The sequence below is a fragment of the Elephas maximus genome, chromosome 22 (genome assembly GCF_024166365.1).
Source record: "Elephas maximus indicus isolate mEleMax1 chromosome 22, mEleMax1 primary haplotype, whole genome shotgun sequence".
NCBI classification, from domain to species: Eukaryota; Metazoa; Chordata; class Mammalia; order Proboscidea; family Elephantidae; genus Elephas; species Elephas maximus.
In genome coordinates this window covers 78567233-78711411 of record NC_064840.1, presented here as the reverse complement: position 1 = coordinate 78711411, position 144179 = coordinate 78567233, and the positions used below count along the sequence as shown (strand labels likewise).

At 40.5% G+C, this 144179-nt stretch overlaps 1 protein-coding gene across 8 annotated transcripts; it reads left to right on the top strand.

Moving 5' to 3' along the window:
- Nucleotides 1-58235: 58235 nt before the first annotated feature.
- On the top strand, nt 58236-140969 carry ZFP42 (ZFP42 zinc finger protein). 8 transcript variants are annotated; one of them, XR_007514961.1, is made up of 5 exons: nt 58236-58473; nt 60878-60956; nt 64506-65576; nt 75882-75945; nt 140945-140969. XR_007514961.1 is itself a non-coding variant. In XM_049866595.1 (3 exons), exon 3 carries the CDS (start codon nt 64605-64607, stop codon nt 65517-65519), a length of 915 nt encoding a protein of 304 aa, XP_049722552.1. In that variant the 5' UTR covers nt 58236-58473; nt 60878-60956; nt 64509-64604; the 3' UTR covers nt 65520-68403. The 8 variants fall into 8 exon arrangements, 5 of the variants coding, with proteins under 5 accessions (XP_049722552.1, XP_049722551.1, XP_049722553.1 ...); XR_007514962.1 differs by lacking the exon at nt 140945-140969 and adding an exon at nt 83020-83180; XR_007514960.1 differs by lacking the exon at nt 140945-140969 and having other exon boundaries at nt 75882-76214.
- The last annotated feature ends 3210 nt before the right edge of the window (nt 140970-144179 follow it).

The following is a 144179-nucleotide window of genomic DNA, read 5'->3' as shown; positions in this document are numbered from 1 at the left end:
CTAAATAGAAGTTGTTGTTGTTGTTTTACTTTCGCTTTCTTTATTTTACCAGAACCTTCAAACAATGATGATTTTCTCCTAAAATCATATTTCCCAGGTAAAGGAGAAGAGCGACCTATGATGGTAGTCATGTTTAAATGTGACATGCATGTCTTTAGATTTAATGATGTACCTCTTTGTGGTTGAAAGATTGCCTTAAAGCTCCAACGTGAAATGGGTCGTGGCGCCTGACACTGTATTTGAAAGAATGACTTGCCTATTGGGTTCTTCACTTGGCAACAACAGTCAGCTTTGATTACTCGACTTCAGCTAACCAATGTTTGTTCCCTTCCCTCTTGTCGCCCCTTGTGTAATAACCATAAGAACTGACAACGTCTGATGCGGCAGAACTTAAAGGCATGGAAATAGACATCTATTGGTTATAATGGAGTGAAGAGTGAGGTGAAATGAAAGACTGCTAAACACTTCCATAAAATTTCTTGTTATTCTTTCACACCTTTTATATGGAAGATTTATCTTGGATAACAAGCTATGCCCTTTAGATCTGCAGATTTGAAACAGAAAAATTTTAATGGTGCAGACCATGAAGATGATCTCTTATGCAAGTTATTCTATCGCTTTGCTTTTTGTAGGTCAGTAAAAAGGAAACACATTTAGAACGATCATTGAGACAAGACAGACGCAAATTAAAAAATAGCTGAATTTAGGTAAACAAAATTAATTACACTTCTAATTCAGTTAGCACTTGCTGAGTGCTGGCTGCATGTCAGACACTGCCTAGACTCTGCATCATGTAGAAAAATAAGACAATCTCTATCCTGCAAGGGCTCACCATCTCCTGGGAAAGAGGGATGTAAAAATAAATAATTTTAAGTGTTTGAAAATGGAAGCTGTGGAAGTGGGAGTGATTAACTTATAGATAAGGGTTGTTATCTATAACTCCTATAAGCTATCTATAAGCTATTATGTATTATCTATTCTACTCTGTCCTGTAGGGTCGCTATGAGTCGGAATCGACTCGACGGCACTGGGTACTGGTTTTTTAAGGGTTTTTATGAGTCAGAATCGACTCTGTGGCAATGGGTAAACCAGCTATAGCCTAGTGGTTAAAAAGCAAAACCAAACCCGCGACTCTATAGAACAGAGTAGAACTGCCGCGTAAGGTTTCCAAGGGGCGGCTGGTGGATTCGAACTGCCGACTTTTTGGTTAGCAGATGAATGCTTAACCACTGTGCCACCAGGGCTCTGTCTAGTGCTTAAGCCCATTGATTTTAAATTCAGACAGTCTGATTTCAAATTTTTCCATCTCCCTACATATGACATTGAAGAAAGTTATTTTATCTCTTTGTGGCTGTCAAATGCAACACAGGAGTCCCTGTGACATGGAGAAGTTGAGAGAAGTGAACGAAATTGTGCAGCGTTTGTTACATAGTAAGTGCTCAAAATGTTAACACTGTTGTTCTAAAACTGCTTTACAGTTGTACATAAAATCTGGATATTTGGGTTATGATAATGATAGCTACATGTATGGAATTAAGAATCATTAGAATGAGTGGCAACTTAAGGACCAGGACTATTATATCAGAATGACGTAAGTAACTAGCCAGAAAGTGCTTATTGCCCCCAAAAGATACTGGACATTGTTAGCTAAATAAGTGTCAACAACAAAAGGTATTTTTCTACAAGTGCTAAGTGAGTTACTAGTTACCTGATTCCATGAATGGTAATCTAATTTATTTTTTAAAAGACTTTCTTCTTAAAAAAAAAAAAGACAAAGAAAGCTAACACCATGTTTTTGACAGAATTTTTTTTTTTTTAAGTATTACTAAAACTGGCATAATTTCAATTCATTCTTATGATTAAGATTGAATACAGCCATTGCCATAGAGTTGTCCAACTCATAGCTCATAGCGACGCCACAGGACAGGATAGAACTGCCCCATAGGGTTTCCAAGGAACAGCTGGTGGATTTGAACTGCTGGTTAGCAGCCAAGCTCTTAGCCATTAAGAAGATAGAAATAAATATAATTTGTTCACATTTTATAGTTTATGGTAGTACGTTTCCCTAGTGAGGTTTATACACAATTTTCTCTTCTAACCCTGTTTTTATTTCTTCATAAAAGATTCTCTTTTGAAATCGAAATGTCTAGTCTCTGATCTGTAATAGGTTAATATGTATACTGAAATGTAAAGAAAAGTTACACATGTCTCCTAGAATTAAATTTTAATTAAAAAAAAAGTTAAAGTTTCAAATTAGTGCTAAGAAATCAATTATGGATAGCAATAGCAAAGGCATATTGTCACATAAGTACCCTCAGGTAAATTAAATGTTGAAAAGCTAAATTTTCCAGTGTAAATATCTGAAAGTATTGTGGACATAATTGGTTAGACACCGGTCAGGCTGAAAACCCTAATTAGCTGCTCCTTCTCTGGTTCACTTAAAAAACAAAGAGTAGGGGAAGGAAGAGTCTGTGCTACAAAGGAGTATGAAATCTTTTAAATTCAGAAATCAAAACCCTCTAAAATACAGTTTTTTTAGTAACGCTTCCTACTGTTTAACTTTAATATGAAGTCTTTTTATCTAAATGAGGTGTGGACCAAAACGAAAAGAGTATTAAGTACTAAATATCTTTTTTCAGGCTTTTATTCAATTAAATAAAAGACAAACTGATACCCACAGACAAATAGGATAGAGATTCCTCGTGTAGCCATACATCATTTGTGGTGTTTGTCAACTGCCATCAAGTAAGCTCTGACTCACGGCGACCTTATGTATAACAGAACAGAACACTGCCCAGCCCTGTGCCATCTTCACGATCACCGGTGTGTTTGAGGCCATTGCTGCAGCTATCATGTCAGTCCCTCTCAGTGAAGGTTTCCTTCATTTTTGCTGCCCCTCAACTTTACCAAAGGAGCCCTGGTGGCACCATGGTTAAAGCGCTTGGCTGTGAACCTAAAGATTGGAGATTCAAACCCACCAACCTCTCAGGGGAAGAAGATGGGGCCATCTGCTTCCGTAAAGATACAGCCCATTCTGTCCTACAGGGTCATTATGAGTCGGACCAACTTGACGGTAGTGGGTTTGACTTTGGTTCTTACTCTATCAAACATGATACCCTTTTCTAGCGATTGGTTTTTGCTGGTGATGTGTTCAAAGTCAGCGAGCAAGTTGAAATCTTGGCATCTTCACTTCTAAGGAGCATTCTGGTTGTAATATATCCAATTTACACACATTCTAATGTAAAATATCATACATTTATGAAACTTCTCTGTTTATGAAATACACTTTGATCTGCTTTTCTCCTTTTAATTGTTCTCTTTTGTTTGCTTAGGTGTTTGGGTGTTTTTTTTTCCTATGCGTGTGCGTGTTGATAGTGAGCAGAACATAGCCAGAAATGAGAAACTATTTTTGGAGAACTCATTTTTAATTTAAATGTGGGCTTTATAGACAAGAATAAGAAGCCCTGATTGCAGCCAATTTCAGCAAATTAAAAAGAGCCCACAGGGAAAGCTGACTGGTAACGATGAAATGCAATCAAGTGTGTAAAACATTGATCTTCAGACACAAAGCTGAAGAGATAATAAAATAGTTGGAAAATCTCATTCATTTTTATCATGAGGATATAGCAGATGCTACTTTAAGTACCAGAATAAAACAAAAAGCCCATCGATTATTGCAACTGATACTGACAACGTTGTACAGACATCTCTCCTCAGTTGGTAATTGTTCATGTCCGCAGGCAGGGAACTTACCCAGAGTTGGCACTGAGCCACTTTTCATCTGAACAGAATCTCTCACATTAAATATTTAGGTTTCAGTGAGTAAGAGAAAAGGGAAGGAAATCAAACAGATCCTGGGGGTGCACGCATGGTGCATTTGCCAGAAGGTAAACACAGCAAGTTCTCAGACCTCTGTGCTACCCCCTGTAAAACTTCTCTTGTCTTTGTAGGATAGACAGAAAATATGCTGAGCCAGAGTTTAGGAAATAGGCTGAAATGATGCCTTGAAATAAATGCTGTCTTAAATCGTAAATAAAAACATTATTCTTAGGATTAGTATTTACAGTGTAACGGAGAATTTTTGGTATGAAGAAGATGTCATCAGGTCTCTCTATTGTCTTAGAAGTAGAATTGGTTCATTCAGACAGAGAAAGCCTGATGGATTCTAGGACAATTGGGAATGGAACGGCGATGAGTTTCAGAAGAAGCCACTGGGCTTATCGCCCCTAGAGAACATAGCACTTTCCTTCCATCTTTCTTTCACTCATTCGTTCAACAAAATTGTACTGAGTTCCAGCAGAGGTCTAACCAGGTTCCGAGCTGGGAGCATGAGAATGGTGACGCCTGGACCACTGTTGCTGAGGCACCAAACACTTAGAAACACTGCCACTCTTCACTACTGTCATGGCTGGAATCGTGTCCCCCAAAAAATATGTTGAAATTCCAGTACTTGTGAACGTGACCTCATTTGAAAATAGGGTTTTTGCAGATCTCCCTAGTTAACATGAGGTCATACTGGATTAAGGTGGACCCCATCCAATATGACTGGTACCCTTATAGGAAAAAGGGGAAGAGAAAAAGAACCAGACATGCAGGAGGGTGCCACGTGACGATGGAGGCAGACATCGGAATGATGGTTCTACAAGCCAAGGGTTGCCAGTCACGTAGAAGCTAACAGAAAGGCATGGAGCAGATTTTCCCCTAGAGACTTCAGAGAGATGTGGCCCTGCTGACATTAAATCCAGGCTTGTAGCCTCCGGAACTCTGAGAGAATAAATTTCTGTTGTTATAAACCACCTGGTTTATGGCAATTTGTTATGGCAACTCTAGAAAACTACTGCCTTCTCAACTTATTTCTGGCTTTGCTTTCACACTGCTTCCACTTACAACCTTTTATTATAGCCTTAAAACAAACATCGTACTTTAAATTTGTGGAACAGTTGCACCTTTTGGGGAATGTGCTCCTGCATCTAATTACATTTCTGGATACCACCTGTCATGAAGCTACCATTCTTTGAAGAGACAGCAAATAGGTAGACAGATTTTAAAAACAAGACTATTTCAGAAAATGAAATTGCTGTGAAACCAATGAAAATGCAGTGCGATGGAAGTGGAGTTGGCGTAGTGAGCTATACTGCTTGTCAGGGAAGCCCTTCCCTCAAAGGGCAGGTGAGGTGAGGGTCAGAACGAGCAGAAGGTCGTCCTGCCCAACATCGTCTGAACAGCTTTCCCAGCAGAGGAAATAGCAAGTGCAAAGCCCTGAGGTCAGAGCAAAACCCAAACCAAAACAAACCCGTTGCTGTCGTGTCTGACTCATAGTGACCCGATAGGACAGAGTAGAACTGCCCCCCAGGGTTTCCAAGGTGCACTTGGTGGGTTCCAACTGCTGACCTTTTGGTTAGCAGCCGTAGCTCTTAACCACTACACCACCAGGGCTTCCAAGGAGGTCAGAGCAAACTAGGCATATTCAAGGAATAGAAAAAAGACCACAACGGCTGGAGAATAGCCAATTATTTTGGGTGTAAAGGGACTGTGGTAGGAGACAAGAGCCAGAAGGAGAATTCAGAGGCCACAGTGAGGAGTTTAGAGCTTATGCTAATTGCCAAGGTAAGAAACTGAAAGCAGGGAATCCTTAAGTAATTAATTGGAAACTTTTTTTTAAGTGAACATATTTGTACCCAAAACATGTGAAGCAGGAAGCCGTATCTTTTGTACCTAACATTCATATTTTACATAAATTCATGCTCTACTAATATATTTTTCCAAAATAGAAATAGTTTGTTTTTATTTTCTTGTAAAAATATTAGACATTCTTTGACCTCTAATTCCCTGAAATATAAATGTTCTTATAGCACTCTGTACTAGTTTTCCATATCAGTTACAGTTAAAATTGTAACTAATGAATAATTATCAAGTAATGTCTCGCCTTATTGACTGTAAGCAGGTCGGGTGCTTGAACACTCAGCACATGGTAGAGGTGCCAGAAAATATTTAAATTGAATAATATTTTAATTGAATGCAATATGTGACCTTTATTCATTTTAACATATTTCCCCGTCATTAAAACGACTCTGCTGTATACTTTCAAATAGTTCTAATATCTTATGTTTGACTAAGGTGTTTTACATTTCAAGAATAGATTTTTATTCTACACAAAAATGTGCCTATTTGCTTCAATCTTTAACTTACATGGGCATGTTTAAGGTCCCTAGATTGTTGCCTTGCCTCCGTGTAAAATGATAATAAAATCAAGTTGAAATGTTCCTTCCAATTTGGACATTTCGATGCTAAATTACACTTAGAATATCTGAGGAGATGCACAGGTCAGTCCTAATCACACCCTGTAGGCATTAATGTGATTCCCACCATGCTAGATCCCAAATCATAGACAAGGGAGACGAAGGCTAAGGCTACCAGGTAAAACACAGAACACCCACTTAAATTTGAGTTCCAGACAAACATATAATATTTGGGATATACTTAGACTAAAAAATATATTGTTTATCTGAATCTCAAATTTAACTCCATGTTTTGTATTTTCATTTGCAAAATCAGACAACCCCAGGAAGGGGCCACCAGGAAGTAAGTATTCTCATGGCTCAGAATTATTGTTGTTGTTAGGTGCCACCAAGTTGATTCCAACTCATAGCAACCCTGTGTACAACAAAACAAAACACTGCCTGATCCTGAGGATAATTCTTGCTGTGTTTGAGCTTATTGTTGCAGTCACTGTGTCAATCCATCTCGTTGAGGGTCTTCCTCTCCTTCACTGACCCTCTACTTTACCAAGCATGATGTCCTTTTCCAGGAACTGGTCCCTCCTGAGAACATGGCCAAAGGACATGAGACAAAGTCCTGACGTCCTTACTTCCAAGGAGCATACTGGCTGTATTTCTTCCAAGACAGACTGGTCATTCCTCTGGTAGTCCATGGTATATTCAATATTCAAACAACACCATAAATCAAAGACATCAATTCTTCTTTGGTCTTCTTTATTCATTGTCCAGCTTTTGCATGCATATGAGGTGACTGAAAATATTATAGCTTGGGGCAGGCGCACCTTAGTTCTCAAAGTGACATCTTTACTTGTTAACACTTTAAACAAGTCTTTTGCAGTAGGTTTGCCCAATACAGTGTATCATTTGATTTCTTTACCACTCCTTCCATGGACGTTGATTATGGATCCAAGTAAAGTGAAATCCTTGACAACATCAATATTTTCTCTTTTTATCATGATGTTGCTTATTCGTCCAGTTGTGAGGATGTTTGTTGTCTTTGTGTTGAGGTGTAATCCGTACTGAAGGCTGTGATGTTTGATCTTCATCAGTAAGTGCTTCAGGTCCTCTTCACTTTCAGCAGGCAACGTTGTGTCATCTGCATAGCGCAGGTTGTTAATGAGTCTTCCTCCAAACTTGATGCTACATTCTTCTTCATATAGTCCAGCTTCTCTGATTATTTGCTCAGCATACAGATTGAATAAGTGTGGTGAAAGGACACAACACTGATGCACACCTTTCCTGGCTTTAAACCACTCAGTAACAGCAAGGAAGGGCAAATATCTCACTTTGTTCTGAGAGCTATCCAAACTGTTGATGCTTAACAGGAGCTGGCCAAGTAAAAAGGAAACAATAAATGTTAACCTTTTGTCAGGTCCAGTGATTGACTGAGAGACTCAGGAATTCCTAGAAGACAGTTAAAAGATAGGACAGGAAACGTCCCCTTGGAAATGGAAGATGAAGGAAAATCAATCCTCCTATTCCCATTACAGAATCCCTGGGTAGTGAAATGGGTAACATACTCAGCTGCGAACTGAAAGGTTGGAGGTTTGAATTCACCTCAGAAGAAAGGCCTGGAAATCTACTTCTTAAAAATTAGCCATTACTTAAGGGGACTTCTAAGTCAATTGGCAAAATAAATTCTATTACGAAAATATTCTGCATCCCACTTTGAAGTGTGGCGTCTGGGGTCTTAAATTCTAACAAGCAGCCATCTAAGATGCATCAATTGGTCTTAACCCACCTGGATCAAAGGAGAATGAAGAACACCAAGGACACAAGGTGATTACGAGCCCAAGAGATAGAAAGGGCCACATGAATTAGAGAGTTACATCATTCTGAGACCAGAAGAACTAGATGGTGCCCGGCCACAACCGATGACTGCCCTGACAGGGAGCACAACAGAGAACCCCTGAGGGAGCAGGAGATCAGTGGGATGCAGACCCCAAATTCTCATAAAAAGACCAGACTTAGTGGTCTGACTGAGACTAGAAGAATCCCGGTGGTCACGGTCCCCAAACCTTCTGTTGGCCCAGGCAGGAATCATTCTTGAAGACAACTCATCAGACATGGAAGGGACTGGACAGTGGGTTGGAGAGAGATGCTGATGAAGAGTGAGCTACTTGTATCAGGTGGACACTTGAGACTGTGTTGGCATCTCCCGTCTGGAGGGGAGATGGGAGGGTAGAGGGGGTTAGAAACTGGCAAAACCATCACGAAAGGAGGCACGGGCTGACTCATTAGGGGGAGAGTAAATGGGAGTATATAAAAAAAAAAAAAGTAAGGTGTATATAGGCTTATGTGTGACAGACTGACTTGATTTGTAAACTTTCACTTAAAGCACAATAAAAATTATTATTTTTTTTTAAATTAGCCATTAAAAACCCTGTGTAGCACAGTTTCACTCTGAAACACATGGGGTCTCCCTGAGTCAGAGTCAACTCAATAGCAACTGTTTTGTTATTTTTACATTCCCATTACATTTCCTTCGTGCAATTAACTGTATATTAGTCAATTACAAATGCCACTTTAAAGCTCCAGATATTATAACCAGGAAAGTGGTAGAGGAAGAACCAGAAAGAACATGTAGTTTCTATTTATTGCTAGAAGGTGCTCATAAAAGTCTGAGGCATGAAAAAAAAAATTATCTTGACAGTGCTAAACAAGTTGCCACAGAATTTCCTGGCATTCACAGAAAAGTAGACGAATATGTCTCCTCTCATGTGAAGTTTGTGACTGGAAGAAGGATGATGGAAAGGCTCAAATTTAGATCAATACGTGAGGTCTACAAAAGAACATACAAAAATGGATCTGGCAGACTGAAAGCACAGAAGCCCCAGCGTGAATTAGACTTAGGAAAATTAATGGAACATGTAAATTCTCCCACAAAAACGGGAAGTGAAGGAATATGAAGTTCTCAGTAGAAAACGGAACAACAGTAGAGAAGACTTGAGAGCGGATAAGTTTAGTAATGATGTGGAATTGGCCTGAACAGAATTTCAACTTAAGAAATAGAATTCAATTAATCGTACAAGTTAGATCCAATTTTTTATTAGGATGATCCCAAATAATGATAAGAACTCCTGCACTACTGCAAGAATAAATTCAATGGCATTACTTGAGGTAAATCCAACAAAGTCATGTACACTGGAGACAGTTCACTTGCTACACAATGGCTCCCATCTCAATGGCAAAGACACTTGTTTCCTGGGAGGCTTCAAACCAGGAGTCTAAAGTGCATTTTCCAGTAAGAACTTAAAAAGTGAAGCTGATGCATTAATCATTTAAGTAAAAAAACGATGGTTCAAGGAAAGCAGATCGTATCCTAGAGGAGTGTGGCTGTCAGAAATACCTTGTGACTGTGTGATGTGTTTGAAACACGGAGCCCTCATCAAAGGACATGTTTGGATCACTGCACACTCTGAATATGACGAAAATGTCAAGATCAATACTCCTGCTAAAACTGAGGAATGCATCCCAGGCTATGTCAACTCCAGACGAGGAAGCCTGTATGGAGTTGCATCAGGAAACATGAAAGGAAGAGGAAAAGGAGCAGAGGAAGACACAAGAAAAGGAAACTTGATAGTAAGGAGACGAAATAAACATCCAACTGCCTTCTTCGGATTAGAGCTCCATGCATTGAATGAGTAAAGCAGCTCCCAGCATCATGGATGAACCTTGTTGTCTTCTAAACAAGAAAAAAAGAACAGCACCGCCACATGGCCCCGTGACCTTGTCTGTATCCAGGTAAAGGCGTCCTGGAGATGTCTCATAAATATGCCCCCCTCTGCTTCTTGCTAATGAAAGACAGAAACACCCTCTTCCATTTGTTTTATTGTTTGTCTTCATTAAAGCTTTTGGAAATAAATACATGCATGAACTGTTAAGGTGCTGAGGAGTTAAAATGTCAATGTGGGTATGAAAGTGTGAACATCTTGCACAGACCATTTTAAGAGGAAAACTTCACCACAGCATCATACATTTTAGTGTATATTTTTAGTATTATCCACTGCCATAAATGACATGTATCAGAATATGAAAAATAGATCACTTCACTTTTCAGTCATCCATTTACCTGATATACGTAGCTAGGTGCTGTCGCCGATGTAAAAATGAAAACCCAACAACAATCTAGGAACTGCCGGCCTTTGAGACCCAAAAGCCAACTCTCTACTGGGCAGTTAAAGCATAATCAACAGAAAATTAAAAAATAAAAAGTGATTAAATGCCATTTGGATAAACTATTACCAAAATGCTGAGGAGAAAATCCAGGTAGAAGTTCAGAAGATGTTCACAGTTGCAGCATTCAATACCTGCTACAAGGGCATCCAGATCTGTGAAAATGAGAGTAAGGACATTCCGATTTGCATAAAGAGCTTGAGCCAAGAATCCCTTAGCACAGAAGGAAAATAAATACTTTGGAGTGGGGAACAGTTCTGGCAGGATCTTATAATATGTTGTGATTGGCGTTCAAAAACTTAATGCATCTCACACTTTTCTACTGCAATGACCGCAGTGGTGAAGAATGGTAAGCACATACCCCTCTAGGACATGGGGTATCCCAAAGCATTCTTCCTCAAACAAAAAATCTTTTCAATTATATTTAATATATTGAAGTTTGATTAAAATTAAAATGGGATCATTTGGCATCAATCAAAACCACAATGAGATACCACTTCACACCCACTAGGATGGCGATAAGGAGCCCTGGTGGTGTAACCGTGAAGCACTCCGCTGCTAACCAAAAGGTTGCAGGATTGAATCCACCCAGCAGCTCCACAATAAAAACAATCTGGCCATCTGCTCCCATAAAGATTACCAAAACCAAACACATTGCTGTCCAGTCAATTCTGACTCATAGAGACCCTATAGGGCAGAGTAGAACTGCCCCATCAGGTTTACAAAGCTATAAATCTTTAGGGAAGCAGACGGCCACATCTCTCCCCCCATAAAGATTACAGCCTAGAAAACCTGATGGGGCAGTTCTACTTCGTCACATGGGTCACTGTGAGCAGAAAATCGACGCGATGGTTCCTAACCATGACAACACCAAGGTCGGCTATAATAAAAAAGACAGTAACGGTGTTGGTAAGGATATCGGGAATCGAAATCCTCATACACTGCCACCATGACTGTAAAATGGTTCAGCTGCTTTAAAAAACAGCCTGACAGTTACTCAAAAGGTTAAACTTAGTTATCATATGACCCCGGAATTTCACTCCAGAAATATGCCCAAGAGAAATGAAAACATATGTCCAGATAAAAACTTGCATATGAATTTTCAGAGTAGATATTATTCATAATAGCCCAAAAGGGAACACAACCTAAATTAATGGATAAACAAAATGTGGTATATCCAGATAATGAAAAATTATTGAGCTGTAAAAAGGAATGAAGTACTGATACATGCTACAAGGAATAGCCCTTGAAAACATTACCAAAGTGAAAGAAGCCAGTCACAAAAGACCACACATCTTAGTTATCTAGTGCTGCTATAACAGAAATACCACAAGAGAATGGCTTTAACAAAGAAAAATTTATTCTCTCACAGTCTAGCAGGTTAGAAATCCGAATTCAGGGTGCCAACTCCAGGGGAAGGCTTTCTCTTTCTGTTGGCTCTAGGTGAAGGCCCTTGTCATCAATCTTCTGGTCTAGGAGCTTCTCGGCACAGGGATCCCGGGTCCAAAGGATGTGCTATACTCCTGGTGCTTCTTTCTTGGTGGTATGAGTTCCCTGCGTCTCTCTGCTTGCTTCCCTCTTTTATATCTCAAAAGAGATTGGCTCAAGACACAATCCAATCTTGGGGATTGAGTCCTGCCTCATTAACATAATTGCTGTTAATCCCATCTCATCAACATTATAGAGACAGGATTTACAACACATAGGAAATTCATATCAGATGGATAAATGGTGGACAATCACACAATACTGGGAATCATGGCCTAGGAAATTGATACACATATTTTGGGCGGACGCAATTCAATCATGACACCACATATTATATGTTTTCATTTATATGAAATTTACAGAATAGGCAAATTTATAGAGACAGAAAGTAGATTAATGGTTGCCCGGGACATGGGGAGGATGGTCAGTCAGAATGGGGGGATAGGGAGTGGTTGCCGAAGGGTAGACGGTTTTGTTTTGTCTGTTTGGAATGATGAAAATGTTTTAAAATTGGTTGTGGTGATGTTTGTACAACCATGTCAACATAAAAAACCACTGAATTGTATACTTCATGTAGGTGAATTGCATGGTGTATAAATTACTTCTCAATAAACTGTTACAAAAAAATGTAATTTCTAAATTTCATACTTTTTAAAAATTTTTTCTAAAGTGATCCAAACTCAGTTTCACAAACACAGCTAAGAAAGAAGTTTCTAAAGGAAAACCTGCAAGCCCGCTGTACCTACCTCCCTAAGGTTATAAAAGTTGGTTATTGTTGGTTGCCGTTGACTCAATTCCAACTTGTGGCAACCCTCTGTGTGCAGAGCTGAACTGTGTTCCATAGGGTTTGGAATATACTTTCTAGTCTTTTTCTGTGCTTATGGCATAAAATATGCCCAACATAGGTACACATAGGTACCTACATATATACATTTATTAACAAATGTTCAATATTATCAATATTTTTCTGTAACTTGCAAAATAATATTTTTAATTTCTTACCAGTACATTTATCTTTCTCCACACCATACATGCTTTAGGTAAAGTTCATACATTCTGTTCCCCCAGAAGTCAAGTAGCATGCAAGACCAAGTGTGCAAAGCACAGAATCTAGTTTAGCCTTTACTCCTCTTTACGAGGGCTGTTCACAGTGTAATCTCCAGCCCTTAGAGTGTTTCTGAGGGAGTAAGGAAGGTCAAAGGGCAGCCATCATCCAGCTCCTCTACTGTCTTCCCATACCAGTTGGTTGCCAGCCGGCCCCAATGTCACTGTCCCAGGCCACCACTGAGCTTGCTGATACTTTCCTGTTCTGTACTGGCGATGGGGCCATCGTTCCCTCTTCGTCTGTAATGAAGACCCTCCTCCACTTGGAGGTGTCTTTTACCCAAGGCCAAAACAGCTTCTGCTGCTCCCAAGGTTTCCATCACTGTTATGGAAGTTTGACAGACTCTTCTCCCTCCCTCTGGTTTCTAAAGCATCTGGAGGACTGGGGTGGGGAGGGGCAAAGCCCACGTCAGTTAGCCAGCTTTTCAGTAACCCACACCCCCTCCAGTCTGATTAATCCCCCATTTTGTGTGGCTCTTCTGAGGATTAGTGGCATATGCAAAGAAGTATGCAGTTGGCAAAAATGATGATTTTTATTGTTTTTTTTATTTTCAAGGTCATAGAGCCAATCAACGTTAGATCAGGACTGTGACAGAGCTACTCTGCTCGACATTTAATACACTTTCCACTACAGTGTTAAACTCTGCTGTGCGTTCAACAGTGCCCCAAAACAATTAGGAAAGAGAGTATTTTAAACATTCCGTTGCTGTCTAGTCGATTCCAACTCGCAGTGGCCCTATAAGACAGACTAGAACTGCCCCATAGAGTTTCCAAGGAGTGCACCTGGTGGATTCGAACTGCCGACCAAAAGGTCAGCAGCCATAGCACTTAACCGTTACGCTGCCAGGGTTTCCATTCGAAACATACTCTAGCATAATAATTTTTGTAGAGAAAGGAAGCATTATTGTGACATCCTCAGCCATATTTCCAATAGAAAGAACATGCTTCATTTTAGCCTGTTTTGTGAGCAGAGTCTGTATTTGAGAAAATAAAGTGCTCAGCCTACCTACAGTGTTATATTTTTCATTTCATATGAGTTCACTTTTTTCAGGTATGATAAACAACCTTCCAGTTTTAGATACGATTACAACTATAACTTTCTAAAACCTAAATTTTTGTTGACATCCAGGCCATAAACACCTATCGGAAGAATGGAGAACCAGCCATTTAATCACCCAGATTATCAGTACTTCTATAAAAAGCTTTTAAGTGGCAAGGAGATAAAATGTTTAGTGCGGATAGTAATTACTTGCCTTTATCTCTTGTGCCAGGTCTCAGACCTCACCATATGGATGGTTGTGCGAGATTAAATGGCTATTCAAGTGTGTAATGAGGTATAGATACTAAACTGAACCAAAAGATATAGCAGGGAACAGGTCAGAGCAGACCCACTCCAGAAATTGGACACGAAACAGCTGATGGATAGATTGTCGTGATTCCAATCTTACAGGTATTCTGACAGCCATTTCACAAAATAAAGAAAATGCCTCTTTTATTATTTTTTAAAAGGTATGAATATACTGTGGTGAAAAGTAGAAAAGAAATTTTGGACAAAAAAAAAAAAATATCCTCCAGGAGGAAAATGACTAAAACAGGCGGTTTGCTCAGGACAGCCCAGTTGAAGTATTAATGAATAATACCACCGTTATAATCTCAAAAATCCCTTAGTCTGGTTGATAAATTATTTGGTCACCCTATCTAGAGTGATGTTTGACAGCTGTTGTCAGGGTCACCTCAAAAGTACTTACGCATGAAACTTACCTCTGTAACAAGTCACTGAGGGTGATAGCCAGAAGAGATGCTTGAGGAGAAGAGAGAGTTAGATGGCTGATATTTTATCTTATACCAGAATAGCTGAGAACAAAGATTTCAGGAATCTGAGCTATATAATGGGGAATGTGACAGTAAATGTGTGTGTGTGTGTCTGCGCGCGCCTGCGAGAGAGAGAGAGAGAAACAGCTACAGAGAGAGACAGACGGTTTTGGTCCTCTGAAGCAGTGTCTGTCACCCCGCTTCCTTCAGACCCTCAAAAAATATATGAGCAAATATATCAACATTAATATTGAAGTGGAATAAAATCCATGTATTTTTAAAAGCAAAATTGGAATTTTTCAGGACATATTAAAAAAAATGAGATGGGTTTTTAATTTGTAAAAAATTCACAAGATAAATAGGAAAATCATACAGCAAAATATACAATAAGATTCTATTTTTAAGGTATATTAAATATTTGTACATGCCTTGGAAAAAGTCTGAGGGAATACATGCCAAATATTTAACAATGTTGTGGTAAAAAAAACAAAAAAATTTTTTTTTTTTTTTGTTAAATTGCTTTAAATGCGACTGTATGATTCCATTCTGTCTCTTTCTGTCTCCATCTCACTCTCTCTCCCCTATCTTCAGCCACAATACTGGCTTCGTCTTTGGTCTGAATCCTGACATAAGAAAATATCCAGAGCCCAGCAGAATCTCATCCAATTCACAGCCCTCAAGGAACATGATCAAGAAGTCAAAGGGAGGTTTTGGTTACAGCAGAATGTGACTAGCACATCTGGCCATAGGTGAAAGACGAGAATAATAAAAAAAGTTTTTCTTTCTCTTGTATATCTAGAGTGAAATAATTCCTTATAACAAGTATTTTGTAATGAAAAAATAATAATAATACAAACCTTTCATTTACCCCTCTTTCATCAAAGCAGGTACTAACAACACAAAATCAACAAAAGTTAAAATGATCCCTGATGTTTCTTTCATCTCTAAGTTATGATTTTTATTTTAAAAAATACATGCATTATCAGAAATTTGTGACTTTTTTTAGGTCTGTGTTTTAGAGAAGGCTAATATTTTATTTTACATTATTAACTTTGTATTAGCATCTAAAGTTTTTGTTTTTAATATTTTACTGTATTTTGGGTGAAAGCATACACAGTAAAACAGGTTCTTATTCGACAATTTCTATACATGTGTTCAGTGACATTGGTTACACCCTTCAGTTATTTCTTTTCAAATCCATGCAAATCAAAATGATGTTTCAAACCAAATCAAGGAAGTTTTAGGTCATCTTAATTCATGGTGGCGGGGGGGAGACAGAACTGGGGCATAGTGGAATCAAGTAATTCAATATAAATCACTACGTAATTAATTCAGTTGCAACTCAACTGAAAAGATAAACCAGTCATGATGACCAAGCCACCCAGTTCTCCTAAGGTACATAGACATGGTTTATTTTTAGGAATCTTGGATTATCCTGGAAACCCCGGTGGTGTAGTGGTTAAGTACTACGGCAGCTAACCAAGAGGTTGGCAGTTCGAATCCGCCAGGTGCTCCTTGGAAACTCTATGGGGGCAGTTCTACTCTGTCCTATAGGGTGGCTATGAGTTGGAATCGACTCAACAGCAGTGGGTTTTGTTTTGCTTTGTTTTGGTTTTTTTTGTGGAATATCCTCACTCTGTAGAGATTATGAGATGTGTGCCCTCTTTTCTCCCTAATCTATCGTCAATTAGCTTCATCCAATCCCAAGGTTGCAAATACCTTTCATATGCTAGTGAAGATCCCATTTTTACCTCTAGCCCTGAAACCCCTTCTAAGATCCAGACTACTTGAAACTCAACTGCTTTCTTGAATTATGTAATAGGCCTTGGGAACCAGGCACAGCCAACAGAACTGCTGATTCTCTCCAGGATTCCCTATTCCAGTAAATGTCATGACCATCCATCCACCTGTTTGTTGAATGACTTCAAGAGTTGCTACCTCAATACCCAAAACTCAATCTGATATCATTTTAAGTAACCATGAAATCTTTTGAAAGATTTTTTTTTTTTATATATGAATGAATTCCTTAAAATTCTTTAAAATCAAATGGAAACTACATTTACATGTGTTATGATCCCATGAAGTAGCCCTGGTAGAGAAAGGTTGGCAGCTGAAACCCACCCAGACCAGTTATCTAAGATAGTCCTGGAACATAACTCTGAGGAGGAAGACCTGGCAATCTGTTCCTATAAAGACTTCATCCTAGAAAACCCTATGGGTAGCCAGGAGAGAGACGTAAATCAAAACCATTTGAGATACCATTTCACCCCCTCTGGGATGGGATATTCTTTATATCTTCAACTCATTTTCTCCACTGTCATTGGTGAACTTTTTCAAAAGCAACTTCTAAACATGTCAACATTTGCCAGCTTCAAACCTATCTTGGTTCCTTTCTGCCTCAGGATGAAGCCAGTACTCCTTATTGTAGCTAACAGAGCCCTTCATAAGCAGATTTCTGCCTGTTCTCTAGAATCCTCTTTTCACAAAATTCTCTCTCACTAGAAACTTAAATTATAGAAGAATTTGCCATTCTTTTCCTTGGAAACCCTGGTGGCTTGGTGGTAAAGTGCCATGGCTGCTAACCAAAAGGTCGGCAGTTCAAAACCACCAGGTGCTCCTTGGAAACTCTATGGGGCAGTTCTACTTGACGGCAATGGGTTTGTTTTTTGTTTTTTCCTTGCCTTAAGGCTTTTAAATATGCAATGCCCTTCGCCTAATCTACTTCACTCTGCCCATTCCTACTCAACAATTTGGTCTGTTTTACTTTGCTTCTTTCCAAGGCATCCTTGATTCAAGAACTAGTTAAGGGGTCCCTCCACTGGGTTCTGTAACTTCTTACATTTACCCCAAAACCAAAACCCACTGCCGTGGAGTCGATTCCTACTCATAGCGACCCTACAGGACGGAGTAGAACTGCCCCATAGAGTTTCCAAGGAGCGCCTGGCGGATTTGAACTGCCGACCTCTTGGTTAGCAGACGTAGCACTTAACCACTACGCCACCAGGGTTTCCACATTTACCCCATTTTTCTTTTTTTTTTTTTTAGTATTACTCTTCAAGACCCGTTATCTAAGACAGTCCTGGAACATAACAAGTACTAAACACATATTTGCTGAATAAATCAATGCATTTTCAAAAAAAAAAAAACAGCCAGTGAAGCCTAGCCTTCAATGTTTCTCATTCAACAATGCTTTTTGCTGTGTCATTTAACTGGGTGAAAATGCCATGGCCCTTCCTGGCCCGTAACAGGATAATTCTCAAAATGCACACGCACTTCTTATGTAACCAGATGTTATTCATTATTGCTCTTGGAGAAGCTTCAGTAGCTAAGTCTCTTCCTTTTGTAGGACTGCTGACAACTCACAGAAATTTTGGACAAATATTTTACCCAGAGATGATTTTTGTTTCTAGTGTATGGATTTTCTGACCCTTTATAGGCCATGTTTTATTTCTTTATGAGCTTACTTAGCTCCATCTTCAGTCCTCAAATTCAGCAACCAAGACAATGTAATGGCTTGAGCAGCAAATATAATGTCTGCTTAGAAGAACTCCATTTCCACACAATGCAGTCTCAGGGCTCGAGGAAGGATGTCACTACTCTCCAATTCTTCCCCTTTAGTTATCAACTAACAAAGCAATTCTTGACTTTTTTTTTCTTTGAATGGCTTTTTCTTTCATTTCCACTCACGCCTTCTGATCTAATTAGTATAATTAGCCTCAGACACACAATAAACAAAAGCAACAAACAAAAAGGGCCCTCAAAATTCCATTTCAATAGCCGGCCTTTCATGGAATGTACGAATCTAAGCTTTCAGCTGTCTTCATAGCTCATAACCTTTAATCCTGACATCAATCTCAGCATTCTGTCCAGTTACAGCTGCTGTCTGTTGAGAAGTAGCAATGGTTTGGGAGAGCCTGTGAGAACAGAGAAGCTGCCCCATTCATTTTTATTAGCAAACTCAGGAGACACAAATTTCACTAAAATTGCTGAGTGCTCCTGCTGTGTCTGCATGATTTATTGTTAGACATCATGTTTCTTTTCAAAATATGGTTAAAAGAACTCAAGAAAATCATTCGATTGTTTTACCTGGAACCTTACATAATTTTGTCACCCATGCACTAAAGTTGCTGACTAAAATACTGACAGAATAAAGCAAAAGGCTTTGCATGGCGCAAGGGAAAGGAAACAAACAGCAAGACACATAACTAAAACAAACAAACAAACCTTTGCTGCCAAGTCAATTCCAAGTCATAGAGATCCTACAGGACAGAGTAGAACTGTCCCATAGGGTTTCCAAGGGGAGGCTGGTGGATTTGAACTGCTGACCTTTTGGTTGGCAGCCAAGCTCTTAGCCACTGTGCCACCAGGCTTCCAAACGCATAACTTGCATAGACCTTGCATAGAGTGTATATTATATGGTTAATTACTATGACGGTGACAGTATAGGAGAAAAGTGTACAATTTAAAAGGACAACTTACCATACTTCAAAAAATGGAAAGCTACTTACTAGAAAACCAAGTAGTAAGCTTTTGAGGCAATGCACCAGCACAAATGGGTAAATGAAGTCCCTGGATGGTGCAAATGGCTAGCACGCTCAACTTCTATCTGAAAGGTTCCAAGTCCAGGTCCACCCACTGGTACCTGAGAAGAAAGGCCTCTTGACCTAGTTCTGAACAATCAGACACTAAAGCACAGTTGTACTCTGACACACACGGGGTCACCGCGAGCTGAGTCGGAATCGACTCTATGACAGCTGGTTTCTTTGTTAAAACATTACGTGTTATAAAAGCAACTAACAAAATTGTTAGGCTGTGGTGCTAGGATAAATGGCTCATTCCTACCTTTGAGGAACCCTGAGGAGCTAATTTTCTAAGATCAACACTCAAGGCCTTCCACGCCCTGGCCCCGGCTTACCTCTCACACACAGCTCTCACCCACAAAGCCAGGTCACACAGCTCGTGCGTTCCGGGAATCTCACTGGAGGAGCAAGGCAGCAGCCCGATTTCACAACTCCGGGTGCACTTTAGGACCACGTGGGGAGCTTTTAAAAATCAGGCCTCCCACCCAGCCCAGGCTGATTAAATCAGAATCTCGAGGGCAGGCTTACCGGGTGGTTCCAAGGTGCAGGCTGTGTTGAAAACCCCTTCTCTCACCATAGTGAACTATTTACCTTCCCCAATCGAAGAAAACTTTTCTCCTCTTTGATCACATTATTCCCTCCATATGCTTTTATAGAGTTTCTACTTTTTCTCCCCAAGCTTAACTCAGATGTTAGCTCCAGGAAGCTACCTCAGAGGTCCGGTGATGTAGAAAAACGCAAGATCCAGAAAGAAATAGGGAGGGAAGGAGAGAGGAAGAAAGAGAGAGAGAGAGGGAGGGAGGGAAAGAGAGAGAGGAAAGAAGGATCCCAACTCAAATTAAAACCCACAATAAATGAGAAAATATAATAGTCCTTAGCCATGACAAGGTCCACAGGGAACTCCTGGGGCAGAAAATCCCAGAAGCATCACGCTGAATGGTAGGAAAGGAAACAGAAGAGAAAATCTGATGTAATAAAAAGAATACTGGCTTTGGCATCTGAGAGACCTGGGATCATTCTTGGCATTATTATTTTCTACAAGTGGGACTTTTAGCAGCTAAACCTTGAACCTTGATTTCTCATTTGTAGGATGAGAAAATCACCCTTGCGGTATTGTGAGAATTAGTGGCGATGTATGTCAAGTGCCTAGTACAGTGCCTGCCATACAGTGGTTCTCATTATGATTACAGATATCAACACTCCAACAAGAACAACGTTCAGGAGCTGATGTAACCCATTGTCGTTGAGTTGATTCCAACTCTTAGCAACCCTACAGGACAGAGTAGAGCTACCCCATAGAGTTTCCAAGGAGCAGCTGGTAGATTTGAACTGCTGGCCTTTTGGTTAGCAGCCGTAGCTCTTAACCACTACGCCACCAGGGTTTCCAAGAGCTGATATACATCACCATAAAAACTGTTACATATGTATTTTGTAATTTCTCCTTATTAACTCCGTAACCTCATCTGATGTCATGGATCCTTCGAGAGCTGCCTATCCAAGGGTATACAGCAATGCATAAAAAGCTACAGAACACCTGAGAGCTTAGAAAAGAAAGAGGAAGGGAGGGAGGGATGGAGGGAGAGGGAGGAAGAAAAGGATAAAAAGGAAAACAATGCCTTTTGAAAACAACTCTTTTCACAGCATGTTCTAATTTTAGCCCCTCATTGTTGCTTTTCCTTAGTGTAAGAATACATCTCAATGACAAATACTTCTTTTACTTTTAGATGATGCATATATTTTGTTGCTAGGTGCCATCCAGTCAGTTCCCACTCATAGTGACCCTATGTACAACAGAACAAAACACTGCCCAGTCCTGTGCCATCCTCACAGTCGTCGCTATGTTTGAGCCCATTGTTGTAGCCACTGTGTCAGTCCATCTCGTTGAGGTCTTCCTCTTTTTCGCTGGCTCTCTATTTTACCAAGCATGATGTTCTCCAGGGATGGGTCCCTCCTGATAATACATCCAAAACACAGGAGATGAAGTCTCACCCTCCTCGCTTCTAAGGAGCATTCTGGCTGTACTTCTTCCAAGAAAGATTAATTCATTCTCCTGGCAGTCCATGTATCCCATATTCTTCACCAACGCCATAATTCAAAGGCAGCAATTCTTCTTGGGTCTTCATTATTCATTGTCCAACTTTCACATGCATATGTGGCAATTGAAATTACCATGGCTTGGGTCAGATGCACCTTAGTCTTCAAAGTAACATCTTTGCTTTTTAATACTTTGAAGAGGTCTTTCGCAGCAGACTTGCCCAATGCAATATGTCCTTTGATTTCTTGTCTGCTGCTTCCATGCATCCTGATTGTGGATCCAAGTAAAATGAAATCCTTGACAACGTCAGTCTTTTCTCCATTTATCATGATGTTGCTTGTCGGTCCAGGTGTGAGTATTTTTGTTTTCTTTATGTTGAGGTGTAATCTATACTGAAAGCTGAAGTCTTTCATGCATATACCGTTCTGTAAGTATAACCTTTACCTTGTTCTTTCATGAACTTTGCTCACATTAAGAAAAAGTGTATGAATTATGTAATAGTAATATTGGGTAGTCACACCTTTAGATGGAAAGAAAAGCAGCTGTCACTTAATCACCACAGCTAAGCAAAGTTGGCATGGCTGTACCGATGAGGAAATACAGCGCCAGTATTCTCACCCAGGCATCTCTTAAGCTTCTGTTCACTCCATCAGTTCACCCTTCACACTTGGCTCTTGATAAGTGGTTATGAAGTCTTTTGCTTTTGTATTTGCTTGGCTGTAGATTTATTAACAAAGCAGTGATTGAGAGTTTTCACCTACCTAGTTCTCTTCTTTGCCTACTACCGCCTTACCTTGCCTCTTCAAAGAATTCTCTGCTCCTCCATTAAACTTTCCTTAGAAACTTACCACTTTTACAAAGAAATCTGTTGTTTGTGTGACAATAAAGCATGGCTATTTCAAATTCTTCTAGTCTTTTTTGCTGTAGTTCTTAGGTTCCACACCCAATAACTGTGTTCACCATGAGTACAGGAAAGCCCTTGGGACATATTGATAAGGGAATCCCTTGTGAATTAACAGATAAATTAACTAAACACTATCTAAAATTAAATTCTTGTTTACCTTGCCTTTTACTAGAGTTTTCTCTCCAAAGTATCTCAGTAAAAACAATATTATCGTTTAAAAAAAGAAACAAACATTGCCATTGAGTCAATTTCCACTCACAGTGACCTTATAGGACACAGTAGAACTGCCCCATAGAGCTTCCAAGAAGCGGCTGGTGGATTTGAACTGCTGGCCTTTTGGTTAGCAGCTGAGCTCTTAACCACGGCACCACCAGGGCTCCATCACTGCTTTAGTGATCATAAATAATGTTAGCTTCAGATCCACAGAGGAGGCCACCCACCAAAGATCTGCCACCCTGTAGATCCTTGAGGGATAGAAACTCTTAAGTGCTGTGAGCTCGGAAAGCTGTATGTAAGCAAGGGCTACACTTTTTCCCTAGCTAAGCATAGGACTTCACCACCCTATCTCCTACCTCCTGTCCATTGAGCCACACCTGGGTTCCTTCTTGGCCTTCTATGGGAATAGAGGATCAGTAACTAAGCATGAGGATATCCAAGTTTTTCATATGACGTGACACACAGGAATTTTAAAAGAGACGAGAACAGGAAACAACAAGAGATATTCCAAAGCAGGGAGCCTAACAAACTCACTCAAGAGTCCCACTGAAATTTCCACCATAGCTCCCATAGAACTCTTGACTCAGACCTCATGACCATCTTGGGGTCCAATTCAAATCTCTAAGAAAAAAACACCTTCTCTGACTCACTTTCAGCATGGGCTGAATAGAGATTTGAATTGGATGATAGCAAAATGACATATTTGACAACCTAAATGCTTTAAAAAGAATAACTTGTTGCTATATTTAGTTTTTATTTTTAAAGCATATCTTTCTATGAGAAAAAAAATTTGTTGGGTAGTATGCTATTCAGATCCTCAGCGAGATGGACTGACTCCATGGCTACAACAATGGGCTCAAACACACCTACTGTTTTGAGGAGGGCGCAGGATCAGGCAACGTTCTATTAAGCATTGGGTCATTTTGAGTTGGAGATGACTCAATTGCACCTAACAACAGCATGCTTTTCGGTAAAACTCAGACATCTGGGGCACGTAAGGAAGAATCAGGCTGGAAAGCAAATGTGTAATAGATGCTTAAGAATTTGAAAGTAAGTGTCAGAAACTAAAAGTTTTATCACTTGTTGATGGATACTTTTCCAGAACTATAACTATCTCCCTGCCTGTTCAAGCAAAAATATTGACAATAATTAAAACTTTATTTTAGTCATTTGGAAATATTATGATTCACTCTTCGTGTCACTGGTACAGTAGCAGTAAGGAATACTGAACCCTAACTCAAACAATGGTTGGAAAGTCCATGTTTTGAAATGTGGGGAAGGTATTCATCTCCTTCCAGTAAAGACACCCAAAAGCCTTTGAAGATACAAGGCCATATATATACTGGTCTCATCTTCCAAAAAATTTCTCTGTTCTTATAAGTTTCTTGTTTTGTTTTTAAACTTATTAGCACCATTCAAAATGCTACCTATGTGTTGTTTGTTGTACATAACAGTAAAATGTAGCAATATTTAAAAGATCTCACTCTACATGACTAATTAAATGATATAAAGATGTAATTTTCATGAGTAAAGACGTAATTTTCATGAGTAAAGATGTAATTTTCATCAGGTTTGGGACTTTCTCTATTCCGCACACACCTAGGCTTATGTGGTACCCGCGAGGGGGTAATCCCAAAATAGTGATGCTGAAAAGATACTAGTTAAATAAAAAATAACCATAATAACTAAAATAACTGACATCATAGAGTGCTTATATTGTTGTTTTAAAAATTTCAGCTTACTCAATATTTTGTTTGGTATAAATCTATTTCATAGAGAATAATATTATTAAGTAAAGGAGCCCTGGTGGCTCAGTGGTTAAGTGCTCAGCTGCTAACCAAAAGATCAGCAGCTCAAATCTACCAGTTGCTCCTTATAAACCCTATGGGATAGCTCTACTCTGTCCTATAGGGTTACTATGAGTCAGAATTAACTTGACAGCACAAAACAACAAATAAATACAGACACTAGATATACTATACAAAGATGGAAGAAAAATATCAATTGAAATGACTCATGGACCACATGAAATACAGCCTCTACCAGCCTGAGCCCAGAAGAAATAGGTCGTGCCAGGCTATCATTGGCTGCTCTGACAGGGATCACAATAGAGGGTCCCTGACAGAGCAAGAGAAAAATGTAGAATAAAACTCAAATTCACACACACAAAAAAGACCAGACTTACTGGTCTGACAGTGACTGGGGGAATGCCTGAGACTATGGCCCCCAGACTCCTTGCTAACTCAGAACTAAAGGCACTCACCGAGTCCACCTTTCAGCCAAAGATTAGACAGGCCTGTAAAACAAACAATAACATACGTGAGGAATGTGCTTCTCAGTTTAATCAAGTATATGAGACCAAATGGGCAACACCTGCCCAAAAGCAAAGGTGAGAAGGCAGAAAGGGACAGGAAAACTGGATGAACGGACGCAAGGAATCCAGGATGGAAGGGAAAGGGGGAGAGTGCTGACACATTTCAGGTATGACAATCAATGTCACAAAACAATTTGTGTATTAATTTTTGAATAAGAAACTAATCTGCCCTGTAAACTTTCACTTAAAGCACAATAAAATTGAAAAAAAAAAAAAAAAAGAATATCTGAACTAAAACATCAACCTATAAAATTAGACAAATGGAGAAAAACAATGTGAAAGCAGTAGTATTCAAAGACATAATGAATTCAAATAAGATCTCTCTTTTTAGTAACTAAGTTTATTGTTGCCAAAGTGATATTTTAGCTTGAAGAATTAAGATAACAGGAATTAAGGCTATTTAGGGACGGAATTACTTTATAAGAGTATTGAAATGGAAGCTTAATCATTCAACAAATGTTTATTGAGTCATCATTTACTGCCAGGCTTGTGTTAGGGACTAGCACTAACAGACCAAATAGATGCAACCCATTGTTTAAGGGTATCCTAAGTCTGTGATACCCTAATTATATTATTTTTATGACATAATTATATTATTGTTAGGTGCCATCGAGTTGGCTCTGACTCATGGCGACCTTATATATGACAGAATGAGACATTGCCTGCTTGAATGCCTTGCTCATGATCGTGGTATGTTTGAGTCCATTGTGGCTATGGTATCAATCCATCTTGTTGAGGGTTTCCCTCATTTTCACTGACTTTCTACTTTGCCAACCATGATGTGTTTTCAAGTGATTGGTATTTCCTGATTACTGCATGATAAATGATATAAAAGAAATATTCACGGAATGCTTTAAGAACATATAATAGTGTGGGAGATGCAGGAGTTACTGAAAACTTTTTGGAGGAAATGATGCCTGCATCTTGGAGGAGAATTACCAGTCAGCTCAGTGGAAGAGGAGGCGGGAGGCAGTCCACATATAAGGAATTGAAAATGAGAGAAAATTTGACAGTGGGGACCATTTCCCAAAGAGACTTTATCTATATAAGTTTGGTTAACTTGAAGCCTGTCCCAGGCAAAATATTTGATCAAACAGATTTCCTTAAAGCAGAAAAACATTTTGTGTATGATAGCAAAGTGCACAGTTGTCCAGCTGTTTCACAATGCTGTTTCATTGGTATGTTTTTCTCCTTATTTCTCTGGAGAAGCTTGCCAAGTAATCAGCATACTACTTTATGTAGTGTGTGCCTATTGAGTTCCCTCATTCCTCTGAGAGCTACACTTCTTTACCCTACCTTTCCTATGGCTCTCCTGGGAGCCACCATGTTTTTACATAACCCCTAACCCCAGCCAGAATTCAAAGGTGTCCGGGTGGGCAAATGAGTCCAGATGGGCCAGATACAATATCTCAATCCTAGTTGACTGGGCAAGTGGTGGGAATTTACTCTAAACTGGGCCAACAAAGCCTTTCTCCAGAATTTTCATTTTAGAACCCAAAAATTCAAGCCAAGCTCTTGCTGGTGTCTGAAGCTCTACTATTTTCTCATGGGTATAGAAATTGGTCTGAGGTGAGAGAAAAGAATGAGGTTTATATGGAGCAAAACAGAGGAGAAAATTCCAAGTTCCAGTTGCATCCCACAAGTCTGGTGGCTACCCCAGGAGGGAACATTAGTAGTCTTCCTATAAACACCCTCACTTTTTTTTTCCATTTAGCCAGTTTTATTTGTTTAGTTTTATTTAGTTAGCTAATAAACAACCAGAACACCTACTCTGAGAGCCTCTTGTCAACACCAAAATCCCCTAGCCCTTTTTCTGACATTACATCTCTACCATCCTCTTGACTAAGGAAGCAAATGAAAGGGCTGAGATCTCTGATAAACATATTGGTAGATGTTAATTTATCACATTGATGATTATATTAATGGTGATGATAATTATAATTCGCATTATAATTTACCAAAAAAAGTGAAATTGGCACAAATTGTCCTCACAGTGCCTCTTCCTGCCTTAGGGACCTAGCAGTCACCCTGTGTTCCCATGCTTTATGTTCCCTTTTCTTGCTCAGGGAACAAACAGTAATATCCACCTGTCTCTGTCCTTCCAGGAGGCATCTCAAGTTCTAACCTTCTCAAAACTTCACATCTCCACTGAGAATATACCTGTTTGTTTCCTATTCTTTCAGAGTGTTAACTACCAATCTGCTAGGTTGCTATTTACTATAATATCAAATTTTAATGTGCTAAACCTGTACTCAACAAAAGAAACCAGACAGTTCAGGTTAAATTAGATGGACTGACATGATAGCCACAACAATTGACTCACGCATCGAACGACCATGAAGCTGGAGACAACACAGGGCAACATTTTATTCTGTTATACGTGAGGTCACCATGAGCTGACTCCATGGCAGCTAACAACAATGACAGCTCTAGGCAAGACATTTTGTGAGGAAGTGGGATCCCAGTCACCGCCAATGTTCAAGCAGTTGTTGCAGGCCACCTAGCAGACAATTTGTAGAGAGCTTCCCACTGGGAATGAGATTGTATCGGATAGTCTGTGAGCTTCTTTCTAATTTTAGCTAAGGACTCAAATATTTGTTTGGTGTCGTGTGTAGATATAAGATTTTATGATGCTATTACATGAAGGAACAATATTATTTGGAAAGCTGTTGTGAAATCTACCCTTCAAGTCCTATCGACCAATTGGACTAACTTCGCCTAAGCAATGGATCAATCCTACCCAAAAAATGTGCCAGAAATTCATTTTTTAGGATATTTTGGTTTTGCCAAAACAAAGAGTTTCCTGAATAAACTGAACACTTCAAAGCCCAGAGTAGCAGGGGCAGGAGTTTGGGGACCATGGTTTCAGGGGACATTTAAGTCAATTGGCATAATAAAATCTATTAAGAAAACATCCTGTATGCCACTTTGGAGAGTGGTGTCTGGGGTCTTAAGTGCTAGCAAGCAGCCATCTAAGATGCATCAATTCATCTCAACCTACCTGGAGCAAAGGAGAATGAAGAACACCAAAGACACAAGGTAATTATGAGCCCAAGAGACAGAAAGGGCCATATAAATCAGAGACTACATCAGCCTGAGACCAGAAGAACTAGATGGTGCCCGGCTAGAACCAATGACTGCCCTGACAGGGAACGCAACAGAGAACCCCTGAGGGAGCAGGACTCCAAATTCTCACAAAAAGACCAGACTTAATGGTCTGACTGAGACTAGAAGCACCCTGGTCGTCATGGTCCCCAGACCTTCTGTTAGCCAAAGACGGGAACCATTCCCAAAGCCAACTCTTCAGATAGGGGTTGGACTGGACAATGGGATAGAAAATGATAGTGGTAAAGAATGAGTTTCTTGGATCAAGTAGACACATGAGACTATGTTGGCATCTCCTGCCTGGACAGGAGATGAAAGGGTAGAGGGAGTTAGAAGCTGACCAAATGGACATAAGAGAGTGGAGGGAAGGAGTGTGCTGTCTCATCAGGGGAAGAGAAATTAGGAATATATAACAAAATGTATATAAATTTTTGTATGAGAGACTGACCTGATTTGTAAACTTTCACTTAAAGCACAATAAAAAAAAGATATTTTGATTTTGATCACTACAATTACTAGAATCTTAATCAAATGATTCAGATAGTATCCACCTTTTATTACAATGCTTGGTCAGGGTGTTTTGCCACGAAAAGTCTTATTAAGAATTTTGAATAAGTAACATTCTTTGCAAAAAAAGTCATATACATTTTTCTATATAAATTTAATGGATTTGCAGTAGGTTATAATCTCAATCTATAGTTACTCCATTCTAAGAAACTGGTAACATACTTAGCCACTGTGGCTAACAGAATTATCTTTGTGCTGCCCAATTCTGTATTCTCTTTTCCTGCTTGCTTCATTTCTGTATTAATCAGCATCCCTAGACAACCGCAGGATAGAAATACGCCTTAAATCAATTTAAGCAACAGAAAAGGAAGTTGTTTGTCCATAGAACTAACAACAATGATGGAGAAGCTTGGAAAATTGGGGGAAGGTCTGAAAACTGGAAGCCAGGGTTCAATACTGCCAGGAAGTCCTCTCATTTATCTATCTCATATCTCTGCTTGGCTTTAACCTGTGGACTGGCTTTCTCCAATGGATTGAAAGGTGGGTGTTGGCAATCCCAAATTTATGCTCTCCCAGTTTAGCTGGAAAGAACTTTCTTTTTCCAGCATCCATACATCTAGAAAAGCCCTGATTGGCTTGCCTGGCCCACATACCCATTCCTTAGGTCAATAACTAAGATCACTGGACTCCAGTAGCATTATTGACATCAGGAGGCAAAATCTTTTGGCGGTGGCACTAGGAAGGGATGCCTACTGGTCAGGCAAATTAAAAGCAAAAGATTATGGCAATTTAACAGCTACAGTCGTGGCTCTGGAGCCCTGGTGGAGCAGTGGTTAAGAGCTAGGCTGCTAACCAAAAGGTCAACAATTTGATCGACCAGCCGCTCCTTGGGAACGCTATGGGACAGTTCTACTTTGTCCTACAGGGTCACTGTAAGTCGAAATTTACTTGATGGCAATGGGCTTGTTTTTTTAGTTTTTATCTTGGCCCTCTAAAATTTGCTAAAAATATCATCTGTGTGTACAGAGTTTTTATCCATGAGCTTCTGTGTAAATCTTTTCTGCATTATATTCTTTAACATTGCATCTGCCATTTGATTGTAGATTACTGCAACTTTCTGTCTCTTCAAAACAAATGCTTATTCTTACAAGCATCCATCCAAGGCACAGGACTTGGACTCCATTTGCCTGCGGCAACAGAGGAAGGAGGTGAGTCAGGAATAGGAAGTTAAGGGATACATACTTAATTGCCTATGTGAACAACTACCTCCTTTGCCAGGAGACCAGAAGAACTGAATGGTCACTAGCCACCATTTCTGAACATTTTGATCAAAGATTCCATAGAAGAATCGTCATCAAAAGGGGAAACAGAATTTCAAATTCTCATGGACTCCAGGTTTTCTGGAGCCATGGAGACTGGATGAACTCCTGAAATTATTGACCTGAGATAATCTTTAAACATTAAAATCAAAAACATTCTGTGAAGTCTTCTTAAAACCAAACGATAGCTTAGCTAGTAAAGAATGTCTGCTTTGAGCATTGTGCTCTTTTGAGATCTATCTATATGTGACCAAATTGACAACACCAACTCGAAAGATTGGATAGGAAACAGGGGGGCAGTGAGTTTGTGTTAATGAGGGAGGAACAACTCAGAGAAGGAGGGTGAGAATGGTTACACAACTCAAAGAATTCAATCAATGCCACTGAATTTTACGTGTAGGAAATGTTGAATTGGTGTATGTTTTGCTGTGTATATTCTCAACAACAGTAACAAAATACATAAAATTTCAAAAAAAGAATGCTTATTGTCTGCATTCTTTCCATAGAGTTGAATATCTTCGCAAACTTGCAATGGTGCTTGAGGGATTTTACAATGCTTTGTCACTTTCTGCTGTTAGCTGGGAGTGAAAATGGATCCCTCTCTGGCACAGCACTATGGCACACCGAGCATAACACCTCGAACATCCTCCCAGCAATAGCCGCTAAGGGCATTAGTGTTTAAACAAGCCGAGCCCAATATCTTGTCAGTAATGCTAACATTTAATGTAAAATCTCTTCTGTGCCTCTTGCTTGGTATTTTCCATTTCTCTCCTCGATTAATACCGCGATATACAGTACAATTTTCTTCTTACGTGACATTCTCTTCTCTAAATTCATGAACGATGTGCTTCTTTTCTGTGCTAAGACCATGCTTTTCCCTTCCAGCTGTAGCATTCTGCATTGTTTTTTCTTTTTCTACCTCAGAAAGCCTAGGATGACCTTTTCCAGTTCGACTCTCGGTCCTATGCTGCTCTTTGGGACTGCGGATCCTAGATCCTCGGCTGCCTTAGAAGAGACTTGACCTGCCTGCCTCGTTAGCATTATGGATCTCTAATCCACTACCAGCATCTAAGTCCTAACGGTTTATCTCCACCATTCTCTGACCTGGTAGCTGAACTTTCCCACCACAGCTTCCCTGAGCAGAGCTCAGCTCTTGGCAAACGCATAAAGCATTGATTTTTTGTTTTTGTTTTTTAGTGGTTCTCTGCTAGAAATAAAGAGATCAAAAATATGCACCTCTCCCTTTCCAAAGCCTGGCAATATCCGCTTCAAGGATCTCATTTTAAACAGACTCGTTACAACATATTTTTGCATTTTATGGTTTTTAATGTCCTTGTGATGCCTTCTACTTATAGTTTGAAAATTTCTAAGTACTGACATCAAAAGTCCATAGAGAGGAAGAAACAAATCAACAGCTGTTTACTTGTAAGTCTAGATTTCCCAAGTTGAGAAAGACAGTAATCTCTTTAAGGACCTAGATGAAAAAGGCAATAATTATATTTGCTTTACTTTTACATGTAAAGCAAAATAAAAATGCTGTTTTTATCAAAAATGAAAGCAACAATATTTTAAATAATAAAGGATACCAATTATTCTAAAAATAAAACATTACTTTTCTCATAATTAAGGCTAATTTATTTTTCTTTAATGATCTGCTTAGCATAGAAAGGAGGGAAATATGTACTGGATGCTTTATGGGTACAGCTTTATAATGTCATGATTTTTTGCAGCACTGTAAACCACAAAAAAAACATAGTAAATTGTATTGACAAGGTTTTCATTCTTAAGCCTACATTTTATTGTACCATTATCCCCGAGCAAATTGAGGCAGAATATTTCATTAGGCTGGACAGATACATTATTGAACATACAAAAGGATATCAAAAGCCATTCAATAGTTTTACAAAGACAATCAATATTAGGTTTTATAAGTTTGTGTAAAAAAATACTTTTTATATCATAGCTACCTCTTTTACAATCAGATTTTAAAATACCCAGATTGTGTGGACTGTTTATTTTAAAGAAATACATTTTATAGGTACTGTTTTTCATGAGAGCTTTAATATTAAGAGCCGTCGACCGTAGAAGAGAGGGGTTCTCCTTCCACCTACCATACATGTCTCAGAGCTGGATTCTGAGATGGTGCTGACAACAGCTGGTAAGTCATCTATCACTTGTTAGGTGACAAGCAGTTTGTGATAGGAAAGTAACTGGGATTGAAATTCCTACCAAACACTCCCTATTTTGTTCACATGTCAAGAGAATCTAAAGGTTTATAAGAGTTTCACAAGAGGAAAAACTGGCTAACCCATTTAAGTATTAACCAGGACAAAGTAAAGTAACTGCCTCAATAGCAGACAAAGTCGACTTTAGAATAATTAATATTACCAGGGATAAAGAGGGACATTACAGAACGATAAAGGGTCAATTCATCAAGAAAAGAACAGTCCTAAATGTGTGTGAATTACTCATAAAACCAGACCGAACCTACTGCCATTGAGTCAATTCTGACTCATGGCGACCCTATAGGACAGAGCTTCCAAGTCTGTAAATCTTTACAGAAGCAGGCTGCCACATCTTTGAACTGCTGACCTTTGGGTTGGCAGCCGATGGCTTAACCACTGCGCCACCAGGACTCCCTCTGGCTTAGACTTAGATATCAATATTTGAAGCTTTGTTGTGTCCATCTCTGTCTATAAACCTGTGTTTAAATGCTAATCAACCAGCCCTAAGGTGTAGATTAAAGTTAATTTACACTTGCCTGTGTCACACCTGGAAACCCTGGTGGCGTAGTGGTTAAGTGCTACGGCTGCTAACCAAAGGGTTGCCAGTTTGAATCTGCCAGGTGCTCCTTGGAAACTCTATCGGGTAGTTCTACTCTGTCCTATAGGGTCGCTATGAGTTGGAATCGACTCAACGGCACTGGGTTTGGTTTGGTTTATGTCATACCTGTTACAATAAAATATTTTAAATACCATGGCAAAGAAAAAAACCCTCAGAATTGGGGAGAAAGGAGGACTCAGAGCAGTAAAACAAATTTATGATGACAAAAGAAAATCATGGGATTTTACGTGAACCAAGGTGGGGCAGCAGGGCAATTTCTTATTGTCATTTTTTTCCTATCATTTCTTAATAACGTAAACGGTACCCGGCTACTACCACCAACAGCTCTGACAGGGATCACAATAGAGGGTCCCGGACGTAGCTGGACATAAATGTAGAACAAAATTCTAACTCACCAAAAAAAAAAAACCAGTCTTACTGGTCTCACAGAGACTGGAGAAACCTCTAGAGAATGGCCCCAGGACACCCTTATAGCTCAGTAATGAAGTCATTCCTGAGGTCCATCCTTCAGCCAAAGATTAGACAGGTTCGTAAAACACAACAAGACTAAATGGGCACACTGGCCCTGGGGCAAGGATGGGAGGGCAGGAGAGGACTGGAAAGCTGGTAATAGGGAAACCAAGGTCAAGAAGGGTAGAGTGTTCTGGAATTCTTATTCTTCAAATGTTATCTATAATTTGTTATGATCCACACAGCTTCATAGCTGAGTGATTGCAGCTAGAACAAGAAACAAGGTATACAGATGTGAAGGATAGGCTAAAGGTATCCATAATACTGCAGCATGCAAACATTTTTAAAAAGATTGAAGAGGAGACTTACATAGCATGATCTCCAAAATACTTTGTTAAGTAAAATCAGGGTGCTTAAGTATGTGATTGGAAACCCTAGTGATGTAGTGGTTAAGTACTATGGCTGCTAACCAAGAGGCTGGCAGTTCAAATGTACCAGGCACTCCTTGGAAACTCTGTGGGGCAGTTCTAATCTGTTCTATAGGGTCACTATGAGTCAGAATCGACTCGACAGCAGTGGGTTTGGTTTTTTGGTTTTAGTGGTACACTTTATGCCAGTTTACCTGGGAGTGTTGCTGTACACAGTATGTTCAGATTATCAGTATGCAATAAAGCTAGCAAAGCTGTTGCCGGCACCTCTATGCCTTAAATTGAAGGAGACTGTTGCCTCTCACTGGTCAAGAATGAACAGGTAAGGCAAGGAGAATTTGCCCACATGAGCAAAGTTTTATTAAAGAGGCTTGCAAGTGGAGACAAGGAGGGCCTAGGGAATGCTTACCCCCATTTCCCAGAACAAAGGATTTACAGGGGGTTTTAAAGGTTTTTGAGTGGGAAAAGATTTATGTTTACTCATAAGTATAGGTGGGGTTTTCAGGCAAGTGGCCCATTTGGGCAGGGATATGATGGCTCCTGTACCAGGGGCTTCTGGGATTCATAGCAGGACTTATTACAGGGTGCTGCACCTGAGCAGTGTCTCACTCCCCGAGTTTGATTCCCCAGATTCAACTGTAGCTCTCTGTAGTCCCTGGTGGAGGGTCACATAGCAGTCAGAGGTGGATGTTCTGCACATGTTCCTGGGGCTGGTTCCATCCAGTTGCCGTGGAAAAAAACAGCTTTGAAGAAATCTGTGGACTTTATCATTAGGTCACTTCGACTCATTGCTCCAGGATGTGTTTGGTCTGTTGGTGATTGTTTGCCCCTTATTATCTATTTGCAGCTTCGGTTACATACAAGGTTAGAGCTGACCTCAGGGGCCTCAGATTCCCTGTCTTAAAGCCTACTGTGTTGATCTTGTTGTTGTTGTAAGGTGCCGTCAAGTCAGTTCCGACTCATAGTGACCCTATGCACAACAAAATAAAACACTGCCCAGTACTGCACCATCCTTACAATCATTGTTATGCTTGAGCTCATTGTTCCAGCCACTGTGTCAATCCACCTCCTTCAGGGTCTTCCTCTTTTCCGCTGACCCTGTACTCTGCCAAGCTTGATGTCCTTCTCCAGGGACTGATCCCTCCTGACAACATGTTCGAAGTATGTAAGATGCTGTCTCGCCATCCTTGCCTCTAAGAAGCATTCTGGCCGCACTTCTTCCAAGACAGATTTGTTCGTTCTTTTGGCAGTCCATGGCATATTCAATATTCTTCGCCAACACCACAATTCAAAGGCATCAACTCTTCTTCAGTCTTCCTTATTCATTGTCCAGCTTTCACATGCATATGACGTGATTGAAAATATCATGGCTTGGGTCAGGCTCACCTTAGTCTTCAGGGTGACATCTTTGCTCTTCAACACTTTGGTGAGGTCCTTTGCAGCAGATTTACCCAATGTAATGTGTCTTTTGATTTCTTGACTGCTGCTTCCATGGCTGTTGATTGTGGATCCAAGTAAAATGAAATCCTCGACAACTTCAATCTTTTCTCCGTCTATCATGATGTTGCTCATTGGTCCAGTTGTGAGGATTTTTGTTTTCTTTATGTTGAGGTGCAATCCACACTGAAGGCTGTGGTCTTTGATCTTCATTAGTAAGTGCTTCAAGTCCTCTTCACTTTCAGCAAGCGAGGTTGTATCATCCGCATAACACAGGTTGTTGATGAGTCTTCCTCCAATCCTGATGCCCCGTTCTTCTTCATATAGCCCAGCTTCTCGGATTATTTGTTCAGCATACAGATTAAATACATATAGCGAAAGAATACAACCCTGACATACACCTTTCCTGACTTTAAACCAATCAGTATCCCCTTGTTCTGTCAGAACAACTGCCTCTTGATCTATGTAAAGGTTCCTCATGAGCACAATTAAGTGTTCTGGAATTCCCATTCTTCGCAGTGTTATCCATAGTTTGTTATGATCCACACAGTCAAATGTCTTTGCATAGTCAATAAAACACAGGTAAACATCCTTCTGGTATTCTCTGCTTTCAGCCAGGATCCATCTGACATCAGCAATGATATCCCTGGTTCCACGTCCTCTTCTGAAGCCGGCCTGAATTTCTGGCAGTTTCCTATCGATATACTCCTGCAGCCATTTTTGAATGATCTTCAGCAAAATTTTGCTTGCCTGTGATATTAATGATATTGTTCTATAATTTCCACATTCTGTTGGATCACCTTTCTTGGAGTATAGGCATAAATATGGATCTCTTCCAGTCAGTTGGCCAGGAAGCTGTCTTCCATGTTTCTTGGCATAGACGAGTGAGCACTTCCAGCACTGCATCTGTTTGTTGAAACATCTCAATTGATATTCCATCAATCCCTGGAGCCTTGTTTTTCGCCAATGCCTTCAGAGCAGCTTGGACTTCTTCCTTCAGTACCATCAGTTCCTGATCATATGCCACCTCTTGAAATGGTTGAATATTGACTAATTCTTTTTGGTACAATGACTGTGTGTATTCCTTCCATCTTCTTTTGATGCTTCCTGAGTCATTTAATATTTTCCCCATGGAATCCTTCACTATTGCAACTCAAGGCTTGAATTTTTTCTTCAGTTCTTTCAGGTTGAGAAACGCCAAGCTTGTTCTTCCCTTTTGGTTTTCCATCTCCAGCTCTTTGCACATGTCATTATAATACTTTACTTTGTCTTCTCGAGAGGCCCTTTGAAATCTTCTGTTCAGTTCTTTTACTTCATCAATTCTTCCTTTTGCTTTAGCTGCTTGACACTCAAGAGCAAGTTTCAGAGTCTCCTCTGACATCCATCTTGGTCTTTTCTTCCTTTCCTGTTTTTTCAGTGACTTCTTGCTTTCTTCATGGATGATGTCCTTGATGTCATTCCACAACTCATCTGGCCTTCAGTCACTAGTGTTCAATGCATCAAATCTATTCTCCATATGGTCTCTAAACTCAGGTGGGATATACTCAAAGTCATATTTTTGCTCCTGTGGACTTGCTCTGATTTTCTTCAGTTTCAGTTTGAACTTGCATAGGAGCAATTGATGGTCTGTTCCACAGTTGGCCCCTGGCCTTGTTCTGACTGATGATATTGAGCTTTTCTATCATCTCTTTCCACAGATGTAGTCAATTTGATTTCCTTGTGTTCCATCTGGTGAGGTCCACGTGTATAGTCGCCGTTTATGTTGGTGAAAGAAGGTATTTGCAATGAAGAAGTCATTGGTCTTGCAAAATTCTATCCTTCGATCTCCAGCATTGTTTCTATCACCAAGGCCATATTTTCCAACTACTGGTCCTTCTTCTTTGTTTCTAACTTTTGCATTCCAATCGCCAGTAATTATCAATGCATCTTGATTGCATGCTCGATCAATTTCAGACTGCAGCAGCTGATAAAAATCTTCTATGTCTTCATCTTTGGCCCTAGTGGTTGGTGCATAAATTTGAATAATAGTCGTATTAACTGTTCTTCCTTGTAGGCGTATGGATATTATCCTATCACTGACAGCGTTGTACTTCAGGATAGATCTTGAAACGTTCTTTTTGACAATGAATGCAACACCATTCCTCTTCGAGTTGTCATTCCCAGCATAGTAGACTATATGATTGTCTGATTCAAAATGGCCAATACCAGTCCATTTCAGTTCACTAATGCCTAGGATATCGATGTTTATGCATTCCATTTTATTTTTGATGGTTTCCAATTTTCCTAGATTCATACTTCTTATATTCCAGGTTCCGATTATTAATGGATGTTTGCAGCTGTTTCTTCTCATTTTGAGTCGTGCCACATCAGCAAATGAAGGTCCCAAAAGCTTTACTCCATCCACTTCATTAAGGTCGACTCTACTTTGAGGAGGCAGCTCTTCCCCAGTCATCTTTTGAGTGCCTTCCAACCTGGGGGGCTCATCTTCCAGCACTATATCAGACAATGTTCTGCTGCTATTCATGAAGTTTTCACTGGCTGATGCTTTTCAGAAGTAGACTGCCAGGTCCTTCTTCCCTGTCAGTTTGTCATACTGTGGGGGCTTGTGTGTTGCTGTGATGCTGGAATTTATGCCACCGGTATTTAGATACCAGCAGGGTCACCCATGGAGAACAGGTTTCAGCTGAGCTTCCAGACTCAGACCAGGAAGAAGGACCTGGCAGATGTTTATCTTAGATATGAATAATGTATCTTAGATATGAGTCCCTGGGTGGCACAAATGGTTAGGTGCTTGACTACTAACTGAAGATTGGTGGCTCCAACCCACCCAGAGGTACTGTGGGAGGAAGGCCTGGCAATCTGCTTACAGAAGATCACAGCCTTGAAAACCATATGGATTGCAGTTTACTCTGCACACATGGGGTTGCCATGGGTTGGAACTAACTTGATGGCAACTTTGTTTTGTTTTTTAAATCTTAGATATGAATAATGTTAACCCCACCGACGGGGCTGCAGGCTTTAAGGATTTGTACCTTAGGCAACCTTAACACTTGGATCTGCCACTCATCTGTCAGTTTGCTGTACTGTGGTGGCTTGTGTGTTGCTGTGACCTGGGAAATACCACCAGCATTTCAAATACCAGTAGGGTCACCCATGGTAGACAGGCCTCAGTGAATCTTCCAGGTAAGACAGATGAGGGAGAAAGGCCTGGCAATCCATTTCCAAATATCAGCCAATGAAAACTTTATGGGTCACAACAGAATATTATCCACTATAGTGCTGGAAGATGAGCACTCTAGGTTGGAAGGCATTACACAATGACCACAACAATGAACTCAAACATGCCAACAATCACAAAGATGGTGCAGGACCAGGCAACATTTGTTATGCTGTACATAGTGCTGCCAGGAATTGGAGCTGACTCAATGGCAACTCACAACAACAAAGACTTGTACAGTCATGCGTTGCTTAACATCCACAATACGTTCTGTGAACTAGAATGTTACAAAATTTGGACATTGCGATAGCTAAGGTTGTGTGTCAACTTGGCTGAGCCATGATTCTCAGTGGTTTGGCAGTTATGATGTAGTCTGGCAGTCATATAATGATGTGATCACTTCCATGGTAGGATTTGATATGATGTGATCACCTCCATGATGTAGTCTGGCAGTCGTATAATGATGTGAGCACTTCCATGATGAGGTTTGATATAATGTGATGGCCTCCATGATGGGATCTGCTGTGAAGAGCAAATCAGTTGAAAAGGAGTTTCCTTGGGGGTATGGCCTGCTTCAGGTATAAGTGGACTTTCTGGCAGGGCTGGAGGGATTTTGCTGGCTCTGGATCCTGCAGCCGGCTCCTGTTCATCTGACCTCAAACGTTTTTGGGACCTAAGCTAGCAGCTTTCCTGAGGTCTTACCTGTTGATCTTGGGATTCAACCATCTTCCCAGCCTGTGAACCAGAGCCCTGCTGTCTTACTTGCGGATCTTGTGTTTGCCAGCCCCTGTGGCTATGTGAACAGGAGGAGCCTCCAGCCTGACCCATGATCCAGTCTCTACAACCATGCAAGTCATTTCCTTGATATAAATTTCTTTATATAGATATTATTTTTTTAATATCCTTTCCTGGTTTTGCTTCTGTCTAGAGAACCCATCCTAAGACAGATGTACAAACACCATGTTATATACAGGCAGTCCCTGGGTTATGAATGTCTGACTTAAGTACAACCCATAGTTACGAACCAACTCCTGTAAAGGCTATCATATTAAAAATTTGAGGTACATGCAATGGTTCATAATAACAGATGGGAGCTGCTTTTTGACATGCATCAAAACGTTATTATTGTTACTGATTATATTAAAGATGTTTTCATGTATCTGGGAGTGTTTCTTTTGTTTTTTATGCAGACGAAGGTACACTGTATACCGACAGAAACATTTGACTAACTGACGTTAGTTACAAACCATAGTGAACTGTTCCGACTTACATACAAAACCGTGGACGTATATGTAGTTGGACATTTCCTGAACCGATGTTATGCAGCACATGACCATATACTGATAACTCATAGGGAGACTTAGTCTGCCCTCCTGTGTTGGTGCTACAGCTGGGATTTGGATTTACAGTTTTTAAACTCATGTGTGTACGACAGTTCTCGATTTTGATGTGCATGTAAATCACCATGACTTTGTTAAAAGGCAGATTCTGAATAAATAGGCACGGATTAGGAGTAGGGTCTGCAATTCTGTATTTGTAACAAAGTGATACTGACATAGCTGGTCCACGGAACACTCTTAGAAGTGGCTAGTCTCCACTGCATCTCTGGAGATCGATGCCTGCAGAATCTTTCATACCTTCTGAGTTTTGAACATGAGATTTTTGAGAATTTGAATACATCTAACTACATTACCCATTGAAAAAAATAAACCCAACTTATAAAATAAGCAAAATGACATTTTATTGAAGTCCCAGTATCCTGTGGGAGTCAAGTAGCTGAGTAGAAACCATGGGTGAGACGAACGGCAACGTTGCCTTCTTTAGGAAGCTTGCCATTGAGAAGAAGAAAGCTTCTTTATCATACTCACTGTGAAAATTTCTTCTCCTGTGTCTCAGAGTGAAGCTTTGCTTATAACAGCTTCTTGGGATTTCTGGAACAAAATAACAACTTTGGCTATTTTAGATGCATTGCTGCCAGAGGTGAAAGCAGGACAGTGAACCTCTGGGCAAGCCTACTGATTTTGGGAGAAGATTAAAATGGCCTCACTTTGGGTGGTCATACTAGAAGAAGTGGCTCCTCTGGACAAATGAAGCTTCCAGAGAAATGATGCCTTTATGCAAAGAGAAAGGGGCTATATTGGTTTCCTAGGACTGACATAACAAAGTGCCACCAACTGGGTAGCTTAAAACAACAGAAATTTCACATTATGTATAGAAATTGTTGAATGAGAACTTGTTTTGGTATGTATACTTTCACCAAAAATGCAACAAAATATTTTTAAAAAACAAAAGAAAAATTTATTTTCCCACACTTCTGGAGGTTACAAGTCTGAATTCAGGGCGTTAACAAGGTCATGCTCTTTAAAGGCTCTAGGGGAAAATTCTTTGTCTCTTCCAATTCCTGATGTTATTGTTGTCGTTAGGTGCCGTTGTGTAGTTCTGACTCATAGCAACCCTATGTACAGCACAACGAAACACTGCCTGGTCCTGCACCATCCTCACAATTGTTGCCATGTTTGAGCCCATCATTGTAGTCACTGCGCTAGTCCATCTAGTTGAAGGTCTCCCTCTTTTTCACTGAATTTCTACTTACCAAGCATGATGCCCTTCCTCAGGGACTGTTCCCTCCTGATAACATGTCCAAAGTATGTGAGACAAAGCCTCATCATCCTCCCTTCTAAGGAACATCTGGCTGTACTTCTTCTAAGACAGATTTGTTCGTTCTTCAAGCATTCAATATTCTTCACCAACACCATAATTCAAAAGCATCAATTCTTCGGTCTTCACTGTTCAGTTTTCACATGTATATGAGGCAATTGAAAATATTATGGCTTGGGTCAGTGGCATCTTAGTTCTCAAGCTGGTATCTTTGCGTTTCAACACTGTAAAGAGGTATTTGCAGCAGATTTGCCCAATGCAATATGTTGTTTAATTTCCTAATTGTTGCTTTCATAGATGTTGATTGTGGATCCAAGTAAAATGGAGTCCTTTACAAATTCATTCTTTTCCTCATTTATCATGATGTTGCTTATTGGTCCAGTTGTGAGGATTTTTGTTTTCTTTGAGGTGTAATCCATACTGAAGGCTGTGGTCTTTGACCTTCATCAGTAAGTGCTTCAAGTCCTCTTCACTTTCAGCAAGCAATTGTGTCATCTGCATAACAGGTTGTTAGTAGGTCTTCCTCCAATCCTGATGCCACAGTCTTCATATAGAACAGTTTCTTGGATTATTTGCTCAGCATACAGACTGAACAGGTATAGTGAAAGGATACAACCCTGATACAAACTTTTCCTATTTTAAACCAAGGAGTGTCCCCTTGTTTCATTCTAACAACTGTCTCTTGGTCTGTGTACAGGTTCCTAATGAGCACAGTTAAGCATTCTGCAATTCTGATTCTTCGAATGTTATCCATAATTTGTTATGATCCACACAGTTCAATGCCTTTGCATAGTCAATAAAACACAGGTAAACATCTTTTTGGTATTCTCTGCTTTCAGCCAAGATCCACCTGGCATCAGCAATAATATCCCTTGTCCCAAGTCCTCTTCTGAATTTGGCTTGAATTTCTGTCAGATAGGCCCAGACATTTGGCTTTTGGTAACATAATCTCATATAGTCACCTTCCTCTGTAGCCGTGTGTTTTTATGTCTCTTCCCCTCTTCTTTGAAGAGTCCACCTTACTCAGTATGACCTCATGTTCAATTAAATAATTACATCTTCAAAGAAGCTATTTTCAAATAAGGTCATGATCCTAGGTACTTGAGTCAAGACTTGAGCCTATCTTTTTGGGACAAATCAACCTATTCAGGGCCTCCTTCCTCCCAGTTCTACGTACCATGGCTGAAGAGTTGGGCTTGGATTAGACTTATGAAGAGCAAAATTTGATTACCCCCAGGGCCGCCTTAAGAGCCCTGGTGGCACAGTGGTTAAGAGCTAGGCTGCTAACCAAAAAGGCTGGCAGTTCGAATCCACCAGCCGCTCCCTGGAAACCCGATGGAACGGTTCTACTCTGTACTATAGGGTCTCTATGAGTCGGAATCCACTCGATAGCAATGGATTTGGTTTTGGTTTTAGGGCCACCCAAAGGTCACTGGGTAGTGCAGACAGCTTGCGCTTGACTACTAACATAAACGTTGGCTGTTGGAACCCACCCAGTGGAACCACAGTAAAAAGAACTGGCCAATCTGCTTCTGCAAAGACTGTAGCCAAGAAAACACTATGGACAGTGCTACTCTGTAACACATGGGGCCACCATGAGTTAAGTTAGAATTAATTCAACGGCAATGAGTTTTTTTTTTTGTTTGTTTAGGGCTGCCCACCTAAAACTCTCCCCAGTCAGATTCAGTATACCCACAAGGAAGATCTAGTAGAAAACAGGCAGTAAACTAGAAGCAAGATTGTAGGAAATGGTCTTCTTATTCCCTTTTCTGATTGCTGCGGTGATGAGAAAAGCTTGGTGCTGGGTTCATCGACACTGAAGACATGACAATGATGGAATACGAAGCTCAGCTTCTCACAACAACTGCTTCTCGGAATGTGTGCTCCTTAGTATGTGCGCTTTATAACTGATAAAGTATTTGCCTTCTGCCTGCTAGACTGATTTTTTTAAATTGTATTTTAGATGAAGGTTTACAGAGCAAAGTAGCTTCTCATTAAACAATTAGTACACATATTGTTTTGCGACATTGGCTGCCAACCCCACAACATGTCAACACTCTCCCCTTCTCGAGCTTGGGTTCCCTATTACCAGCTTTCCTGTCCCCTCCTGCCCTCTCGTCCTTGCCCCTGGGCTGCTGTGCCCATTTAGGCTTGTTTTGTTTTATGGGCCTGTCTTATCTTTGGCTGAAGGGTGAACCTCAGGAGTTATTTCATTACTGAGCTAAAAGGGTGTCCAAGGGCCATACTCTTGGGGTTTCTCCAGTCTCTGTTGGACCGGTAAGTCTGGTCTTTTGTGTGTATGTGTGTGAATGTGAGTTAGAATTTTGTTCTACATTTATCTCCAGCTCTGTCCGGGACCCCCTCTATTGTGATCCCTGTCAGAGCAGTCAGTGGTGGTAGCACCATCTAGTTGTGCTGGACTCAGTCTGGTGGAGGCTGCGGTACTTGTGGTCCACTGGCTCTTTGGACTAATCTTTCCCTGTGTCATTGGTTTTCTTTATTCTCCCTTGCTCCAGATGGGGTGAGACCAGTGAAGTATCTTAGATGGCTGCTTACTACTAGATTGATAATTTATAAAGAAAGTCAGAGGTAGAAGCTTATGGGGTTACAAGGAAAGAATGCACCAAGATTATACCCACTAAAAGTCTGCCCTGCCCTCCCAGCCTTTCCCCTCTCATCCAAAGTACACGAAGAATAAGGCAGCAGTGGGCTTGAGCAAAAAGCCTCCAACTGAAATGGCCTCTTGAAACTTGCTCATCTGACTTGTGATTGTCCATCTCGTGATTCAAAGCCATCTTTATCCATTGATTACAGTCCCTGAGCAGGCCGAATAGTAAAGAAATGCCTTTCAACAAGTATTTACTGAGCAGCTACAAAGGACCAAGCACGATCTTGGGAAGTGTGTTGGGCAGGCTGTTAGAGCAGAAGGAATACTGAGAGATGAGGTATGAAACTCTCTCCAGACTTTGGAAAAATTTATCCTTGACATCCCAGACAGTGATTACCTGTCCTTGGACAATCTGGGGCGTGTAGAGGGGAGGACAGCCCTTACTATTCATTTTTCAATCCACAGCCATTCAGGTGCATGGCTGCTGAGGAGCAGAGGGATTGGCTAAATGACTTGCAATTAAAAATATAGGAAAGCTTGAAGTGACTTCATAAAGATGTCATAGCAATATAGTGCGTTAGTAAATCACCATATCTCCCCAGGTCTAAGTGAATAAGCGTAGATCTATTTCTTCTTGAATTTTTATTTCAGGATATGCGTCTCCTGCCCACTCCAAAGGTCTACTGGAACACAACTTCAGTTCTTTCTTCCTTTCCCAAATAACATTTGTAAAACAATTTACATTCTTCCTCACCAAGGGAAAAGTAAACCCCTTCTTATGTATAAATACGTGTAGGAATCTGACACTATTTCAACATTCCTCATTCAATTCATCCTCCACTCTGGCAAAGTTTTTTCCCTCCATTTCTCCAAGGCTCTTCCTTCCTTGTTTTCTTTGAGGCTGAGTTCACCTGCTGCATAGAACCAGACCTATCACTCCTGACTCATCTCTGCCCTACAGGTACTGAAGAGCCTTGAGGAAACGCATGAAGCCTCACTAAAGACTGAATTAAAACCAACTGTAAAAAAAATTTAAAACAAATGTGTTTCATTATAATCAGGTCAGAAAATAGATTTCTCCCCTTTTCTCTATACAAACACCTAGGCTATCTCAGACAGTCACTAGACCTAATGACGTGTTATGTCTTCATCTGGGTTATTTTGACCACGAGGTGAAAATGAAGACTATTTAAGCTTTGTTTGGGCAACTTTTTCCCTTTAACTCACTATTCAGATATCACCGACTCTCAGGCTCAATCTTGGCTACACTCACCCTCCTTACCTATTTTTAGAAACAGCTGTTAGTTGCTTCTCCACTGGACCCAGCATATTGATCCTTAGATGTGGTTTCTATTGCCCTACTCCTCTGGTTTAAATGTGCTTAGGAATGACCTGGGCATATGGCTGGAATACAGGTTGTGCTTCAACAGGTCTGGGGCGAGGCCTGAGGCTCTGCATTAGGACAAGCTCCAGGATGACACTTATGCCGCTGATCTGGGATCACCACCTGGGTTGCAAGATTCTATTGCTACTCAATATAGAATTTTGTGGTCCCAAACACAGACTCTGGGGCATAAATTATACTGGCCACTTATGTATCATTTCTGCCAAATAAAACCAAAAAAACCAAACTTGTTCCCGTCGAGTCGATTCTGACTCATAGCGACACTACAGGACTGAGTAGAACTGCCCCATAGGGTTCCTAAGGCTGTAACCTTTACAGGGAACACCGGTGGAGCAGTGGTTAAGAGCTTGGCTGCTAGCTGAAAGGTTGGCAGTTAAAATCCACCAGCTGCTGCTTGCAGACCTATGAGCTGGAATCAACCCAACGGCAACGGGTTTGGCTTTGTTTCAGAATCTTTACGGAAGTGGCCTGCCATATCTTTCTCCTGCTGAGCAACTGGTGGGTTCCAAATGCCAATTTTTCAGGTAGTGGCTGAGTACTTAACAACTGCGCCACCAGGGTGCCTTCTGCCAAATAAATGGCCGAATATATTCTTCAGAAAATATTTGAATACTTAACTACCAGAAAAAAACAAAAGCCAAATCTGTTCCCATCGAGCCAATTCCAACTCATAGCAACCCTATAGAACAGAGTAGAACTGCTCCAAAGGGTTTCAAAGGAGCGGCTGGTGGATTCCATTCGAACTGCTGACCTTTTAGTTAGCAGCTGGGTTCTTAACCACTGTGTCACCAGGGCTCCGAATACTTACTACAGGCAAACAAAATTTCTTGGACAACAAAGGCCCCAGTAAAATATTTTCATCTTGGCTTGGTAGATATTTCCTAAAGCATTTGCCATTCCAAATATGTCACAGGCTGTCATTAGCCCATCAAACAATTAATATACCTCTCCATTTTCTTTATCACTTCATCACCAAGTTTTAACATAAAATTTATAATTCTCTTCTCCGCAGACGAGGTTCAGGACCAAAGTGGCTTTCCAGGGCCATGAGGCTGTATTCATACATTCATTCAATTAGCACTGACTGGGCACTCACTGTCCGCCAGGCCCTCTTCTATGAACTCTTTACTGATAACCGCAGGACATAAGAAAAGCAAAGTTCCTGCAGCTATGGAGCTCACATTCCAGAGGGGCAAAGACGGATGTTAAAAACATTTACAAAAAGAATAAATAATTTCAGATAGTCGCAAATAACGAAAATAAAACAGCAACAGGTGGAGGGTGACTGAAAAGTGCTCCTTGAGAGAGGGTGATTAGGGGAAACTTCTCTGCAGTGATCACAGCAGAGTGCAGACATCAATGGTGAGACGGAGCCAGCCATGCAAAGATCTGGGAGAAGAGCACTCTAATGATCACATTTTCATGGTTTATCCTGTAGACTTTCTGCTTCTAAGTTGTGGTTGTGTGTGCAGCGTCCCATGGGTTTCACTGTGTATGTCTGCAAAGGCCGCTTTGCAAATCTAGTTGGTGCTCTATTATCTCTTCTCTGGCTCATATTTTTGGCTCTAAACAAGATAAGATTGATGTAGACTGCCTGTGTGAGGGTTGACTTATGGGCGATAAAGGGTGGACTGCAGGTATAGATTTTCCTGATCCAGGAACAAGCCATACATAGACTATTTAAGCCTATCATTCTTCCTGGAAATTCACTTTGATAAGCACTTACCGAGCGCTTGTTACATGAAAACAATGTGCTTTTTTTTTCCCAAAAGAAAATAATAAAATATGGCTTATACAGGTGAATATATGGATCCTATCGTTAAGGAGCTTACAGATAACGGTAAAACGGAAAATGCGAGAAACCAGAGGTACAAAGTGGCAGGAACCATCACTCTGAAGAAAGGGCGAGTAATTTCCGCTCAGAGAATTTATAAGTGTCCCAGTGGGAAGTTAGTATTTGAGCTAAGCCTTAACACTGAAATGTGAGAAGCCATATCCACAGACAGTGTTAAAGGCCATAGCTCTTGATGAGATCAGTTAGGGAGCATGTGAAGGGAAGAAAAGTGGCCCCAGAACTAACTGAGCACTGAGCACAACGATACCAACAGCCTTGAAGATGACAAGGCTCAAGAAACAGAGAGTTCATCGGGCTAAACTGTTGTCGTACTCGAGTCTGCTCATTTCTGCAATGCAGTTGACGTGAACGTTGCTCTTACTTAAGAGCCTAGTGAAGAACCAGGTGGTATCCTGGGGAATACAGCACCGTGAGTTTAAAGAGCCTACCATGGCTGCCATCTAAGAGGTCGACTAAGTCCAGATATTGATCATAGATGTGTTATCTCCAATCTCCGATCAAAAGGAGGGAATGGTTTAGGAGATAGTATTGGAGGCATTATTCCCTGTCCTAAAATGTGACCCAGCTGGAGTTGGACTCACAAGGACACATCAACTGGACAACAGCTAGCACAATCTTGGAAAACATCTTTTAGGGAACTTTTCATATAAACCAATCAAACAGAACAGAAAAGACATTCCACTCTTACCTTTTTCTATTAGTATTTAGTGAATAGAAAATTTGTTGGACCAATGAGGGCCCTCCTGACTGTCGTTACTGAAACCTATACCAATGATTATTAAGAAAGGTGATTCAAAATGTAGAATCACAGAGACTTAAGAGTTTCCAGCCAATCTGTGAAAAGTGAAGCCTTCCATGGTTTTGCCTATTTGCAATGTTAATATATACTGATGACTCTGTAATGTTTCTTGGACTCGGACAGACATGGCTCTACCAGCTCGTCCATTTTCCCACTTTTGTTTATTCCATAGTATTCCTTGCATTTGGGCAGACATTAGCACTGGCAGCATGCTCGTCCACTTCCTTTTTTTTTTTTTTTTTGCCTTTTTGAATATATACCAAATAAAACTTTATTTTTGCTTTTTAAAAAAAAAGAGAGTTCAGCCATATAAATGAGTAAGTTGAGCAGTGAAAATTGATCTTTGGATCTGACATTGTGGAGGTAATTGGTGACCTTGTAAAGAGCTGTTCCAGTGGAACAGCATGGAAAGGAAAACTTCATTTAAATGAATTCAAGACAGACTTCAAAGAGAAGAATCGGAGACCGACCACAGATCAGTGTTTCTCAAACATTAATGCCATTGAATCTAGGAGTCCTGCTGAAATGCAGTTCCTGATTTGTTAGGTTCAGAGCGGGAACTGAGAGTCTACCCTTCTACCAAGCTCCCAGATGATGCCGGTGTTGATTGTTGGCTGACCATAACTTGGGGGGCAAAGAAGGAGAATCTTTCAGAAATTTTCTATCGAAGGCAGCAATAAAATGGAGGGGGTGAACGGAGTACGTGGAGAGGGATGTGGGATCAAGAGAAACATTTTTAAAACTTTCACTATCACAGCAAGCATGCTTGTATGCCAGTGGGAATGACCCAGAGTGGAGAGAGAAAAATTAAAATGGAGAAGCGAAAGGATCATCGTTTGAAAAACGTGCTTGAGTAGTCAAGAGAGAATGGTGCCCAGCGATAAAAGAAGGGGAAGCCATGGGGAGAAGTACAGTTCATCATACTAACAGTAAGGGATTCAAAGTACAGGTAGACTCTGACTTACAACAGGGTTCTGTTCCAACCACTCTGTCACAGCCGATTCTGACATAAGTCAAATACCCCATTTTTTAAAGTTTTCATTACTTTTGCCTTTTTTTAAATCAGTATCTTTAAAAACCTGATCTTCATATGTCTTTGGGGTTGGCATGAGAATGACAACATCAGATAAGATGTACAAAAAAAAAAAAACAGATGATAGTAAGTTAAGTTCATTGTAACTCCAATACGTGGTAAGTCGGGGACTACTTGTATGTGGGTACAGATGAAGGTGAGTTGCATGGTGGAAGTGCCTAGACATTCTCTTCCAATTGCTTTTATTGCTTAGTGCAGTAAGATACTTTGCTAATGGTTAGGAGTGGGAAGGATGTTAGAGGTTTGAGGAAAGAGAGGAAAATAAAAAATAATCGCGAGAAAGGGAATTGACTAGGGCAGTGGTTCTCAGCCCTATCAGACCCAAGGCTTCATTTTATAACACATATTTTTAAATCCCCTGCTACTATTGTAAAAAATAAGGTAATAGTTAATTTATCCTACCTTTTACGTGCTATTTTTTTAAATCAATACAATGCCCTCACCATAATATAAAGAAGTAAAAGGAAAGTAATTCCTAATAATATGAATTTGTGTATTTTCGTAATGTAAATGCTAAGGTGAGAGGAAAAGACCCCTCCCCCTGTGAAGTTCTAAATTCCCCCAGAGGGTGGTACTGCATTTGCTAAGAATTATTTATTAGCAGTGTTTACCATGACTAAGAGTCCACTTGAAATTGTTGTTGTGTGTCGGTGGTGTTGATTCCAACTCCTTATGTGATGGGATAGAACTTCCCATTGGGTTTCCAAGACTGTAAATACTTACAGAAGCAGATTGCCACATCTTTCTCCCACAGAGTGGCTGATGGGTTTGGACCTCTACCCTTTCACTTAGCAGGCTCCTCCCACTTGAGGTTAGTAGTTGTAAATTTAAGGGAGGCCGTCAGCACCATTGTGTTTTGTTCAGTCCCTAGAATGCAAGTCTGATGTAGGCCACCCATTGCCTAGGCAGGGGTGCATTTAACCAGGGTGGCAGCTTTACTTGGGGGGTAGATGGACTAAGAACAGAGCAAGGAAGTTGAAGGTCCAGGTCCACAATCCCTTTGGAGAAAGAAAAGGCACAATTTTATCAGCGTTTCAGAAAAATAACTGGTTGTAGTAGGAATAATAGATTGGAAAGACAAAAAAATTGGCACTCATCTAGGGGTCCCATGAATACTTGGGACCCCTTTGAGAAAGTATAAGCCATTCATTGTCATCGGAAATAATTAAAATGGTAACATTGAAAGCATATTAAATACACAATTTTGTTTTTTCTCTTAACACACTGTGAATAAAAAGCAAAAGAAGAAAGGTATCATATGAACAAAGAAAGCAGTCCAACATCCTGAAATAGAACTGTAAAAAGGCTTGCAGGCAGAGGGAACAACACATGCCAGGCACAGAGGCAGAAAGAGAAAGAATATTTAGAAATATTAAAAACATGGAACTAACAGGACTCAGAAGGTAATATGATGCTGGTAAGGAAAAGTGGTTACTTTGATGACTTAAAGTGGGCCTGACCCAAGCCCTGGCTTTTCAATCTCCTCATTTACATGTGAAAGGAAGACAATGAAAAAGGAAGACAGAAAATTGATGCGCTGGAATTGTGTTGTTGGCAAGGAATATCGAATATACCATGGACTGCCAGAAGAAGAAGCAAACCTGCCTTAGAAGAAATACAGCCAGAATGCTCCTTAGAAGCAAGGATGGTAAGACTTCTGCTTGCTTACTTTGGACACATCATCTGTAAAGGCCAATTGTTAGAAAAGAACATCAGGTTTGGTGAAGCAGAAAAAAAGAAAAAGTTGCCATCAAGTCAATATCGATTCATGGTGACGCCATGTGTGTCAGAGTAGAACTGTGCTCCATAGGTTTCCAGTGGCTGACTTTTCAGAAGTAGATTGCCTGGCCCTCTTTCAAGGTGTTTCTGGGTAGACTCCAACCGCCAACCTTTCAGTTAGCAGCTGGGCACTTAACTGTTTATGCCACCCAGGGACACCTCGGTAAAGTAGAGGGTCAGCAAAAACAAGGGAAACCCTTAATGAGAGGAAGTAACACAATAACCACAACAGTGGACTCAGACGTGCCCGTGACCGTGAAGACGGCACAAGCCTGGGCAACATTTTGTTCTGTTATGTATAAGGTCACCACGAGTCTGAGCTGACGTCCTGGCAGCTAACAACAAGGACAATGAAAAGGGGGAAAGAGTTTAGAAAAGGGGCATCCAAGACTGTAAGATCTCAAGCTGGTATCAAAACTAAAATTTTTTTTTGGTGGAGAGAGGTGGGGAGAATTATTTTTTACAATTATTTCTTAAAACACTTTTCTCTCTTGGATTTCATGATTCTGATATTTCTGGGTAAAACGCCAGGGGTGGGGAAAGGAGAATTCCCATCCTCGGGGCCATAAGTAATTGTTAAATAGCAAGCACATCTGAGACCTGCTCCGAGGCCCCAAAAATTCTCGGACCTGGCTATGCATGAGGTGAATTGGTTGAGAATCAAACCTGGATCTCCAGCATGGCAGGTGAGAATCAAACCTGGATCTCCAGCACGGCAGGTGAGAATTCTACCACCGAGCCTCCCAGTTTCTTCACTCCTTCACCAAGGAAGAATAAAGATATGCTGGGAACGCTTGCCCTTAAATAACCAGCCCAACTGCATTCATCAGAACAATAATTGATGGCTTTAAATTACAGTATATTGAATATACTGTGGACTGCCAGAAGAACACACAAATCTGTTTTGCAAAAAGTATAGCCAGAATGCTTCCTGGAAGCAAAGATGGGGAGACTTCATCTCACATACTTTGGACCTGTTAGCAGGAGGGACCAGTCCCTGGAGAAGGATATCATGCTTGGTAAAGTAGAGGGCCAGCAAAAAAGAGGAAGATCCTCAATGAGATGGATTGACACAGTGGCTGCAACAGTGGGCTCAAACATAGCAACGATTGGGAGGATGGTGCAGGACCGGGCAGTGTTTTATTCTGTTGTACATAGGGTCGCTATGAGTTGGAAACTACTCGACGGCACCTAACAGCACATCTTTTATAAAAATCTTCTCTCGTATAAGTTTTGCATTTTTTTTTTTTTCCATCCCTGAGTGGATGACAGTCGTAGGCCCATAGGGCCCAAGGCAGTGAGTAAAGGTTCATTAATGAATTCAGTAGTTTTGAACCAACTTGACGGCACCTAACAACAACAACAAAACCATACCCATTGCTGTCAAGTCGATTCCAACTCATATGGACCATATAGGACAGTAGAACTGCTCCCATAAGGTTTCCAAGGCTGTAAATCTTTATGAAAGCAGAATGCCACATCTTTCTCCTGTAGAGTGGCTGGTGGTTTCGAACCACCGATCTTTCAGTGAGCAGTTGAGCAGCCCCTAGCAGTAGTAAAAAAATACTTATTCAAGTCCCCAGCAGAAAACCAGATGGAGCCAAGCCCTTTCCTATTAGTGGTAGGAACACTACCTCAAATCTGCCCTGCTCTAGGATTCTGATTTACTGCCCTCTCCTCATTAAAAAAAAAAAAAAATTTTTTTTTTTTCCTCATTTACCTCCTACCTGGTGGCACAGTGGTTAAGTGATACAGCTGCTCACCAAAAAGGTCAGCAGTTCAAATCCACCAGCCGCTCCTTGGAAACCCTATGGGGCAGTTCTTCTCCCCACTCTAGGGTTGCTGTGAGTCCAAATCAACTGGACAGCAATGGGTTTGTCTTTTTGGTTGTTACGAAGCGTACAAACCATGATATGACAGAGACTGACTGAGGAAACACCTTTGCCTTGGCCCCTAATTAACACTTAAACTGAGACCACCATGAAGCAAAGAGTCAGGCTGTGATAACGTGGGGTGGAGAACTTCAGTCAGAAGGAAGGCAAGTACAAAGACATGTCCTGGAGGAGCAAGGTGGAGGGTTGACTAAAGAAGCAAAAGGAATGCAGGAGAGGAAGGTAAGGCAGATCACATGCTGCCCCCGCAGACAAGGAGGAATTTGGATTTTATTGTGAGGGAGATGGGAAGCCCCATTGAGGAAGTGGCATCTCGTTTACATTTTTAAAAGATCAGTGGGGTAGACCTTTTCATTCTGTCTCAATAGCATCTCTTAAAGTTCAATTTTAATGTCGTCCATTTTTTTCCTTTATATTCAGTACTTTTTGTGTCCTGCTTAAGGGTACTGGGTTAAGAAGTCTTACCCAATCCCAAATTCAAGATGTGCAGTTTCCGTTCTAAAAGTTGTATATTTTACCTTTCACAATTATATCAATAATCCATTTGGAGCATATTTTTGTGTACGATGTGAATTAGGGGTCAAGACTTTTTTTTCCTTTATGTAAAGTCAGTTGCCTCAGCTGTTTATTGGAAACTCTATTTTTTTTTTATCTAGTCCCACAGTTCCTTAGGGCCACTTTTGTCACAAATCAGGTCACCCAGTGTGTGTGGGTCTGGTTCTGGGCCCTACGCTGTTACATCTGTCTGTCTTTTCACCATTTTAACAGACTTTATTCAAAACATTAAATGTTCCAAGTTTAGAAGATGTACTAGACAAATAATTCTTATGTAGTTCATACCTGCTTCTCTTTCTTGGGGAAAGGTTAAAAAAGGTTAATTAAGTATAATTAGAGAATTATAATATTAGAATTATAATAAGAAGAGGGAGTATTATAAGTAGACAGCAGAACTGTTTTATATATATATAAAGATACAAGATTTAATTTTCAAGTCAAAGATTGTTTGAATGACTAATTTTACATATTTGCCCATTTTGATCCATTTCTAACCAAATATACACACAAATTATTTGATGCTGCATTTTTTCAAGCTTTTTTGACCATGACAAAATCCTGGTTACTACCCACTAAATTGGTTCTGACACACAGTTTGAAAATCATGGATTTAGATCCTAAAATTAAAAAAGAAAAGAAGACTATATATACCTGGGTGTCTCACAACTATTTATCTTATATTTATTTTAAACATCTTTCTTTACCTTTGCACCAATAAGGCAGAACCAGTACTATTCACATACTGATGCTAACCATTTATTCTCACCACAGCAAGCATAAAACAGTATAACCAAGTCGTTGCACAATTTTCCTGTTCAGGGAACATAGCCCTTGAACAGCCAGAGGGATCCACTGTGCCACAATGATTTTCTCCTGTACGGATATGCATTTTATTGGTTTTCCACCGACCACATTATAGCTACAAATGATATCTAAAGGCAATGTTTAAGCGATGCTTTTTTTTGTGTGTGTGATATAGAGTATATTCCTAAAAGCAAAGTTAATTCAGTGTAGGTAGCGACGGCACTGAGTTTCCCAGGAAACGCTTTCTGAGAGGTGGTGATTCTTAATTTGAGTCTCAAAAGAGGTATAAACTTGGAATAGGAGGCTGGGGATGAATTCAATGGGAGGGGTGGTATTTGGGAGGATATTCCAAGGCATAAATTACATTTTCTGGGCTAGAACTGGGATTGGATCACAGAGTTCATGTCTGTGCCTTCAAAGTGTATGTCTTAGATGCAATGTGGCATTCTGGATTGGATCCTAGGACAGGGAAAAAAAAGGGGGGGGGACATAAATGGAAAAAATGGTGAAATCCAAATAAAGTCTGGAGTCTGGGTAATGGTATTGTTGCTGTTGCCGCCAAGTGGATTCCAACTGGTGGTGACCCCAGGTACTGTACCGTGTGGGTAAATTTACATTGGATATGTAAGATGTTAACATTAGGGGAAGTTGGGTGAAGGGACATAGAGGAGCCCTCTGTCCTCTTTGTAACTGTTCTGTGAATCTAAAATTATTTCAAAATGAAAAGTTAATACAAGACTATGCCATCTGAATGTTGAATATACCATGGTCTGCCAAAAGAACCAAAAATCTATCTTGGAAGAAGTACAGCCAGAATGCTCTTTAGAAGTAAGAATGGAGAGACTATGTCTCACATACTTTGGACATGTTATCAGGAGGGACCAGTCCCTGGAGAAAGACATCATGCTTGCTCAGAATAGAACTGCCCCATAGGGTTTCCAGGGAGTGGTTGGTGGATTCCAACTAAGGACTTTTTGGTTAGCAGACGAGCTCTTAACCACTGCGCCATAAGTAAGCCAAATAGAAACAAACCAAAACTCCAGTAACAAAATGTTTTACAAGATGAAGGTGAGAGTTGGTAAATGAAGCCTATTTTCTTGTAATATTCCATTCCTATTGATCCTGGTATGAAGATCAAACTTCTTACCATGACATACAAGACCCCCAGAGTCTGGCACTGAGCATGGTCTCCACCATCCCTTCTTTCTCTCCATTCCTCACTTGTTTACGTCTCTCCCTCCTTTTACAGCCATTCCCCCTACAGTCAAGGATATTTCTCCCCTCACATCCAGCCAAGGAGCCCTGGTGGCACAGTAGTTAAGAGCTCAGCTGCCAACCAATAAGGGTGGCCATTCGAATCCACCAGCGGCTCCTTGGAAACCCTATGGAGCAGTTCTATTCTGTCCTATAGGGTTGCCATTAAGTCGGAATTGACTCCACAGCAGTGGATGTGGTTTGGTCTGGCATCCAGTCAAAGCTGACTCCTCCTTTAGATTCAGGGAAGCCTTACCTTGCTACAAGTAGAAACCCCAGGTTCTTACTGGCTTGACTTACATTGGCCAATGAACGAGACATCGAGATGCCAGAACAGGAAAGGCAGCACCTTTATTTCATCGTACAGGGAAAAGGAGTCATTTGGAGCTGCCGCTCCCAAGACTGCTCGCCAATGATGGACAGACAAGTTACTTTTAAAGAGGTTTACAAACAGGGCGTTCACACAAGTTACATCAGCAACATTCTTAATCATAAACGCAGGTGCAATGGGGTTTACATATAACCTCCAAGCAAAGCAGGATTCAAATGCAAAGCTGGGGGGCGGGTGTGGAGCCCTGCAAAGGAAACGATTTTTCAATACAACACTGTGGGGGTTGGAAGCCAGGTAAAGAAAACATGATTTGTAACACAGTGCTGTGCGGTTCTGTCTCCACCTGGCCTTCCAGATTTGGTCTCACTCCCCTGTTATGAGCTCTTAGAACACCAAAGCCCCACCCTTCATTGTGCTTATAAACAGCTCTATATTGTCACTGATCAGGCAGACTCTTTGACTGGTACCCCCTGAGCCTGCCTTTATTTAAAATTTTGATAATTGGTTCATCATGGACTTTTTGTGTTGATTTTTTTTAATCATTAAAATACTATTAATCTTGATTACTAAGTTTTTTGAACACCTTAAATTTTGCAATCAGTGCAAAGCCAGTGCCTTACTTTCCACACCTTAGATCCAGCCCAGCAGGTTTGGCCTGTAAACTGCTAGAGGCTGGGGATGCCTGGTCTTCCGTTATTGACTACCTTCTCCCCAGGGCCTAGCGCAGTGCCTGCCTCTGGAGGAACACAAATATGCCTTGAGTGGATTAAAAACCAAAAAACCAAACCCATTACTGCTGAGTTGATTCTGACTCATAGTGACCCTCTAGGACAGAGTAGAACTGCCCCATAGGGTTTCCAAGGAGCGGCTGGTGGATTCAAACTGCTGACTTTTTGGTTAGCAGTTGAGCTCTTAACCACTGCACCACCAGGGCTCCCTTGAGTGGATTAATGCGTATTTATAGTTTTGTATTTTGTTATTTTTAACATGGAAATAGTTAAAATATAATATTTTCAAATAATATGGTTTCAAAAACTAGTCATAATGTTGTTAGAAGAACAGCTATAACTAAAATTCCAGCAATCCGAAAAAGGCTTTTTTTTACTAACTAGAGATTACCCTCACCTTCTTTGTGGTCATCTTCAAAAGGCACCCCGTTTTGTTTCACGGTTTAATTTTGTTTCCTTAGCTCATTTTGGAGAAATTCCATCTCCCTTGAGCTGGGTTCATATGACAACAGTTGCATACTACACCCCTTGCCATCTCGTTGATCCGACTCATAGCAACCCCATAGGACAGAGTAGAACTTCTCCACAGGGTTTCCTAGGCTGTAAATCTTTACGGAAGCAGATTGCCACATCTTTCTCCCAAGGGTGGCTGGTGGGTTTGAACCTCTGGACCTTTCAGAGCAATTAACCACTGTGACTCTAGGGTTCCTATGACAACAGATGAGTTCCCTCATTCTGATTGACTTCTTTAGGGCCAAGGAAAGGAAAACTGAATCAAAAATGCTAGCTAAAATGAGGTACCTGAGAGTTGGACTGTGAAATGTCAATTTAGGTTTTCTAAACTTGTTATCTCTACCTTCCAGACAGAGTCACACCCTACCACAAACCAGTTAGCCAGAGGGAATCCTTGGGGGGGAGGGGACTGTAAACTAATACAGTTTATTGTATGCACCGTCTCAGCGCTAAGGGCTAAGGGCGTGATAAGGCCAGGATGTAATCCGAAATTAAGAAAGGATTTTCAGCTCTGGAGCTCTGTCTCAAAATTTAAGAGTGTGGAAAAAAAACTGCTTGGGATTCCCCCTCACAGAAGTCTTTGAAGTCATATTTTTCACTGAAACCTAAAACATTAATATTTTTATCACCAAAAAAAAAAAACAAGACTGGCGCAAACCTAATTTGCGAGCTTGACTGTGCGATAGCTAGGCACCACAGAAACATGGACCGAGGGATTTTTTTAAACAATGTCTGCCTTCAGAAATTCATCTGCAGGAAATACTTCCTAAAGTAAGGAGCTAAGGAAACTACGGGGGTCCAGTATGCCTATTGGAGGAGATCAGGGAATAATACATTTTTAAATAGTTTGTTTCCTCTATTGGAAATTATCTTTTACATCCCAATCACAGATTGACATTCACTCTAAACAGGCTTACAAAAAAAATAGAAGCGTGGAGACCAGCTCCCAGATATATATGAGATGAAGATAAAATTTAAGGGGTTTTAAACATTGATTTTTGGTTTTTGTTTTAATGGTATGCGTATACTTACTCGAACTATTAAACCTCACTAGAGCGTAAACAATGGCGAGCCTAACGGACGGCTGCTTTCGAAGCGAGTTGTATTTAACTTTAGGAATATGAAGTCACATTAAGGCCTGGAAAAGAACACCTGTAATAAGAATGTGGGGCCCTAGTGGTGCTCTGGTGAAGCGCTCAGTTGCTCCAGGGAGGAAGATGTGGCGGTCTGTTGTCTGCTTCCACAGATTACAGCCTTGGAAACCCTACGGGGCAGTTCTCTGTTCTGTAGGGTCGCTGAGTTGGAATTGCTCAAAGTCAACGGGTTTTAGTGTTTTTTTTTTTTTTTTTTTTTGGTTTTTGCCATTAAGTTTGGGGGAGGTTAACAGGGAGGGGAAATAGATGTGGCGAGACTGCAGAGAAGGTGTGGGTGTGTTTAGATAAACCTCTTAAAAAGGTAAATTTTTATCCAAAGGGCAAAAACTGCCTTGGCGTTTGCTTTTCGTTATAAACGCTTACGTTTGGTTACACGGCGATTATTGTTCAACAGACATTGAGTGTGGACCATACACTGAGCCATGGCGACCGGAATTCCAACGCAGTTTGCTCACCTGGAGGAGGCCTGGTGGCCCTGGTGGGGCGGAGTCACCTCTGCCCGCCCTTGGTTGAAGGTGACCCTCCCTGGCCGCCCACGGCCGCCTCCAACCCACCGCCCCCTAATCCTCCTTCCTTCGGAAGGATGGAAACCTAATCCCTCCCAGTTACAATACAGGTGTAGCCTGACGGGCATGTGTCCATCAGAAGGAGGTGGGCCTAGCAGCCGCGCCCGGGGCAGTGCCTTCCGACGGCGGTGGGGTGCGCGCTCCTTCTGCGGCTCTGCCCTCGGAGGGAAGCAGTGGGCGAGAGCGCAGCGCGTCGCGGTAGCGGGTAAGTCCTGTTTCCTGAAACTTTTATTTTGTTCTCCGATGTGGGTGTGGGTGCATGGAGCGTACTTAAGAATGCTGTTCTGTCGGCCCTGGTCAAAAGGATTTAAAAATGCGAATGGCAGGCTGCTTATTCTAGAACCTAGAGGGGGTGAGTGAGTCTTGCTCAAAGTAGGGCTGTGTGGGGTCACTGGCCTCAGCCTTTTAAGTTTTTAAGTTTACATTTTTACTAAAAGCTGATGTCGGGTTGAAATGCCCTTCAAGTTGCATCTTTTACTTTCTTAAAAAAATTCATGTCAATATTACATTTGACTTCAATATGGTTAGGCTTATTTTTATATTAAAGAGGTTAAAATCTGTTATCAAGAGGGCCAACCTATCTTCCTCCTCCCTGCCTTCCGCAGTCATTTATGCTAATGGCGATTCGGCCCGATTAACCAAAAACAAAAAACCCAAACCCGTTGCCATCGATTCCGACTCATAGTGACCCTACAGGACAGAGTAGAACTGCCCGCATAGGGTTTCCAAGGAGCGCCTGGTGGATTTGAACTGCTGAGCTTTTTGTTAGCATACGAGCTCTTAACCACTACGCTGCCGGTTCCGATGACACCAGCGAAAAGCCTAGGACGACTCATCCTTGACGCTGCCCTTTTTCTTTATCTGACCCACCAGCGAGTTTGGAAAGTTTTCTATCCTGTTCTCCCTCCCATTTCATCGCTACTATCTCCACTGCACTAAGCCTGAATTACCGAATGTTCTAAATTTTTTTTTTTTTTTTTGCTCTCACACTTCCCTGCTTCAGTCCATTCCCCTCACAGCGGCCTGAGTAACCTTTTAATACTATAAGCCAATCAGTAAACCAGTTGCTGTCCAGTGAATTCCAATTTACAGCGACCTCATGTGTGTCTGTGCTCCATAGGGTTTTTGGAAGTAGATGGCAAGGCCTTTCTTGCGAGGGTGGGTACGAACCTCTAGGCTTTAGGTTAGCAACCAAGTGCATTAATTGTTCGACCGAGGACTCAGTTTAGTTTAAGCTGGAGTTTGCTATTTCCCTGTTTGAAAACCTGTTTCCCGTTGGTCCTGGGAGGAAACGAAAATGGCTTCCACGGCTCATAAGATTCTGCCACCGTCCTCAAGCTCATGGTAGACCGCTACCTTTGCTTGCCATTCTCTTCCACCCTGCGTGGCATGAACCCTTAAAGGGCTTGACTACCAGCCCAAAGGTTGGAGGTTCAAACCCACCCAGGGGCCTCTCAGGAAACTGGCCTGGCAATCTGCTTCCAAAAGGTCACAGCCTTGAAAACAGTCTAGAGCAGTTCTATTCTGCACACGTGGGGACCCCATGAGTTGGAATGGATTTGATGGCAGCTAACAAGTCTTTTAATAACAACGCTTCCTCTCCTACAGCATGCTATCCCTTTGTAAATCCCACAGCCCAGAGTGAACCCTTCCCCCACCCTTTCTCCCTGGCTGCAGTTTTACTCTGAGCACTGGGGTCGCCCTGAGTCAGAATCTGCTTGATGGTAACTAACATCAGCAACATACTCAGTTCTTGGCCTCATCCCATGTTTACCTGGAGAGTATAGTTTAATTTTCCACGTAGGTATTTCCACCGGCCGTATCTATCGGAATTTTCCCTTTATAAATTAATAAGTTACTATTTCAGTTTTGTATCATTCTCGAAGGTTGTACGCTGTGTGAGTATTGGCTTAATGCTCAAAATATGACAAATAAGAATCTGTCTTAGAAAGGTAAGAGCTATACTTGGTTGGAACTTGGTAAACTCCTGAAAAATCACTTCTCTTTAATAATCATGTTAGGAAACTATCTTGCATCATTGATATCGAGATTCTTTTTCTTTTGTGTGTGTTGGAAGTGTTTTGAATGAGTTCTTTATTGCATTTAAAGTTATGTTAGTCTTTGTGAGTGTGTGGTAAATATATATATATTGAAAAAGTACAATGCATCACCAGTATCCGTTTACAGATATTTCTATCCCCCTTAGCGGAAGCTAACAACAGGTTTATTATTTGTTTTAAGAGAAGCTCAGCGCCCCCTAAGTAATGATCCCCTCTTTCCCCCTCCCGTCTCTCCATTGGTAACCACTAATGAACTCTGGTCTCTTTAGCCAGTTGCCATCAATTCTGACCCACCGTAGAGCAGAACTGCACTCCACAGGGTTTTCAAGGGCTGATTTTTCGAAGTAGATCACCAACCAGGCCTTTTTTCTGTAGAAGTGAGATCATACAATATTTGTCCTTTTGTGACTGACTTATTTTACTCAACATGCTAGCCAGCTTTCTGAAACCTGTACATTAAGTTGTACCTAAAGTCCCTAATGAATTAATTTTAGAGTAGTTAAATGCTACATATGATGGCTAACCACATATTCATCAATTCATTTTTAGTTCAAATGTACTAAGTCCTGGAGCTTATGGTGAGCAAGTCAGAAGAGGCCTTTCCCTCCTAGACCTTTGAGTCTAGCAGGTAAGATAAACCTTAAATAAGCAATACCAAGGGCCTCTAGTCATTGTAAAATAGGGAGCTAGGAGAACATTTAGCCTGGACCCAGCTGAGCCTAACAATCAAGGAGAGCCTGCCTGAGGAAGTGACGTTTAAGAGAAAATCTGAAGTATGGTGGGAATTAGCCAGTGTCTACAGGCGGGGGAGAGAAGCAAGGTTGTGTGATATTTTCGTGAGAGGGAAGAGCACATGTTATAGACTGGATACCAAAGGAGATGATGGCACTTTAATGGGGCTGAGGATTAATTATGACTGAATCATGAAATGGGAGAGCTGGAGACAGCAAGAGATGAAAACCGGAGAGAAAATCAGGGACCAAATCAAACTGCAGTTAATAGTAAATGAGCAAATTTTTTTTTATTGTGGGGATCGGGAGGGTCTGTTTCAGTCCTACTCTAACATCGTACAATTGCTAGTGAGTTTGCTCCAAAGCTGTTAAATGCTCATTTTAAAAAATAATGAAAATAATTAGCTTTAGTTATAAGAGCGAGATTTTGTTGGGCAAATATTTCTGGACATCTGTTTCATTTCACTTTTTTTTTTAAAGAACAGAATAAGCAATACTTGTACCATTTAACTTTTTTAAAATTTTAATTAATACATATACTATGTTTTAAAATTATTCCCTGGGCAGCTGAAAGGCATATTTTGTTTTTCTTCTATGTGCTTATTTATGTTTTGCCAGAAGCAGATAGCATGGTCATGTGCCTGTGGTATTTTTCAGTGTGGCTGCTTAAATATGTCTTCAAGCTGTTCACTGCACATTGGGCCTTTTTTAAAAAGCATCTTCTAGCATTGTTTAAAGCATATATAACTTTTAGGTGCACAATTGTAACAGTAAGTCTATAGCAGATGAGGAACAATACCATTCATGTTATAACTTTTTTTTTTTTTTTTTATAATAACTTTTATTAAGCTTCAAGTGAACGTTTACAAATCCAATCAGTCTGTCACATATAAGTTTACATACATCTCACTCCCTACTCCCACTTACTCTCCCCGTCTTGAGTCAGCCCTTTCAGTCTCTCCTTTCTTGACAATTTTGCCGGCTTCCCTCTCTCTCTATCCTCCCATCCCCCCTCCAGACAAGAGTTGCCAACACAATCTCAAGTGTACACCTGATATAATTAGCTCACTCTTCATCAGCGTCTCTCTCCCACCCGCTGACCAGTCCCTTTCATGTCTGATGAGTTGTCTTCAGGGATGGTTCCTGTCCTGTGTCAACAGAAGGTCTGGAGAGCATGGCCGCCGGGATTCCTCCAGTCTCAGTCAGACCATTAAGTTTGGTCTTCTTATGAGAATTTGGGGTCTGCATCCCACTGCTCTCCTGCTCCCTCAGGGGTCCTCTGCTGAGCTCCCTGTCAGGGCAGTCATCGATTGTGGCCGGGCACCAACTAGTTCTTCTGGTCTCAGGATGATGTAGGTCTCTTGTTCATGTGGCCCTTTCTGTCTCTTGGGCTCTTAGTTGTCATGTGGGCTCGGTGTTCTTCATTTTCCTTTGCTCCAGGTGGGTTGAGACCAATTGCTGCATCTTAGATGGCTGCTTGTTAGCATTTAAGACCCCAGACGCCACATTTCAAAGTGGGATGCAGAATGATTTCATAATAGAATTATTTTGCCAATTGACTTAGAAGTCCCCGCAAACCATGTTCCCCAGACCCCCGCGCTTGCTCCGCTGAGCTTTGAAGCATTCATTTTATCCCGGAAACTTCTTTGCTTTTGGTCCAGTCCAATTGAGCTGACCTTCCATGTATTGAGTGTTGTCTTTCCCTTCACCTAAAGCAGTTCTTATCTACTGATTAATCAATAAAAAAACCCTCTCCCACCCTCCCTCCCTCCCCCCCTCGTAACCACAAAAGTATGTGTTCTTCTCAGGTTTACTATTTCTCAAGATCTTATAATAGTGGTCTTATACAGTATTTGTCCTTTTGCCTCTGACTCATTTTGCTCAGCATAATGCCTTCCAGGTTCCTCCATGTTATGAAATGTTTCAGAGATTCGTCACTGTTCTTTATCGATGCGTAGTATTCCATTGTGTGAATATACCACAATTTATTTACCCATTCATCCGTTGATGGACACCTTGGTTGCTTCCAACTTTTTGCTATTGTAAACAGAGCTGCAATAAACATGGGTGTGCATATATCTGTTTGTATGAAGGCTCTTGTATCTCTAGGGTATATTCCGAGGAGTGGGATTTCTGGGTTGTATGGTAGTTCTATTTCTAACTGTTTAAGATAACGCCAGATAGATTTTCATGTTATAACTTTTATAGTACTGTTTTTAGATTTTTTTTCTTTTAGTTTTATTTATTTTTTTACTGTACTTTAGGTGAAGGTTTACAGAACAAACTAGTTTCTCATGAGTTAGTACACACATTGTTATATGACATCAGTAAACAACCCCACGGGATGTCAACACTCTCCCTTCTCAAACCTGGGTTCCCTATTACCAGCTTAATTGTACTTTAGATGAAGGGATACAGAGCAAACTAGTTTCTCATTAAACAATACATATATTGTTTTGTGATATTGTTTGACAACCCCATGACATGTCAACATGCTCCCCTTCTCGACCTTGGGTTCCCTGTTACCTGTCCCCTCTTGCGTTCCTTTCCTTGCTCCTGGGCTGGTGTGCCTGTTTATTCTTGACTTTTGGATTTTTAAGGAAATGGTGGAAAATTAATTGTGGGCCAGACTATCCTGTGCCGTTATTTGGATTCATAAAAGATGGGAATGCCCCGGACCACCTGTGTCTTACCCTCTAGATCCCCATCCTGTAAAACAAGTGTGGGCTGACCGTGGATTTAGGGAGCACAGCTGTACTCATTCCTTCATGTATTGTCTGGTTTCTTTGACACTGCAATGACAGAGTTGGGTAGTTGTGACTGAGACCATAGGGCCCAGGAAGGCTAAAATATCTATATCTGGTCCTCTACAGAAAAAGTTTGCCACCCCTGGCCTAGAACAATACCTGGCATATAGCAGGGATTCAGTATATACTGATATTTTATTAAAAGGTAATAAAATGACACTAAATAACATGAGCTCAAATAAAGGTTAAGCATTTGCTGTGTGCTGTGAACTGTGCTCAGCACTTTCTATGCATTATTTAATTTGAAATTTCACAGCCATGTCACCTAATGGGCATAACTTGCTCCCTCGCCTCCTTCAAGTTTTTTTTTTTTTTTACCAATCTGCCATATTTTAGATTGCGAGCTCCTGCTTTCCGCCAGCCCCTCTGCCTACTCTAGCACAACATTACTTGTTCATTTTGTGTGATCATTAAATAGTTTAGATGATGAGCAAAGATGCCCAGGTAAGATCTCGCTGTGACTCTTGCCTTAAGCCAGAGCTCATTTATTTCTTTATTCTCCTGGGGAGGTTGTCAGAGAAGCTGTAAATGTGGCCGTTTCCTTATTGAAGAGTGAGTTCTGGGCTGTATGTTGATGTCATTTTCTAACAATGGCTCTAATATTGAAATATATTTTAATTAAAGGTTTCTATCACAAAGCAGGTGCTTGCTGAAGACTACGTACCCAGATCACTACTATCTGGAAGGGACTGAGAGATCTTGGTGCAAGGTCTTCAAGGAAGAGTCAGGCAGGACGACATGGACCAGCAACCGAAGAAAAGACCAAGGAGAAGTTGCCGTAAAGACCTGGGTGGAAAGGCCGTCATTGAGACTGAGCCAAGCCAAGTCGAGCCAAGCCAAACTCCGCAGGCTGAAAAAGACCCTACTGACACGACGTGGACCTTGTATTTTGAAGATGTGTACTCTGAAACTAACCCTCCGGTTGTTGAAGAGGAGTCTTTACCTGACTGTTACTTAGAGTACATAATAAGAGGCGAGTTTTCTGAACCCATCCTGGAAGAAGACTTACTTCTGAAGACCTTGGAATGCCTGAAAGACGAGTCAGACCAAGAGCTTGCTCAGCAAGTTTTTGGAGACAGCTCACTTTATGAATGTTCTCCCGAATACACGAAAAAAGGGGCAGAACAAGATCTTCCTCAACAGATTGTTGAAGATAATTCACCTGAGTATTGTGAGTACATGACCGGCAAGAAGCTTCCTCCTGAAGGACTACCTGGTGTGGACTTATCAGATCCTGAACAGCTGGCAGAATTCACTAGAAAGAAGCCGAGAGAATACGAAGATCCAGAAGCAATGGCTTGCCCTCACAGCGGATGCATGAGAAAATTGAGGAATAAAGCCTCCCTGAAGAAGCATCTCCTGGTTCACGCTCCCCGAGGCTTCGTGTGTGCAGAATGTGGGAGGGCTTTCAACGAGAGTGCAAAGCTAAAGAGACATTTTCTGGTTCACACCGGAGAGAAGCCCTTCCAGTGCACTTTTGAGGGGTGCGGAAAGCGATTTTCTCTGGACTTCAATCTGCGCACGCATGTACGGATCCACACTGGGGAGAAACGCTTTCTGTGCCCCTTTGAAGGCTGTAACAGGAGGTTCGTTCAGTCAAGCAACCTGAAATCCCACATCCCAATTCACTCGAAGCCCAAAAAGAACCAGTGAAAAAGAAGGTGGAAAACGGTCCTCAAACGGGACAAGCATCTTGAGAGAAGAGTGAGGGTAAATATGCCTCTTGGTTATTGCTTCTAGGAGATGATTTTCAAGTCAAATATGCCTAAAGGGTATATTTTTAATGTTACTAATATACTCTTATACATTGTCATACCATTTTGAAAATACCATCTGTATTCTAAAGTATGTTTCCAACAGTAAGATCAGTTACTGAACTTACTTCAAAAGGATAATACTTCACGTCACGTTACTGGAAATTGGATTTATTTTCACATGTTATAAATGCAACAGAAGTTGACTTTTAATTTCCATCTGTTCAGCTTGTACCTTTTCGGAGCATAGTTAATGCTACATTTGACCATAGTAGAGATTGAAGATTTCGCAGTAGATTGTCTATAAATAAATAGGTAGTTATACATTTCAAAAAGTAGATATGATTTTTTATGATACTTTTTATTTTTATGATTATATCAAACTGATATTGAAACCATATATTTAGATGTGAGTATTTGATAGTGTTAAGCCAGTTCAATCCATATTCAATATTTGAAAATAATACCCTAAAAATAGCTAAATCTGGACCCAAAAAAACTGCATTAAAAAGAGATACCATTTATTTTTGCCTGTGTAACTAGCAAAAAAAAAAAAATTTGCAAAGCTTGATAGTTCAATATTGGCAAGGGTGTGGGAAAAGTTATTTATACTTGGTTTAGGGTATACGTTTTCACAGCCATTTTGGAGGACATTTTGCAAATATGCATTCTTTTAGACCCTAATTTTATTTCTTTGGAAATACTTGCACCAGTGTAAAAGATACTTGTTCAAGGATGTTAAATGGAACATATTACCAGGAATGTATTCGTAACTTAAATGTCCATTAAGAGGGAACAAGTTATACCTGTATTCCATGGAGAACGTGCAAGCGTACTTAAAGGAATCTTGGCTTCAAGGGACAGAAGACCACAGATAAGAGGGAAGTCATAAATAAGAGAAAGTTTTCTTTTCTGTTTTTTTCATAGGCAGAATGGAGTCTGGTGTGTTATGTGCTGTGGAAGAAAATTCAAAGTAGTTAAATTCTTGGATAAGGGGGAAATTTGATTGCCCAGAGATGGCTGGTAGGAATAAAATCTATAGCTGTAATGTGAGGATTAGTTTATTTTTATGATTATAAACTGAATTCCAGATTGGAATCACTTTCCTCCCAGAAACAATTTTATAAAAGGTCAGGTAGTGTTAGAATACCCTATTTCTCTGATTTGAAGAGTTAAGACACTGCTGGAAGTAACAGTTAACCACAGTAGTAACAGCTCCTCAGGAATAACATCAACACACCAAATACGTGTATTAGTTTTAAGATTTATCTTGATTTCAGAAATGCCAAAATATGAAGTTTATATCTTAAAATCAAGAGGAAAAAAACAAGGGTGACTTACTTACATTTTGACTTTAGTGTGAGCAAAGTGTTACTGTGGACTGTTCTGGAAATTTAAATTTTTACTTATATGTAATAATGGCATTTATACCCTCATTTCTGTAGGAATGTAGGTCCTGAGTCTCAAACCTAACTTAAAAGGAACTTTGGGTACAGAGCCAATTTGAAAGTTTGGATTTTCCTTTAAATCAAACTCTCAAGTTTTGAATTTAGGATGAAACCTAGTATTTGATGAGGATGATGGAAAATAGTTTTGTCCAGTTTCTGCCTTTACAGCACTGTTTGATTTGGTGCCCTGTGGATTTCTACTTCAGAGATGAATTGGGACAGCATCTCTGAAGATGAAGACATTAAATAGGGAGCAGTCGAGACTGTGAACAGTCAGTGGCAGAGCTGTTGCGGCTGCAAGCTCTGAGATGCCCCGGGATCAAGATTGGCCTCCCTGAGTGGAGGCTGGTCTACTTTTTTAGATTACCCTTTCTGGAGCTCAAAAGCTGTTTTTTTGAATTTCAAAGCTTATAATTTACAAGCAACATTAAGCTTATCAAAAACCAAACCAAACTCTACTGTCAGGTGGATTCCAAGTCGTAACGACTCTATGCGACAAAGTAGAACTGTCCCCATAGGGTTTCCAAGGCCGTCATTTTTAGTGAAGCAGACCGCTGTATCTTCTGCACAGCAGCCGGTGGGTTCACACTGCAGCCTTTCGGTTCGCAGCTGAGTGCTTAACCACTGCACCACCAGGGCTGTCTTAACATTAATCTTAGAAAGTGGTTGTATCTCTGGGGTCCCAGTCTTAGTTAAGTTATGACTTAGGAATAGAATGCTACTTGGCTAGCCTCCATCTACCTGTTTTTTTTCCCAAAGAGGAACGAAAAAGCTGGTGAGAATGTTAGAGGAAGAAGGCCTATGAATGTAATAAAAGAAAAGAGGAAAGGAATGCACACTAATGAGGACGTGTCATCTGAAATCTTTACCATTTCAGAAATGTACATATACTTTAAACATTTGTATTTTTAAGAATGAGTGTAATTGCGACATGTGAACACTGAGAGGACTAAAAAAAGGAAATCAGTCCACTAGATTTTTATGTTTCCGTGTGTCGGCATTGTACAAACCCCAAATCCTGATGATTGAATAATTTTTTTTTTTTTTTTTTCTGTTTTCTCCCTGGTATTTGCATTTGTGGCACCAATCCTTTTTTCTTTTTTTTTTAATGGCCAATCATTATGGCCTGAAAGTGACACTAGAGAAATGATCTACACAAGAAGCTGAAATCTCCAGGCCAAGGTCATCACTTTCTTGGTGTCACATAAAACGCGCAGGACTTTTAAACTCTGATTTTATTTTTAAAAGCTCATCAAAAATTGTATTATTTAATTCAAAAATCACTTTCTTTTAACTTAAAATCTCTTGGTTACCCTGAAATAAAGATGAGCAACTCTTGACTTACTAAAGTTGTCTGTGGTTTTTTAAAAGAAAATCTTGCTCTCCAGAAGAATCACCTTATGATGTGTCTTAAGAGATTTTTTTAATCGTTAAATTTTGTTTGATCATCTTTATTAGTAGAGAAAATCTTAAATCTTGTTATCTTTTTTTTTTTTTTTCTGTCTTCCTCCTCTAAACGAGACAGAGAGGACTGAAATTCTGTTCATCTCTCAGCGTCTTGGATGATGAACTAACTAACCCCTGTTGAGAGTTACTAACTATCTACCAAAGACTGAGATTGGATAGTTAAAAAGGTGTCATACCACTTACACATCAGTTTCTTTTATTCTGTCATATGGGAGGTGTGCACAGATTTCCCAAGCAATGGTTTGATTTCTGTAATTCCCCATTGCTACAATATACATCAGTCCCTGGAGACGGACATCAGGCTTGGTAGAGGGTCAGTGAAAAAAAGGAAGACCCTCAAAAAAATAGATTGACCCAGTGGCTGCAACAGTGGGCTCGAGCATAACAACAGTTGTGAGGATGGTGCAGGACCGGGCAGTGTTTCGTTCTGTTGTACGTAGGGTCGCTATGAGTTGGATCCAACTCTACAGCACCTAATGACTATAATACAATTGGTGGACATAGGATTTATAGATTTTCTCCAAAAGGAGGCTTGTCAGATTCTTAATATTACTTTCCTACTGGGTATGTGCACACGCAGGAATCCGTTTGTGCTTGTGTTGTAATTACCTGACGCACTGGCTCTGACTGAATAAATTGCATGATTGCATCCTAAGTTGGATATAGAACAGTGCAAGTTATATTAAAAAGCCATTATATTTGGAACTCTGAGCAAGAGCCTATAATTAAAAGACCATTGGATAAAATTAGCTTTGAGAGTACAAGAGTTGAAGTGGGATTTGGTAAATGAACATTAATGGTTAACATGTGGCTTTTATTAGGACTTCTGCTTCTCTCCATGACCCTAGAGTTGAATTTCTCAGATGTCAATGGACCAAAAAAAAAAAAACCCAAAACCAAACCCAGTGCCATCGAGTCGATTCCAACTCATAGCGACCCTACAGGACAAAGTAGAATTGCCCCATAGGGTTTCCAAGGAGCGCCTGGCAGATTCGAACTGCCAACCCTCTGGTTAGCAGCCGTAGCACTTAACCACTGCACCACCAGCGTTTCTATCAATGGACCAGGCGTGTGAAAACACCTGTACACAGCTTTGCTTTATCATGTGGCTAAAGTTAACTACATTAAAAAAAAAGCCAACATAACTTTTGTGACTTTAGCAAATCAACAGTGTTAGGTAGGCTAGAATGATACCCTGGGCATTAATAAACTATTCTTAATAACTCCTAACACCTCAGCTATGTCGTAAAATGCATAGAACATGCATCCTGCATCTCAAAATGTTAGTCATTAAATAAATGTGTATAAATCAAAGAAGTAATAAAACTAGAGGATTTTGATTATCCTGAACATTGAATATAAAAATTATTGAACAATGTACATAGTACATTATATAAAACCCATTGCCATTGAGTTGCTTCTGACTCATAGCAACCCTATAGGACAGTAGAACTGCCCCATGGAGTTTCCAAGGAGCTGCTGGTGGATTTGAACAATATACGTTATATATAATACACTATATATATAGTAGTATCTCCTTATCTAAGGCAGCCGAAACATGCAAACTGCTGAGGAATCAGGGTACTAAGATTTGTGTGTATGGCGGGGGGGGAGGGTGTTTGTGTTTATATTTTACAGTTATGGCCGATTAAAAGTAATTACAAATTCTTTGATACTCCTCTCATTGAGGATTGGTCTGTTTCCCTGCCCCTTGAGTCTGGGATGGTCTGTGACTATGATCAATTAGCAGATGTTGTAAAATGATGCTATACCAATCCCAGGCCTGGCATGTAAGAGGCCCGGTAGCTAGTGCCTTGCTCCCTTGGAAACCACCCATGATTTAAGTATAACAACCTTAAGGTCCCTATGCTTGGGTGAAGGCCAAGCCACATGAGGAGGCCCTGTAGGGTGAGACACCTCGAAAGAGGGACCAAGGACCAGCGACGAAGGGAGCCATCTTGGGAGGATGATTCAGCTTCAGTCACCGCAGCCGACCACATGGATCAGAGACAACACCTTTATGGTCACTTCCCAGATTTCTGATCCACAAAATGGTGAACGAAATACAATGGCTTTCTTAAGCCACTCAAGTTTTTGTGTTAGCTTGTTATACAGCAGCACATAGCACTTGGAGTTATTTGATACTTTTTCAACTTCATATTTAAAAACAAACCCATTGTTGTCGAGTCGATTTTGACTCACAGCAACCCTGTAGGACAGAGTAGAAATGCCCCATAGAGTTTCCAAGGAGCCCCTGGTGGATTTGAGCTGCCGACCGTTTGGTTAGCAGCCAAATACTTAACCACTGTACCACCAGGGCTCTTCAACTTCATATGATAGGCCCATTTTCAGTCAGTTACAACAGTGAGATAGGGAGTTCCATCTTCCTAGACCAGAAGAGACTGGTTTGTTGAGTGAGATAGCTAAGGAACTGCAGCTGCCTTTAATAAAAGCAAAAATCCAGTGTCTCTACCTCCACCTGGGAGGAACAGTTTCTCTTCCCAGAACTGGTTCTGTTATCCTGGGAGGGCCATCTCCTCTGAAGGACTCTCTAGTTACTTCTGACACCACCACCGCCCTAAAAGGGAGATGCTCCCCTTTAAAACACTGAATCAAGCATGAACACATAGCTTTCTCTTTATTACTCATCAGTAAAACGGAGGTAAGGCTGGAACATTTAAAGACTATATTAAAGGCAAGAGAATAACATGATACAGTTTTTCTCAGGCCAGAGGCCTCAGAGAGCTCCACCTGTCTCAGCATCCAGAGAAAAAGTTCCAGAAATTTCTCTTCATTTTTACCTGAGACCTTGTTCAGGTTTATGGCTGAGAACGCTGCTACTGCACCAGATGACTAACAATGTAAGTATGTCATGCCCGTCAGGAAAGATTATGTCTACACATAATGTACATTTCACTTGTATTACAACAAACACCTCAAAAGCCCCAGCGTGTGTAGAAGAAACTTTTTCTCATAGAACTCCACTGGAGGGATTAAAGAATCAGATAAGGTACTTACCTTGAAGACCCCTGAAGTTACTGGAGGTGGAGGACAGACCTTGTAGAGAAAGGTAAGGAGCAGACTTTGAAGGCTCTATAAGTCACCTTAAAGAGTTAGACTTTGTCTTACAGTCAGTAAAGGAAATGCTGAAGGGTATTAAACCAGCGACAAGACCAAATTCATTTTTTAAAAATCGCTCGGGATGCAGTGCAGAAGGAAAACAGGCTGTTCCTGCAATAATCCAGAGGAGAAATGACATCTGACCAGACTTTATATTTCCAGGATAGACACTGTTGTGTGTCAAGAGTGGATTCCAACTCAGTGACTATAGGAGAGTAGAACTGCCCCATAGGGTTCCCTAGGCTGTAGTTTTTATGGGAGCAGATCACAAGGTCTTTTCTCCCATGAATGAGACCCTTCATGATGGGTTCCAATTGCTGACCTTTCGGGTAGCAGCCGAACGTTTATCTGTTGTGCCACCAGGACGAGCACAGGCATCGAACACGATAAATGATTAATAGATGTTAAGACAAATGCTTGACTAGAAATAAAGAATTTCTGAGCAGCAATGAAAAATAGACAAACGAGAGATGCAATAAACTTAAAAGGTCCTGCTCATAACAATAAAAAGGACAAATAACCCAATTAAAAAATGGGCAAATAATTTTAATTTCTCCAGAGAAGACAGATAAATAGGCAACAAGCGCATGAAGAGATGCTCAACATCATTAGCAGGGGAATGCAAATGAAAAGCACAATAAGATAACGCTTCAATACTCACTAAGGAGCCCCGATGGTGCAGTGGTTAAAGTGATTGACTTCTGACCACAAGCTGCGGGAGAAAGACGTGGCAGTCTGCTTCGGTTAGAGACTTACAGCCTCAGGAACCCTATGAGGTTGCTATTAGAATTGACTCGATGGCAGTGGGTTTCATTTTTGGGCCATGTGACCCAGCAATTTGCCTCTTAGGCACATACCCAAGAGAAATGCAAAGTCCACACAAAGATCTGTGCAGGAATGCTCCTAGCTGCCTGATTCTTACTAGCTTAAAAGGTGGGAACAGCCCAAGTCTCCATCCACTGAGGGAGGTGTATCTATACAATGATATGTCATTCATCCATAAAAAGGAAGGAAGAACTGACACGTTATAACATGAATGAACTTTGAAAACATTATGCTAAGTGAAAGAAGTCAAACACAAAAGCCCACAGATTGTATGATTCCATTGATAGGAAATAGCCAGAATAGACAGGTCGATGGAGACCAAAACAAATTAGTGGTTGGCGGGGCCTAATGTGTATGGGTTTTCTGGGGGGAGGGCCGATGAAAATGTTCTAAAATGAGAGAGGTGATGGTTGCACAACACCCTGCACTGTAAAAGGGTGAATTTTATGGCATTTGGATTAAATCTTAATAAAATTTAAAAAATCACTGATGCCAAGTCTACAGTCTTATTAACTATTCAATTGTTTTATCAAAAGTAATAATACGGGCAGTTCCCAGGTTACAAAGTCCATACAACCAGTAGTTACAAACCAAGCCCGTAAAGCCTATTATATTAAAAATTTGAGGCACATGCAATGGTTGGGAATAATAAATGGGCACTATGTTGCGACACACATCAAAACATTATTATTACTATCACTGTATTATTATGTTAAAGATATTTTAGTGTATCTGGAAGTATTCCTTTAATGTTTTGTGTGCATAATAAAGTACACTATATACTATATCCTGAGACAGACTTTTGACTAACTGACGTTATATATGAACCGTCCGTAACTGTTCCATAACTGCTCCGGCTGACATACAAATTCAACCTAAAGACAGATTTAGGAATGGATCTCATTGTAATCCAGGACTGCCTGTACGTATATCCACTGAAAATCCAGGAGGTTAAGTCAGAGTTAAGAACAGCTTTGGAGTCAGGCAAAGTGAATGGAATCCCAGCTCCATCACATAGACGCGTTCTGTGAGTCTGGATAAATGGTATAAATTTTCTACACTCATAGGCATCTATAAGATAGCAATGATACCTATCAGATGTTGTGAAGGTTAAGTAAATAATAGAAAAAAGTCCTAAAGTGCCTAAAACATGAAAGTTAGATATTATTGTTCCTATTATTAATATTGGAACCATAGTGGCACAGTAGTTAAGAACTCGGCTGCTAACCAAAATGTTGGCAGTTGAAATCCACCAGCCGCTCTTGGAAACCTTGTGGGACGGTTCTACTCTGTCCTATAGGGTTGCTATGAAAGGAATCAACTCGACGGCAATGGTTTTTTTAAAAAAATTATTAATATTACCTCAGAATAGGGTACACAATGTCAAGACTTTGGCCCTGCCCCTTGAGGGACCTACCATCGTACAGCACAACCATAGTACAGCACAACATAGGTGGTGGATATAAGTTATGTTTATGATCCTTAGCTTTTGAAAAATGTGTGGAAGGTGAAAATATTTAAAGTCAGTAGGTCGTAGTTTTGTGTTATAGAGTGGGAGAAATTTTTTAAAATGCAAATAAGAAATGCGGCTAATACATGTGACAATTTGCCAAGGCAGCCTTTAAACAAGTGTAGGTCTGATATTTAAGTTCACCCTATATCCCTTATACTCACTAACTTCCATGGACATTTCCTGTTTTTGAAAGAAGGCCATTCAGGAATACCTCCCAAGTGGCACAGCCACCCACTGTTTCCCCCAAGCAGAGCTGCCGGGATTCTATCATCAAAAAGAAGCAATGGTGGTCCTCTCACGTTAGGTTTCCCTACACAAAAATTTTCCTCACAAATGTCGGCATTCTTTCACTGGCAAATATTTTAGGATAAAATAACATACAAATGATATTCATAAATCTTAAGAATTTTACCCCAGTTCTTGACTGATAGTTTATTTCTTAGGACAGGATTCAAATGATGTCCCTCTTTTCCTGATCTGCAGTAACGAAGACCTTCTAAAGGGTTCTTCCTGATCCCTAGGTGAAATGCAGATCCAGCAATAGGTGTCTTGTAATGTTTGGAAAATATTTTGCCTCTTTGGAAACCCTGTGGGACAGTTCTACTCTGTCCTATACAGTCACTATGAGTCGGAATCAATTCGATGGCAACGGGTTTAGTTTTGGTTTTTAAACTGAGTGAAACTTCAGGCCACTGGGTACATCCCTTGCAAAGTGGGAAGTGAGGTCCATGGAGTAGGCTGAGCACACCAAGGAGCACCTTGACAGGCAAGATGGCAAGACACATTCAGAGGGTACCATTCTCGGTGAGATGGGTTGGCACAGTGGCTGCAACAATGGGCTCAAACATAACTACTATTGGGATGGTAACAGGACCCGGCAGCATTTCGTTCTGCTACACATGGCATCACTATGACCCCAACTCGACAGCACCTAACCAACAACTACTTTCTTAGGATATAATTCTAAAGCCCCTTTGCATTCTGAAGTATGGTTTAATTTAATGGTGTTGGCAGATGAGAAATGCATCATTTTAAGATAATGTACTAAAAGTTGCTATTATGATGACTCTCACTAATGGCTTTGGGACACTCTTGCTAAAGCCATGGCCTTGGCCATCAAGAGCACTGCACTATTTTAGCTTTGGGTTAGGTAATAAAGAAACAACTTTCACATTAGCGAAGTGCTTTGAAAACAGTAGGTGCTGCCGGATGTAAAAGGTCACTTTGTGGAATTCCAGTCAGAGGAAATAGCAGCAGCAAAGTTAGGTAAGAATTCCAAGAGGGAAGACTGGAGATGTGGGCAGGGTCTTGTACTAAAGGGACTTTTGTACCGAGCTTAGGAGCTTTCATATTTCATCTCTCCAACCAAGAGGCTGAATTGAAGGAAGAGTTCTAGGTATGTTTGTCCCTGGGCTTTTTTTTGTTGTTGTTTATTTGTTCTTTGATTGCTTACTGATTTTGTTACAAGAGCTGTGCTCATTTTAAGAAATATGGCAAAAGTTAAAAAATGACAAAAATGTAAAGAATAAATAAAAGATAGACACATGAAAAATGTCACCAGCTAGAAGGATCTAGTTTGGTAAATGCATTTTAGAAAAATCTTAATCAGAGGAGCAGAAAAGTCAGTTTCACACGTTATATGGAACTCTACTGTGTGACCTGTGGATTTGAGCGTGTGGGAAGCAGGGAAGGGGAGGAGGCTGGAGGAAGACAGGTCAGCTTGGGAATTAGAAATACTGAAAGCGTGAGAAGGATAAAGAAGTGAGAAGATTAGAAAATATCAGGTAAAATCATGAGGCCTCAATGATGTGAAAAAAGGAGGGAAGCCTCCAGAAGAGATGTTGGATTTTCAGCCTGGTAGTGTATTTTTCTTTTTTTTTTTTTTTAGTGTGGACGGATAGAAGCTGGGAAGAGAGGGAGAGAAGCAAGTGGGCGAAAAAAGAGACTACATGGTGAGTTCAGTTTAGATGAGAATTATTTTGAAACGGCAGTTGTCTGTGTGGAGAAAAAGAATCGCCGTGAAAAGTGAGCTTCATCAAATTTGGCTGGGGAAGTCACGAATTTTACGGAATTTGCATTCTCAAATGTTACTGATTTCTTAAGATAATTTCCCTATTGCAAAATAAGTAAGCATACACAAACTGAAAGGTCTTCCATTTCTTTAAAACCTTGCTCACAGCTTAAGCCCCTCTTTGCTGCAGTCACCCTATCACTCAGCGAGCTGACCATAGCTATTCTCTCCTGTGTAAGCTCCAACCACGGTGCCCTCTAGTCCTGTTTCCAGGTATGCGATAACTACATGTCATCTATACCTGATTTGAAAACCCTGGTGGCCATAGTGGTTAAGTGCTATGGCTGTTAACCAAAAGGTTGGCAGTTCAAATCCACCAGGTGCTCTTTGGAAACTCTATGGGACAGTTCTAGTCTGTTCTATAGGGTCGCTATGAATTGGAATCGACTCGATGGCAACGAGTTTGGGTTTTTTTTTTTTTTTTTGGTATACCCAGTTTTCCTAAAATTTGTGTTGTTTTAATTCATTAGATTGTAAACTCCTTAAGTAAAAAAGAGTCAACCACTTCTGCTGTTCATTGCAGTGTGTTTCACATCACCAATATCTAATAACTGCTGGCAACTAATACAGACAACGAATACCTAAAACATTAACCAGGATGCAAATTGCAAGCAGAAGGTGGAAAAATAAACTGGAAGCAATAACCTCCAAAATAAGCTAAGGGGGAAGTAATAGTTACAAGAAAAACATTTTTAAAATAACGAGATTCCCGATAGGTATTTTAGTGTTAAAATTAAAATTCTATATAATTAAATTTTGTTAGAAAAAAATTCATAAGAGAAGCATTCATTAAAATATGACTAATAATTTTATTTAGATGGTAATGACAAACTGTAGTATAAAACGTAATCACATATTTTTGCAATATGGGACGCTATTTAAAAGAAACAATACTGGAATAAAAACAGCCAAGTTGCAAATAACACAGGAAATTTGACCAACGGACAAATACACCACTGTCTTCCTTTTATTCTTTACAGTGCAATTTACCTAATTATAAAAGTGTTGATTTTTTTAACCCCTTATTGGAGAATGTTGAATATACACAGAAGCAGACGGCGTATAATAAGCCTCATTCATTGTCCCGTCACCGGCCTCCCAGTCGTCAACTCATGGCAGATCTTGCTCCATCCACATCCCCATTTCCACAGTACAATTTTTGAGACAATCCCTGATATTTTCTAATTTCATCTGTAAATACTTCAGTATGTGTCCCTCAAAAAGAATGGCCCTTGTTTAAAAAAAAAAAAAAAACTCGAAATTTTCACATCTAAAAATATATAAAAGAAATCCTTAATATCAGCGTCAAGTAACAAGGAGTCAGTGTTCAAATTTCCAGTTGTCTTATAAATGTCATTTTATTATTATTATTTTTAATCAGAATTCAGGTAAGGTTCACAGACTGCCATTTGTTGGTATGTGCTTTTCAGCCCTTTGTGTGTGGAAGTTTCTCGGCTCCCTTCTGAAGAAGCCGGGTTGTTTGTCCTGCAGTTTTCCACAGTGTGAACTTGCTTATTGCATATAATCTGCCATACAGATTCCTGTATTTCCTGAAATTTCAGAGGCTTGTGTTAATTTTTCTGTTGTCCTTTGGCAAGGCTACTTCCTAGATGATATTATATTTTCTATCAGTGGTTAAGAGTTACGGCTCCTAACCAAAAGTTGGGCAGTTCAAATCCACCAGGCGCTCCTTGGAAATCCTATTGGGGCCATTCTACTCTGTCCTGTAGGGTTGCTATGAGTCAGAATTGACTTGATAGCAATGTTTTTTTGTTTTTTTGGTTTATCAGGGAGCACATAGTGTCTGTTTTTCACTCTTTTTTGCAGGGTTAGCAACCATAGAAGAGTGTCTGGGGTGCAAAATATTAAAGCTTTCAGCTGCTAACGGAAAGGTTAGGGGTTCGAGTTCACCCAGAGGGCTGGGAAGAAAAGCCTGGTGGTCCACTGCTGAAAAATCAGCCATTGAAAACTCTGTGTAGCGCCGTTCTACTCTGACACACCTGGGGCCACCGTGCGTCAGAATCAGCTGTAGGGCAACAGTAGCCACCATTGATGTTCTATGCCTAGATCCATTAATTTGTTAATAAATGCAAAAGGGTGATATTCTACTTCTGTGGGTAGGAATATGGTTTTGGAATATCCAGGGTTTTCTGTTGTTGTTTTTTAAATACATGTGATTACAGAAACAAAGGTTCAGGGAAATAAACACATCCACTGCGGGAGGGGAATGCCATCTTTTACCAATGTTCCCATGATGGGTAGAATTGAATCCACACTTATTACTATTTTAAGATACACATTTTTTTTTTCAGACACAATATTTAAAGATTAAATATAAAATGATCTCATTACATTTTCAACTTCTTAAAGTCACTAGCAAGTCTATGATAAAATCAAAATACATAGACAGAACAAAGCTATTTCCTATCAGTCAGGTATTTATTTGCACAAGAGATAGCTATGGTCAAGAATGTCCAGCAATATCTTTAAAATCATTAGGAATTCAAAGGCCTGCTATCTTAAAATTTCCAAGTCAAAGAAATAACCATAGTTGTAAAATAGCTGACAAGCCATTTATTAAAACAGCAGTCGACTAATGCTTCTCCTTGTTTCAAGGTTACATTATAAATCAACTTAGAGGGGCAAAAACCTTGTAGGAGACCTGTAGGAGGATGAGCAGAACAATTTAAACTATAAAAAGTTCTAAAGTGCATATCTTTCTTACAGAAAGAATGAGATTTAAAAGGGTAATAATTATCACAGCTGGCATCCAGCAAGTTTCAATTGCAAAGATCATAGAAATTGATTTATAGCGTCCCCATGTGTTTTTTTTTTTAATGTGACTAATGAAAGAAGTTCAGTGACCATATTGTTCTAAATGATTGCATTAGAGAACATTATTATTTTAGAGAAGCCCACATTAATAACGAAACCATTATCACCAAAGGATAAACAAAATAATAATTTTCAGGATCAACATTTTAGATATTCAAACTCAGTTTTTATTTTTAACTATCTTTCAAAGCGATTCGAAAGAAAATTCCAAAGATGCGTCAGTCCGTACTTCATTTACTTTTCCCTTGTTAGAAAGGGGGAAATTCAAATCCTTCCTGATGTCAGCACTTAGAAAGGTTAATTATTCATACAGAACAATGAAGAGGAAGCACTGGGTTTAATTGGACACAGGCTTCTTGCATTTAAAGACAGGGGAGTAGAGAAGGATGTCCCTGTTATATCCTTCCAACTGACAATGGCCCACTAAGTCTTAAAGGAAGAAACTGTAGAGCATACATTTTTGCAAATCACTTGGTCTCATTAACTAACAATCTCAGAAGAAATGTGACCTCAATAAAATGTTATCCTTTCACAGAGCTTAACATTTAAGGTTTGTGGTCAAATTTAAATATCTTAGCAACCAGTAAATTTGACATCCTTAACCTCTAAAGACTAGGAGGAAATTCTTATTCATAAAAGTTTTATCTGGCCATCTAAAATACTCCATTGGTCCACCCTGTCTGCAGCAAGGGAGAATGAAGAAAAACAAAAACAGAAGGGAACAATTACTCCAAAGGACTAATGGACCACAACTACCACAGCCTCCACCAGACTGAGTCCAGCACAACTAGATGGTGCCTGGCTCCTACCCCCGGCTGCTCTGACAGCAATCACTATAGAGGGTCCCAGACAGAGCTGGAGATAAATGTAGAACACTATTCTAACTCACACACAAAAAAAACAAAAAACACAGACTTACTGGTCTGACAGAGACTGGAGAATACCTGAGAGTATGGCCCCAGGACACCCTTACCAAAAAAAAAAAAAAAACCCACTGCCATCGAGTAGATTCCGACTCATAGCAACCTTATAGGACAGAGTAGAACTTCCCGAGAGTTTCCAGGGAGTGCCTGGTGGATTCGAACTGCCAACCCTTTGGTTAGCAGTTGTAGCACTTAACCACTACACCACCAGGGTTTCCAGGACACCCTTACAGCTTGATGAAGAAGTCACTTCTGAGCTTCACCCTTCAGCCAAAGATTAGATAAGCCAATAAAACAAAATTAGACTAAATGGACACACCAGTCCAGGGGCAAGGAGGAGAAGGGAGGAGGGGACAGAGAAGCTGGTAATGGGGTTCAGAAGGGGAGAGTGTTGACATGTCGTGGGGCTGGCAACCAACGTCACAAAACAATTTGTATATTAATTGTTTAATGAGAAGCAGTTTGCTCTGTAAACCTTCATCTAAAGTACAATAAAAAATAAAAATTATAAAAGACCAGATTTACTGGTCTGACAGAGACTGGAGAAACCCTGAGAATATGGCCCCTGGGCACCGTTTTAACCCAATACTGAAGTCACTCCTGAGGAAGGAACATAAAAGAAAGAGACTAAATGGGCACACCAGCTCCGGGGCAAGGACTAGAAGGCAGGAGGGAGCAGGAAAGCTCATAACGGGGAACCCAGGTTCAAGAAGGGGAGAGTATTGATGTGTCGGAGTGTTGGCAATCAATGTCAGAAAACAGTATGTGTATTTTAATTGTTTAATGAGAAACTAGTTTGCTCTGTAAACCTTCATCTAAAGCACAATTTAAAAAAAGCAAAAAAAAAAAATTATCTGGATACAGGTGCTTCCTGATGACGGGAAATAGTTGAAGGAATAAACTACAAAAAAAGTTGGGTCACAGAACATTCCCTAGATGAATTATGGTCCAGACTTGTACAGAAATGGTGATGGCACCATTCTTTTACTCAAAGCAAATAAACTACACTGTGAACTACAAGAAGAGGGAGACTATCTTTTTTGTTCATCTCTGAATTGCCAGTGCCTTTAACATAGTCACTGGAGAAGGACGTCATGCTTGGTAAAGTAGAGGGCCAGTGAAAAAGAAGGAGACCCTCAGCAAGATGGATTGACACAGTGGCAGCAACAGTGAGCTCAAGCATAACAACAACTGTGGGGATGGCGGAGGACCGTGCAGTGTTTCGTTCCATTGTACATAGGGTCACTATTAGTCTGAACTGACTTGGCAGCACCTCGCAACAACAGCAGAAAAGAAATATCATGTAACAGATTCTCAGAAGGAGAACTGCTTACCCTTCTCCAAATTTCCGTGTCCATTCTTTTGTCACTGGGGAGGCACACCATGGTTCAGGTGGGATGCTGTGTTCATGTCATCGCTGCCTACGGCTATCACCATGCTATTTGGGGGTAGGGTGGTGGGGGGGGCGGCGCATGGCTCCTGAGTCTTCTTCTCTATCGCTAGGCCTTGCTGGCCTCTGCTACTGGCTTCTGCCATGCTACCTGGGCCTGCGGCTCTCTCTTGCTGCCACATTATCAAAAAAAAAAAAAAATTTTTTTTTTTTTAACATAGTGTCTAGCACATGGGAGGTGGGTACTCTCTATTGCTAGCTGCCATCTAGTCAGCCCCTGACTCATGGCAACTCCATGCACAATGCAACAAAAGCTGCCTGGTCTTGTGCCATCATCATGATTGGTTGCAGATCAGACCATTGTGCTCCATAGGGTTTTCATTGGCTGATTTTTGGAAGTAGATCAATACCTAGTCCATTTTAGTCTGAAGGCTCCTGTGAAATCTGCTCAGCACCATAGCAACATGGAAGCCTCCACTGAGAGACGGGTGGTGGCGGCACATGAGGTGTATTGGCCAGGAATCAAACCTGGGTCTCCGGGTTCCCTCATGGAGGGTAAGAATTCTATCATTGAACCACCACTGCCCCCAGGTACACACTATACTTTGAAGGGATAAACTTTGGAAAGATCAAATCTAGGAAGTGTATCAATAAGATGTAACAGATATTCCCAAAATAGAGTAAGGCCTCAGTCATTCATCAGGTTCCTTATTTTTAATGCAAACTCTTATTGAAGTATTAGATACATTGTTGTTGTTAGGTGACGTCTAGTTGGTTCCAACTCATGGCGACTGCATTCACGAAACCCTACCTGGTCCTGCGTCATCCTCACAATCGTTGCTGTGTGTGAACCCATTGTTGCAGCCACTGTGTCAGTCCATCTCTTTGAGGGTCTTTCTCTTTTTTGATGACCCTCTACCTTACCAAGCATGCTGTCCTTCTCCAGGGACTGGTCCCTCTTGGTAACAAGTCCAAAGTACATGAGACGAAGTTTCGTGATCCTCGCTTCCAAGGAGCACTCTGGCCTCGCTTCTTCCAAGACAGACTTGTTCATTCTTCTGGCACGGTATATTCAATATTCTTCACCAACAACATAGCTCAAAGGCATCAGTTCTTCAATCTTCCTTATCCATTGTCCACCTTTCATATCATATGAGGCAACTGAAAATACAGCGGCTTGGGTCAGGCACACCTTAGTCCTCAAAGTGATATCTTTGCTTTTCAACAGTTTAAAGAGGTCTTTTGCAGCAGATTTGCCCAATGCAATATGTTGTTTGATTTCTTGACTGCGACTTCCATGAGCGTTGATTGTGGATCCAAGTCAAATTAAATCCTTGACAGCTTCAATATTTTCTCTCTTTATCATGATGTTGCTTATTAGTCCAGTTGTGAGAATTTCTGTTTTCTTTATGTTGAGGTGTAATCCATACTGAAAGCTGTAGTCTTTGATATTTATCAGTAAATAAATATCCTCTTTGCTTTCAGCAAGTATAAGTTTGTGTCATCTATATATCAAGGGTTGTTATTAAGTCTTCTACAAATCCTATTGCTGAGTTTCATATAGTCCAGCTTCTCGGGTTATTTGCTCAGCAGTCAGGTTGAATAAGTATGGTGAAAGGATACAACACGTTTTCTGATTTTAAATTACTCAGTGGCTTAGGGTCATGGTTTCATGGGATAATCCAGTCAGTTGGCCTAATATTGTTTTTAGAGTTTCTGTTCTACCTCCTAGTTTGTGCCTGGGGTCTTAAAAGTTTACTAGCAACCGTCCAAGATCCAACAATTGTTCTCTATTTACCTGGAGCAGCAGCAGAAGGAGACCCAGGAATTGGTCTGCACATTGAATTGTCTCCATGAATGACTACCTCCTTTGCCATAAGACCAGAAGGATGCGGTGGTGCCTGGCTACCGTTTCTGAATGTTTTGATCAAGGATTCGACAGATGGATCCTGATCACAATGGGGCAAAATGTGGAACAGAATTTCAAATCCCAATGGAACCCAGACTTACTGAACTCGTTGAGACTTGAAAAACACTGAATCTATTGCCATGAGATAATCTTTAAACCTTGAACTGAAACTGTCTCCCGAAGTTATCTTTAAATCAAACAAGAGTTTACCTCAATAAGTAAAAACTGTTTAAGCATTGCTCTCTTTTAAGGAATTATCTATATGAGATCAAATCGACAATATTAACTTTAAAGCACAGATGAGAGATTTAGGGGGCAGTAAGTCTAGGTTAACGGGGGTGAAATCATTTGGGTGGCGATAGTGAGAATAACAGCACAGTGTGAAGAATGTAATCAAGTTTCACTGAATTGTACGTGTAGAATTTGTTGATTCTGTGTATGTTTTGCTACGTATATATTTTCATTAAAAAAAAAAAAAAACCTACATTGAACACCCTGGCCCATGACTTGTGCCTATGTTGTGACTCTGTCTCTAAGTCAGCAGTTTTCGGTGTGGGGGTCTGGGAACCCCTAAGGTATTTTTTGTCCTTTTCATAGTGTTGACATTTGCATGGATGTTACAAACAATAGTGAATAAAATAGCTGGCATTCAAAACGACCTAAGGCAGGGTAGTGGTACCAAACAGCACTAAGAGTCATTGTATTCTTCACCACCATACATTAAAAACAAGAGCCAGTTTTATTTTAAAATGTCCTTTATGAAGCAGTAAAAATTGTCAGCTTTATTAAATTACAACCCTTGTGTACACATTACTTTAATATTCTGTCTGATAAAATGGAAGCATGCATAAAGCACTTCTATTGCATACTCAAGTACAATGATTGTCTGAAAGAAAAATCACCTAGGGAACTGGTTTAAAAGAAAGAAAAAAAAAAAACTCTTTGCCCTAGTTCCGATTCTGACTCACAGCCACCCTATCGGACATAGTAGATCTGGCCCATGGGGTTTCCAAGGAGTGGCTGGTGGATTCGAACTGCCAGCCTTTTGGTTAGCAGTCTGAGCTCTTAACAGCTGTGCCATCAGGGCCCCAAATTAGCCAGAACTGAATTAACTGTCTTTTTTTTTTTTTTAATAGAATATGATTTTTACTTGAAAGAATAAATGAGAGACAAAATATGGTCTTTGGCAGGCATGTTCTCAAAAATGAATGAACTGAAAAAAAAATGAAGGAAGTGAGCCTGGCATCTCACAGAAATAACTGACTATATTTTGCCAATGGTGAAATTTGAGCTTTGAAGAGAAAATTAGAATTTTAGAAAACTTGTACCTACCACTGCAGATTTGACAGCTTTCCCATATTGAAGACTTTGCTGATGAGATTGATGGTGCTATTCATGAATGTGATTTTTTTAAACATTGTCTAATGAAATATGTCAGTATCTGGAAGACCTGCATAACTCAGTGGACTGATATTTTCCAGATGACCGATGCATCCTATTATTACAAAACCATACATGAGAAAAAGATCTATTTGAAGTATAAGGCAGACCAATGGATTTAATGTAACAATGCACAAAAATGTCAGGTTTCAGATTTCACATTATAGATAACCTTTCAAAAACTACTCTTGTAGATCTAAAAAATATCCACAGTGACCTGAAATTGCTATTAAAATATTCTTCCCTTGTTTAACTACATATCTATGCAAGGTTGGATTTTCTTCATATACTTCACTCAAGTCAACATACCAAAACAAACTGAATGCAGAAGCAGATACGAGAATCCAGCTGTCTTCTGTAAAATCTATTATGTGACACTTCCATTCTCAAAGAGAACCAAAAAACCAAACCCACTGCCGTCAAGTCGATTCCGACTCATAGCGACCCTATAGGACAGAGTAGAACTGCCCGATAGAGTTTCCAAGGAGCGCCTGGCGGATTTGAACTGCCGACCTCTTGGGTAGCAGCCGTAGCACTTAACCACTACACCGCCAGGGTTTCCCATTCTCAAAGAGAGAATACTTAAAATAAGAATCTTTCTGGAGTATCCAAGGCCAAAATCTACATTTTAAATTTATCTAATACATTGGTTAAGAGCTTGGCTGCCAACCAAAAGGTTGGCAGTTCGAATCCACCAGCAGCTCCTTGGAAACCCTATGGGGCAGTTCTACTCTGTCCTATAGGGTTGTTATGAGTCGGAATTGACCTGACCGCAACAGGCTTGATTTTTGGTTTTTAACACATCTTGAAAGTTAGAATTCCTACTTTGATTAGTTCAAAGCCAAAAATTTATTCAGATTCAAATATGGTGTAAAGACATATATTAAAATTTTAAAAGCTTAGCCAATTTATGACAGAAGTGACATGATACAGCTTTCTCAGTGATTTGCCACAAATCCTTAGAGCGGCTGTCTGCTGACAGTCAGTGTTTAGCTGAAGACTTGAGGTTGGAAGAAGGAGAGAGCAAGTGGGCTCGTGGAGATGGTAGAATCTATAATAAAAACATCATAGGAAAAACTCTAAGGTTTCACTTTAGCTGTGAAGTTTTTTGAAATCAAAGGCCTCTGTGATATTCTAGATGTTACTGTAAGGCTTGTTGACTGATTCTAGATTGTCACCCTCATGTTTATTGGCCCCAAAAGCAAATTACACATTGCCTTCCATTTTGCCCCTCTGGTATTCTTACCACTACCACACACTGCCTACTTATACAGTGACTCTCAATCTTTTGAGTCTAATTGTTGTTGCTATTTACCACGGAGTCGATTTCAACTCAATGCCAACCTATAGACAGAGTAGAACTGTCCCTTAGGGTTTCTGAGGCTTTACTCCTTCAGGAAGAAGCCCTGGTGGGGCAGTGCTTAAAGAATTTGGCTGCTTTTGTAAAGATTCCAAAAGGGGGGAAAAAATCCCATTGCTGTGGAGTGGATTCCAATTCATACCGACCCTGTAGACAGAGTAGAACTGCCCCGTAGGGTTCCTTAGGCTGTAATCTTTGCAGGGAGGAGTCCTGATGCTGCAGTGGTTAAGAACTCAGCTGCTAATGAAAAGGTCGGCAGTTCAAACCCACCAGCGACTCCTTGGGAGAACGATATGTCAATCTGCTTCTGTAAAGATTACGGTCTTGGAAACTCTATGGGGCAGATATACTGTGTACTATAGGGTCACTGTGAATTGGCTGGACAGTAACGGGTTTTTAATCTTTATAAGAGGAGATCTTCAGGTCTTTTCTCCCATGGCAGCCCAGGACTTAACCATTTCGCTACCAGGGCTCCTTTGAGTCTAAGCGATTGCCCCAAATTTCTCTTAAAAAGACCTGGGCTTAGAGGAACACATTAAAGAATAGTACAGCGTGTAACCACCCAGATCATGGCGGGGGGTGGGGGCGGGGGCAGAGATCAAACAAAACCAACACTCTGGTTTCTTCAAAATATAAACAAGAAAAAAAAGAGAATTAAAAAAATTAATAGACATTATCAACCGAGTGCAATGTGTGAAAGTTGTTTGGGTTTATATTGAAATTAACTCTAAAAAGATATTTCTGAGACCATGAGAGAAATTTGAATGCCAACTAGATATTAGATGATATTGAGAATTATTGTTTCAGGTGGGAAAATGGTGTTATAGTTACGATTATTTAAAAGCCCTTATCACTTAATAAAGGAACCCTGGTGGCACAGTGGTTAAAGTGTTGGCTGCCATCATGGATTGAATTGTGCTCCCAAAAAATATGTGTCAACTTGGCGAAGCTGTGATTTCCACTATTGTGTGATTGTCCACCATTTTGTTATCTGATGTGATTTTGCAATGTGTTGTAAATTTTTCCTCTATGATATTAATGAGGCAGGATTAGAGGCAATTATGTTAATGAGGTGGAACTCAACCTACAAGATTAAGTTGTGTCTTAAATCAATATCTTTTGAGATATAAAAGATAGAAGTGAGCAGAGAGACTGGGGGACCTTATACCACCAGGAAACAAGAACCAGGAGAATACTGCATCCTTTGGGCCTGGGGTCCCTGTACTGAGAGGCCCCTAGATCAGGGGAAGATTGATGACAAGAACCTTCCCCTAGAGCCAACAGAGAGATAAAGCCTTCCCCTGGAGCTGGCACTCTGAATTTGTACTTCTAGCCTCCTAAACTGTAAGAGAATAACTTTGTCTTTGTTAAAGCCATCGACTTGTGGTATTTCTGTTATAGCAGAACTAGATAATTAAGACAGCTGCTAACCGAAAAGTCAGCCATTTAAACCCGCCAGCTGCTCCATGGGAGAAAGAAGTAGCATTCTGCTTCGGTAAAGATTTACAGCCTTGGAAACCCTATGCGGCAGTTCTACTCTGCCCTGCAAAGTCGCTATGAGTCAAAAAGGACTGGACAGCAATGGGTTTGGTTTTTTGGTTTTATCTTAATAATCCATAATGATTTTTTATAGATAAAGTTATGGTATCTGGTCTTTAAAAAATCTAACAGGTGTCTGGTTAAAAGCAGAGGGAAGGAACAGAGACACTTGGTTTGTCCTATGCTGTTAGTTGCTAATGTTGGGTAATGAGTACATAAAACCAAAGAGGCCATTATACAATTGTTTTCTACTTTTATTTATGTTTGAAATTTTCCATAATACATGTTAAGAAGAAATTGGGACTCATGATGGAAAAAGAAATATCATTCACACCTTTGGAGAAGACCTTTCTGCATTTTTGAATTCTGTAGTATATATCTTTAATTGAAAGTTTAAAATATTGGAGCTCTGGTGACAAAATGGTGAAGAGCTGAGTTGCTAAGCAGAAGATCGGCAGTTCAAATCCAACCAGCTGCTCCTTGGAAACCCTGTGGGGCAGTTCTACCCTGTCCTATAAGGTTGCTGGGAGTTGGAATCCACTTGATAGCAATGGTTTTTTTTTTTTTTTTTTTTTTGGAGGGGGGTAGTATTTATCTTTGATAGGAAGTTTAAATGACATAAAATTGCAATACTCCCATTGCCTGGAACTCACAGATCTTTAAAATGTGCTCCAGCAGGTTTATATACAATGATTGTGAATTGAGAGGGCAAAACGTTATAAAACATTACAGGTTTCAACAGGTCTCGTGGCAGGACGATTAAGATAGAGCAGGGCGTCGTTTACCAGCCGTAGTGATGGGGGGAAATGACAGACGTAGCCTGTGAATGATTCTAATAGGCTGGTTCTGAGGGAAAACTGAATCACACTTGCAAGTGGAGAGAAGAATAAACTCTAGACACAAATATGCGTGGCCAAGGCAAACTCTCTTAAGCAGAGAGCATGTGATCCACGCCCCCACCCCAACCACACAAACACCCTTTTTTCTCCCTTATTTAGAAGTCCATCATATGAATGGTCTCCCAGTGGCCATCCAGAACCAAAGAAGTCTAAATCCTACGAGAGGCTCAAGGCAGAGCACCCCACCTGACACTTTCATAATGAAAACATAATGTATAATAAATTGCATCTAATCTGTAATTATAAATGATGGTCCTGAATTCACATAGCAGGCCCTTGGGATCTGAGTTTGAAAATTTTGGTGGGGGGGCAGGAGGAAGGAAGTTCCAAAAAGCTTGCAAAGACTGAGACAGCATTAAGCATTAACAGCTATTTACACAGCACTGGAAACCCTGGTGGCATAGTGGTTAAGTGCTACAGCTGCTAACCAAAGGGTCAGTAGTTCAATCCACCAGGTGCTCCTTGGGAACTCTATGGGGCAGTTCTACTCTGTCCTGTGGGGTCACTATGAGTCAGAATCGACTTGACGGCACTGGGCTACTCTGTTCTGTAGGATCGCTATGAGTCGGAATCGACTCGATGGTGGTGGGTTATACTGTGTTAGGTATTCTAAGTACCTAGAGATGGCTTAAAGTGTACAGGAGGATGTGCCTGGGTTATGTGCAAATACAACATCATTTTATATAAGGGACTTGAGAATCCTTTAGTATCCCAGTGGTCCTTGAACCAATCCCTCTCAGGTATCAAGGGACGACTGTACACACAGAAATTATATTAACTTCCATTCAAATTAAAAAATTCTTTTGACATTTAGCGCATATGCTAAAGCGCCCCCCCCCCCCGCCAAAAAAAAACCCTGTTGTTGTGGAGTAGAACTGCCCCATAGGGTTTCCAAGGAGCAGTTGGTGGATTTTAACAGCTATCCTTTTGGTTAGCATCGGAGCTCCTAACCACTGAGCGACCTCTTCATATGCTAATATAGCCAAATCATACCGCTAGAAAAGCACATTCAAAGTTACCTAAACGAGTTTATTTTGGCTTGGTAGTGGATAGCCTTCAAATACCGCTGCCAACATCTTCTCCCTTCCCTATGTGCAAGCCATTCCTCACATCAAGGGCGGATTCTATCTCCTCTGCACTGGAATCTGGACTGTAATCCTGTGACTTGCTTCTCACAATCGAACACCATGGAAGAGACGTCCTCGGACATCTCAGCCCAGACCTCAAGGGAAGTGGTGGCTTTTGTTCTCCCCTGTTGGAACCAGCTTCTAACCCACACAAGCTCAGCCTAAACTGCTAACGAAGAGAAGCCTTAGAAAGTAACTGTCCGCCATAGGCATTCTGGCCATAGTTAAGCTTCTGGCTGAATGTAGCAGAATAAAGGACCTCAGCTTAGGTGAAGCACAAGAACTGCCCAGTTGCACTCAGTCGCCCTCAGAATCCTCAAATAATAATAATAATTCATAATGATAATAAATTGTTTTAGACCACTGAGTTTTGGGATATTTTTATTACCAGCAATGGGCTCTAAATTTTTCAAGGTAACCAGTTGAAAAATTAACCAGTCAACCATTTTATTTGGGTGTCTAACAGCAAACTGCATGAAGTTTATTACTGAGGAGGGCATTTGGGGAGGGGTAATATTTTCTTTTGGTATAATATTAAACTCATGAAAAAGCTGGAAGAATGAAACAAGGAACCCCCATGCATTCTTTACATTTTGTGACTTTTGCTTGATCATCCTTTCTGTCCCTCTCCCTGTCCTCTGTCATTTTTATCCTTAAAACCATTTGCCATTGAGTTGACTCTGTTGTGACCCCCATGTGTGTCAGAAGAGAACTGTGCTCCGTAGGGTTTCAATGGCTGATTTTTCAGAAGTAGGCTGCCCGGCTTTTCTTCCAAGACACCTCTGGGTAGACTTAGTAGCCAAGTACACTAACTGTCTGCACCACCCAGGGACTCTTTGCCCAGTTAGAGGTAACTAACTTTTACCCCTGAATACTTGAGTGGTATTTCCTAAAGACAAGGATATTTTCTTACACAAACACAGTACAATTATCAAATTTAGCTTTGATTTAAAAAATTATTAACTGATTCACAAACCACATCTCCAATTCTGTCCATTTTCCCAGTTATATCCGTTTTAGCTACCATTTCCCCCACTCTCACCAGGTTGAGGATCTAACCCAAGACTATGTATTGCGTTTAGTTGTCATGTCTCCGTAGTCTCCTTTCACGTAGAATAGTTTCTCAGTCTTTCATTGCTTGGCCCTGACTTATTTGAAACGTACAGGTGAGTTATTTTGCAGAATGCCTCAGTTTGGTGTGTCTGACGTTTCCTTTTATGATTCAAGTTGTGCATTTTTGGCAGAAATATAACTACAATGATGTTGTGATCTTCACAGTACATCTTGTAAAAAGGCACACGATGTTGGTTTGAGGTAATGCTTGAGTTCTTGGTTACCTTGGTATCTGCTACTTTTCTCGACAAGGATCCCTGGTGGTGCGATGGTTAAATGACAGGCTGCTAACCAAAAGGTCAGTGGGTTTACAGCTGCTCCTTGGAAACCTTATGGGGCAGTTGTACTGTCACAGGGTTGCTATAAGTTGCAATTGGCTCAGGGGCAATGGGTTTAGTTTTTTGGCTGTTTACAAGAGGAGGGACATTTTTACATACATATAATAACAATTGACTTCTTGAGGCAGAATTTTAATTGTGTCCTAACTATAAACAAATCAGAAATATATGGCTTTGATTTTCTGTAAAAAAATGTGCACTTAAAATATAATGGAAATGTGATTCACAAATGAGTTTTTGGGTTATCTTGAACAAAACGTGTTTGCAAAAACTGCTTGAGATATTAAAAAATTAAAAGAGCAGTCAGAGGCACCCAACCCTACTGTAAAGGGCATTTAATTTTTCAGCTTATTTTACAATCCATTTAGCAGCCAAAAAATAAATAAATAAAAGAACTGAGCATGTAATGTAAAGACAGGAAAGGATGCCATGTGTTATATATGCGGACAGAGAAAAGTAGTTTGAAATGCGTCTACAACACAATTTAACAGCTATGATACCATGACTCCAAGAAAAGTGCAGATTTCATACTCAACTAACATTTGTGGGTGCCTATATAAAAAAAAAAATTTTTTTTTTATTATCTGCTAAACCCTATGGGGCAGTTCTACTCTGTCCTGTAGCGTCGCTATGAGTCAGAATCTACTTGATGGCAACGAGTTTGTTTTTTTTTTTTTTGTTTGTTGTCTGCTAAGGAAACTTTGGTGGCATAGTGGTTAAGTGCTTTGGCCGCTAACCAAAAGGTCAGCAGTTCAGATTCACCAGGTGCTCTTTGGAAACTCTATGGGGTAGTTCTGCACTTTCCTATGGGGTTGCTATGAGTCCAAATAGACTCCACGGCAACGGTTTTTTGTTTTAAAGGAGTCCTGATGGTGCAGTGGTTAAAGGACTGGATGGCTAACCAAAAGGCTGGCAGGGGAAAGATGTGGCAGTCTGCTTTCATAGAGATTTACAGCCTGAGTTGGAATCAACTCAAGGGCAGTGGGGTTATCTGTAGGCATTTCAATACATGAATATACACAGCATCTTGTTTTATTATCACATTTCTTTCAGGTAGTTATTTAAGCCTTGTTCACCTAAGAAAACTCTGAGGTTTATTTATTTAACTGCATGAGGCATTGGTGCTTAAGTGGTAGAATTCTTGCTTTCCATGTGGGAGACACAGGTTCCATTCCCAAGCAGTGCACTTCACTTTGCCCCCAGCCACCGCCCCATCTGTCAGTGGAACGTTGTGTGTTGCGAAGATGCAGAGCTTCTGGACTAAGGTAGGCTAGGAAGAAAGGCCTGGCTATCTACGTCTGCGAATCAACCAGTGAAAACCCTGTGGATCACAGTGGTCTGGTCAGCAACCTATTGTGGTGATGGCACAGGACAGACAGCATTTCCCTCCCTTGTACATGGGGTTACCATAAGTCAGGGGCTCTATGGCAGCTAACGACAACAACTTATTTAACTAATATTTGTTGCCATATGCCAGGCACTGTATTAAGCACTGGGAATACAATATGGAACAAGATAAGATCGGGTCTCTTCAACAACCTAGGGAAAACAGCCAAGTAAACAGCTCATTTTACCACACTGGGACCAGTGTTTGATAAATGGTATGCTGGAGGGTCTGTGCAGAGTGCTAAGAAAGGCGTATGAACCCGTCTTGGGGTCTTAGGGGAGGCGTTGCTGATGGAATTTAAGTTTAGGCTGTGTAATGGATTGAATTGTGTCTCCCAAAATATGTGTCCACTTGGTTAGGCCATGATTCCCAGTATTGTGTGATTGTCCTCTATTTTGTGATTTTCCTATGTGTTATAAATCATAATTTCTGCCTGTTGTTAAAGAAGATTCAGGTGCGATGTAACACCCTTGCTCGGGACAAGTTCCTGATCCAATGTAAAGGGAGTTTCCCTGGGGTGTGGACAGCACTACCTTCTATCCTACAAGAGATGGTATTGACTGTTGTCTCTGAGCCATCTATAAAAAAAAAAATAAGTTATTGTATTAGTTTATATTATGTTTGCTTACTGTTCCTAGCTTCTTGCTGTTTTGTTTTGATATGCCCAGATGGGTTGCTGGAGTGACCTAGCTTGATTATTTTTACCTTTGGAGCTCTGATGTCCTGTCCCCAGATGGCTAGAGCTGTTATCAGGTATATCAGGCTAGGAGTCCATTCAGTTTCTTGTATGAATTCAGCTCAGGTGTCCAGGTATCTGATCATCCAGTGTGTGGCACAGGCTCTGTCCTACAGTCTTAGAGGGCCAGGGGTGATTGGCGTATATACCGGTATCTGATTGCAGCAGGGGGTCACGCTCTGAACAACGCAGAGGGCTGAGAGCCAACCCCCAAGTGTCTGAGGAAAATGCGTCTCTGTTCCCTAGAGCGTGCCGGTGGGTGGGTTCCACAGAGGGACCATGGGCACCCAAAATTTTTGGTTGTAAGGACTGGGAGGTACCAGTTATCCTTGGACCCCTGTCGTGGGTGGCTGGGTGACCTGAGTGGAGCCACCAGTCCTTAGGCCCCTGATGTGGGTAGGTGAGGACCTTATTTAATAGGCAAAGCGATGTCAAACGTCAAACACCCACCTCTCCACTGCACAGCTGAACCGGTTGGAGTTTGCCAGCAAGGGTCTAGTCTCTTGAGATAGGCCCACACAGGTCCATGCAGAAGGGAAAGGTGCTCAAGGTCCACGGACGGTTTATGCCTGGGCAGGAGCCGCTTCTGTCCTGAGCTCCCCCGGTTAATGGAGCTGGCAAATTATCTTTTCCCCCAGTTGCAAATTTTTTCCTTCCCCAAGGCCGGGAGGACGGCTCCAGGTGCTCTCCAGGGTCTATCTCAGGCCTAGGGATTCAGCCACTGAAGCTGGCTTGGGGGGAGGGGGACGGGGCGAGGTAAAATATCCGCAAGTCCTGAGCTTTTGCCGAGAGCGCCCTTCTCCTCAGGTCCCGGAGGTGTGACTGGGCCGTGTGCCTGGGCGCTTCTCCCTGAGGAAACTGCGTTCTCCTCAGGTCCTGGAGGTGTGACTGGGCCGTGTGCCTGGGCGCTTCTCCCTGAGGAAACTGCCTTCTCCTCAGGTCCCGGAGGTGTGAGTGGGCTGCGTGGCTGCTGCTTCTCCCTGAGGAAACTGCCTTCTCCTCAGGTCCCGGAGGTGTGAGTGGGCTGCGTGGCTGCTGCTTCTCCCTGAGGAAACTGCGTTCTCCTCAGGTCCCAGAGGTGTGAGTGGGCTGCGTGGCTGCTGCTTCTCCCTGAGGAAACTGCGTTCTCCTCAGGTCCCGGAGGTGTGAGTGGGCTGCGTGGCTGCTGCTTCTCCCTGAGGAAACTGCCTTCTCCTCAGGTCCCGGAGGTGTGAGTGGGCCGCGTGGCTGCTGCTTCTCCCTGAGGAAACTGCGTTCTCCTCAGGTCCCGGAGGTGTGAGTGGGCCGTGTGGCTGCTGCTTCTCCCTGAGGAAACTGCCTTCTCCTCAGGTCCCGGAGGTGTGAGTGGGCCATGTGCCTGGGCGCTTCTCCCCGAGGAAACTGCGTTCTCCTCAGGTCCCGGAGGTGTGAGTGGGCTGCGTGGCTGCTGCTTCTCCCTGAGGAAACTGCGTTCTCCTCAGGTCCCAGAGGTGTGAGTGGGCCGTGTGGCTGCTGCTTCTCCCTGAGGAAACTGCGTTCTCCTCAGGTCCCGGAGGTGTGAGTGGGCTGCGTGGCTGCTGCCTCTCCCTGAGGAAACTGCGGCCCAACGCTACGACCAGCCCGCCGCTGCCGCCGCTGCTCCGGGAATCGTCCCTGAGGGCTCCCCGCGATTCAGGTCGGTAACTCCTCTCCCTTCTGAACAGCCTCTTCCTTCTCCTGCCCCTCAGTTCGTTGTCTAAGCTTGCCTTTGATGCTCAGGGCTCCCCGCTTGTCACAAATATACTCGTGTCACCTGTTTTTTCGGGTCTTTGTTGTAATGAGGGCTCGCCGGGAGCGTCTGTCCATCCCGCCCGCCATCTTGGCTCCGCCCCGAATTGTTTCTATCCTGCACGAGATGAAAGGAAAGGGAAGCAAGCAGAGGGTTGGGGACCTCATACCACCAAGAAAGCAGTGCTGGGAGGAGAGCGTGTCCTTTGGACCCTGGGTTCCTGTGCAGAGAAGCTCCTAGTTCAGGGGAAGAGTGACGACAAGGACCTTTCTCCAGAGCTGACAGAGAAAGAAAGGCTTCCCCTGAAACTGACACCCTGAGCTTGGACTCCTAGCCTCCTGGGTTGAAGCCATGCACTCGTGGCATTTCCGTCACAGCAGCCTTAGGTAACCAGGACAGGCTGAGACACGACAGGTGAGTAAGCAGGTGCGGTTAATGGTGGTGACGTGTGTGGGGGGGCGGGAGGGGTAGTGGGAGAACCCAAATATTCCAGGCAGAGGGAACATTGTCAAAGGCCCCGAGGCTTTTTAAGCATTTCCATTAAAAATGAAACAGCAAGCGCAAGGGGAGACATCAAGCAATGAGGCACTTTACCGAGGTAAGTGAAGCGCCCTCAGCTGGATGAACAGGGCTCAGAGATTGCTGCCATCACCTCGAGGGGGTTTGCCATAGTTTACTCTGGCAAAATTCATTTAGAATCAAAGAATGGCAAGGTTTCTGCAGCATCCAGGATGGCGCGAATCGTGAAAACGCTGAAACCACTTTCATCCAGAAGTCAGTGGCCTAGCTGAGGCATCACACCCGATGGGGAGCTGGGTCTGAGGATAAATAATGCATCGTGTTACTGCAGAGAAGGATTAGACAGCGAGAAATGACTTCTTCTTACAGTGGCGTATTGAGCAGTTTATTTGTGCATCAAAACGATGCGGAGGAATTGTTTTAAAACGAAAACTGATCCTAAAATCACTCTTCTTGTTGTTCTTAATATTCCATAAACTGTAAATTAAGATAAACAAGATAAAAGCTCTATGCTACGAAGGGTTAAATTATTTTGTAATTCTGGCATGGAACAGCCTACTGCGACTTGTCACTTAAGAAAATCCTGTGATTGCTCTTATTTCCTGTCACAGAACACTTATGTAACATTAGCCAACATTTACTGAGCACTTGGAGCCCTGATGGCGCAGTGGTTGAGAGCTTGGCTGCTAGCTAAAAGGGCAGCAGTTGACATTCACCAGCTGTTTCTTAGAAACCCCATGGGGCAGTTCTACTCTGTCCTGTAGAGTCGCTGAGTCAGAATCCACTTGACGCAACAGGTTTGTTTGGTTTGTTGTTTATTGAGCACCTACTATGTGCCGGATACTAAAATCTACATGCTTGACATCTATACAGATGCTAACTCAAGCATCTTCTCGCCCGAGGAGGTAGGTACTATATTAACATCCACTTTTACAGATAAGAAAATTGAGGCATAAGATGGTTTAATAATTTGCCTAGCTGGCAGGCTGAGGGGCTGGGACCAGTACTTCACTGACGTCATTTGGTGGCAAAACTTCCGTGGAGCATTTTACAGTCTTTACCGCACTAAATATGGACATTTATACACTTTTCTGCAGAAATGTTAAAGCTGATGATTATAGGGTTATAGGTACTCCCCTAAACATCCTTTAGGAGAACTGATATATGGTATATATTCTCTTACATTCCTAAAAGCCAAAAAACAACAAAAAATTCTATATTCTGAAAGACACCTGGCCTCAGGGTTTTGAAAAAGAAGTTATTCACCTGCACAATATACCCATTAATTAATTTTTAATCTACTAATATGCTTAAATATTAATAATTAATTTAATATACTCATAAGTTAACATTTAAATTTTCCTGGTACCAACACAAAGAAATCAGAGAGTCTCAAATCAGGCTGCATGGAACATGTTTTTGAGATAATTGTGTTTCTCGCGTCAGACTCTGCCTGAAATCCACGTGGCTGCGCTCTGTTGCCAACCTGCCCGTGGATTATGGCCTAGAGTTTAGCAGACCTGGGATAGGAATCATGGACCTAAGAAGGGCACGACAGGGCATCCGGTTTGAGTCTTTTGTCTGCCATTTAATGAATTATGTGACCCTGAACAAATTACCAAGCATCCCCAAGCTCCAATTTTCTTCTCTGTAATGTTGTGATAACAATTTATGTCTCAGGGTTATGGCGAGGATGGGATAATAAGATAATATGGGCCTTTATACCTGGCTCCTTAGTAGACACACAGTAAATGGTATCTCACTAAGCCACATAACTGTACATAGGGATAGTACGTTTCTATCCAAGCAGACAATATGGTCAAGATAAATGTGTCCGTAAAAGCTACATCTGCTAGGATATATAAGGAACTACCTGGAATAAAGACAGCCTGTAATGCTTCATCAGCTGACAGCTCCTGAAACTGTGGAGCTCATTCAGGAAGGGTGGGAGCTGGAGAATGACTTTTAAAAAAGCTAATTAAAATGGATGTGAGAAGATAGTAAGTATTATAGGAAAAAAAAAGGTAGAACCTGCCTAAAGTAAATTCATGGGGAAGGGAGCAGGCACAAGTTACAAAGGTAAAACAGAAAAAAACAAACAAAGCAACTGCTTTCGAGTCAATTCCAAATCCTGGCAACTCCATCTGCACAGAGCAGAGCTGCCCCATAGGGTTTTCAAGGCTGTGAGCTTTCAAAAGCGGGTTGCCAGGCCTTTCTTCCGAGGCACCTCTGGGTGGGTTTGAAACACCAAGCTTTCAGTTAGTAGTCATTCACACACCAGGGATCCCTTTACAAAATTAAAAGGGTGGTAATATCGGTTACATTAAGAAAGTGACCCTTGATCTGAAACTTGTAGTAGGAACAGCCCAGGTATATATCTTTGCAGAGTTTTCTAAGCAAAAGTCCCTGGGTGGTGCAAACGTTTCTTGCTTCGCTATTAACCTAAAGGTTGGCAGTTGGGACCGGTCCCCTGGCACCATGGAATAAAGGCCTGGCAATCTGCTTCCTTAAAGATTACAGCCAAGAAAATCCTATGGAGCAGTTCTACCCTGTAACACATGAGATCACATGAGCTGGGGTCGCATGAGCTGAAGTCGAGCCTACAGCAACTAGTTTATCCTGTTGTTATGGTTCGGTGCCGTCGAGTGAGTTCCGACTCATAGCGACCCTGTGTACAACAGGAGGAAACACTGCCCTGTCTTGTGTCATCTTCACAGCCGTCGTTATGCTTGAGCCCATCGTTGCAGCCACCGTGTCAATCAATCTCGTTGAGGGTCTTCCTCTTTTTTGCTGACCCTCTACTTTACCAAGCATGATGTCCTCCTGGGACTCATCCCTCCTGACAACATGTCCAAAGTATGTAAGACGCAGTCTCACCATCCTTGCCTCTAAGGAGCATTCTGGCCACACTTCGTCCAAGACAGATTGGTTCATTCCTTTGTCAGTCCATGGTATATTCAATATTCTTCACCAACACCACAATTCAAAGGCGTCAACTCTTCTTCGGTCTTCCTTATTCATTGTCCAGCTTTTGCATGCATATGATGTGATTGAAAATACCATGGCTTGGGTCAGGCGCACCTTAGTCTCCAAGGTGACATCTTTGCTTGTCAACACTTTAAAGAGGTCCTTTGCAGCAGATTTGCCCAATTCAATGCATCTTTTGATTTCTTGACAGTTGCTTCCACGGGTGTTGATTGTGGATCCAAGTAAAACGAAGTCCTTGACAACCTCAGTCTTTTCTCCATTTATCATGATGTTGCTCATTGGTCCAGTTGTGAGGATTTTTCTTTTCTTTATGTTGAGGTGTAATCCATACTGAAGGCTGTGGTCTTTGATCTTCATCGGTAAGAGCTTAGCCCTCTTCCCTTTCAGCAAGCAAGCTTGAGTTTATCCTAGACTACAAATATTCAGGGCAAAAGCCCTAAGGCAGGAGCGCCTGCCATGTTGAGTGAACTCTAAGAGGCCAGTGTGGCTAGAGTCCTGAGACACGCTCAGGGAGGTAGCTCAGAGAGTGGGGTGGTGGAGGATCATAAACACATAAGGTTGTGTAGAACAAAAGGCACACAGTTTCTCTGAATGCTATGGGCATTTAGCTTCCATTTTAAAATATCTTTCTGGCAACTCCATCAACCAGGGGTCAGTAAACTTTTCTGTAAAGGGCCAGCTTGTAAATATTTGAAACTTTCGTCTATATGATCTTTACAACTACTTTGCAACTACTCAGCTCAGCCCGTGTAGCATGGAAGCCATTATGTAAATAAAAGTGTATGGCTGTGTTCCAAAGAAACTTTATTTATGAAAATAGGCAGTGGGCCAGGTTTGGTCCATTGGCTGTAGCTTGTCAGCCCCTGCTTTGGTCTGTTTATGAGCTTTTTCCCCTATGTTTTCTCCTAAGAGTTTTACAGTTTTTCTTTTACATTTGGGTCTGTGGCCCATTTTGAGGTAAAATAAATGTGTGTATGTGGTTAGCTAAGAATCAAATTTCTATTTTTTCCCTTTTTTTTGTCTATGAATATCTAATTGTCCAGCACTGGTTGTTAAAACAAGTGATTCCTTTTACTTTGACACTTCTGTAAGAAAACAACTGAATACATATACATCCCTGGTGGCGTAGTGGTTAAGAGTTATGGCTGCTAACCAAAAGGTAACCAGTTTGAATCCACCAGCCGCTCCTTGGAAACCCTATGGGGCTGTTCTACTTTGTCCTATTGGGTCGCTATGAGTTGGAATCGACTTGACAGCAACGAGTGTGTGTGTGTGTGTGTGTGTGTGTTCGAGTGTGTGTGTCTGGACTCTATTCTGTTCATTGATTTCTATGTCTATTCTCACACAAATTCCACGCTGTCCTATTACTGTAGCTTTATGGTAACTCATGGTATCAGACAGTCTACACCCCTCACCTTGGTCTTATTCAAAATTGTATTGAGTCTTCTGTGGCTTTCGTACATCCAGATACATTTTAGGACCAGCTTGTCAATTTCCACAAAAGAGTCTGCTGAAATTTTGATTGGGATTACATTGAATCTATGAACCCATTTGGGGAAAATTTACTTCTGAACAAAAATTTCTTAGATAAGATACCAAAAGTACAAATCATAAAAAAAAAAAAAGAGAGAGAATTGATAAATTGCACTTTACCCAAAGGTAAAGGAAAGGGACTGTTACGGAGGAAAAACTTTAAGCTGTGGATTGGGAGAAAATAGATGCAAAACATATATCTGATATAAAAGACTTTTATACAAATTTTTACAATTTGGTAATAAAATATCAACCCCAATTAAAAACTGGGAAAAAGATTTGAACAGACACTTCATCAAAGAATATATCCAAAAAAACCAATTGCCGCCGAGTCCATTCTGACTCATGGCAACCCCATGTGTGTCAGAGTAGAACTGTGCTCCACAGGATTTTCAGTGGCTGATTTTTCAGAAGTAGGTTGCCAGGCCTTTCTTTTGAGGTGTCTCTGGGTGGACTCAAACCTCAACCTTTCAAGTAACAGCCGACTGTGTTAAGCATTTGCACTACCCAGGGACTTGATCATTTAGTATAATAAAACCAAAGCCAAGCCCTTGCCATCAAATCAATTCCGACTCATAGCAACCCTACAGGACAGAGTAGAACTGCCCCGTAGTGTTTCCAAGGCTTTAATCTTTACAGAAGCAGACTGCCTCATCTTTCTCCCATGTGGAGCAGCTGGTAGGTTCAAACTGCCAACCTTTTGATTAGCAGCTGAGCACTTTAAGCAGGGCTCCTCTCATTTAGTATAATTGACCCCAATTATCATAAACAGACCAGAGCTTTTTGTTTTCTTTTTAAGTACACTTTATTTTTTAGCACAACTTTAGATTTACAAAAAAAATTGAGGAATATCGTGGAGTTTCCATACATGCAGCTCCGTTTTCCTCATCATTAACATCTTACATTATATGATACGTTTGCTACATAAAAAGAAAAAAATATTGCTGTCGAGTTGATTTCTACTCATAGCAGCCCTATAGGACAGAGTAGAACTACTCCGTAGGGTTTCCACAGAGTAGCTGGTGGATTCAAACTGGCGACCTTTTGGTTGGCAGCAGAACAATTATAACCACTGTGCCACCAGGGTTCCTGATGGACCGCATTGATACATTATTATTAACTGAAGTCCATGCTTCATCAGATTTCCTTAGTTTTTACCCGATGTCGATTTTCCATTCTACGATCTCATCTAGGACAGCGTGTTACATTTAGTCATCACGTCCTCTTAGGCTCTTCTTGGCTATTGTGATGTGTTTCTCAGACTTCCCTTGTTTTTGATGACCTGGACAGTTTTCAGGAGTACCGTTAGGTATTGCAAAGATGCCCTGTTCAAAAGAAATAATGCCTAATTTTGTTTTTTCATGACTAGACTATGGTAATGCGTTGTGGGGAGGAAGATTACCAAGGTGAAGTACCATTCTCGCCGCTTCTTATCAAGGGTAGAAGCTATGACTTATCACCGTCGTTAGCCTTGATCATCCAGGTGAGGCAGTATGTGTCAGGTTCTTCTGTTGCAAAGTTGCTCCATCTATGCCCTTCGAAAAGAAGACAATATACCCAGCCCATGCTCAGGGAGTGGGGTGTTACTCTTCCTCTGAGCATTGCTCTTTTAAAATTGAAGATTGAGGCATCTGAAAACAACTTAAAATTCTGTTTCCTTGTCTAATTTTATTTCTAACTTTTTTTTTTAACTGTGGCCAAAAGACACACAACAAAACATTCGCAAATTCAACAATTTCTACATAGATAATTCAGTGACATTGATCACATTCTTAGGTTGTACAGCTACCTAAGTTTATTTTATTGGTTCCTCTTGACGTTGCCCAACATAACATTACAACACAGGGATTCACATGTGATGGGTCTGGGGTGGGCCAAGGAGGTTAACAAATCCCCCCAGTTTATTCAGATGCAAATATCCACCAGCCCACCTGCAAAAGCTCTGCTCTAGTCAGTAGAGTGAATCCCTGGTGGCACAGCGGTGAAGAGCTCAGCTGCTGACCAAAAAGTGGGCACTTTAAATCCACTGGCTGGTCCTTGGAAACCCTACGAGACAGTTCTACTTTGTCCGAGGGGGTCACTATGAAGTCAGAACTGACTTGATGGCAACAGATGTGGTCTGGTCTGGTCTTAGTCTAATCAGTTAGTAACGATAACTACTCTGAACCAAGGCCTCTTTGCTGACTCGAGCTTTCTTCCCTTGGTTCAAGGTTTTTGTCTTTAGTTTCCTCTCAGAGTGAGGGGGAATCTCTCTCTGCCCTTGTCCGCCTGCTTAACAGTCAAACTAGTTGAACTAATTTGGTAACCTCATAATTATCATTCATGGCCCAGGAGGAAATTCGTATGTAGCACCCTCCTCTGTGTCTCCTACTCCACCCAGCCAAAAACAGTCCAAAACTCTTTCAAATAATTACATAGTCTTTGACAAGTGCACGTTAAGTTAGTCCCACAACTCCAAGAAATAGCTAAATCAGGGCTGCTGTCAAGGATTCTCCTAAAAAGGTGCCTAAAATGAAATAAATGAAAACAACAAGAGATATTCAACAAGGACAGTATTATCTTCAGAAGAGATTAATGGAAAGAACCTGAGGCTGGGAGTTGAGAGAACTGGGTTCCTGTCTGACCTTCCCCAATATAGGCAGTCCCCAGGTTATGAACGCCCAACTTACATACAAATTGGACTTAAAGACAGATTTAGGAATTAGAAATGGAACTCGTTTGTAATCAGAGGGCTGCCTGTACAATTAACCTTTGTGCTTCAGTGTCCTCATCTGTAAAATAAAAATAATGAACACTTGTCTTACTTTATTTTGTTAGAATACAGGATAAAGTGGCATACTGTGTGGAGATCTTACCACTCAGATGCGGAGTTTTTCCCGTGAAACAAACTTAACATCTTTATAAGCATACTTATGATCTCAAAGAATTCAGCCTTTAATTTTTAATAGCATCATCATTAAATGCTCATCACAGCAACGTGCAAGCCCCCACAGTACAACAAACCGACAGACAAGCAGTAGGGATAATAAAGTAGATGAAGATATAAATATGCAAAACTATACACACTTAAAACCTAAAACAACTTCCATATATTCTAGAAGTTTTCATATTAAAATTACATTTTGATTGCTTAAGATAATTTTAGTATTTAGAAAGAATTATAACCACCAGGGCATTTTTGAAAATTTAACATTGATTGTTTAAAATGAATGCCTAAGAGATGTTTCATGCCAGAAGCTGTTAAGCTATAAAGGGTTTAGTGCCAGATTGTGGTTTTAAATCCTGACTCTGCCACTTGCTAGCTGAGTAATCTTGGGTAAGTTTTTCAACTATTCAGTTTTCAAATCAGCAAAATGAGGATAATAACAGTCCTTACACCACAGGGTATTTGTGAGGAATTAGTCAACCAACATGTATAAAATACTTCAGAACTGTGCTTTGTGTGTTAATTATATTTTTATAATTGTCATTTTTAGAGGGTTAAGAATCTTCTGAAACCAATAAGATTAATCTTTAACCTAAAAAAAAAAAAAAGGCTGAAAAACATGTTTGCAGTCACCTAGTTTGTTTTTATTTTATGTAATAACTGGAAACTATTTGGATTTAATCAAAACGGCGAATTTGAAGTAAAAACACCTACGCTTATTTCCTCAAGCCTCTTAGACTAAGTACCAAAAAGAAAATGGATATTTGATAGAAAGGGAATTAATTGAATTACCAAAGGATAGCAGGTGACCCCAATTACTTTTGTTTATTAATTATAGGAAATTCTCAACCATGAAATTAGAAAGATTTCCTTGTAATGAAAAATTTAGCTGGACAACTAGCTACAGAATTCTACACTTTCATTTCAACTCACCCAAAAGACCTGGATCTCAGGCAACCTTACACTCCGCTATCCTATTGACTGGTATTTAAAATTGCAGATCAGTTATCAAAATCTACGTTTTCAAAGATAAAGTTCAAGTCCCGACCCCTTCCCAAAGCTTTCCTTGACCATCGCGTGGAGAAGTGAGCTCTCTCTCCTCATGCTCATTTGCAAACGAGGTGTGTGCAATTCAAGTGACAGTGAGCTGCATTACAATCATTCTCGTAGTGTCATAAGGCGCCTACAACAAAGGACCTTGTCTTGTATAGCTGTGAGCGTCCCCCACTCCATCAGGTGCAGAAGGCTGGTGAGATATGTCTACAGACACACAGGTAGATGCACACTGGACTACAACCCAAATCTCCTGACACCATCTCAAATAAGCTCTCCTCCCACATTTCCTTCATATATTTCTGACTGGCAACTAATCATGTCACTAAGCCAAAAACCCAAACCCAATGCCTTCAAGTAGATTTTCTAAATCATAGCGACCCCACAGGACAAAGTAGAACTTCCAGGAGTGGCTGGTTGCATCCTTTCACCATACTTATTCAATCTGTATGCTGAACAAATAATCCGAGAAGCTGTGCTATATGAAGAAGAACGGGGCATCAGGATTGGAGGAAGACTCATTAACAGCCTGCGTTATGCAGGTGACACAACCTTGCCTGCTGAAAGTGAAAAGGACTTGAAGCACTTACTGATGAAGATCAAACATCACAGCCTTCAGTACAGATTACACCTCAACATAAAGAAAACAAAAATCCTCACAACTGGACCAATAAACCACATCATAATAAATGGAGAAAAGGCTGAAATTGTCAAGGATTTCATTTTACTTGGATCCACAATCAACACCCATAGATGCAGCAGTTAAGAAATCAAAAGATGTATTGCTTTGGGCAAATCTGCTACAAAAGATCTCTTTAAAGTGTTGAAAAGCAAGGATCACTTTGAGGACTAAGGTGCGCCTGATTCAAGCCATGGGATTTTCAATCACCGCATATGCACGTGAAAGCTGGACAATGAATAAGGAAGACTGAAAAAGAATTGATGACTTTGAATTATGGTGTTGGTGAATAATATTGAATATACCATAGACTGCCAGAAGAAAGAACTAATCTGTCTTGGAAGAAGTACAGCCAGAATGTTCCTTGGAATTGAGGATGGGGAGACTTGTTTCATGTACTTTGGACATGTTATCAGGAGGGACCAGTCATGGAGAAGGACTCATGCTTGTTAAAGAGATGGTCAGCGAAAAAGAGAAAGACTCTCAATGAGATGGATTGACGCAGTGGCTGCAACAATGGGCTCAAACATAGCAACGATTGTGGGGACGGCGCAGGACTGGGCACTGTTTGGTTTTGTTGTATGTAGTGTCACTATGAGTCTGAAGCGATTCAACGGAACCTAAGAGCAGCAACAATATAGTTTATCTTCTCCACCCATGCAATCTATTTTTGATTGTTTCTTTCATTTTTGTTTGTTTATTGAACTTTTAAAAAGTAGGGGGAAATGGGTGGATCATTTAGGTTTTTTATTTTGTATTTATGTTTTCAAGTTACATATCTGCTTTGGGCCAAGCTCATTTGTTTATACCAACAGTGAACTAAGGTGGGGAGGAAGAGATTTGTCGTATCAAAGGAGGAAACAGAATGTCATACATATTGCTTTGTGTTTACTGCGATATTTTCAGTATTATTTCATTGCAAGGATGATATTACCTGTGTTTTGTTTTGTATAACACAGCCTTGCTTCAAAATGAAGCCCAGTACCATCTGCATGAGGTGAAGAAAGAAAAGTACATGTTTATACCGTGGAAATGTTTATGCAGCTTTGAGAGGAATATTCAGTGTGTTGAGAAAACAAAATATGCTTCAAGTATGTCTTTTCACTTTGCAATAAAGTAGTTAGGAAATTCCAGATCTGTCTTCTCGTATTGATAAAGTATGACCCACTTAAAACTTATATAGACAAAAAAAAAGCACTATCACTTGCTAAGCACTGATATAAATGTATCATTAGACTTGATTTCTAAAAAGGACAAACGATGTAAACCTAGGCTTTTGCGTTAGCCTAGCACCGCCTACAGTTAATAAACCTTTACTGATGGTTCAAATGAGTTTTCAGTGTTTGCTTTTCCATTGCCAGTAAGCCCAACCAAAGAATCAACTTCAGCTATTTGAATATGTATTTCAAATATTTGTGATCTAAATTTGTTTACTCTGTAAATTCATAGACAGCTCTTATTGGAATCACAAAGTATACACCACAGCACAAAGTTCTTTAAAATGCTATGTATTTTTAAAGAATTCAAGAACTGATATTAGTATCTTACAAGAAGCTCAGACTTTTATGAGAAAAAAATATTTCCTGTTTTTGGACAGAATAATTCCCACTGTAATTCTTATACCCAAAGGTATGAAGGGACTATTTTCCATGTTATTTTTGCCACATATGTAATGAATATGTATATTGTTAAAGAATAATTATGACTTACGAAAAATATTTCATCAAGATACAAACTGAAGGATAAATATGTGAAGTCAAGGCCGGGCAAAACTACTGAATTCATTCACGAATGTCTACTCACTGCTCTGGGCTCTACAGACCTACAACTATCATCCACTTAGATGGAAAAAAAAATACAAAACTTATAGGAGAGAGAAGATCTTTATAAAAGACATGCTGTTGTTGCTGTTAGGTGCCGTCGGGTTGGTTCTGACTCATAGAGACCCTATGACAACAGAATGAAACACGGCCCGGTCCTGCGCCATCCTCACAATCCTTGCTATGTTTGAGCCCATTGTTGCAGCCACTGTGTCAATCCATCTCATTGAGGGTCTTCCTCTTTTTCACTGACCCTGTACTTACCAAGCATGATGTCCTTCTCCAGGGACTGGTCCCTTCTGATAACATGTCCAAAGTATGTGAGACACAGTCTCACCATCTTTACTTCTCAGGAGCACTCTAGCTGTATTTCTTCTAAGACAGATTTGTTCATTAAACATAGCAATATGCTAGTCTGGCTTTTTCTTTGTTTCGAAGGGATAATGCTACCTTAAATTAGCATGTTTTTTTCTTTTATTTATTAAATAATATTTACAGTAAATTTACTGTCACAATATTCAAAAAGTTAAAAACATGAGTCATATAAACATAAATTGTATATGTATCAAAATTTAACTCAATAATGAGGGAGTCAATAAGATAGTGAAGCTAGTTCAAAGAGTTTAATAGGATACTATGAAGTTTGGCTTCATTTCTTTTTCTCCATCTTTTTATTCCTTCAAAAATTCAGCTCTCTTCACTTTCAGTGAAATGATTACCTTTTGCTAAAATAAACTAAATTGAGTATGGATTGGTGGTAAAGAGTCCACTTTTTAAATAATTTCTTCTTATAGATAGGCCTGAACACAATGTCTTCTTATTTTTTTAATTAGTTTTCAATACTGTATAGTATACATTCAAGTAGTTCAAAAACCAGAAAAATGATCCTTTCTGTTCTTTTTTTTTTTTTTTAATACAAAGGCAGCAGAATACACATGCACTGATCTGCAGCTTTTTTCACTCATGACAAGTCCTGGATTCTCTCCTGTTAGTCCCTTGAAAGTATCCTTATTCTTTAGGCAGGTGTCGCTGGTGGCTTTTTGTGGACATACCATAATTTCTTAACAGCCCTCTACTGATGGATGTTTGGGTTTAGACACTATTTCTCCTCATAATCGCAAAATATTTACTTTTGATCTCTCACATCATTTTATTCAGAAATCACAAGGAAAAGAGTGTCAAACATGTTTGATATTCTTAGATTTTAAAAATCTATAGCTAAATGTACTGAACAAATTTGCTTAGTAAAACTGTCCTCTCAATTCACAATTGTATCCTCATTGAAAGTGGATTTATCACTTACTTTCAGTGTGGTACAATTACCTTTTCATAATAGGATCAAGACAGAATTAATTAAAAAATACCTTTCCATGTATAGAAACATGAAAGGATTTTCAGGATAATTGTTGTAAGGCTAATCAATAAGAATCTCTAATTGAAATTATATGTTTTTTTTCTTCTAAAATTATTCTTTTTTGTGACTATTCACTGTAGCAGAAAACATGTCAAATCTGTCACTCAAGTTCAATTATCTGCCAAGAATAAACTTTGCGTATAATTGTTTCACACAATTAAAAAGCTTTTACTCGAAAAAGCTCATCTCTTTCCTCAGAGTTTCAAATAAGATTTACTAAAACAAAGAATATATAACTCAATTCCTAAGCTCAGTTGCATGTCTGAAAGTTAATAGAAAGTTTACTATATTAAGTGAACATCAAAATAATATCACCAAAATAATAGTACAAATTTTTAAAAGATTATTATACATTAAAATGTCTTTGAGAACATATATGAAAATAGATTCATACATAGAACCTATATAATTTATAGAATGTAAATATTAATAATTAATTTCTCTATGTTGTTGTTAGATGCCATTGAGTCAATTTTGACTCATACTGACCCCATGCACAACAGAACAAAACACTGCTTGGTCCTGCACCATCCTCACAATCATTGTTACGTTTGGGCCCATTGCTGCAGCCACTGTGTCAGTCCATCTTGTTGAGGGTCTTCCTCTTTTTCACTGACTCTCTACGAAGCTTGATGTCTTTCTCCAGGGACTGGTCCCTCCTTATAACGTGTCCAAAGTAAGCAAGACAGAGTCTCCCCATCTTCGTTTCTATGGAGCATTCTGGCTATATTTCTTACAAGACAGACTTGTTCATTCTTCTGGCAGTCCATGGTCTAGTCAAGTATTCTTCACCAACACCCTAATTCAAAGGCATCAATTCTTTTTCAGTCTTCCTTATTCATTGTCCAGCTTTCCCATAATATGAGGCAATTGAAAACACCATGGCTTCAGTCAGGCACACCTTAGTCCTCAAGGTGACATCCTTGCTTTTTAACACTTTAAAGAGGTCTTTTGCAGCAGATTTGCCCAATGCGATATGTCATTTCATTTCATGGCTGCCACTTCCATGGGCGCTGATTTTGGATCCAAGTAAAGTGAAATCCTTGACAACTTCCAATATTTTCTGCTTATCAGGATGTTGCTTATTGGTCCATTTGTGAGGATCTTTGTTTTCTTTATGTTGAGGCGCAATCCATACTAAAGGCTGTATTCTTTGATCTTTATCAGGAAGTGCTTCAAGTCCTCTTCACTTTCAGCAAGCAAGATTGTGTCACAGATATGCAGATGACAAGTTTCTCTGTATGAGCATTCAGATATGTAGTATGTAACTCTTGACTTCTCTGTGGGAGACCTGAGTTCAGTTGCCGGCCCATGCACCTTATGCAGAGTCACCGCCCTCACTGGAGACTTGAATATTGCTATGATGCCAAAAAAGTTTCAGCAGAGCTTCCAGACTAAGATGGTGTAGAAAGGAAGGCCTGGTGATATACTTCCAAAAATCAGCCAGTGAGAACCCTATGGGTCACAATGGTCCAATCTTAAAATGATCATGGGGAGGGCCTAGGACCCGACAACATTTCGTTCCATTGTGCATAGGGTCACCATGCATCCAGGGCCAGCTTGAAGGCAGCTAACAGCAACAACACATAATACAACTTTAACTCCCTGGATATTAAAGATTCCAGTGATTTTTTCTTATTTTTAGATATATGTTTATGTACACTTAAGTTCTTACATAAAAAAAAAAAAATTTTTTTTTTTTTTTTACATAGGATAGGTATATTAAAAGGTCACTTTAAAAAGGAACATTGCTTCCTCCGCTGACTTAAATAAAATGTTAAGCTTTATTTTCCTTTCCTACAGTCTCAGCGTGAGCAGTACAGGTTATTGTGGCAGCTCTGCTCCAGGTGGTCATTCAGGCATGGAAGATTCCTTCATTCTGTCACTCCGCTCTTCCATCTGTTGCCATCTACATGGCCAATGCTGGGTTGCTATCACTTCTCTGTTATAACCAGTGGGAAGGGGGAAACAAGCTTGGATACCCAGACGCAGAAGTGACATCAATCTCTTCCCATTCTATTGATAAGTACTTGGTAATGACGGCCATACCCTGAGAGCAAGTGTCTCCATCATTATAGAAGAAAGACAAAATGGATTTTGGTCCTCAACTAGCAACCTCCACAATTCCCTATATGATTTTATATCTTACTGTGTGCATATGTGGAAACCCTGGTGGCATAGTGGTTAAGTGGCTGCTAACCTAGAGGTTGGCTGTTCAAATCCACAAGGTGCTCCTTGGAAGCTCTATGGGGCAGTTCTACCCTGTCCTTTAGGGTCGCTATGAGTCGGAATCAACTCGACGGTAACAGGGTTTGGTTTTGGTTTTGATTTGCATATGTGGAATCAGTTGCCATCATGTCGATTCCAACTCATGGCGACCCCAAGTGTTTCAGAGTAGAACTGTGCTCCACAGGTTTTTTTTTTTTTTTTAATTTTTATTGTGCTTTAAGTGAAAGTTTACAAATCAAGTCTGTCTCTCATACAAAAATTTATATATACCTTGCTATATACTCCTAATTGCTCTCCCCCTAATGAGACAGCACACTCCTTCCCTCCACTCTTTCTCCTCGTGTCCATTCAGGCAGCTTCTGGCCCCCTCTGCCCTCTCATCTCCCTCCCAGACAGGAAATGCCAACATAGTCTCATGTGTCTACTTGATCCAAGAAGCTCGTTTTCACCAGTATCATTTTCCACCTCATATTCCAGTCCAATCACTGTCTGAAGAGTTGCCTTTGGGAATGGTTCCTGTCCTGGGCCAACAGAAGGTCTGGGGGCCATGGCCTCTGGGGTCCTTCTAGTCCCAGTCTGACCATTGAGTCTGGTCTTTTTACGAGAATTTGGGGTCTGCATCCCACGGTTCTCCTGCTCCCTCAGGGATTCTCTGTTGTGCTTCCATAGGGTTTTTAATGGTTGGTTTTTTTAAAGTAGGTCACCAGGCCCTTCTTCCGAGGTATTCCTGGGAGCATTTGAACTGCAACCTTTCGGTTAGTATTTCAGTGCTTAACTGTTTGTGCCACCCAGGGCCTCCACGTATATAGGAAAACAGAAATGGCACAAGCCATTGGCTCCCTTCCACAACCCAGCTCTAGAGATGCCGGAGAAATAGCAGCAACAGACAGAAGATAAGTTCCCGACTTATTCCTGTATGTAAGACATTTGCTGTGGGTGTTTTGTTTTATGTTTGTTTTGCATACGTTCTTTTACTACCGAAAAAATAAAAAATAATAAAAGTAAAGAGTAATCTACCTTTACCCATTACCCACCTTCATTAATAATCAACATTCCGCACTTTTATCTGCCAAAAACTTTTCTCAGGAAGTAGTACTTTAAAGCAGAATCCCTGGGTGACACAAAAGGTTAACACATTCGCTGCTAGCTGAAAGGCTGGAGGTTCTAGCCCACTCAGAACAGAGGCCTGGTGATCTGCTTTCGAAAAATCAGTCACTGAAAACCCCACGGAGCATGGTTCTACTCTGACACACATGGGGCCGCCCACTCAGAACAGAGGCCTGGTGATCTGCTTTCGAAAAATCAGCCACTGAAGACCCCACGGAGCATAGTTCTACTCTGACACACATGGGGCCACCATGAGTTAGAGTCGACTCGACCCTAACTGGTATTTTGGGATAAAGTCGTCCTGGAATCAAGGAGTAGAGGCTCGTTTTATGAGATGGTGGACTGGTGTCTCCTCTATCCCTTTCTTAATTTCTGTTCCTCTTTTGGACCCAGGAAACCCTGGTGGCACAGTGGTTAAGAGCTATGGCTGCTAACTGAAAGGCTGGCAGTTTGAATCTACCAGGCACTCCTTGGAAACCCTATGGGGCAATTCTACTCTGTCCTACAGGGTCACAATGAGTCGGAATCGATTCAATGGCAGCAGGTTTGGTTTGGGTTTTCTTTGGGTTTCTCCCATGACCTTTTTTGTATTGAATTGGCTTACTTCCTGCATACCACTTCTCTATCCCAGTATTTTCACGGTAAGGTCTGCACCGGGACTGTCAGTGATTGGTTTATGTGTATTTAGATAACAGGTATGGAGCCCTGGTGGCACAGTGATTAAAGCCATCAACAGCTAACCCAAAAGGTCAGTGGTTTGAAACAACCAGCAGCTTTGTAGGAGAAAGATGTGGAATATGCTTCCATAAATATTTACAGCCTTCAAAACCCTATGGGGTCGCTCTGAGTTAGAACCAACTCCACGGCAGTGAGTTTGTGTTTTGGTTTTTTTTATATATACCTCACATGGCAACCTCATGAGACACTTAGATTCTAGTTCTATTGTTTCAAAGATTTGCTAAGTGATCTCGAGTCTCCTAAGGGATAATGTCTATGGCCCTTAGATTTTTCATGTGTGAAATAAAGAGAAATGGATCCATTCCAGTTCTAAAATCCTACGAGTCCTTAGAAGCTTTTAACTTTCATTTGGTCGGATATCTGCTATATTCTCTTATTCAGCTGATGGGTCAATAGTCACACGAGATTAGAGGTTTAGTTGTTACCAGCATTTTAAGAACTTGATAAACTAGAGATACGGTAGCCGTGAGGTTAGTAACAGCTCAAAAACGGAACTAAATCTTTACACATTAGTAGATTTCCTGCAGAGTCTTGGAAAACCTTTGTGTCAATAAGACCCCATCTACGGCAGTTTGGAACATCTTCCAGTTGGTAACATTTCTTGTTGATCTAAAAGCTCATAAAATTTCCCAAAACCTATGATTATAAAATACACGAAGCCTGAGTGTACCCTGACCTTCAGTCTACTATTCAGAGACCACCATCATCAGGGTGATGTTTTTGGACAGGTTCTGTCTTATGAATGTAAAAAATACATTTTTTAAAGTTTCACTTGATTGCTAAAAAACCCATTGCCGTCAAGTCAATTCCAACTCATAGCAACCCTATAGGACAGAGTAGAACTGCCCTATAGGGTTTCCAAGGAGTGCCTGGGGGATTCAAACTGCTGACTTTTGGTTAGCAGCTGAACTCTTAACCACTACGCCACCAGGGTTTCCTAACTGCTAAAGGGCCCTGCTAATACAACCCAATTGCCTCTTTATTCTGCTAATATTTAATTTTCATAATAGAAAATTTCTAGATTGTAACACTTAAAAAAAAAAAAAATCCTGGCTGTATTTATTATACGGCACGACTTAGATCTTGAGGTAGTGTCAATTTTGAAATTCTGCCAGGCATCAAAAAGCATCCTGTGCTCTGGTTTAATTTACCTGGGCACTGACTGTAGAGCTTACCAGCCTTAATCCTGTTATTTTTGGCTGAGAGAGTCAGATTTTGGCTCACATGCAAGATTTAGCTATATTTGTATTTTCAAATGGAGCCAGCTGTTAATTTTTTAACAGTAGGTAATACATGCACACATGATCCAAAGTTTGAAAGACACGAAGTCATTGAGGAAGGAGAGTAAGTATCCTTCTCGTACAAATCCCCCAGCACCCAGTCTCCCACCAGCTCCACATAATTTTTGCAAATTGACATCAGTATATTGTTTTTTTAACCTTTTGGGAAGTTATAATAACTGGAAAATATGACATAATTTTCAACCCTTATGTGTTTTCCTAAGTTGATCATATTCTCTAATGTTTCTACGACTTTTCTTAAGATGGGCTTATATCTCACTGTATAAGTAAAGCTTAAGGCACTATTTATTCTTTTTTTTTTTTAATAATATTTTATTGCATTTTTGGTGGAAGTTTACGGAGCAAATTAGTTCCCGTTTGACAATTTCTGCACAAGTTGTTCAGTGACATTAGTTCCACTTCTCACAGTGTGTCAATGTTCTCTTTAACTGCATTCTGGTTATTCTGTTTCCAGGACTTTAGTTTCCCCCTGCCCCTTGTCTTCTCATCTTTGCTTTGGAGTAATTGTTGACCTTTTGGTCTCATATTTAAAAACAAAAAACCCTGTTGCCTTCAAGTAGATTCCGACTCATAGTAACCCTATAGGACAGAGTACAATTGCCCCACAGGGTCTCTGAGGAGCAGCTGGTGGATTCGAATTGCAGACCTTTTGGTTAGCAGCAGAGCTCTTAACCACTATGCCACCAGGGCTCCGAGTTTGGTCTCCTATAGATGGTTTTGTTAATGGAGCCTCGTATTCACAGAGTAGAACCGCCCCATAGGGTTTCCCAAGAGCAGCCGGTGGATTCAAACTACCAACATTTTGGTTAGCAGCCATAGCTCACAGTAGCTCTTAACCACTGAGCCACCGGAGCTCCGTTTTTCTAATAGTCCATAGGATAATGAATAATCTTTGCCAACACCACAGTTAGAATAGGTAAGTTCCTTTTTCATTGTCCAGCTTTCGCATGCATACGAAGTGATTGAAAATACCAAGGCTTGGGTCACGCTCACCTTAGTCATCAAAGTGACATTTTTGCATTTTAACACTTTAAAGAGGTCTTTTGCAGCAGATTTGCTCAACGCAGTAGGTCATTTGATTTCATTATTGCTGTTTTCACGGGCATTGATTGTTGTTCCAAGTAGAATGGAATCCTTGACAACTTCAATTTTCGCTCCATTTATCATGATGTTGCTTATTGGTCCAGTTGTGAGGATTTTCATTTTCTTTATATTCAAGTGTAATTCATATTGAAGACTGTGGTCTTCTACCTGCTCTCCAGTGACTGATCACTGATGAGGTTCACCTTGATCACCTGGCGAGGAAGTGTCTGCCAGGTTTCTCCACTATAAAATTGCTTCCCACCACTTCCATAGTCTACTCTTGGGGGGCAAATCAGTAAGCACAGCAGGGAGAGGAATTAAGGTTTGTGTCCTTGAAGGATGGTATTTAAATAAATTATTTGGAATTCTTCTGTATGGGAGAGTTGAGTCTTCTTTCCCCATGAATATAATCTATTGCCTCTGTATTCCAGTGTTCTTTCTATATATCTATTGGAAAACACTGGCTACATCTAAACATTTTCGTCTGAGATATTTCCATTATGATTTTAACTGAAAAAAGTAAAAGCTAACAGTTGCTAACCATTCATTTAATGAATACACATTGAATATCTTTATATGAGCCTTGTGTTTGGTGTTTGGTAAGCTCAATCAGGCATATTAACTGCTTTCAGCGGAGCTTATAGCCTAATAGGCAATTACAGTATGGCGTGCCTGGTGGCTGACTGAATGTATGCATATGCAAAGGAGCCTACAGGGCTTCTATGCAGGAGGGGGTTCAGGTTAGTGTTATGGGTTGAATCGTGTTCCCCAAACACTTGTGTCAACTTGGCTATGCTATGATTCCCAGTATTGTGTAGTTGCCCTCCATTTTGTGATATAAAATAATTATCCTGTGTTGTCAATCTTAACCTCTCTAATGTTAAAGAGGCAGGACACAATCTACAGGATTAGGTTGTATCTTCGGTCAATCTCTTTTGAGATATAAAAGAGAGATGTGAGCAGAGAGACGAGAGACCTCAGTACTACCAAGCAGGAAGAGCCAGGAGCTGAGCTTGTCCTTTCGACCTGGGGTCCCTGCAAAACTCCTAGACCAGGGGAAGGTTGATGACAAGAACCTTCACCCAGGCCAACAGAGAAAGAAAGACTTCCCCTGCAGCTGGTGCCCTGAATTCAGACTTCTAACCTTCTAAACTGTGAGAGAATAGTTTTCTGTTTGTTATAGCCATTCGCTTGTGGTATTTTTGTTATAGCAGCAGTAGATAGCTAAGACAGTGACCATCTCAGGATGAGGAGACTATCAAGCAATTTTAATTGTGTGTGCACAGAACTTTACATGATATTGCAGAAATGTCAACTCTGTCTATATTTTAAAAATGGTGGTGGTGAGAAGACAATTCATCCCTCCTAACATAATAATAATTCTGTAGTTTGGAGGTGTGATGTTAAGGGATAAAAAAAAGAGGAAGAAGAAGAAAAAGGAGACTGAAATAATCTGTTTGAACACCACTGCTATCGTCAGGAATTGCGGTCTGATTTTAGGTGAGTAATGTCCATTCCTCCAACTTCCATGTTCTTATCTTCCCAAGGCTTTTGTGAGTATTCAAGTTGTCAGCAAAAAGGGCCACACATTGTTCCCATTCTTCATGCATGCCTCTTTGCAACGTTATTTTGCAGTTTCTTTCATCAAAATTCAGAGTCCATTTTTCTACCCTTTAAATCTGAGCTTGGCCACACGTGATTGGCCTTTTGTTCATGGAAAATTAGCAAACACGATGCAGAGGGTTAAAAAAAAGGTTGGGTTTAGAGCTTGCTTTCTTACTGCTTTTAGAATCCTTCTGGTGTGTGAACAAACTCAGGCTATTCTGCTAGAGGATGAGGGAACATAGGGAAGAAAATCAAGATATCCTAGCCAATCGGTATCAACCCACAGGCAGGTGAGGGAGCCCATCTGGGTGAGTCAGGCCCCAGCCAGTCTGCTGACTGATCATGGAATCAACAATGGATCACAAATGCATGGGTGAGCCCAGCGCAGAAGTGATTTGGAACAGTGTAAAAAGTGATCCTCAATCCACCTAAACTGACCCACAGAATCATAAGCTAAACAAACCTTTGTTGTTTGGGGACATACGTTTTGGGATGGTTGATTATACAACAATAGATCTGAGAGCTGATACGGTCACATGTCCCATCTTGAATGGTGACAGGAATGTAGTAGGTGCTCTAAGTATCAGAGATAATGTTGTGTTTTTATTTTTCTGTAGAGAGAGGTTAGGCTACAGTATCTACCTAAAGTTAAAACGAGAACCACAGTATTCCCAGAAGTCTCTTCTTTTGACCACCTGGTCTTCCTACGAACACTGGCTAGTGGTTTTCACAGCCCGATAATTACCCCATGTTACTTACTTTCCTGTCATTGAACAATTGTCTATCTGTGTGTTCAGGATATGGAGTTCTTTCACACTTTATAACCCCTTTTCTGTAGTGAAATTGATATGGTTGTTTCTCCCCAAAGGTGAGATATACTTTGCTGATCCTAATCTAGAGGACAAATTACTGTGACCTTGAAAGTATCATAGTTAGGTCACTGTGATTAGAACAAGAAAATGCTACAATTTTTCTCTGCAACAGTAAGGCTTACTTGTCCTGCAAACCAAAGATCTTTCCAATAAATGATAAGAGTACACTGGGTAATGCTTAGACATAAGAATAATGTGGATCCAGAAGGTAAACATATTATTCAGTGATGCTTATTTGCTGAACTCAGTAAACACCATTCAGTCCTCAATGGGGGTACAACAGCAAATTTCCCTACTCTGACCCCTCTAAAGAGTTCAGGATGTAAGCCCCATTTAAAAAAAAAAAAGGCAGATCTGTCATGTCCTGATGATAAATTTTTGAACAGAGCAGACATGAAATGATATATCAAATGTGGCTTCAAAGACCCCCCAGTAGGTGCTGCCTGCTTGTTCCAGCATGAGAACCATTACTTAGAATGCTGCTGGAGTTCTTGGTGGGGAGCACGTGAGAAAGCCCAGATCTCATAGTGGCAAGTACACCCAAGATGCAACCAGAAAGTCAGAAAGTCAGTCCAGTGAAGACCAGCAGAAGAGGAAACGGTGAGCTTTATTTCCCCCTGAAATAGAAGGCATAATCACTATTCTTGGTAAGCTTAAAAGGTAAATACCAGGGATTCTAGTCTCCTGGCAACTACACTATTCATCGGTCCATAGTTACTGTCCTGGATTGAATTGTGTCCCCCAAAAATATGTGTATCAATTTGGCTATACCATGAATCCCAGTATTGTGTGATTGTCCACCATTTTGTCATCGGATTTTCCTTTGTGTAGTAAATCTATCACTGTGATGTTAATGAAACGGATTAGCAGCAGTTACACTGGTGAGATCTACAAGACTAGACACTGTTTTAAGTCAATCTCTTTTGAGATATAAAAGAGAGAAGCTAGAAGAGCGACAGGAGGACCTCTCAACATCAGGAAAGCAGCACCGGGAGCAGAGCTTCCTTTGGCTCTGGGGTCCCTGCACCTGAGAAGCTCCTTGAGCAGCGGAAGATTGATAACAAGGGCCTCCCTCCAGAGGCGATAGAGGGAGAAAGCCTTCCCCTGGAGCTGACAGCCTGATTTGGACTTGTAACCTACTAGACTGTGAGAGAATAAATTTCTCTTTGTTAAAGCCATCCACTTGTGGTATTTCTGTTATAGCAGCACTAGATAACTAAGACAGTTACCCAGAGTATGTTCATGTTATGTTGGTAGGTGCTACCTGAACAAACCTTGAAGAAAATAGTTCCACATTCTGGGCTAATTGCATCTACACCTGCTCTCTCCACCTCTTCCAACATTGTGCATACAAAAACCACCACCCAACGATCGCAAGTTAGCACCATTGAGTTATTAGACCATAATTAACACCAATTGAATCAATGGAGTCATAGAATTTAAGCTTTCAGTTTGTTTCAGAAATTTAGACATTAAACTATCCCCACCCTGTTGTATGTCTATGTTTTGTGTGAGTTTAGTTTGTATTAAAAGGGAGAGGGAATTTGTTCCCCACATCAGTAAGTTAAAACTGGTTAGAATTCATAACATGCCTTTAGAGATTGGGAAAAATGATAAATTGGAGATTTGACTAGCTCTGGAAGCTAACGAGCTAGAGTGGAGAGGGTGGGAACCCAAGATATATGGATGATGAATAGTTATGGATGTTGACCCTGTCTTCACTGGTATATCAATAGATTATACACTAAAGTTGGGCAATTTTTCTGAACTAGCTTGAATCTATTTTTTTAGGAGAAAATTATTGTTAATTGTAATATTTGGTAAAATTCTCTGAATCTATTTTATTTAAATATAAAAATTTCTTAGGTTTGGGGAATAAAAGGGTACAATTTTCAAGGCAAGTCTAAAATTTGAAAAACTGCTAAGAAATAAGGTTTGAAATATTACATATAGAAATAATTTCATATCCACCAGAGACAACATAATAATTTTTCAACCACATATTTATGAGTCGGAATCCACTCGACAGCAGTGGTTTTTTTTTTTTTTTTTATGGAATATTAATTAAAAAAAAAGTCTATATACTAGGTCACAAAGATCAGTATCATACAGGTTATGGTCAGATGACAGTGCAGTACACTTAAAATCATTATCAAGTGATTGCTTCAAAATGCTAAGTCTGGAAAGTTAACGATTTGCTATTGAAAAGCTCCGGTGAAAAACCAAAATCATTTAAAATAAGTTACAACTGAATAACAATGGAAAAGCGTCCTGTTAATATTTGTGGAACACAGACGAAGGAGGATCTGCAGCGGTATGTAAGGTTAAGTGCATTAAGCAAGGAATGATAAAAGACTGACGACAAATAAGTCAGGGATTGGACCCAGAGTTAACTCTGAAGTTAACTCGTACAGGAAAGGCAGGAAAAATGTGTCATTATTTCCCCTTAGTTACTAGAATTTAGAATAAATACATTGATTAAATACCAACAATTCTGGTCTTCGAATCCAAGTTTACTTTTGATTTATACATTTATTTCTGAAAAACTTTTTTTTTAAGAAAATAAGTCCAACTTTATAATCACAGAAGAAAAATGTTCCTTTTGAAAAGCAACCAGGTAATAAAGATATATTTTGCAAGTTAGTAAATTTCTTCTGATCTTCCTGAAGTATTAAAACTTTTGTATATATGTGGAAAAAATTTAAGAGTGCTCAGGAAATTTGACACCGAGGTGGTTTCTGCAGGATTTTTATGAAAAAGTCTCAGAGCTAAAGTGAAGACCTCTGTTTTATGTCATTTTCAAAAAGATAGCACCTCTTGTGCTGGGGCATTGGCTCAATATCCGCCCAGAGGAAAGGACATCACTCCCTGAATCACCAATGCCTTTTCTACAGAACCCGGGTTTTCCCAGGAGGTTTCCCATCCCCACACAGGCAATGCTGACAATGCTCAGAGGTTATAAAACCTGACAAATCACAGCTTGAGGCGAAAAAAGCTTCAGGGCTGAAAAATATCAAGAGGAATTACACATGAATGGTGAACGTAATTACATTCATGCCATTTATAGCTAAGTTATAATAGGTCCCGTCCAGAAAAAAGTCAAAGTGGAAACATTTTAAAAATCTGAAGAGTATGAATGTAATAATTATCAATATCATCCTGTTAGCCTGTGTTGCATTAAAGATAAGCCGTGGTGGTGCAGTGGGTAACCACTGGGCTGCTAACCAAAAGGTCAGGGATTCAAATTCATAGCAACCCCATGGGAAAGAGTAGAACTGCTCCATAGGGTTTCCAAGGAGCGGCCAGTAGATTCAAACTGCTGACCATCTGTTAGCAGCTGAGCTGTTAACCACGGTGCCACCAGGGCTCCACTAATATGGCTCCAAAATTAAAGACTGACGAAAGATAACTTATCTTGTTACAGAAAAACTGAAGGCCAGAAATTTGAAAATTCTATAGATCTGAAAACTTGAACTCTATGAAGACAAAAACAACAACAATAACACAAATACTGGAAACAAGTCTCACGATAAATGGAAGGAAGATAAACAGACAAGACAAACCACTTTAAATGAATAGTTTATATTGAATAACCACCACCATTACCAAAAAAATAAATGAATTTAGTAGCTCACCACTAACTAAAACTTCTTATTTGCCCCCCAAAAACATCACCTGGAGAGAGTATTTCTTACGCACACTTTTTTTTTTTTTTTTTTTTGGTAAGTTAATTCTATTTTGGATCTTCGCAAATTTAACATCAGATATATACTGACAGCTGTTTAACTTCAGGAAAACACTCTTTCCTGTGTGTATATTTTTGTAAATGCTGTGTTCCGTCAGCCTGAAGGACCGGCAAGCTCCTTGTATTTTCCCTGCGATGGTTTGTGCCCTTCTCTTTGGTTAAGCGCTCAATGAGCCATGCCCTCCTGGGACTGAAAACAGAAAACACAAGGGCCCTGGGCCCCACTAACAACTGCTCCTAGTGGTTTTCGAAGGAACAAATCTGACTTGGAAGAAGTATGACCGATTTGTTCCTCAGAAGCAAGGATGGTGAGACTAGTCTTACAAGCTTTGGACAGGTTATCAGGAGGGATCAGTCCCTGGAGAAGGATATCATGCTTGGCAAAGCAGAGGGTTAGTGAAAGAGAGGAAGACCCTCAAGAAGATGGACTGACTCAGTGGCTGCAATAATGGGCTTAAGCATAGCAATGATTGTGAGGATGGTGCAGGACCCGGCAGTACTTTGTTCTCTTGTACATAGGGTCACTATGAGTCAGAATCGACTCCATGGCACCTAAAAACAATAACAGTGGTTTTTGGTTTCCATGTCAAATTCGCTTCACCTTTAAATAAAGAGGAGCCCCGGTGGTGAAGTGTTTAAAAACTTGGCTGCTAACCAAAAAGTGGGCATTTCTAATTCACCGGCTGCTCCTTTGAAACCGTATGGGGCAGTTCTCCTCTGTCCTACAGGGTCGCTATGAGATGGAATCCAGTCCACGGCAATGGGTTTTTATTATTATTATTGTATTTTAATTAAAGAAAGTGAGATTTGTTTGTTTCATTTTGATTTGGTCATCTACCTCAAATAAACGTAAGGCTCTGTCTCTCAAACAGAAACTTAATATTCACTCAGGGCAGGAAAATGCGAGGATGCTTTTTTTTTCCTCCCACAGGTATTCAGCAAAACGCGCATCCACATTCAAAGATTGCTGGTTTGATTACATAGTTGAAACAAACTAAACAGCTAAGTTATCCCTGACCATCTTCACACACACCACCATGGTCACCTTCCTTATTCACAGACATAATTCTTAGAGTTGGCAATAGGCAAAACTGCACCCTACTTCTAGATTATATTGGAGCCCTGGTGGCACAGAGGTTAAGTGCTTGGCTGGTAAGCAAAAGGTGGGCAGTTCAAATCCACCAGCCGCTCCTTGGAAACACTATGGGGCAGTTCTACTCTGTCCTTTAGGATTGCCATGAGTTGGAATCTACTCCAGGGCAACATTTTTTTTTTTTTTCTAGATCGGAAATCCTGGTGGTGTAGTGGTTCAGAGCTACAGCTGCTAACCAAAAGGTTGCCAGATGGAATCTACCAGGGGCTTCTTGGAAACTCTGTGGGGCAGTTCTACTCTGTTCTATAGGGTCACTATGAGTCTGAATCAACTCGATGCCAATGAGTTGAAGATAGATTAGCACAACTACATAGGCACTCAATTCCCGCAAGCTTTCCAAGGATGCCTTCTCCCCAGCTCCCCCAATCACTGAGGCCACTTCACAGCACCGCCCCAGGGAAGTTACACTACGTATCTCTTCCACTCAGATTTCAGAGGACATTAGAAAGTCACCTAACAAACACTCCATCCTTACATACTTATGTGAATTCTCTGTGGTTTAATTTAACAGGATTCATCCTCCATCCAATCCAATCTTAACACAAAAACAAATTTCTTCTTCAATTAGGAGGAAGGTAATATCCATTTACTTTGTTTATCTCTGTGGACTGCTTCGTTGTACTCTGTCATAGGGAAACTAGTCTTTTGGGGAAATACATAGAAATTATAATGGAACAATTAGACAGCTCAATAAAATAAATAGGAATTTAATTCAATCAACTGAATGAGAACAATTACACTAAATACAGTACTAGTATACAGTGTATAGAACATTAGCTAAGCAGCTGCAAGCTTCCAGATACACCACAAAGCACATTCAAGTTCAAGTGTTTTAAGGTGATCTGCAAGAAATGTGTGTAACGAGCACCCCTAGATCATTTCTATTTTGATCTCACACTGATCTCTGTTTCTACTTTACTTACTAGCTGCTTCTTTGGTAGCTCACGATTTAACTCCAGACAAAATGGTTTCCGGCCTTAGAACTCTTCCAAAATTTTCCTCTCTAAAGCAAATACCTCAGATACCGCAGATAGTAGCTACTTTTCCTTCTGTTTATCCTCTCTTCCAAAACCCTGGTGTAGTGGTTAAGAGCTACAGCTGCTAACCAGAAGGTCGGCAGTTCGAATCCAACAGGCGCTCCTTGAAAACCCTATAGGGCAGTTCTATTCTGTCCTATAGGGTCGCTATGAGTCTGACTCCATGGCAATGGGTTTGGTTTCAGTTTTTTTTATCTCTCTTCACCCTGCACAATTGGACCCCATTAACTACGCCATCCTTTTTATGAAAAACTCATCTCCTTGGTTTCTCTTTCTCTTAACTTCTGGTTTTCCACATAGATCATCCATTCTTCTTCTGTCTCCATAGCTCCTCTTCTAGGTTTTACCCCAAATGGCACATCTGCTTTTTGTGGATTTTATCTTGGTGATGGTGAAGTTACCTTGTGTGTGAGTAACTCTTTAAAAAGCTAGATAGTCTAGGTGAAATGGACAAATTCCTAGAAAAACACGAATTACCTAAACCGATTCAAGAAGAAATAGAAAATCTCAGCAGACTTAAAACAAGTAAAGAGATGGAATCAGTAACCAAAAATCTCCAAATAAAGAAAACAGGACTGAGTGGCTTAACTAGTGCAGTCTACCAAACATTTAAAGAAAATATTGATACCTATCCTTTCAAAACTCTCCCAAACATTAGACAAGTTTGGAACATTCCCCAGCTCATTGAGACCAGCATTACCCTGATATCAAAGACAGATAAAGGGCTGACAAGTAAAGAAAATTACAAACCAATATCCTTATGAGTATAGATTCAAAAATCGTCCACAAAATACTCATAAACTGAGTCCAAGAGCATATTAAAAGGATTATACACCTGACCCCTGAGTGTTTTTTTTAATCTATTTTACTTCAATGTTTGGCTTTCTAATTTAAAAAATTTTACAATAAAAATAATGCACAGTTTTACCTGCACTTTAAATTGATATGAAAAAAAGTCAATTTTTAATTGTGTTTTATAGTAAAAACTAATACCTACAGTTCTGGATTTGGTGAGCAAGAACTAAATCTTTTGTTGTGTATGCACAGAGGATTTTTTTAATTAGCATTTATTTAAGCTATATTATATTAATCATAGTTGTCATAGGAGCTTAATTTTTTTTTTTTTAACACCATGTACAATATAAACCACGTGAGAGTGGATGACCTATCTCCAGCACCTGGAAATGTGCCGGGCATTTAGTAGGTACTCAATAAATGTTGGCTGACTCAATGACTACAAAATCCAACAGCTACAAAAGGCGATAGAGTAGAAAGTAAGTCTCCTTACCATCCATCTCTCTAGATATTCTCAGATATTCCCTAGATATTTCTGTTCTCAGAGGCAATCACCACTTGACCATGTCTTATTGTTTTTTTCCCCAGAGATATTATAAGTATGCGTAAGTCTGTGTGTGTTTATATAGACAGTCAGATATGTGAGTGTGTAGTTATACATTCAGTTGTGTGTATAAATATATATAAAATACATACACACCAGCACCATCCTTTTTTCTCTCTTCAAGTGGAAGGATCCTATACACCTATCTTGTACCTTACATTTTTCATCCACGCTATATTTTCAGGGTCATTGCATATTCATTTTTAGAATACTGTCTCTTCTATATAAAGAGTGCACAAAATTCCTTCTAGAAATATGTCCTCATATTATTTCATCAGTTATTGGTGGCATTTAGGTTTCTAGGGTTTTGTGATTTTTAAACAATATGTTGCAATAAATGTTCTTATATAGATGTCATTGCACATATGTGACAGTATTTGGAGAATAGTATCCTAGAAGTGGAATTGCTGGATCAAAGCACAAATACATTTAAAATTTTCATGGTTTTGGCAAATTTCCTTCCATAGACATTACATCGATTTATGCCTCCATCCACAATGTGTGAGAACACCATTTTCCTTCACACCGGCCAACACACTGTTACCAAATTTTGAGATCATTCTATCTTATAGTTGAAAAATGGTATCACATTGTAAGTTTAATGTTTCTTTAACTATAAATGAAGTAAAACATATTTTATTAATTAGTCTTACATTTCATTTCTATGAGTTGTCAGGAACTCTTTATCTATTACCAACTTATTTTTACTACTATTTTTTATTTTATGGTAATTTCAGTCATTACATATTTCTTCATTTTCCTGCCTCACTGGCCATTGCATTTGCAATTCTCTCTTCTTGAATTGCCTTCCTCTAGTATCTCCTTAAATTCAATATTATTACCACCATATGCATAGAATATATGGAGGGTAAGGTAGAGAAACTGGTAATAGCGATTGTTTCTGGACAAAAGAATTGGGTGAATGGAAACAGATTTTGAGGAAACTTAGTTTTCACTGCAACACCTTTGTACTTTTGAATTTTGTACCAAGTTTATATATAACCTGTATACAAGCAAACAAACATATTAACAAGTCATATCCCTAACTTTCAAAGTATAGCTTGAATGTCATTTTCAGCTGGGAGTCATTTATCTTTAACATTACCAACACTCATGAAAATTAAATACATATACTTAAAAATAAAATTTTTTTTTTTTTTTTTTACTTAAAAATATTTCTACTGTAAGGGAGAAGGAATAAAACCAAAGACACAAGGGAGAGATTAGTCCAAAGGACTAATGGACCACAACTACCACAGCCTCCACCAGACTGAGTCCAGCACAACTAGATGGTGCCCAGCTACCACCACCGACTGCTCTGACAGGGATCACAATAGAGGGTCCTGAACAGATCTGAAGAAAAAAATCTAAAAATTCTAATTTACGAAAAAAGATCGGACTTACTGCTCTGACAGAGACTGGAGAAACCTCAAGAGTATGTCCCCTGGACACCCTTTTAACTCAGTACTCAGGTCACTCCTGAGGTTCACCCTTCAGCCAAAGATTAGACAGGCCCATAAAATAAACAAGACTAAATGGGCACACCAGCCCAGGGGCAAGGACAAAAAGTCAGGAGGGGACAGGAAAGCTGATAATGTGGAACCCAGGGTCAAGAAGGGGAGAGTATTGACATGTCGTGGTATTGGCAGCCAATGTCACAAAACGATGTGTATTAATCGTTCAATGAGAAATTAATTTGCTCTGTAAACCTTCATCTAAAGCACATTTATATATATTTATATATATATATATATTTCTACTGTAGCTCACCATCTTCTTGATTGGGAATCTGTATCTGATTATCCTTTGAATTCTGCCAACACGACTAACATATTCCTTAATCAGTATGGGTACTCAGAAACTGTTTAATTCATTTAGCAAACATTTATAGAGTGGCTGTTCTGGGAAAGTATCTTGGTAACCACTGGCAATAGAATTCACAGTCAAAATCCTTGCCTTTAGAAAAGGATCTCAGTTAACGATGACGATAAACAAGAAGATAATTCTAATAGGTGCAACTGAGAGACAAAGAATGGAAACGGCAAAAATCAAGTGATTATCTATCTCAGCATTACCCAAGAATCGAGTCTAGCACCTTTTCAAGATGATTGAGGTGATCACCAGAAACATTTTTCATTAGATAATGATTTATTGCACAAAATATATTACAAAAAAAAACTAGTAATTTTGTGGACATTAGCTTCAGATGAAGCCAAAGTTGGTATTTAATTTTAGGAAGTTGACCACTGTGTGTATATATGCATACTATTACCAGATTTTTCAAACATATCAAAAGGATGTGGAAAGAGGGATATCATTGCTGATGTCAGATGGGTCATGGCTGAAAGCAGAGAATACCAGAAAGAATTTCACTACTGCCTCCAAATAGTTCTTAAGCTATGACAACATTTTTATAATAAGGAAAATGCAAATTAAATCTACCCTAAAATATCATTTCTAGCACTTGTGATTGGCAGAAATATAGAATGTTGACAACTACAGTTGGCAGGGCTGTGGAAAAACAGGCATTTGCCTATCGTTTGTGGGACTGCAGAGCTCTCTATACTCAACCACACTGGCCTTCTTTTATTTGCTTCCTCAGGACCTTACTACCTGAAATTTCCCCTGCGTAATACCCACTTAATTCCTATTTATGCTTTAGAGCACAATTTAACAACACCTCCTGAAGAAAAGCCTTGCCTAACACACGTAATAGTTTCTCCTGCCGTAAATACTGATGATACCCTTTTATAACACTGCTCATAAGTGGTATTTATTTATTATCTAAATGAGGTATTCCATGTAAATTGCTGAACCCAGAATTCTCAATACACATAAACCTGAAAATTTTTCTGGAAGTTGCTTTTATCATTCAAAACATATTAAGGAGATCTTCCTTATCTATCCATCCGTCCATCCATCCATCCATCCATCCATCCATCCATCCATCCATCCATCCATCCATCCATCCATCCATCCATCCATCCTTCCATCTTTCCATCCATCCATCCAATATGCCACATACTGTTTCATAAGTTATTTAGCCATTTCCTGCTGACATTTTTCCCTCCTAACAATGTTATAATGAATGTCTTCTAAAGCATATTTGTGTGCTAGTCCAATTACTTTCATGGATTAAGTCCTAGAAATAGACTTGTAGGATCAAACCAAAAGCATTTAAGTATATTTTTTCCAGTTAGCCCTACAAAGAGACTGTACCTACATACGTACGCTACCTCCATGCAATTAATTGTGAGGGTGCCTCCTTCCCGACTTTGCCAGCATGGAATTACAAATACTTGTGAATGATAAAAAATTATCATCTTAATGTTTGAATTTTCATTCAATGCATTATTAGTGAAGGTAAGTGCAAATTTATTGTCTACTTTTATGTCTGCCATTGTGAATTACCTTTTTGTGTTTTTTCCTTATGTTTTCTATTGGAGTCTTCTTGTCTTTATCAGTTAGCACAAAAAATATTAATACTTTGCCATGTATGTTGCAGAACATTGTCGCTACTTTGCCATTTGTCTTTATGTTGCTGCTGTTGTTGTTGCTGTTAGGTGCTTTCAAGTCAGTTCCGACTCATGGTGACACCATGTACAATAGCGAAACACCGTCCTGTCCTGTGCCGTACTCACAATCGTTGTTACGCTTGAGCCCATTGTTGCAGCCACTGCATCAGTCCATCTCACTGAGGGTCTTCCTCATTTTTGCTGACCCTCTACTTTACCAAGCATGATGTCCTTCTCCAGGGACTGATCCTGTCTTCATGTAGCTGTATATATTTCAACCTTTATTTTATTGTATCTAGGATTCCAAAATTATAAAACTTTTTTTTTTTCTTCTGTAGTCTTTTTCCCAGTATTGAATTAGTTTGTTTGTACTTATGTCTTTAATCCATCTGGAATTTATTATTGAGTTTGAAGTAAGGCTATATATTTTATCCCTAAATATATAGCCAACTCTCTCAAACCATTTATTGAATAATTTATTGTCTGTATCTGGTTGGGCATCCCCATCTCATTATTTTTCTTGTGGATACTTTTTATTTGCTCTGTTCACACATTCATTATTCCATATACACTTTAGAACCATGTGTTGTGTTCCAGAAAAAAACCCTGAGGAGACTATACTTGCAATCACTTTAGATTAGGTGAGAATTGACATTGGTATGATAACAAGTTTTCCATTTAGGAAAATAGTGTGTCTTCTCACATTTAACATCTTTAAAATAAACTTTATTATTAACTTCTTTATAAGTCTTTCATATTTCTTGTTAATTCCTAAGTATTTTATAGTTTTAAGGGTTTTTTAAAATTTTTATTGTGCTTTAAGTGAAAGTTTACAAATCAAGTCAGTCTCTCACATAAAAACTTATATACACCTTAGCACATACTCCCAGTTACTCTCCCCCTAATGAGACAGCCTGCTCCCTCCTTCCACTCTCTTTTCGTGGCTATTTTGCCAGCTTCTAACCCCCTCTACCCTCCCATCTCCCCTCCAGGCAGGAGATGCCAACATAGTCTCAAGTGTCCACCCGATCCAAGAAGCTCACTCCTCACCAGCATCCCTCTCCAACCCATTGTCAAGTTCAAACCATGTCCGAAGAGTTGGCTTCGGGAATGGTTCCTGTCCTGGGCCAACAGAAGGTCTGGGGGCCATGACCACCAGGATCCTTCTAGTCTCAGTCAGACCATTAAGTCTGGTCTTTTTATGAGAATTTGGGGTCTGCATCCCACTGTTCTGCTCCCTCAGGGTTCTCTGTTGTGTTCCCTGTCAGGGCAGTCATCGGTTGTGGCCCAGCACCATCTAGTTCTTCTGGTCTCAGGATGATGTAGTCTCTGGTTCATGTGCCCTTTTCTGTCTCTTGGGCTTGTAATTACCTTGTGTCGTCGGTGTTCTTCATTCTCTTTGATCCAGGTGGGTTGAGATGAATTGATGCATCTTAGATGGCTGCTTACTAGTGTTTAAGACCCCAGACGCCACTCTTCAAAGTGGGATGCAGAATGTTTTCTTAATAGGTTTTATTATGCCAATTGACTTAGATGTCCCTTGAAATCATGGTCCCCAAATCCCTGCCACGCTGATTTCGAAGCATTCAGTTTATTCAGGAAACTTCTTTGCTTTTGGTTTAGTCCAGTTGTGCTGACCTCCCCTGTATTGAGTGTTGTCCTTCCTTTCACCTAAAGTAGTTCTTACCTACTTTCTAATTAGTAAATACCCCTCTCCCACCGTCCCCCTCGTAAGCACAAAAGAATGTGTTCTTCTCAGTTTATACTATTTCTCAAGATCTTATAATAGTGGTCTTATACAATATTTGTCCTTTTGCATCTGACTAATTTCACTCAGCATAATACCTTCCAGGTTCCTCCATGTTATGAAATGTTTCACAGATGCCTCACTGTTCTCTATCGATGCGTAGTATTCCACGGTGTGAATATACCATAATTTATTCATCCATTCATCCGTTGATGGGCACCTTGGTTGCTTCCGTCTTTTGGCTATTGTAACACAGTGCTGCAATAGACATGGGTGTGCAGATATGTTTGTGTAAAGGGTCTTATTTCTTTAGGATATATTCCAAGGAGTGGGATTGCTGGACAGTATGGTACTTCTATTTCTAGCTTTTTAAGGAAGCGCCAAATTGATTTCCAAAGTGGTTGTACCATTTTACATTCCCGCCAGCAGTGTATAAGTATTCCAATCTCTCCACAGCCTCTCCAACATTTATTATTTTGTGTTTTTTAGATTAATGTCAGCCTTTTTGGAGTGAAATGGAAACTCATTGTAGTTTTGATTTGCATTTCATTTTGAGGGTTTTTATCTTTACAAAAGGAGATCACTTTTGCCATTCCATTTTTCTTAGTTATTGCTAATGTAATATCTACGAAATGCTTTGGATCTTTGCACATACACACACATGCAGAAACACATACACACAGGTCACGCAAAAAAGAATCAGATGTCAAGATATAACATAGATATAAACTTTTGGATGAAATTATTTATTTATTTATGCTTCTGAACTCTATGGCTCATCAATTCCACTTATAGGAGTATACCCAAGAGAAAAGGAGGCCTGGTGGCATAACAGTGAAGCACTGGGCTGCTAAACTGAAAAGTTGGCAGTTCAAAGCCACCCAGCTGCTCTGAGGGAGAAAGACCCAAAGATCTCCTCACATAAAGATTACAGCCTATTAAACCCTGCGGGGGAGCCCTGGTGGCGTAGTGGTTAAGTTGGGCTGCTAACCAAAAGATCGCAGTTCAAATCCACCAGCTGATCCTTGGAAACCCTATGGGGCAGTTCTACTCTGTCCTATAGGGTCGTTATGAGTGGGAACCGACTTGATGGCACCTAACAACAACAAACCCTATGGGACAATTCTACTCCGTCACTTGGGGTTGCTATGAGTGGGAACCGACTTGATGGCACCTAACAACACCACCGCCATCAAAGAGAAAGCAAGGCATAAAAAAAATAAATAAATAAAAGCATGTGTGCACCAAAAACATGCACGAGATTATTTATAGCAGTTTCATTAACATTAGCTCGAAACAGGAAACAACCCAAATGTCCACAACAGGAGGATAGATACATAAATTGTAGTTTATTTGTACAACCGGATACTACCTAACAACAATAATAAAATGATTACTCATACAGGAAATAACATGGATAAATTTTATGACTCTTGTCTTGAGCAAAGGAAACTTAGCCCAAAGGAGCACATACTGTATCACTCCACTTATATGAAGCTCAAGAACAGGCAAAACTAAACTTTTGTAATAAAAGTCAGGATATCGGTTACTTCTCAGAAATTGGAGAACTGTTTAGGAAGGGATATGAAGTGATCCTTTAGTGTTATGGAGATATTTTGTGTTTTGATTTAGGCGGTAGTATCATAGGTATGGCTGCTAACCAAGAGTCAGCAGTTGGAATCCATCAGCTGCTCCTTGGAAACCCTATGGGGCAGCTCTACTCTGTCCTGTAGGTTTCTATGAGTTGGAATCCACTCGATGGCAAAGGGTTTGGTTTTATTATTTATTTTTTTATCATATTTAAATGATTAAAAAAACACCCCTAAAGTAAGCAAATAGGAAAACCTTTTAATGAAAGAGTGTTTCTCACTACTCACCATTGATCCTAGATTATTTTTAAGTGGTTTGGCCCTGTTCCGCAAATATGTCATAGAGGAGCCCTGGTGGCACAGTGTTTAAGCACTCAGCTGCTAACTGAAAGGTCAGCTTTGGAACCCATCAGCTGCTCTGCAGGAGAAAGATGTGGCAATCTGCTTCCATAAAGATTACAGCCTTGGAAACTTTATGGGGCAGTTCCACTCTGACCTATACGGTCAGTATAAGTAGGAACTGACTCGAGGGCAAGAGGTTATCATAGGCAAATATAAATATGTAAAAGTTCATTGAGTTACACCCTTAAGATTTGTTCACTTTATGCAACATATACCTTAAAAAAAAAAAAAGCTTCTTAATAGGTTTGTACATATCCATTCACTAAAATAAAAAGGAAAAACAAACAACTCACCCTTAAAAAACCAATAAAACAAAAACAAAGTACTTGCCTGATATGTCTGAAAAAATCTCTTCGTCACTACAAGGTTCATCCCAGGAACCGAAGCTTTGGCCTGCTCTGGCTGGCTATCCTCCAATATCTAACTCAGGATATTCCCAAAGGATCTTTCCTGTTGCTCCTTATGTCTTACCATATTTCTCTTCGTGCCATTTCCATCTCTCAGTCTCCCAAGCCTCTATTACATTTTCTACCCTATAATAACTGAACATCATCTTATATCTCTTCCTTTCTCTTTTTACTAACACCTCCTTCGAATGGACTACAATAACATCCGGTTATTAGAATGCCTCTCATCTGATCACCGACCCCAATATACCTTGCAAAATGCTATCATTATAATTTTCTAGAACAGTGTTGTCCGATAAAATGTTCTGCAATGATGGAAATGTTCTATAGCCCACTGCTCACTAAGGTGGTCACTAGCCACAAGTGAAAGGGGCCTTGGGATGCAATGGTTAAGTGCTCAACTGCTAATCAAAAGGTCAACAGTTCGAGCCCACTAGTAGCTCTGCTGGAGGAAAGAACTGGAAATCTGCTCCTATGAGGATTACAGCTTAGGAAATCCTATGGGGTGGTTCTATTCTGTTCTATGGGGTTACCTGAGCTGGAATTCACCCGATGGCATGCAATAGCAACGACTGCCACAAGTGGCTATTGGACACTTGAAATGTGCCCAGTTTGGCTGATACACTGAATTTTTAATTTAATTTAATTTAAATTTGCAGTCACATGTGGATAATGGTTAGTGCATTGGACAGTCAGTTCTAGAATCATAGGTCTGAGCTGTGACTCTGCAGATGGGACTAGACCTCACATGTTCTCTGACAACAGGTCTGGGTAATGGGGACTGATGCAGTTCCCCGTCCCCTCCTCATTAGTGCTCTAATAAAGCCATTTGCGTTTATGGGCCTCGCCAAGCTGGATTTGTTCCTTTAACATCCCTAAGGTAAGCAAGTAGGAAAACCCTTTCATGCCAGAGCTTCTCTCATCACTCACAACTGGTTCTAGATTATTTTTAAGTGGTTTGACCCTGTTCTGCAAATATGCCAAAAGGTTTACTATCTCTATTTACTTATCACTTCCATTTGAAATGTAATTTACTGGATCCTCCATCCCAAATGGCAGAACTATATATGACTGACACCAGTTTGTACTGTCTCTCCTATGTATACATTAGCAAAAATTATAAACAACCTAAATGGATCCAGTCAGAACTTGAAGAAACCTGCCAATTCTCACATTTATTGATGGTAGATTGACAGGATGTAGCCAGACAGCTGCAAAAATGACTCAGGTCTGTGTTGACACGGAAAAGTGTTTATGTCAAATTAAAAGATGCAATCAGCAAGATATGATGTACTAAATATCCCAAACCTAATTTATTTTTAATATAAAAATACGTATACATTTACAAAGAAAAAAGTCAAAAGGAAATGCTTTAAAATGTTAATAGCGGTAGTTTCTCTCCAGGTAGTAGAATTTTAAGTAGTCAATCCAAATTTCCTATACTGATTTTTTTTTTTAAACTGGTATTAACACTCTTTAAAAATGAAAACAGTATATTCAAATCCATCAGGGTATTTCTCAGCCAGATAGTCTTTAAATTCTGAATTAGCTGCTGTTTTCTGCAAAATCCATAGCTATGATGTCAGGCAAACCAGAAATCCCAGTGTTAGGGTTTGGCTTATTTAACTCTTGGCCTCTCTTGACGGAGATTCAGAAAAAGGGAAGATTCCATATATGGCCCCAAACAATGTTAAGCGTGAGTCTATATATCACGAGTGCTGTTCTAAGAAATGATCGCTATTCCAAAATTCAGAGAAGGGTCTTTGCAAAGATACCAATTAAAAAGGGGAAAAGAAAATCATTCATAAAAATAAAATGAGGGATTTTTTATAACCTCACAGTGGGGAAGACTTTTCCAAGCATAACACAAAACCCAGGAGCTACAAAACATTCAACTACATGGCAAAAAGTACAAGAAGCAAAGGCAAAACAAACAACTTGGGGGGTGGGGGTGAACTGCAACTAATTTAGAAAAAGGGCTAAGTTTCTGAATATACGGAGACCTTTTACAAATCAAGACCATTCTTCACTCCATACCTTTTTATTGAGTACCTCCCATATGCTAGGCATTAGACTGCTGGGACATAGGTCTTATCTTCAAGAAGACACAGAGGAGACAGAAGAGATTGGAGTTATGCTGCCACAAGCCAAGGACACCTGGAGCCACCAGACACTAAAGAGGCCTGGAGTGGATTCTCCTGTAGAGCCTGGGAGGGTGGGGGAGGGACGGTCCTGCTAACATAACACTTTGATCTCAGACTTCTGGACTTTAGAAAGTGAGAGAATAAGTTTCCGTTGTTTTAATCCACCCAGTTTGTGGATCCCTAGGACACAAATGTACTGTCTAATATACCATTTGACAATTCTCTCTGGTGGCTCAGTGGTTAAGGGCTTGGCTGCTAACCAAAAAGTCAGTAGTTCAAATTCACCAGCCACTCCTTGGAAACCATCTGGGGCAGTTCTACTCTATCCTATAGGGTCGCCTACTCCATGGCAACAGGTGTTCTTTTCTTTTTTTAAGGACACGAATGTAGTGTCTAATATACCATTCGACAATTCTCTGATTGTGTAAAAATAGATGCTAATCACAGAGCACCTACTAGCCCCCAGACATTGTTCAGATGCTTCTTAGATGCTTTGAACAGCCAGACTGGCAGGCGGGTAAAAAAGAAGTCTGGGGAAATGGTATGTAGATGGACTTTACAGAATAGGCTCAGAAAATGAGAATGTTTGTGTATCACACGGACTCTGGTTTAAAGGACTTGACCACAGTTAAAGGATTCGCTGGCTGGTGCAAATGGTTAAACGTTACGACTAGCTGAAAGGCTGGCAGTTTGAACCCATCCAGAGGTGCCTCAGAAGACAAGCTTGGCCATCTGCTTCTGAGAAGTCACAGCCTTGGAAACCCTATGGAGCATTTCTACTGCACTCACGGGTCACCATGAGTTGAAATCGACTAGACGGCAACTGACTACAGCAGAGGAGGTTTTAATAATCAAATGGACAAGACGATCCCCCTGTGGAAGGTGGTCACCATTTTTCAGCAGCCCACCAGTGCTTGCTCAGGGCTTGTAATAGCTTGAACACAATAATGTGTTGTTGTTAGTGGCCTTTCTGAGCCCTGGTGGTGCAATGGTTAAGCACTCAGCTTCTAACCAAAAGGTTGATTGTTCAAACCCATCGGCCATTCCAAAGGAGAGAGAAAGATGTGGCAGTCCGCTTCAGTAAAGATTTACAGCCTTGGAACCCCTATGGGGCAGTTCTGCTCTGTTCTACAGGGTCGCTATGAGCCAAAGTCGACTCAACGGCAGTGGGTTTGGTTTTTTTTTGGTTTACTGGTCCTTAGGAAACCCTGGTGGTATAGTGGTTAAGAGCTATGGGTGCTAACCAAAAGGTCAGCACTTCGAGCCCCCCAGGCGCTCCTCAGAAATTCTATGCAGCAGTTCTACTCTGTCCTATAGGGTCACTATGAGTCGGAATCAATTCAACAGTAATGAGCTTGATTTGGTTTCAGTTTAGTGGCCTTCGAGTTGACTTTGACTCATTGTGACTTTATGTATAATATGTTGTTGTTGCATGCTGTCAAGTTGATTCCGACTCATAGTGACCCCATAGGACAGAGTAGAACTGCCTCATAGGGTTTCCCAGGCTGTAATCTTTACAGGAGCAGATCACCAGGTCTTTTCTCCTGAGGAGCTGCTCGTGGGTTTTGACTGCTGATCTTTCAGTTAGCAGCTGAGCACTTAACCGCTGCACCACCAGGGCTCCTTATGTACAATATACCAAAAACCAAACCCAGTGCGGTTGAGTTGATTCTGACTCTTAGTAACCCTATAAGACAGGGTAGAACTGCCCCATAGGGTTTCCAAGGCTGTAAATCTTTACTGAAGGAGACTGCCACATCTCTCTCTCTCTCCTTCGGAGCAGCTGGTAGGTTTGAACCATTTTTTGGTTAGAACCCGAGTGCTTGAAGAGATTCAACTGGAATACTTCCGTGGCCACTACAATATGTAAAAAAGAGAAAAAATAAAGATTCAATAAAAAGTTTTAAAAAAACCTGTCTTCCCATGCTCAAATGGCATAACACAGTTTATAAAGAAAATATTTCACATTTTCCTTTGATGAGTAACGTCTGGGGTCTTAAAAGCCTGTGAGCAGCCATCTAAGATGCTCCACTGGTCTTACCCCGTCTGGAGCAAGAAGGGAAAGATTAGTCCAAAGGACTAATGGACCACAACTACCACAGCCTCCACCAGACTGAGTCCAGCACAACTAGATGGTGCCAGGCTACCACCACTGACTATTCTGACAGGGATCACAACAGAGGGACCCGGACAGAGCTGGAGGTAAATGTAGAACAAAATTCTATCTCATAAAAAAATATCAAACTTACTGGTCTGACAGAGACTGAAGAAACCCCGAGAGTATGGCCCCCAGGCACACTTTTAGCTCAGTAAGGAAGTCACTCCCAAGGTTCACCCTTCAGCCAAAGATTAGACAGGCTCATAAAATGAAACGAGACTAAACGGGCACACCAGCCCATGGGCAAGGACTAGAACGTAGGAGGGGACAGGAAAGCTGATAATGGGGAACCCAAGGTCGAGAAGGAAAGAGTGTTGGATGTCATGGGGTTGTCAACCGATGTCACAAAACGATGTGTATTAATTGTTTAATGAGAAACTAATTTGCTTTGCAAACCTTCATTTAAAGTACAAAAAAAAAGAATGTCAAGTCCCTGGGTGGCGCAAGTGGTTTGAGCGCTTTGCTATTAACCAAGAGGTCGGTGGTTCCAACCCACCCAGTGGTGCCACAGGAGAAAGGCCTCGCGATTTACGTACATAAAGATTACAGCCAAGAAAACCCTATGGAGCAGTTCTACTCTGTAACATAGCATCCCAATAAATCAGAATTGACTCAATGGCAACAGGGGTACCTGACCAACAAAGAAAAAAAAATAGCACTTGTAACGTGATCCCATTTTTATGACACTATATCACTCCACCGACCCACAGATAGAGAAATGTGTGCACTCTGTTGCTTTATTTATTTTTGTATATGGCCCAGTGAGGTGTAAGGAGGCAATCTCCAAGGAACTTCTAGGAAAGACTTCATTTCATAAGAAATGAGAACTGCAACCAGCATAACGTTCCATCCTGATGTTAACCAATGCTAAGGCGAAGCAAAAATAACTTAGTTCCTGGCTTCAGGCAACTTGCTGCTGGAAGAAAAGACTGTGAGTCACCTCAACCAGCCTGTTTAGCAGGACCAAAATATGCTCTCCAATACTTGTGCTAAGACTTCACCTCACTGGGCTCACCAAGTCAAAGCTATTTTGTCATAATCTTTGCCCAACTCCAATCAGTTCTCTACCTTGCAAAAACCACCTCAGAAATCACTGGGTACGGTCCCCAAAATCTCATAAATATTTCTCACGAGTTTCCTTGTTTGAGACACTAATTAGATCTTGACAAAGTGTCGTTTTTCCTTATTGCAGTAACTCTAATAAACTTAAGTTTGCTTTCTGGCAGTCTTTTTGGAGGAGAAGGCAGTCATTGCAAGAGAGAAACTCAAAACAAGAATATTCCCCGCCCTGCCCCCTCCACTTTGGGATGCTCCTGTTTGGATGAGGGTAAAGTCTAGAGCTATAACAACCATGGTTTAGAAAACTAAGTATCAACAATCATGAAGACGGCATAGGACTGGCAATGTTTTGTTCTGTTATGCATAGGGTCACTATGAATCAAGGCCAACTGGAGACCAAGAAACAAAAAACAAGAAATGAAGACAATCATCTTGTGCGGAATGAAGAACACTCCTTGAGACAAAAGGCAAAATGTTGAAGACAGAGGATGGAAGAGATGAAAAAAAAACATGGATCAGTCTTCCTTTGGTTGAGCTGCCAAGTCACCCCAGGTCCACTTACCTCCAATCTTTTCATCCCATTGATGGGTGTTTTAGAGTGTTCAGTGTTGCCTTGTCACTCAGTACAGTTGTGGCAGGAAGGCCAACCTGGCCAGCAAGCTGCAAATTGGCAGAAAGAAGAGCATGCTGTGTACACACACACACACACACACAAGATGCCCAGACAAAACTCTGTAAGGCTAGGAAATGCGATGGTTAATGTTATGTGTCAACTTGGTAGGCTGCAATTCGCAGTGGTTTGGCAGACATTATGTAATCACCTTCCATTTTGTGATCTGATGTGAGCAGCCAATCAGTCAAAAGGGGAGCTTCCTTAAGGGTGTCACCTGCCTCCAGAGTATAAATGGATGTTCTGGCAAAGCTCGCTCTCTTTCTCATCCCTGCCCTCTCCTTGTCACCAGACCTCCAGTTCTTCAGACCTAAGTCTGCAGAAGTCTCTGGCCTATCGCCTGACATGCAGATTTTGGATTCACCAACCCTAGCAACCTCGTGAGCCAACAGAGGCCTCCAGCCTGCTGCCTGACTCACAGATTTGAGACTTGCCAGCCCCTAGAATTGCATAAGCAATTTCCTCCAACTGCAAGATCCATTTCCTTGAAGTAAATTTCCCTCTGTATCTCTCTCTCTCTCTATGCACTTCACTGATTTTGCTCCGCTAGAGAACCCAGACTAAGACAGAAGACATTCCCAATACTTCAGATAAATAGTAGAGAAACTTCACTGAAGTGAGGTGGCCACACAGAGCAAGAGTGGCTATCTTGATGCATTGTCCAGCTGCTAATGACACTCTGTACAAAGTAGTCTCATGATGGATCTCAAGTTTAGTTTTAAGCTGAATCACAGACATTTTATACTTAAAGCTTAAATTAATACAACCACTCCTCACTTATCGACAAGGTTAGGTCCCAAAGATCATGTCGTTATGTGAAAATTAGCATTATGTAAAAATTAGGGTGCCAACCACACCCCCAAGGAAATTGCCCTTTCAACTGATTGGCTGCTCGTATCAGATCACAAAATGGAGAATGACCACATCAGATCACAAAATGGAGGATGACTACATCATTACATAACTGCCAAATTACATCATTACATAACTGCCAAATTACATCATTACATAACTGACAAACCACTGAGAATCATGGTCCAGCCAAGCTGACATATAATCCTAACCAGTACAGCAAGCATTACTCTCACCGCACACCTTGGCATTTGTTACTGTCAGACATACATTGTTAATGGGCAAATAGTTGACCAGTAGATTTTTTACTATTGTCATAAGTGTGAAATGTCAGATCACGAGATAGTCACTAAGTGAGGTGTGGTTGCATGCAGAAGTCCTTATACACATAGTTTGTCTTCATAATATTTCCATTCATATAATTCTACAAGCATAGCTACCTTTTTTTTTTTATAATTTTTCTTGTGTTTTAAGTGAAAGTTTACAAATCAAGTCAGTCTCTCACATAAAAACCCATATACACCTTGCTACACACTCCCAATTACTCTCCCCCTAAGGAGACAGCCCGTTCTCTCCCTCCACTTGCTCTTTTCGTGTCCATTTCGTCAGCTTCTAACCCCCTCCACCCTCTCATCTCCCCTCCAGGCAGGAGATGCCAACACAGTCTCAAGTGTTCACCTGATCCAAGAAGCTCACTCCTCACCAGCATACCTCTCCAACCCATTGTCCAGTCCAATCCATGTCTGAAGAGTTGGCCTTGGGAATGGTTCCTGTCCTGGGCCAACAGAAGGTCTGGGGCCCATGACCACCAGGGTCCTTCCAGTCTCAGTCAGACCATTAAGTCTTGTCTTATGAGAATTTGGGGTCTGCATCCCACTGTTCTGCTCCCTCAGGGGTTCTCTGTTGTGTTCCCTGTCAGGGCAGTCACAGGTTGTAGCCGGGCACCATCTAGTTCTTCTGGTCTCAGGATGATGTAGTTGCTGGTTAATGTGGCCCTTTCTGTCTCTTGGGCTTGTAATCACCTTGTGTCCTTGGTGTTCTTCATTCTCTGTTGATCCAGGTGGGTTGAGACCAATTGATGCATCTTAGATGGCTGCTTGCTAGCGTTTAAGACCCCAGATGCCACTCTTCAAAGTAGGATGCAGAATGTTTTCTTAATAGATTTGATTATGCCAATTGACTTAGATGTCCCCTGAAACCATGGTCCCCAGACCCCTGCCCCTGCTACGCTGGCCTTAGAAGCATTCAGTTTATTCAGGAAACTTCTTTGCTTTTGGTTTAGTCCAATTGTGCTCACCTCCCCTGTATTGTGTGTTGTCTTTCCCTTTACCTAAAGTAGTTCTTATCTACTATCTAATTAGTGAATGCCCCTCTCCCACCCCTCCTCCCTCCCCACCTCGTAACCACAAAAGAATGTTTTCTTCTCAGTTTAAACTATTTCTCAAGTTCTTATAATAGTGGTCTTATGCAATATTTGTCCTTTTGCAACTGACTAATTTCACTCAGCATAATGCCTTCCGGGTTCCTCCATGTTATGAAATGTTTCACAGATTCCTCACTGTTCTTTATCGACGCGTAGTATTCCATGGTGTGAATGAATATACCATAATTTATTTATCCATTCATCCGTTGATGGGCACCTTGGTTGCTTCCCATAGCTACTTTCTTGGTACAAGAAATAAAGCCAGTATCAGCAGAAAGCAAGCCCATGCTTACCTTGCTTGCTGGGTAATCTGCCCCTGACTGGCCTCTTCACCAAATCCCAGCTGAAACATCACCATGCCGTTCTCTTTTGATTTCAGTATGTTCTTACAAGTATCATTTTGTGTATTAGACTGTTTCATTTTATTAAGTTTCCCACAGGTGCTGACTTGTACAAGCCTGCAGCAATTGAAATAGTTTACTGATTTATTTTACCAAATTTTCACTTTTTTTTTCTCCAAGGGCTCAAGCTTGTCTGAGGTGCTTCCTGGGCCATTGCTGTCTTGTCTCTTATTGGCTGGCTTCTCCCTCATTTCCCCCTTAGGTCGGCGAGGTTTGCAATGCATGCTTATAAAGCGGTGATTCCAAATCACATATGAATGAAACACGTGATGTGTGACTTGAACATTTAAGCTATGTTGTAAACAACTAACAACTGACAAACAACTTCTCTGGCATAAGCTACTTCTGATATTATCAGCAATAATCTTGCTGTAGATAACTTTGCTGTGATACGGTGTGACAGACCTTAGTTTACCCATATTAGACACCCAGAACGTGTACCTAATTATGAGCCAATGACAAGCACTACCCTGGTGCAATGTGAAGTGTCTATCCCCCAATAAGATCCTTATTGTGCAAGACCGAAAGGACTAAACCATATGAAAACCCTGGGGTTTTGCTTTTCCCAGGAGAGCAAGGTGGAGGCAGAAGGACTCTCTGTCAAGCAAGTCTCTGACTCTCCTCAAATACTGAGACCGCTGGAGACTCTGCCCAACACCTCTGACCTCAGACTCCAGGTATGAGGGATCTCTGTGGAGGATGAACCACGGGTCCATCTCTCCCGAGGTATCTCGTTAAAGATAAACACATGAAGCCTGAAGATTTGAACTTTAATTACACCTTCTCCTCACTTATCAACTATCTTGTTATCTGGTGTTTTGCATTTTTGACAATAGTAAAAAATCTACTATCCAACTATTTTGCTCATTAGCAACATATGGCTGGCAATAACGAACGCTGAGGTTTGAACCAAGAGTAACACTAGCTTTGATGGTTAAGCTTGTGTGTCAAATTGGCTGAGCCATGATTTCAGTGGTTTGGCAGTCATGTAATGATGTAACTTGGCAGTTATGTAATGAAGTAACTCAGCAGTTATACAATAATGTCATTAACGGTTGTGCAATGATGTAGTCATTCTCCTTTTGTGATCTGATGTAGTCATCCTCCGCTTTCTCATCACATCGATTTTGCTTAACAACCTGGTCTTTGGAACCTAACCACGTCTTTAAGTGAGGAGAGGGTGTATTGGACTAACTTTAGCCTATCCTGATTCTCCAGGTCTAAGTGAATACATGGAGGTCTTACTTGTGTGCTGTGCCATGACTGCTTTGCAATAAATTAAATAAGTTTATGCATGACAAATGTGCGCATTCTCTAATCTTAAAATAAAACCCCACAAGAGAAGATTCCTCTAGTTTTTTTATGTGTTTGTTTTGCCTTTCTCTGAAAGTATATATTCTCATGAGAGTGAAAGGTCTTGAAAAAAACTCAGTATACTGTAAAAAATCCCTCATATTATAATTGTCGCAGAAATCATTTGATATGCCACGTAATTTCTGTCATTGAATTTATCTCAGTTGCTTAAAGAAAATACAGACTACCATTTATTCATTCTTCAGTGTATTGTTTAATTTTTTTATCAAAGTAATGCCTACATTTTAGTTCATAAGATCAAATACTGTCATAAGGCACTACAGAAACAAATCAAAACCAAACCAATCCAAACTGTAGGCTCTCACCTCCATCCCTGCTAGCCAGACACGATCATGTTCAACTTTCAGTTCTTTCCTGTAGAATTTGTGTATTCCTTGATTTTTTCTTAGTTATTCAATTTTAAACATTATCTGTAGCTTCTTACTGAAAGATATGAAGATTAACTCTTATCATCGCCTACTCCCTACAAACTGCGTCCCCTCCACCATCATTCCAATATAGTCATAGCAATATTTATTAATTTTTTTTTATCGTACTTCAGATGAAGGTCTACAGAGCAAATTAGTTTCTCATTAAACAACTAATGCACATATTGTTTTGTGACATTGGTTGCTAACCCCACGATGTCACATTAAATTGTTTTTCATTCTGTACCTTTTCACTACGGAAACATGTTTTAGGTTAGCCATAGAGAATATATATACTTTTCATTAATCAACAGCCTTGTGAGTGACTAAGGTGGGACACTCACAGTGCTTAAGTTGAGAGACAGGGAGAGAAACAGACAACTTTTCCAAAGGGAGAAAAATTGCTGTTCATACGTACCAAATCAGAGTGTTGCTGTTTGTCAAACAAAAGAACAACCTTCTGTTGGATGAAACATCATAATGGTCTCACCTACCCAGTAATGATACTCTTTTTGATTCCTAAATAATATTGGGTAGTATCTTCTCCCAGATCTAGTTTTTTAAAAAGGATAGAAGAGTTTCAATCCTTGTATAAGAACTCTATTTTAAAGAGCCACGTCCAAGAGAATTGAGGACTGCAACTCAACGGCACTGGGTTCCGGGTTTAATGCTGAGAAGCTTGGTAAAGTACAGAGTCAGTGAAAAAGAGGAAGACCCTCAATGAGATGGATTGACACAGTGGTTACAACAATGGGTTTAAGCATAACAATGATTGTGAGCATGGGCCAGGACCCGGCAGAGTTTCATTCTGTGGTACACAGGATCACTGTGAGCCGGAACCAACTCGACAGCACCTAAAAACAACAATGCTGAGAAGCTATTTGTCAAAACAAGACTCTCAAGAATTCCTTGGATTTTGATCCTCATGTGAAAGCCACAGGGGAGTTTACAAGAGGGATCATCAGGGTGTAGAGAGAAAATGACTCAGGATTGTAAACTAGTCTGCAATCTTAAACTACAATGGTCTGTAGCCTTCTGTTTAGCAGACACTTTATATGACCTTAGCCCCTAAAGTTGGAATTATTTCATCTGATGTATGAAACAAGAATAAAGTTCTGTGCACATACAAACAAGGGTCATCAGTTCTGCTGATTACAAAGGTTTAACTCCTCCTCTCTATTATGTGAAACAAGTCGGGTAGCCTACACATTCACTTCCTGTGGGTACATCTTGGGCTTTGTATCTGAGTTAGAAAGACAGTCCCCTCTTCAGGAAATACTGACTTCTTATTTTTTTTAAATCATACATACAAGAGATATATGATGGTACTGAAGGAAGAAGTCCTAGCTGCTCTGAAGGCACTGGCGAAAAACAAGGCTCTAGGAATTGATGGAATATCAATTGAGATATTTTAACAAACAGATGCAGCTCCGGAGGCACTCACTTGTCTACGCCAAGAAATATGGAAGACAGCTTCCTGGCCAACTGACTGGAAGAGATCCATATTTATGCCTATTCCCAAGAAAGGTGATCCAACTGAATGCGGGAATTATAGAACAATATCATTAATATCACAAGCAAACAAAATTTTGCTGAAGATCATTCAAAAATGGCTGCAGCAGTATATTGATAGGGAACTGCCAGAAGTTCAGGCCGGTTTCAGAAGAGGATGTGAAACCAGGGATATCATTGCTAATGTCAGATGGATCCTCGCTGAAAGCAGAGAATACTTTGACTATGCAAAGGCATTCAACTGTGTGGATCATAACAAATTATGGATAACATTGAGAAGGATGGGAATTCCAGAACACTTAATTGTGCTCATGAGGAATCTTCACATACATCAAGTGGCAGCTGTTCGGACAGATCAAGGGGATACTGATTGGTTTAAAGTCAGGAAAAGTGTACGTAGGGATTGTATTATTTCACCATACCTATTCAATCTGTATGCTGAGCAAATAATCCGAGAAGCTGCACTACATGAAGAAGAACGGGGCATCAGGATTGGAGGAAGACTCATTAA

Excerpts from the sequence above, each read along its gene's own strand:
- ZFP42 (XM_049866598.1), top strand. The coding sequence starts at position 64,605 with ATGGACCAGCAACCGAAGAAAAGACCAAGGAGAAGTTGCCGTAAAGAC.